Source organism: Gordionus sp. m RMFG-2023, chromosome 3 (genome assembly GCF_954871325.1).
Source record: "Gordionus sp. m RMFG-2023 chromosome 3, tfGorSpeb1-WG-v2, whole genome shotgun sequence".
In the NCBI taxonomy this organism is placed as follows: domain Eukaryota; kingdom Metazoa; phylum Nematomorpha; class Gordioida; order Chordodea; family Parachordodidae; genus Gordionus; species Gordionus sp. m RMFG-2023.
This window is the reverse complement of record NC_088777.1, coordinates 20,912,209-21,051,012: the sequence shown is the minus strand read 5'-3', so window position 1 is coordinate 21,051,012 and position 138,804 is coordinate 20,912,209. Positions and strand designations below refer to the sequence as shown.

The following is a 138,804-nucleotide window of genomic DNA, read 5'->3' as shown; positions in this document are numbered from 1 at the left end:
CATTATAAAATAATATTAAATTTATAAATATAACAAATAAATATCATTGATTGATTTTAATATGAAAAATTATTTAAAATTTTTTATTAAGCCGCACAATTAATAAATTTTCAAAATTCGTCTCACTCAAATTACATCTATAAGGAGATAATATAAATTTAATTGTTGAAAAGCATCTTTCCACACTAACTTAGGTAGCCGGCACTGCCAGTATGATATCAGATTTGATGTATCATTATTAATACTATGGATTAATTTTTCTCTAGGCATTATAATTTATAAGCTTAAAATTTAATAAATGTTGTAAAATGACAATATACTAAAGTTAATAAAAATTATGACTGACACTTATCAATTAAATGTGATTGATAATAATCTTTGAAACAATTCAAATATAATTAAAATTTATGCAATATACTAGTAATAACTTTTTTAAAAAAGTTTTGCTGGCCCGGCCCGAACCCGAAATTTTTTTAAAAAAAATTTACATGCCCGACCCGGCCCGAATTTATTTAAATATAGAAATTAATTTTTATAATTACTCAAAATAAAAGACGCATGTTATATGGCGTTTAGTTTCAATAAATATGCATAAAAAATTTAATTAAAAATTGATAAATTTAGATATATTTTAAAAAAATTCTAAGGTCCGACCCGACCCGGCCGGAATTTTTTCAAAAATATTAAGCCCGGCCCGGCCCTAACTTTTTCATTAGGCCCAGCCCGAACTTGATTATTTTAAATAAAAATAGGCCCGGGGCCGGACTCAAGCCGGGTACGGGCCGGGCCTAACTTTGCAGATTTCTAACTTACACATTATTTTATAAGCATAAAATTATGAGACTCGAACCGGTTTAGAGACATTTTAGCGGTTCGGTTCAGGTTCGGCTATAAATTTTTTTAGAGGTTTAATACCAGTTTTTAGCGGTTTAATGGTTCGGTTCAGGTTCGGTTTGGATCCCTGTCTTCCCTGAAATCTTAATTTAACATGTTCACAATTTATTTTTTTTACCCATTTACTTCCAAAAAGTTTAAAAATAACGATTATGATAATTGTCACTTTTCTATTGTACATGTTCGCTGAAATCATTGACATGATTATAATATATATTTTTATTCATTTGCGTCAAAAAACTAAAAAAATAAGGATTATATGACAATTGTCACTTTTCTATAGTTAATCTTCATTGAAATCTTAATTTACCATGTTTACAGCATCACTAAACCATTATCGCGATACGTGTTATTAAATTCGCTATAATATATTCGCGAAATAGTTTTGTCTATGATGTCTTCGCGATTTGGGTTTCGCGATAATGACTTGGCTATAAAATTTTCACTATTATTGATTCGGGATAAAAGTATCGCTGTAATGTATTCGTTTTAAAGTTACGCGATAAGGGTTTAGTTATAAAAAATCACGATATTTATTTCGCGATAAACAGTATTCGAGATAAAAGTTTCGCTGAATTAGACAATATGAGTTTGTGTTTATAGATGATTTTATATATTACTTTTCAAATAATTTAATATGTTCTAATAAAAAAAATATATAACCTTTATGTGGAAAATTAAGTAGAGTTTACAATAGTTCCGAGCAAACGCTGTTCGTTTCCTGGTAGGTTTCTATCGTTCCCTAAAAGAATTCCAGAATAAATAAAATCTTGAAAAAATATTAGATATGTTTTTTTGAAATTTAAACCTATCATAAAACTATTAGAGCTGAACAAATTGAGATATTTTTTGTTAAAATGATATGTATTAATTTTATTAAGGTTTACTCTTTAGCATTCGACAAGATCCCGATCCCCCCTTTAGTTATAAATATTTTCTTAATTACATATATTTTATAAGTGAATCCCTAACAGTATTATACCACCACAGTTAAACTATATCAACGTTATTACACTTTTATAAAATCATTAAATCATCTTTTCAGCTGTAAGTCAATTCTCATCTTCCATCTAATTTTATAAACATATTTGATAATATTTTATTTTTTATATGAATAAATTTAAATATTTAAAATTTTTTATTACAATGATAATGTAATATAACGCAATATTTAACCGTCTATAACGCATACAAATAAAAGGCAGAGAGAGATTCGGATATCACATTATAATAGAATATGGGTGTTAGGTAGTTAACCTCACCCAATATTATATTTATTATAAATATATATGTAATCATATAAAACATATCTAATTGACGAATATAATAAATTATAATGTATAAATATAGTATATTATAATATATTCCTTCATTACTACATTTCCCTTTATTAATTGAAAGGAAACCTACATCTCCTTGAGGCTACCACGACTTAAAGTTTCACCTAACAAAATCTTTGTGTTTGGTCTCTATTTACCTTTACCTTGTGGTGTTACCTTTTTTAACATCCACTCTTTTCCACCCCAATTAAAATTTTGATCTCTCAAAAGAGCATAAATATTAGCTGTCTATTGTAGATTAGTCGACATTGTGCTTGAACGGCCCACGAGGTCACAGTTATCTTAGAACTGCCAAGAGATCGCTATCATATTTGAATGGCTCACGAGCTTACTTATATCCGAGCTGTCCAAAAGATAATTATCATCCTTGGATGACCCATGAAGTGATCCATATTCTTACATTGCACAAGATGTCATCATTAATCCTTTAACCCAAATACGGCTACATCTGGCTCCAGAAAGCCCCATTAGTTCTTGCATAGGTCAGGTGATTTGAGCCCAACCTTAAAATGCCTAAATTAGCCAGGTTTTTTATCAGTATCCATTTTCCCAATGTCAAAATTATCCAGGTTCTTTTATCAGTAACCTTTTCCCCAATGTTCATATTACCATAGACCCATAATCATAATCCATAAATCAAATTACCATGTAAATATCACTATATCATATTATTTTTCATGATGTTCCATTTTTACAGAGTCATCAATTTCCCAAAATTAATTTCATATCGTCAAATATTCATAACAGAATTACCAAATTTGAAAAAATCATTTAATAAACATAATTTTATCATTCTCATTTTAATAATTGTATTGTGAATTTACTTAATTCCTCTGCAATTTCGTTCAATCTAATCAGCATGAACATCTTCATTTGTACCAAAAATAAATGATTTTATTATTTTTTCTTTTGCAAATTCATTCATCAACCAATCGGCAATTATAATAATTCCTTCGAACCATTAATATATTTCCAAAATTAATTTCATTATCAACCAAATTTATCTAAAAACATCTAATAGATTCATTACAGATTTTTTGTATCGTCGTCGCCAATTTAATAAATTAGATTAGATTCATAATTACATATATATCCTTCCGACTACGCCAATATAATATTTTTTGCAAACACAATATTTATTCATCCATATAACACACATACAAATAAAAGGCAGGATATAAAAATATATAGAGAGATCCGGATATCCATTATAATAGATAATATGGATGTTAGGTAGTTAACCTCACCCAATATTATATTAATCATAAATATATATATAACTAGTGATGTAAAATAACGTCAAAAAAGTAAATTCGTTACCTTTTTGTAGGGAGTAACGGTAACGGCTTTCTTTTTTTTATTGAGTAACGGTAGCGCAAAACGTTACTCGTTACTTTAAATTTTTTTCTTAAAAATATTAAAAAAAGAAAAACATATTTTATTGTATTATAAAATTATTTTTATTTATTTTTTGATTTAAATAATTTAAGCCGAGTTTTTAATTCACGTCAACTAACATTCCTTCATTTTTATTTTAAATTCCCGTTATTAAATTTTCAGTCTAATGTTAATCTAATTAATATTCAATCAAAATTCAAAGTATCTATTTTATAATTTATTTTAAGAATATTATGTCATAATAGTACTTACTTCTTCAGATGAAGATGATTTAACCCTTCCCTGCCCCTAATTTAAAACATATTTTATACCAATAAAAAATTAAGGGTACAAAGTCTACACTTTGTAAAAGTAATATATCCCAACGCAAATATTTCAACCTCAATGTCCAGCAGTTCAAACTTTAAAAAGCATATGAAGGTAAAAAAGATGAATTAATATATTATTTAAACATTACGTTAATAATAGAATATTAAATCATGGGAATTATAAAATAACCATTAAAAGAAGTATTCTTTCATCATAATATTTTGAAAAGCTTAATCATGAAATTCATTCATTCATTCATTACCACGCCAGAAACATCACCCACCAGGAGTTGTAGCGTGCACCAAGTATATTCACTACTATATAGATCCTATACATGATGTATACCCGTTTTATTATAGTGGACGGTACCACTATGTAGTCAGCTAGCATAGTAAAGAAGAGAGGAGTAAGAAAGAGGAGATCTATTAGTTCCGTTACCGGCAAGATAGTGTTAAGAAGTTGCAAATATAAATAATAATGTACCTGACGCCTGGTCATATATTTTAGAGATGGAAAAAAAGTAATTCTTATGTTAGGTATGTATATCCTTGTAAGATAACGTTATGTCTATATAGCATGTCCTATTAGGAGGCATCCAACTTCCCTGTAATTGTATTCCCAATTCCTGAGACCCATTATCCTAAAAGAGCTTACTATCTTTGTCTGATATTTTCCTTCTTTTTACCTTTAATTATTCTCGTCATTCTAGAGTCAATAGTGTCTGCATAAATCCTTGTTTGTAGTAAGCAAGCAATGCTCAGGATCCTCATTATTTACCACATTATCATTATTATAGTGAGCCCGGAATCGTTATCATTATTATTCACGGACTTGAGATAATCATTACCATATCAATTTTTTTTTTCTTAGTTTCTAGTTAAAATTAAATGTCAATTAGCTAATCCCAAATTATCAATTCATCAGTTATGGTATAACAAATGAAAATTCAAACCTGAAAGACAGACAGTGCTATATTATAATAGACAAATATTGTTGATTAATATTAAAGAAATGTATTTAACATGAATTAGTTTTTACATTTATCATAAACTATATAATTAATAAATTTTTATAATTCTATCTTATGGGATTTATCAGATATATTTGATTCACAGTTCGATAAAATTTCTTTGATATTTTGTTTATCTGAATCATTTAAAAAAGGGTTGCAATAGTATCAAAATCTTTTAATATTGCTCAAATGTTCTAAATGACCAAGAACATCAATTGGAAAATTATTTGTACTTTGATTCTTTGAGAGTTGACTATATTTTAAAATTTTAATTATAAATTCTAAGTGAGTATTCTAAGGATTTTCCAATTTTATCTGGATAATTGGTTGGATTGATATTTGAGATATATTTAAAGAGCAAAATTTGATCATTTATATTTTTAATCTGTAATTTAGATAAGAATGACATATCTTTAAGAAATTGATATAAATTTTTAGGTGCATTCTGAGTTGTTAGAAGAGAATGGTGGTAATATTAATCATTTCTACATTAGCAAGTGTTGGTTCTCCACTATTTGCTACTTCAAAAAGATTTTTGATAATTTTGCAATATTGCTTAATAATTACATTGCTAGATTCAAAATCTAAAATCATCTTAAGATCTCCAATGCATTGACTTATTTGCATATTTTTGTCAATATCTGAAATTTGAAGTTTATTCATTAAACAATTCATACCTAGATAGGCCTCTTCTAAAATAGGATTTCGACAATATTTTAAGAATATTAGGATTAAGATGGATATAATCTTTATAATGAGGGTTAGACTTTTATTAATTAAATTTATAGTTCTATTACAATCAATTGCTTCTATATACTTATTAAGTTTTATTAGAGTTTGAGCCCTGTTATTATATAAAATTGCATCATTTGGTTATAGAATTTGTATGATATGCATTATTATAATCCCCTTTAGAGAACCAAGCGTTTTCTTATTTTCTTATATTTAAGTGCATTCTTGCTTAAACTGGCTATTTTAAATTTTTGAACAAGTAACTATTATAGTTTAAAGTTATATGTGTAAAAAAGATGTATTTATCTATATTATAGTTAATAAATGCTATTTCCTTAAAAGGGATTTATAGATGCAAATCATTACAGTTCTAAAAAACCTGTCCTTTAATTAGGGTTCTACAGATACCATAACCTTTCTTTAGGTGTAACTAAGGGATTCACAAATGTAAGATCATTACAGATCTATATATGTCCATAATTAGGATTCCACAAGTACCAAAACCTTTCTTTAGATGTAACTATCTATGTACTGACCATGATTCAAGTGTAGTATGATCTAGAAAATACATATATTTATATAATTAACAATTCTTGTTAGTTTTCCATAAATGTTGCACCCTAATCATGAAATTAAAATAGCAATTAAATTATACTATAGTATAGGACTGGGAACCAACATTAAGAACCCAGGATTAACAAAATGGTATTGGTTTAAAATATTATATTGGGTTTAAGCAATATCTTCTATTTCTTGTTTTAGTATTGCTATTGATTTAATTTCAAATTGTTAATAAATTTAAAGAATAAAATAGTGATTTTTAAAAAAAAAAAAAAAAAATTTTTTTTAAATGAATATAAATATGGAATAAAACTATGAAGCAATATTGTTTAAGAGAACATGGAACCTAGATATTCTTCCTAATTCCTTTTTAAATGATAAATCTGAAAAAGATATAAATTAATTATCATTGGCAATCATAATTTCATAATGTTTTCCTTGACAACAGTGAGGGTTTAAAAAAAAATGCAATTAAATTTTAAAAGATTTATATTCAATTATAGAAAAAGCTAAGTTATTTTTTAATAAAAAAATTCAGGAATTAACAATATTTTTATTAAAAAATTATAGACTGTACATTCCTCAAAAAAAATGAAAGAGATTAATGAACATTTGAATAGTAATAAAAAAAAATGAAGCCAATAAACTCACAATCATTGAGATGCAGAATTCATCTACATCAAAGATAAAAGTAGCACAATCAGCTGTTGATGAATTAGTTTTAAATTATGTAATTGAAGAATTACAATCATTTTCAATAGTAGAAAGCATGCATGTATTAATAATATCAAAAATCGCAGCCAACTAAAAATGTAATGTCTAGGCCTACCCTAGTATAAAAATTTAATAAAGCATATGACATCATGACAAAGTAATTAGTTGATTTATTGTGTATCCTAAAAATTGTCTGTAAAACTGTATTTTTGGTCAGCTTATCATGGGTATATAAAATATATATTTTATAGATTGATAATATTATCTTTTAAAAAAGTCTTATTTAGGGATGACAGTACACTGCACCTAGACACTCATGAGAGCGTTTCAGCCAAACATAAGTTTGATTACCTACAAAAATAATCTTTGAAATTTTTACCACATACAAGATACAAACTAAAGTGACCAAATGCATTACCAACAATGCTTGAAATTATATAAAAGCTTTCAAGTGAAAAAATTATAATATTTATTAAAAATTTATTAGATTATATAAAAAAGGAGCATAATCGGGTGATGAAATAGTTCCTCTGCCATTATTTGATCTATTTGAAAATCAAAATACTAATGATAGTATTGAATACTAACCTAAACATCATTCCTGTTCAGCATACATTTTAAATCTCATTACAAGTGTTGACATTAAAAAGGCAGGTAACGATGTCCATTTTAAAACCATTTAAAAATTACATTTTCTAGTGTAAGCTATTGTGGAATAAACATGGGCAATTTTCAAACTGTGCCATTTTTAAGGAAAACATGGGAAGATATCTGATTAAACCGGTTATAACAAGATGAACTCTTTATAACTCCGTGAAATTAATAGACAGTCAGTCATATTAAGGAGAATTGTCAAAAATTTTACTAATCTTGTGATAAATCTGAATTACAAGGATGAATATTGTATGATTAGTGTTAATTAGGCCTACAAAAAAACGAATCGAATAATTGCGTTATTCGTATTCGTACGAATAATAAAATCATTATTCGTTTCGATTCGTCGAATATTGGATTCGATTCGAAAATTTTTCTAAAGCTTATAAAATATTTTGCAAAAAATTTTTTACAGATGTTTAAAGATGACACTTTTAAGGATTCTCTAAACTAATTGTCATTACAATATAAAAATTTATAGAAAATAAACGAAATAAAACCCAATGATTTCATATAACGTTAACCAAACAAATTGACCAAAATATCCGATTTTTAGAATTTAGAATTGCTTATAAAAAAATATTTAGTGAAGGTGATTATGACAAAATAAAATTTTTAAAATATAATCTATTTAAAATATCTACATTTTAAATATTTGCATATAAAATATAACAAAATTTTAGAAAGTATTTCATTATAGATTTTATTTATTAAAAATACTTTAGTAGCATAAATTTCCTTTATTTAATCATGTATTTATTTTTATTATTAATATCATTTTATTAGTTAGAGGTGAAGGTGATTATGACAAAATAAAATTTTTAAAATTATAATATATTTAAAATATCTACATTTTAAACATTTGCATATAAAATATAACAAAATTTTAGAAAGTATTTCATTATAGATTTTATTTAATATATAAAAATACTTTAGTAGCATAAATTTCCTTTATTTAATTATTAATATAATTTTTAGAGGTGATTATGACAATGTAATAGAGGATGAAGATATTATAATGCACTATCTGAATTAGATTGTCTTTAAAATTTGCCAAAAATAAGGTTACTGAATGGGAAAAGGATTTTCCTAATCAAATAATAAGAACTAGTCAAAAAAATTAGTTATTTATCTGTCAGGAGCTCGAGAATATGGGAAAGAGGCACACTCTATAAAAATGTTTTGACTTTTTCAATAACATCAAAAATGATTAAAGAGAAACAATCAAAATAAAATAATTATATTTTACTTTGAAGCTTTCCCTTTTCTTCCATTAAACTTTTTCAGCAAATATAACTTGTTATGATTTGATATTTGATAATAGGAAATAAAATAAAACGAAATGATATCCACTAGGAAAATTTAATTACTTCTTTTTATTTTACTTGCAATAAAATATTTGCGAATAATTACGAATATCTATATATAAATAATTACGAATATTTATATATAAATAATTTCGAATAATACGAATAATTTTCCTCATTATTCATATCGATTCGAAATTTCGAATCGAATAATTGTGTTATTCGTATTCGTAAAATACGAATTGAATCGAATCGAATATCAAATAACAAATAATTCGTTTTAGGCCTAGTGTTAATTAAGAAATATAAGTATAATATATATATGATTTTATAGGTTATAGAACCGATTGCTACTGCACTTTCAATTTTAGAGATCGAAGAAAAAATGCATTTTGGATCTCCCACGATAGTTATTATAATATTAAAACTTAAACAAATGGCTTTAAATAATCTCAAGTATTGTAAATCGCTTATTAATTCAATCCTGGAAGGCATAGATAAAAGGTATAGAGTTCAAATATTTCATACAATTTATATTTTGATTATCTTTCATTTTAAATAGATTCAAACGCATCTATAAAGATCAATATATTCTATCCGCGATAATTCACTAGCTATTTAAATTGGATTGGTCATAAAATTAGAGGTCAATAAAGGAAGAATGCTAGAACTTATTTCCAGTTTGAGAAAAGATTTTGATAAAGAAAGAACAGACTTAATTCCTTTATCCAAAACATATACTAGAATATTTTCTGATAAAGATAAAAAAAATTTTGATGAGGAAATGAATGAAGATCCTTGTGAAGATGATCTATTAAGCTTTTTTCAAAAGATTAAATATTTTTAATAAATTCCCCTAATTAAAACTTTTTTAATTATAATATAATTCTCCCATCCGCTGCGCAAATTGAACGTGTGTTTAGCACGGCGAAAACTGTGTTGAGCACTAAGCGCTCTCGTTTGTCTGATCAAAATTTTAAAATAAATTGTTGCTAAAAATAAATAAAAAATTATTGCAATGTTATCTTATATATAATATATTATTTTTGTATAATTTTATTTATATTATAATTATAATTATATATATATTTATTATATATTCTCTTTGTATAGTTTTATTTATATTATTTGGAAAAAAATAAATACTTTTTTTGTATATAATAGTTAATTTTTTATGTAATGAGTAACCCGTTACTTTTTTGAATAGTAGCAATGAGTTCCTTTTTTGTAGTAACGTTTACAGCACTATATAAATCATATCTAATTAACGAATATAATAATTCATAATGTAAAAGAGTATATTACAATATATTCCTACTTTACTACAGATACAGATACTTAACTTGTGATTTGTTTTTTCTTCAGTTTCTTCCCGTTTTTTGTATTCGATCATTTTGCCACCCGTTGAAAAAAAAGCAAATATAAGCCCTTGGATTGCATAATAGTAATTAATTTATATTCAATATTGAAAACGCTTTAATTCAATGACAATATCTAATGTCTCTAGTCAAATTTAAATTTAACAATTTAATGCAAAATCTTAAAGATTACTTTTAAGCTTTAAAACCCAATAATTATTTTAAAAAATAAAGAAAAGAAATTCAGTTATATTAGGCTTATCTATAAATATACATTTTCATATCTTTTATATATGAATTTTGCACAAGTTATAGAAAATTATATACACCGATCCCGACTTTTAAATGCATGGCGCAGAAGCGTACTGCAAAAGCTATATTATATATATATCCTTATGTGGCACAAATTATTGATTTTATTTATATTAAATTATATATGAAAATAGAATCATTTATTAATTAGCATTCGACAATTAGTTTTTTAAAATATTACTAAATTTTTTAAACATTTGGATAATATGTCAAATATTAAATTCAACAAGGGTTTAAATTTTGAACAAGATATTTCTGCAGAAGCGTTGCCAACTGGATTAAATGCCGAACAAGAATCACATTTTGCTATGCTAGGTCGCTTTGCTAAATCAGCATGGTTAAAAAATCAATTCACTGATATTACTGTTAAAATAGGTAAGAAAAAATAAATATGGTCTTTCATATAATTTTATTTATACTAAAAAAAAAATCATACTTATTTTATAATTTCTCCAAAAATATATAATTTTATTTGGTATTTATTACGTAAATTATACTAGAGTAAAACAAAATAAAACTATTTATTGGTATTTATAATATTATTTTCAATTTCTATAATATTTTACTAAAAATCATAGATAATTTTTTATGAGCTAGTTACAGGTTACATATTTTTAAATAACTTTCAACTATTAACATTGCAAAAATAACTTGTTTCTTTTTATAAATTATTTTAGAAACTCATCATTTTTATTATGCAAAATAATATCTCTATTTAAAAAGTAATAGCACTCATAAAAATATACCATATTATAATATATATTTTTGTGCTGAAAATATATTACATTTGCACCGAAAGAAATATAAAACAAAATATAATATTTCAGAGTTGTTAAAGTATTTAGATAAAAAAATTAAATATTTGTATCTATATACTATTTTAGAGGTACACGTATCTATATTTAGATTCATTTTGATAAAACCATATTTACGTTTATTAATATTAAAAAGAATTGAATTTGATTAAAATATTACGTCCGAGTTTATCATATTACAAAAACAAACCAGACAAATTATATTTTACGCAATGGATGCTGACAATTTGGTAAATTTTAGTTATTAAATTTTAACTGATTATAAAGATAAACTGTGAAAAAAAATTAATATCAGATTTTTTCAGCACTCCTTAGTGGATATATAAATTTTGATGCTCATCAAATTTTGAATATTTTTTTAAACGAATTTCAGTATATTTAAAGATTATTTCAATATAAAGATGTCATTCATAAAATATAACACCACCCAACAAGTTCCCCGGTAGAAAGACTCTTGAGTGGTTAAAAATGTCTTTATGGACAAACGGTGTTGCCATAATGATAAAAATCTTGGGAATGATTTATAATAACAATTATTATTTATAATCATATAATTTTCAATTGTTAAGATGTAACAATTATTATTTATCATTTAATTATATATTTTGTAGGCAGATGAGATATCAATTCAATAATTTTTTTGGCTCACTTAAAATTTGAATTTTAACAATAGAATCCTAAATCAGGCATTATGCACACTTTACATAATTATAATAAAATGTATCTTGCTGAAAGTATCGACATATGCATTGAGTGTATCGGTATGCAGATACTTTTGTAAGAATGATCTGGATGCAGTACATTTTAGATTATGTATCGGTATCTAGATCCAAAGTATCTTAACAACTCTATAATATTTATTTACACCGAAAGAAATATATTTAAAAATTTCCTCATAAATTTTATTAAACTATATTATCAATACTTAAAATATGAGGCTATAAGGTGGATTAGTTTTTCTCAAAAAATAAGCTTTCCTAGTCTAAAAAAAACATTCTACAAGAGCTTTTAGATAGCATCCAAAATCTGTTTTGAGAATTAGAAAAGTTATAAAACTAAGAAATTAGGAAATTGTACATCAAATTTTTATTATTTTATAGAAATCTACTTTGGGCAAAGTTTAAAAATTTTAAGAAATTTTAATGCAATCATATATCAAATTTTTATTATATTATTGAAATCTATTTTGGACACATGTTTTTAATTTATTAATAAAAGCTTATTTATTTATAATCATTGAAGTTTTCGAAATCGTAAATTAAAAAATCAAATTTTGGACAAAACCTTTAATGAAACATTCTATTTAATAAAAAGTAATTTTGAATTTGGGACATCATCCCATTGAATGACATAAAAATAATTTTATAAAACTAAATAGCATATTTTGAAGTTACATTCCAAAATATGTAAATGGGGTTATTTTTTAACAAAAATATTACTTGTTATTTTACCAACATTAAATCTTATCTTAAATATATCTTAAATAAGATAGCACAAATCATGTGATTAAATAGGGCATTCTTATTAGTTATTGGGATACGAACTTTTACTATAGATAAAACATGAAAATACACCTAGAGCAAGAGATAAATAGTTTGTTACGAGATATTACAAAGAGGTGTGTAAAACCCATCAAATTAATTTATTACATTAATAACTATCATTATTTCTTTTCAAAACTTTCGGATCTTATTTAAATATAGGCTAAAAGTCAGGTCTTACATCAAAACCGTCCATACCTAAAAGAATTATTTTTTAAAGCAATAAATACAAACGAATTTTAAAACACAATTAAGCCAGTCTATTTTGTGAACTTATAGTCCTTGCCCGTTTTTATACAATTGTAAGAAATGTTATAGTAAAATATATAAAATCTATATTTGAAAGGTAAATATGAATCAAAATCCTTTTTTAAGAATATGGATTACTGTTTGTAAAATCTACCTGTTCTTTAACTTTCAAAATATATTTACAGTTAAGGGTTTTCCTGCTTTTTTTTTATATAACAGAAAAAGAATAGGTCAATTATTACTGAATAATTTAAATATTAAAATTTTAAGGAGACAAAAATATACGCGCGCATTCTGTCGTATTAGGTGCACATAGTGTCTTTTTTGACGATTACTTTAGCCAAATGTATGACAGACCAAATATGAGACACGTTCCGGAAGTAACATTGCCAACGGATGTTATAACAGTTCCAATATTTCAGGTTTGTTTATATTTGATTTTAGTCCTTAAATTTGAGATAATGGCCTATTTCTCGGGATTATTATATCATACTTATTATTTATAAAGTTTTAAATAAGTGGCCTAATTTCGAAGGCCAAAAATGTGCTTAGCAGGCCAAACTTTTTTGAGCTGGCCATAATTTTATGTAGCAGGCTGACAAAAACTAGCCGCAAGGCATGCCAACGAAATATATTAATTCACTTTTATTGAAAATTGATGGAAATGGTCTATTTTTATTAAATATTCTTAAATTATAGAATAAACCTATTATTATCAATCCAATAGGGTCATGCTTAGACTTTTTGCTGCCCGATGAAAAAATATATTTGAAGGCCTCATAAACAGATCAATTTACATAAGCATATAGAAAATAATACAGAGAGCATATTAAAATATAATTCATTAAATCTTTATTGAATTATATGATATAAATGGCTGCTTTGTAAATGTAAGTAATTATCAGAGTTTGGAACTTGGATCAAAAGGAGTTCGGGTTTAAATATTTAAAAAAGGGGGTTGTATTGCGGTTTTGATTTTAAATTTTGAAAAGTAGGTCCTTTGTTTTGGTTCAGGTTTGATGCTGATCCGAGGGTTCCAATTTCTGGATTCGTTTCTCTCTGTTCATGCAATCAAAATTAAACTATCTATAAACAACATATATAAATTTGCACTTTTATTATTCCGTAACCGGTTCCTGGAAATTTTCAAAAGCGTTTTAGTTCTGCCTTTAGTTTCTGAAAATTTTATAGGAAAGCTTTAGATTATAATTCTGGGTCAAAATTTGATAAATAAAAAAAACATCATAATTTAAATGATCAGCTTTCCTAGTTTTTCTCAATTTATATCAATTATAATACTTATAGTTATTAATGATGGTAAAATGAAGTAGCACGTGTCCTTTTCAACATCAAATTTGCTCCTTTTCCTATTTTGTACAATATAAAAAAAATAAATAAAATAATCTTGGTAGCTATTATAGTACCCCACCTATATCCGAGCACCCTTGATTTTTAGCTAAAAAAATTAAAATGTAAAATAATATAAATATCAGAGACTTGCATTCCCGGCCAAATTCTTTTTTTAGAATCGGGCTGAATATTTCACGCGATTATTATTTACGTTATATATATATAATAAATCGATGAAAAATTTTTTTTTTAAATTGTTGTAAAATTTAATAATATATCACATTCATTCACTTTTCATATTTCCTTTATCATAAAACCATTTTATCAAAATATTTTTATACACTCGAGCAGGGGCGAATAATTTTTTAAAAAAATCTGAAATTTTTTTTATACAAATCCAGGCTGGATCATGAAATTGGTACCTCCATAGGTCACTAATAAATATATATTATATTCATTTATATAAAATTTTTTTAGAATTTAATTTTTATAAATTTAATGAAAATATATGTATTTAATAATCTTTAACTTTATGAATAGATATTCGTCCTAAGATCACCAAAATGTTCGTCGATATTAATTTATATATCCTTGCTTGTGTAAAAATTTAATAATAATCTAATCAAATTATAGCCTTATTTTTATTTTATTCAAATGGATGGAGATAAGACGTCAATTTCCAAATTGCGAGATTATTATCAATTCATCTAAGAAAGGAAATTTCAGAAAAATAGAAAACAAATGCCATATTTTGATCTAAAAATAGAGATTTATTAGTAAATATAAAAATACCGTGGTTTCTGATCTGAGCCTATTAAAATAGAAGATATTTAATGATAACTAATTCAAAAGAGGACGGAATTCTAAAAAAATTTTTTAATCCACATGGCGCTTCATAAAAATTATGATTTGTTAGTTTCTGCAATTAAGGGTTTACATAAATTTATCAACAAAGATTTCGCTATTCCATAAGAGAAAAAAAATTATTTAAAAATTTGTTTTTACATCAATTTATTTTATATAGTCTAAGAAGAAACTAATTTTAACAGAATTACAAAAGAAGAAAAGATTAGATTGGATTTAATTTATTCAATTGGACAAATTATCAAGGGAAGAACACAATGTTCAGCAATGAATCAAAATTTGATAGTCTGGGTTTCTACCAAATGAGATTGTAATAACCCAGATAGAACGTTTCTAAGAACAGTTAAGTTTCCAATAGTAAAATGTTTGAGGTTGCGCGAGTAGAATCCTAGGATGTATTCTATTAATAAATAATATAATAAATGCCGTAAAATATCAAGATATAACAATTAATTTCTGATACCATTATAACAATTCATTTATTAAGCCATGAAAATGAAACAAATCCTACCTTCCAGTAAGATAGATCTCCTTGTCATATCACGAAATTTACAAAACTATTGAAAGGATCATAATATCATTAGATTACCATCGGCAGATCTAAATCCTAGAAAATATTGTGCAAAATAATGCTTAAAAATTAGCTACAGGATTTTTTGAAGAATAAATTAGAGGTTATACGTGCTGTAATTGGGGTTAAGCTGGAAGAATATAAAGTTATATTGTTCAATAAATTAATAAATTCTATTTATTGTCATTTTATTAATTGAATTCTATTTTTAGAATTAAACGAAGCAGACTTATTTAATATTCAGATATAGTAACATTACATTTATTCAAAATTTGTTACATATATATACAAAAAATTTTTTGTACATATATATACAAAAAATTCTGTCATCCTATTAAGTTATAATATTATTCTAATGTGTTAACGCGTTAGTTAAATTGTTCCAAAATGAATATAGTTAAATAATATAAAAACAACAATAAAAATTTAAGTGGCCTTAGGACATGAAGTATTTAAGTTGTGTTATAAAAGAAATAATATAATATTAAGTTAGTTTAAGATTATAAAAAAATTGAAACTATTTAAGTTAAGGAAATAAAAAAAATAAAGTTAGTTTTAAGTTAAAAAATAAATAAAAAATGGAATTATCAACATGGAAATTGGGAAAAATATATTCCAAAACCTTATTAATTCAATGTAGACTATAAAATTTATTTTAAAAAGTTTTAAAATGTCAAATATAACAATTGTCACCCTTCTGAATTATATTATTATTTAATTATAACTAAAAAATATTTAAAATATTTGATTATTACCTATTTTCAGCAGTAAAAACTGGAAAAGCTTTATAATACCGATTATAACAATTGTCACGCTTTTGTATTACATAACTATTAAATTTCCACTAAAATATATTTAAAAGATTCAATTCAGTTGCATCTAGTTTCACAGATTTAAAAGATTCATTTATACTGATTTCAATAAAAAACATTTGAAAAGTTGTAAAATGACAAACATGACAATTTTTACCTTTCCGAATTACTTTATTTACACTCAAACAGAGCGTTAGTCTGTCAAAATCAGCTTAAGCTCAACCTTAATCAAAATAAACTTCGCCTTAGATAATCAAAATCAGCGTTAACGTATTCAACTAAACTAGGCATTAACGTACCCTTAGCCAATCAAAATAGGATTAGGCTTAGCCTTAGCCAATCAAAATCAGCTTAAGCTTAGCCTAAACCAAAATCGGCCTAAGAGTCAAATAAATAGGCTCAGGCTTGGCTTTTGACAAAATATATCGGTTCAGGCTTAGCCTTAGTCAAAAGAAATATTGCCCAACTATAATAATTTGAATAGAAGATGATAAAGATTTTATTGAAATTTGGTTTAAATGAAAAAAATTAATTTATAATCTTCGCCAATAATTATTTTTAATATCAAATGGGAGATTGAAAAATGTAATATTATAATATGAAGGGTTGAGAAGGAGGAATCAAATAATTTCGAAAACAAATCTTAGATGTTTGGGTCTTAGTTGCCAAGGCCGCTCAGTATGCCGCGTTGCTTCCATCCCTCAGGCACGACCCTGCTACTCCACATGGCTAAAAAGGGTGTTTAATTAATTATTTTATAAAGGGTTTATATATTTTATATAAAATAGAAAATTTTAGAATACATGTACACGGCAGAATTTACCGGAACAGTTGAAGAGGTCAAAGAAATACACAAGGCATCTGAGGTTTTAAAAGTGGATAACCTAACAGAGCTTTGCAAACAATTTTTGATGGAAAAGACTGGAGAGCTAGTTCAATGAAAAGTTTATTGTCCATGTAGATAAATAATCCTATTTAAAATATTAGTTACGAAATATTAACGTTTATAAATAATTGACATTCGATTCGGATTAAAATATTTTAGAATTGATATAACCCGAATATCCTATTTTCTTGTTATTTTATCGTTATTATTCATATTTGAATAATTTAAATTTTTCATAAAATATTAATTGAATAGTTAAAAAATATTAATTATTTGAATAAAAATTTTTGGTAACTCACTGAATCACGGGGAAATTTTTAATATTATTTTTTTCAAAATATTTATTAAAAAATAATAAATATTACTGGATTTTGGTAGAAATTTTTTGATGTAATAATAATTCAAAGTTTCATTACTCAAAAGTTTTAAGAATTTTGCATACCTTTTTGGTTCAATTGGCGTAATTTTAAATTATAGAAATGGAAGAAAATCTTCCTCTCATTTATATATATGAATATTCCTATTTTCATAATATTAAAAATGTCTAATATAAATAAATTAATTAAATTTTTAAATGATATATATACGTTTGTTTTTCCTTAAAAATATACTAAGTTATCATTGTGTATATATTATGTTTATTCAAAGTAATTGATTAATTATCTAGTATTTGATTTAATAGAAATTGTAAGAATTATGAAAATTTTCACAAATAAAATACTCCGTTTTATTAAATTCTTAAATATACTCTGTTTTTTTTAAATTCTTAAATATACTCGTTTTTTTAAATTCTTAAATATACTCCGTTTGTTAAAATTTTTAAATACAGTCCTTTTTTTTAATATTTAAATATACTCCGTTTTTATTGTAAAATTACACCAAAATTCAATTTGAATATACTACGTTTTTTTTAGCTTTTAAATTTACTCCGTTTTTTTTAATTTTTAAATATACTCCGTTTTAATTATAAAATTACACCAAAAAAATATCCAAACGATCTTATATTTATTATTTTTTATAAAAAAAAATTGTTTTTTAATATTTAAAAATATAAATAAAAAAAATATATTAAAAAAAACAATATAAAAAAAATTAATATTTTTAAAAAAAATAAAAAAATTTCCCCGTGATTCAGTGATTTACGGAATTGGTAAATTTTTTAATAGATAATATTTTCATATAAAATTTGTAGTTTTTATATCACATGGACACAACGTTCGTATCACAACATCTAAGCCTTTGATATTCGTAGTGGTACAAAATATCCTAAAGCATTTTTTTTAAATGTCTTTTTTTAAAATTTTTTGGACCGTCTCTATAAGAGTTCCTTATTATTCTGATTTAATAAGCATAAGGAAATAAAAGTTTAACATAATACTATTTCTATTTAGCATTTTTCACTCATTATTTTTACTAATTTCTAAAAGCAGCTATCTGGATTTTTTTTTAGTTTTGTTTTTATGCACATAATTGAAAAAAATGTTAATTTATTAAAAACTAATTAGAAATATGTGTGGAATTTTATAAATAATTCCTCTCCATTATTTCTGCAATTCATTGTCAAATGGAAGCTATACATACCAATATGATTTAATAGGGGTAAAAACTTCTTAGTTGTAATGCAATTGTTATCTCCATTGGCGTAGATTGTGGCCTGCCCAACGAATCAAATGCCTACCGTCCATTGCACTGCAAGTTCTTCCGTGGACTCATCCCGTCATAAACCCATTAACAACATTCTCCTAAAAAAATAATATTCTATCCCCTTTTAAACCGGTAAGCCTTTCAAATAAAAACACCCTACGTCCGGATATCTCTTATCCTTTCTTTGACTACACTTGATTTTGCAACGAATACTAACCTAGTCTATTCTGTCATTGAAAAGGCAGAAGTACTTAAAAAAATACGCTGGCCCTACAAACACCTTTATACCAATATTACTAACACCTTTGGGATATTTGGAAAGGAGGCCCACATTTTTATTAAAATCATACGCAAAGAAAGGAGACAGATTAGAAATGACCCCTAAGGATTCTACCTTCGTCTGCAAAATTCTCTCGAAATCTGTCGATCAAATTTCCTAAGCATTCATTCCTCTCTAGGGTGACATGTTCTTCATTTTAAGTTCTATATTTTAGTATTTTTACATAAAATTCTATATATATTTATTCATATAATTTTTAATAAATTCTTATTTGTTTTAAATTTATTTTATTTTGATATAGTTTATACTGTATCATATTTTAAAATTGAAGCCGTTATAAAATCATTCGAGACACGAAGATATTATAACTTATATATAAAAAAAGGATATATTAAAAATTTATGAAAAAAAAATATATATAAACCTTTAAAAAAATAAATAAAATATATAAATATTTTAAAAAAATATCTTGCCCTAGAAAAGAATGAATGCTTAAGAAATTAGATCGCTGACAAAGGCAACATCCTTCTTTGGGGCCACCTGTAATGAATCTCCTTTGTTAGCCGATGACTTTGATAAAATCTCTTTATGATATATAATACATCGTTATCTCTATTATCTGATGGCTTTTTTATTAATCCCGACGAGGTGAATGTAGATATAGAAGAGAATGAAACCAGGCATGTGAACCCTTCGACAAAAAAAAGGGTCCAGGTCCGGGTTCGGGTTCGGGTACAGGCATAAAATTTGAAAGGACCCGGGTCCAGGGCTTGGGTTCAGGGAACATAAAAATAATGACTCAAAATAAGATTTTTTTTTATTCATTTATTATTATACTTCAATATATACATATTCATAATTTACAAATGAAAAATTTAAAAATGAAATAATTTATATTTTAAATGTTTTATTCTCGCACAATCATAATATCTACTAAAATATCCTCCTTGAGATTTCCACGTAAAGTTATATATATTAAAGATGAAAATTCACGTTCCACCCTTACCTAAAATAGTTATCTTTATAAAATTATTGTACTTGTGTCGCCAGTACAGCCATGACGATTCTAAACAAGATATATAATTCTGGATATATTGAAGAATTTTCTTCCCAGAATTTTAAAATATTTAAAACTTTTCTATTTATGATGCAATCGGCATTTTTTGATCCTCCTTTCTATCTGATGATAATTTGATTTTTTTTTCTCTATCTAAAAGTAAAATTTCAAGATCATCAATGTTGCTGTCATTATTATGACTACTACCAATAGATATTGTCGTAGCCTCCAATATATTGTAAATAATGGAGTTTTGCTTTGGCCATAAATCCTAAAGATGGTCTTTAGCCATTTGTTTTTGCTCAATTCTCAATAAAGCTTGATATCGAGGGTCTAAATATATAGAAGTGTATACAACACTATTTTGCAAATATTGTTGCTCTCGAATTTTTATATTTTCTAATATTACGTATAAAAAGGACTGTAAATTTTTCTAAATCTAATCGGCATCTAATCCATATGCCTAATAAACATAATTGTTCTGATTGTAATCTTAATATTATTATTTTTAAAGGAACTAATACACTAGTAAGGTCCTTTATTTGGCACCAATCATCTTCCGACAAAATGACTTCAATGCTCCTATAATGAAATAATAACAGAAATCTTTCAAACTTAATCGTTCTAGCATCATACAAATTGAGGACCAACGTGTTGTGCATTATTATTTAAATTAAAATATTATTACCTTGTACTACAAAATAATTCACTTTAAAAAAATCAACGTATTTCTATAACATAGTATATTAAAATTTACATAATAAAATATTATTACACTGGAAAATAGTTAATGATATCAATCTCTAAATAAAATGGAAGTCTAGGAAAAATATTGAAAGAAAACGCGAAGATATAATAAATGATTCCACAAAAAAAAGTTAATAAAATTTTAAAAAATTTATACTATTTTTTAAAAAAATATTTTTATTTTTAAAAATTTTTATGACACCTAGAACCCTTGGACCCTCCCCTTTTAAAAAGGGTCCGGGTTCGGGTTCAGCCAAACGAGGGTTCAGGGTCCGGGTCTGGGTTCGGGTACATCCCTGGATGAAACTCAATTTATTTTAGACTCAAATGCAGATATACATGGATATTTTATTTATAATATGTTTACAGAGTTTATTCATCTTGAATTTATGAAATTAATAGTTTATCATAATAATAGATAATAGAAGAACTGGCGACACCTTTAATTACTTATTTCCAAATAATTTTTTAAAACATTATATATATATATAAACATCTGTAGAGAAATGTAAATATTTTTAAGAATATATATTAACTAGCTGATAGCCCGTCAAGAATGACGGAGAATCGGAATTTTCTCCTTTATTCAATGGTGGATAAATAATAAATTTTACCTTTATTTAATGATGAATAAATAAAATATTTTCTTATCTTATGAGATGTGATTTAGAAATTTATATATTTTTAGAAGAGGGGTTATTCTAAAATTTTCCATTATTTTTTATAAAATATGTTTATGAAGTATATGATTAGTAATTTTAATTTATGTGCGCAATAAAAAATCTTTTACACAAAATTTTTTATTCATTTGTATTTGTATTTATAATCTAAAAAATATATTCCTGCTAGATGAGAGTTTTGCATGAGTTATTTTCGATAATAATATCTAATAATAAATTGACTTCAGTTGCTCATTTTGTCTGAAATATATTTCAAATTCACCTGCCCATTGTTTTAAAAATATTTTTTAACCCTCCCACTCACCAACCCAATATCTTTCAGTCTATCAACAGAATAGGCGGGTTTAATTTAGGTAAAACCTTCTTCTAGCAATTAAATTTTTTAGGTTTTAAATTGCAGATGAATGTTGAAAAATAAAAATTCATTTAGGAATATTTTTTTTATTGAGCACATAAATATATTTTTTACAGATTTTATGAAATTAATATAATGAAAATTCATATGTTCGGATTATATATTTATATTGAAGGTAATAAATATATCAGAGACTTGTAGGTATCATTTACATAGCCTGCCCTGGATTATTTTTTAAAAAATTTTTGGCATGGCTTGATCTGCATTTTTTAAAAATATATTATATTTATTTTCTATTTTTATAAATATTAATGGCTATTTAAAATATACAGCCCGACCTGGGTATCTTTAAAATTTTTAGGCCCAACCCGGGTATATTAAAAAAAAAAATATGGCCTGACCCCTGTATCTGTATTAAAATATATTTTCTTATAATAAAGATCATCTTGAAGAATGGATCCATATCATGAGAAGTTGCAAACTTATTCAAAACTCTGTAGATAGAAATTTACCAAGTAGTGCTTTGGGGCTTCCATTGTTAATAAAAAAAACCCTCAAGGAAGGATTCATTCCCACAATCTAATAAATATTTGCATTTTATATGATTACTAGCTGATAGTCCACAAGAAGACAAGGAATTAGTATATTCTCCTTAATTTGATGATGGATAAATCAGAAATAAGCCTATATGAGGTGTAAATAAGAAATTTGCCTTATTTTAATGAGAGTTAATTCCAATATTCATTATTCTTATAAAATATGTTAACGAAGTATATATATACTTATTCATATGAACAAATATTTGAAACATGTTTTAATATACTTTTTTTAATTATATTAATTTCCTTATTTTTTTTTTAAATTTATTATTTATGTATTCAATAAAAAATTTAATCTTGCTGGATGAGGGTTTTGTATATTGTTATCATGAAAACAGATTTTGGATTTGGACTTATCAAGAATGAGTCTTTTAAAATTGGCTTCAAGAAATTGTAAACCAATTATTTTAGGAAGCGTACCACAGATTGTTCCATCATCAAGATATCAAATATTTATATCGAAATCAAATTTAGATTTAAGATAATGGATGAGATCATGATTACCAAGGTAAAATAAACGAAGACTTATGCCCCCTGCTGGATCCTTTTGTCAGAATCTATGACATGTGTGCTGAATGAAGGAGTTTTAAGTAGATTTCTAGGTATTTTGAATTTTAAATTATAAAAAAATAATCATACTAAGTATAGCTCCTTTGTATTCGTATAAACCTGGATTAAACGGATATAACCTCACGATACACCGCATTGGTTGTGTTTGTAGTTCTTGTTTATCATTGGTCATAATAGTTTATAAGGAGAGCAAATCCTAGACACATCATGTAGCTCCCATGGGATGAGGTAAATAGATGCCAACTTTGTTCACCGTTTGTCACTGAGTTTTTAATTGTATCATGACAAAAGCAGGTCTCACGGGAAATCGGTGGCACTTAAAGAAAAATAATAAGCAAGAATCAGATGGAATTAAACTTATCATAGGAATGAAAACTTTGGTGCCGAGAGGGCTAGAAGAAACAAATTCCGCCTCAATTATATTTGGTCGCAATGAGGTTATAATTAATTTAGTCCCATTGCTCAAACCAGCAACAAAATTTAAATTACGAATTAAAATTATAGGTACCCCAACTATGAGTGAAAGTTTGCAAGGTGATAATCCTGATATACATAAAGAGTTTAAAAATTCAGTGGGATAAAATGTCGCTTTTTTTCTCCATTATCGTTTCATCAGCACTTGTATATATAATTTAATCCCCAGGAAATTTGTTAATCAATTGAATATTTATGGACTCTAAATTTATGTTTTTAAGAGTCAGGATGGCATTAGTATTGTCTTTGTCTATATCGTACTCGATATCATTTAAAGCTATAAAACAATCTTCAGAAATTTTGTTTTATCTCTTGAGCCATTAAATGTCTCATAGCCTTCATCAATTCTTAAACGAAATTTGAGTAATTATTATTAATAAGAGATTTATTTGCGTCGTGAAATTAGCAGTCTCATTAATACCTAACCTTAATGGCAGTATATGCCACCATAAATACGACGGTTTTGGGTTGAGTTAACAATGTCGATTCTTCCACCACGTATAATAACAGGTAATTATTATATACTGGAATGACGTACCACGAACTTGAATATATGTTTATGCGTCATAGATATTTCGTCCCATATTATAATTACCGATTGTTTTATCAATTCAGCTATTCGGCTTTGGTAAGATATATTACATGAGAAACTTTCATATAATATTTAGAGGAATGTTGAAACGTGAATGTCAGAGCGGCCATTATGAAGAATGGTTAAAGCAATGCCAGAAGATGCAATAGATTGCAATTTTGCCTCAAGCTCTTAAGTCATATAATATTGTATTTAAAAGAAATGATTTTCCAGTATCCCCAGGACCTTCAATAAAAAATAAATAATAGGAGGGATAGAGTGGAGGGTAAGGACATATTTGCTATAGAAAATATTTTGATCACGATTAAATAAATTGCAGTTTGCCAAATATTTTTTACGCATATCATCGGTATCGTAGGAATATTCCTCCCGAAAAAGGTAACACATAATATCAACTGTAGCCGATGGAGATTGAGTGAATAATAAAGGGATAGGCATGCCCAAAAATTCCTTAAGAGATTTACCAGTTTGAATTAAAATTGGATTTATTTGGCATAGTGCGAGATTTTCGCTGATAATGCTATCCTGCAGTAGTGATCTTATTTGAATAAATCTTCACAAAGGTATTTAAAAGTAAGCCATAGAACAACAAGATCTCTAGGCTCACAATGTAATAAAATAATAGAAAATAACTGGCGCAATTGTTACGGCATCTTAAAGGAGAGGCTTTCCTCTAAACAATGATTTTATTCGACATCATCAGATAACATACCACATCGAATACATGCATCTTAAAAGTATTCCTGATAATTCCATTAAAGGAGCCTAAATTTTCAAAGCATGTTAACCCAGCTACATAATTAAGTAAGAGTCTTAATTAAAAAACCTCACCCTCTTTAGGTGAAAATGTGCGTATACGACCAATTACCTTAACACTAAAACTTTGACTTATACCCACTGTTTAGAGAGAGTTTCCACACATTACATTATATAGTACAAAATTGGCATAAATATATTGTCTGGCACATGTGTCAAAAGCATTAATTTTAAATCATTCCGTTAATTTTGTACCAGGAATTTTAGGATATTGTTTATATAGAATTTAGTTGGAAAAGGATCAATTGTTGATCGCGTAGAAGAGGTTCTAATTGTTAGACTGTCGGAGAATAATCCTTCATAATCGGAGCGAGAATTGGATATAGTATTTTTATATTAACTTTTAGTAATGCTCTTATATTTGTTCAAAGGTAAGATAAAAAACAATGCTTCTCTTAAATAAACGTATTAAATTTAGAGGAGATGGAAAAATTTAGATAAAATTACCTTCGCATTTATGCAACATGTCTAAAGAATTACTAGTGATAAAAAAGATTAATTAATTCATACATATGCCTCAATTGATAATAGTTTTTAAAAACCACATAATGCAATAATATAATTCTTAGCAACTTACATTGACAAAAGGTTATTAAACTAATATAACTCTCTGTTACCATTTTACATATTTATAGAATGGACTGGTAAGGAAAAATTTATAGGGCTATACCAAATCAACAATTTTTGAAGAAGAGAGTATAAACGACCAATCCAAATCATAATACTATTAAGTGGTTAGAGCTTCCTTTTAGATGACATGATGGTAGCTAGATAAGTAATCGAGAATTGTGAGATATTAAATTTCTAAAAGATTATCATCTATTTTAAATGATATATAATATATAAACGACTACAAAGTTGACCATTATTATTTATCTAAAATATGCAATCATATGCTCTCAGCAGTAATAAACTTAAATTACATAACAACACAAATAATAGATGCTTGTTAATTTGCAGTAATAGCCATGACACTCACGATGTAAACTAGTATCAGAATTTATTATGTTGGATAAATTGATAAAAAAACACTAAAAATCTTTGGAAGAAATAATTGTGCAAATATATTGAAGCCTTGCAGGGGGTCGCTAGCCTTCACAATCTCAGGGGGCTCAAATAAAAATTTTTTATGGGAGGCTCCACCACTATACCCCTCCCCCCCCCCAATTAGCGGGCCTTCGGCCGCTTTTTCCCGTGCTTCGGCCGGGTTTTATATTAATATATTATACTTTTTTAAAATTTGCTAACCCTGAACAATTATTCTGATTTTCAGATTTTGTCATTTATTATATTATGCATACAAAATAAACTGGCATATAAAAAACGACATAATACAATAATATAATTCTTAGCAACTTACATTGACAAAAGGTTATCAAACTGGTATAGCTCTCTGTTACTATTTTAGACAATGTTTTATAGAATGAACTAATAAGGAAATTTATTGGCCTAAACCCAATCAACAATTTTTGAAGGAGAGAATATAAACGACCAATCCAAATCATAAAACTATATGGTGGTTAGAGATTCCTCTTAGATGACATGATGGAAGCTAGATAAGCAATCGAGAAAATTATTGCGAGTAATTAAATTTCTAAAAGATTATCTTCCATTTTAAATGATAAATAAACGACTACACAGTTGACCTATATTGTTTATCTAAAATATGCAATTATATGCCCTCAGACATATAATAATAATCTTAAATTACATAGCAACACAAATAATAGATGCTGGTTAATTTGCAATAATAGCCATGACACTCACGATGTAAACTAATATCAGAATTTATTATGTTGGATAAATTGATAAAATAAAAACACTAAAAATCTTTGAAAGAAATAATTATGCAAATATATTGAAGACTGGATTTATTTATACGGCAATGCCATATTAGAAATGAAACGTTTTCTAACTATAAAATAAGGACCAGAATGATATGATGAAACAATTAAGATTTTACATATTGTCGCACCACCTTGATGTATTATATCTTAAAATAATAGTAGTTTGTAATTATATCAAAAATATACTTGTATTAAAAATTTAACTCAAGACTGTTTTTCGAAAAAGAAAAATAGCTTTCCTAAAAACACGTGAAAAAAGAGAAGAAAAGATAAATTTATTACATCTATTGCAGGATGAATAATAAAATGTTTAATTTTTAAAATTATTTATATCTAAATAGATGGCGTTAAATACTTGAATGCAATTTGTTATTATATTTATTATCAAAACCATTTATTAGTAAAATATATTATAATATTAACTGTAATATATTATATAACTGTCAAATACGTCTATAGAAGTGGCATTATATCTAATATTTTATAAATAACTGTATATAGTAGAGGATTATAAACTATACTACGACCTTGAAAATATTTTTAAGGTATGATAATAAAATTTAATAAATATACAGTTGATTAGTCATTTTGAACTCGGCTAATTACAATATTAAATTTGTTAATTTTCAAATAATATATGATTATATATATTATATTTAATTAGGGTTAAATAATAATTTAAATAATAAAAGTCAATTTAACTTCAACTGTTAAAGATAAATTAATATTTAGTGAGTTATTGATGATATTATATTTTTAATACTGAATTTGATTGCAAGCTGAAATAGAAAATATAATTTATATGCATTAATCTAATCTAATAATTAAAATAATATTCATTTAATAAAAATTTAAATAGTTTTATTTTCTAAATAATAAAATTATATATATATAATACTTAATGGAATTATAAAAGAAATCATTCAGTGGGCAATCAAAAAATTTATTTTTAGTTGAAGGGGATATTAAGGAGCCATTAAAAAATTTTTTTTTTGCTTCAGGGGGCTGCTCAAATTTTTCAGGGGGCTCGAGCCCCTGCGCACCCCCCTCCATTTAGCGACGCCACCGAAGCCTCGAGATATTTAAACGGCAAGGATGCCATATTAGAAATGAAACATTTTGGAACTATAAAATAAGGGTCAGAATGATATGATGAAACAATTAAGATTTTATATATTATCGCACCACCTCTAGTTGGTATATTATATCTTAAAATAATAGTAGTTTGCAAAATTAATATCAAAAATATACTTGTATTAAAAATTTAATTCAAAACTGTTTTTTGAAAAAGAAAAAAATAGCTTTCCTATCGTAAAAAAGAAAAGATATCAAATTTATTACATCTATTGTAGGATAAATAATAAAATGTTTAATTTTAAAATTATTTATAACTAAATAGATGGCGTTAAATACATGTGAGCAAATTGTTACTATATTTATTATCAAAAGCATTTATTAGTAAATTTCATTATAATATTAGCTGTAATATATTATAACTGTCAAATTCGTCTATAAAAATGGCATTTTATCTAATATTTTATAAACAACTGTATATAATAGAGGATTATAAACTAAATGTTTACTTACTTACTTTTTATTATACTTATTTGGACCTAGAAAATATTTTTAGGAATAGGTATGATATAAATTTAAAAATAAATATACAGTTGATTAGTCATTTTGAACTCTGCTAATTACAATATTAAATTTTTTAGTTTTCAATTAATAAATGATTATATTTATTTAATTAGGGTTATAAAATAATTTTAATAATAATAGTCAATTAAGCTTCAACCGTTAATGCTATATTAATATTTAGTGAGTGATTGATATTATATTTTTAACACAAAATTTGATTGCTAGCTGACATAGTGAAAATATAATTTATGTGTATTAATTAATTTAATCTAAAATTTAAAATAGTATTCATTTAATAAATATTCATAAAGTTTTATTATTTTTTAAATAATAAAATTAAATCTATTATTTAATAGAATTATAAAAGAAATCTTTCAGGTGGCAATCAAAAAAATTTATTTTTAGTTCAAGGGGTTAAGATTTCATTTAAAAAAAATTTTTGCTTCAGGAGGGAGCCCCTGCCCCCCTCCCCAGCGACGCTACTGCCAAGAGATCGGTGTAAAATTATATGGCATTTGCCTTAAGAACTGTAAAGGCCAGTGGGTTCAAGGGTTGACGGTATGCCAGCAGATTATAAGACCCTGGCTATAGTATCAGTACATTTTGAATGTCCTATAATTCTGCATATAAACCGCTTGCAGTGTAATGGTTTTTGGAAACCGATTTTTGACAGAAAATACAGTGATGGGGTTAACCATTTAACAATTGAGTCTAAGACTAATGGTGTGATATAGCTTATTATTGTTTCGCAGGTCTAGATTCCTAAATGAAAAAGCATAGAAATTAAAGGATTGTCAAAACTAGAGGGTTATCCCAGCCCTTATGTCGTGCTAACGAGGGAGGATTGAATATTAAGAGATTTCCAGGAATCAATTGCTGTAGAGGAGTCAGGATATTTTGTGAATATATCTATGATGGGCTTCAAGACAGGCGAGAAGATATGAAGACGCTAATGGGTAATGGCGAGGGGACCTTATGCCAATGTTACCTGATTTGGTTAGTAATGTAGCATGTAGCCAAGATAGAGATAGATTCTCAAATGTATTTGAATATTTATTCTGTGAGACAGTTAATCCCATTATGCACATCGAAAATGATATTATATTGGAAGATTTTCGTAGAACGGAATGTATACAAAATCCTCGGAATTTGGAGGGTATGAAGAAAGCTCGATGAGCAGAGATATATTGATAATTTTCCAAAATAAATATCTAAAATTGCATGATGATCCCTTTTTTTTTTTATAATTTGACATGATTAACTGTCAAATTTGAAATAATTCTTATTTTAACAAAACTAGTGAAACGATGTTAAAAATTTATAAAATATTGCAAAATTAACTATAATGATATTCAACATCTAAGAAAATTTGCGGCATCTATTTTGCATTATAAGCATAAAGATCTGCAATATCTAAAATCTAGTGTATCACCGAAAGATGATGGAGTCCATATATCTGAGGATCATGATTTAATAACGTTGGCCAATATTGAAAAAGTAATTTTAGAATTAAACTAAATTCACATGGGTCCAAAAATAATTAAATTTACAAACCTATTATGTAAATACAAAATAATATTTTATTATATATCAGAACCTATATATTTTATCATTTTTAGTTTTAAAATATGCAATTCATTTAATTTTAATGCTTTCCATCTTTATTCTTTAATATCTTTTTGTAGCTTATACTTTGACTTGATAAATAATTAGATTTAATTTACTAGAGAGAGATTCTAATACTGTTCAGTTTCTTCTAAATTTTAAGTAATTTATATTGTTTATACATTAGGACTAATATGATATGAATTTCATTATTTTATTGATTCAAAAAGTCAGGATTGGTAAATGAAAAATTATTCAATTAATCAATTTATGTACTACTTTATATCAGTGATATTTGCACCCCCTTTTTTGGTTTAAATTAAATAATTATGAACATAATTTTATTTTATACCTCTATATTTATAAAATAGCAATATTATTTAGGAGCAATATTTATCATGATTTAAAAAGATGTAATTATCGAAATTATTGCTTTAATATGCTAAATATAATTATTTTTGCCGCTTGATATTCGATTTAGTAGTAAGGCATAAAAAAGTAATCAAATAGACTTTTGACATTTTTAAAATAAGATTGGTTGAGATAAAATTATAAACAATTATTATATATTATTTTTTACCCTCAAGTGCTAAGACTGAGCAAATGTTTAATAAAGTAATACTAAGTGTGTTCTTACACTTGATTGAAAAAGTAAAATTTTCCCATATAAATTATAGTATTTTTGAGGAGCGTCCCATTTTTCAATTCTTATATAATTTATTATAAATTTTTTCTTTGAAAATTTCATAAAAAATTAAATGTTTATAGTATTTAGTCTATATCTTTGCAGGTAATTAAAAAATATGTTCAAATGCACACATTTTGTCAAAACAATGCTAATTTATTAATATACCTAAAAAAATTAACAAATTTTGCAAATACACTCAATTCTCTATATTATTTATAGATTTTGCAAAAATAAAATGAATAAATATGCACATTTTTAATTGCTAGAGATATTTTCTTATTCATAGATTTTTGGGATTTCTTTCCCACATTTTTTTAAAGAGGAAATTTCTGAGGACATATAAATTTAAGGAGGGGTTTTAGCAATTTAAAAGAAAACAAAATAAATTTTTGTTTAGATATCATATCAATATATAAGTAATATGAAAACACTAAATTGTATCTAATCATATTTTGCATGGGGTAACTCCTCTTTTTCTACGATAATGATGTATAAAATGAGCTGAATTGGAACATGTGCCAAGTTAGGCTTAAAAAAATTTGCCACTGGGCTATAGGTGGGCTCTGGTCAAATGATTTTGTAGTCTTTACATAATTTGCCCATAAGAATAGACACTCACAAGATGTAGAAGATCCATATTATTTTATTTCAATCTGATTGCTGTACATAATTTTACAATTTATAATTGCTTATTTTAGTTTTAGAAAATTAAAATAAAACACATTATCACAATAAAAATATCCATAGCACAAGTTCTAGAAAATATATTATATTTGATTACTAATTTTTTTTATCTTATTGTGAATATTTGCAAACTGTAAAATTTAAATTTATTATTTGTCATATTTTATATATAATTAATACAATTTTTTTGAATCAAATACTTTGAAATTCAAATCCTAGTAAATCAGCCAGGAACTGGAAATAAAAAAATATCAATTTGGCCTAAAAATTTTTACCTCCATAGGTCTCTGATTATTTATAATTAAAACCTTAATATTCCAATATATATTTTTATTTATTTAATTGCTAGTGTTGTTATAAGATTTTTTTGAAAAGTAACTAGGACAAGTTACATCTTAAAAAGGTAACTAGCTAAATTTTAAAAGTAACATTTAACTAGTTACAGATACATTTCTAAAGTAGTTGCATTAAAAATTACTTTATAAATTATTAAAATTACTCAGCATTTTTATATAATATTTTTATTATACAAAATATTTTTGCTATTTACAATTTTTAATTAAAGAAATTTAAATGGAGCAAAATGAAAATAAAGAAATATTTACATTTTAAAAATATTTATTTGCACTGAAAAATATAAAATAAGTCTGTCATATTATTTATTTTTTATAAAAATTTTAGCTTAATATATTTTTATTTGACTTTATTAACTATAAAATATTTTTTAAATTTAAATTAAACTTCCCTAGACTAAAAAAACTTTCTTCATTGATGTAAATGGGACATTATATTTAAACAATATTATTTTGGAAATCTTCATATAAAGATGTGATTGAGATACATAATAAAGATTTAACACATTTTGAAAATTAACTATTTGTATTACATTCCAAAAATATAGTTATAGTTACTAGTATAGTATTGTTAAACGGCTCGATTTAGCCTATTTTTAAAAACGGCTAACTCAAAATTTCACCCAGAAAAATATTGTCTAAGCTTCTAGATTTCGTTAATAGATGTTCAAACCTTTGTGCCACCTATGAGCAATATCTTAAGGCTTGCATAATATTTATCCTAATAAAATATTGAATTAGCCGTTTTTTATCTGTAAAACTAACCGTAACCGAGTTATAACCGTTTTAAAAACGTGAAGTTGACGGAATTAGTTAAGCTGGCGGATTGAGGATCAATATCCGAAATCTATAGCATTGTGTAGCCCGTTAATTGATCCTAATTGATCTTCTATCCGGAAAGCAGCGGAATGAGCCGTTCGTGAGTTATGGACAAAATAAAAAAGTGTGAGCCATTTAACAACACTACTAGTAACATTTTAAAAAATGACAATAGTGATTTATTTGTAAAAAGGTGGTTAGTTATTTTAAAATACTAATAATTTCCAGAAATCACTAGAGGAGCTTTTAAATAAAATTATTTTTTTAAACTAGCTGCATTCTCTAGATACTGAAACTATATATCATGACGAAAGCGAAAATATAATTATAACCGACATAAAACAAGATACACAATTGAAATCGTCAGATTTATTATGGGCTACCGAGATATTAGGAAAGTTGGTTCCCAACGAGGACACCTTAGATGCTCTATACAATATACCTAAACCGCCTAAAAAAGGAGAGTGGTACTATGTTTTTTATTTATTTATTTTAAACGTTTTTTAGGGCTGGCTCTCTGTAGTCATTCAAAAATGAAGCGAATATTTGTTTCCAAAAATTATCAAATAAAATAATAACGAATACAAATAGTAAATTATTCAACTCATTTTAATAGGGAGACCAGGGTTACTCAACACATTTTTGTCAAAATCATCATAGTTCTGAAAATAATGATTGCATAAGATTTTGCAAAATACCAATCAATAACTTAAACAATTTCTTATAAATATGCTGTTATATTTTTTAAATATTTAGTAATTTTTGGTTAGTTAGATCATCTCTGGGGCTAGTAAAATTAACTGGTTAATTAGGCTTCTTATGAGACACAAATAAAATTTCTTCATATTTTCATTTATTTATATAATATTCTATTTACAATTATAACAAATAAATAGCAATCTTTTTTGGCACAGGACGTATTTGCCCAACCTTTATATACTCTGCATTGAAACCACTCATCAAACAAAATTATGAAAATTTTATAGTCCTGTTTACATAATAAAGCAAACATCTTTTATTTTCCTCATAATATATTTTGTTTATTATCTTGAGACATTTTGAGCATAGCGCCAGCCATTTTATATTTTTTATAATGTCCTAAAAAATTTGTAGTAGGTATACCTAATAAAATAAATAATATAAAATTATCTCTATATTTAAATATATAACATTAATTGGATCTTATTATCAGGCCAAAATAAATATCCTGATAACTAAAATATTCAAATCTATTTAAATATAATAATTTGAATCATATATATATTGCCAATTACAATATATGTATATATATATATGAAAATCTTTGTTTGCTAGATATAATTCATTTTAAATAATTGATCTTAGTATCAGGCTCATATTTATATATGGTAAATAAATGTTCATATCTGATCAAATAATATGTTAATCACAATATATATGATGATTTTAGTTTTCAATATATTTATTTAGATCTGATATTATATTAAAATTTAAATGTATTTTTAAAAATTACAATAATAAATTTATATATTAATTATAATTTTATATATTAAATTTATAAATATTATATTTTAACTTGTAATAGATGTTACTTTTCTTGATGACATAAAATTTTCATTCAATTTTATTGCTTTTGCATAATCTTTTATGGTGAAAATTATCTTATTTGGAATTTTTATATATTTGACCATAGTAATATTATAAAAATTGATTGATTGCGCCGACAAGCCACAATTCTACTAACCCCAATGGTGATAATATTACTAATATGATCTTAACATATATTTACGCCTTACATATTAATCTGAAATTTTCTTAAATATTAAAAAGAGTTAACTTTTATATATTATCCATTTTGCCATGTTTAAATCTTTAATTTTTTTTACAACTTAATCATGTAAAGTGAAAATATTGTAATTTTTACGTCAAAAATAAGTCATAACAAATAAGAAATTTAAATATAAATTATTTTCTTACCCAAATATGGATACCATATTCTATTTTAGAACAAAATTTTAATTTATAAACGTTACTGGTTTTAAACAACATGCCCCTTTTCCCGATTAGCTCTGGTCTCCCCTACAAATTATAAAAATAAAATGTAAACTAATTTTTATTATTTTATCTTTGTTCCTTTATCCCAAATTTATGATTTAAAACTTATCTTCTAACTTTCAATTAATAACTATAAATATCCTAAGAAAGAACGCCCTGACTAAATCAAATTGATTTAAATCATATTTTAATCAGATAATTTTTTGAATAAAAATCATGATTTTTAAATAAATTCTATTCATGTATTGTTAAATCAATTTTTGCTATAGCATATTATTAAACCTTATTTACTATATTTTGAACATGAATTAAGTATTAAATTTTATTACATTCTATGTGTTATGAATGTGATAATCCTGATATTATTTTTTTAATATAATTAAAAAACAGTTACAGAATTATTTTTTTGTTAAATTTAATAATATTAAAAAATTTCTATAATTATTTATACCATGTTTAATATAAATATGTGCATGTTAAATCTTAAGATTAATTCAAATCAAGACATAGCTAGAATTTTGCTGGCAGGGGGGGGGGTATTAGGTGATTTCACTTTCATTAATTTTATTTCATTTCTTTGCCCAGGTTGCATTTTATAAAATAAATATTGGTTTTTTAAACTTTTTATTTTTTTAACATTAAGCTGCTTTTTTCTGAAAATTTATAATTGTTATTTAAAATAATTGTTATCTTACTTATTTAAATTGTTGTTTATAGCAGCATATTATATTTGAGGGGGGGGGGTGAGTGTAGGAGGAATCTTTAAATCATATTAACAAAAACTGGCAAATTTCCAAAAGGAATGACGCCCTACCACACTGGCTACGCCTATTATTCAGATGTATAATATTAATTCAAGTTTATATTTATTAAATATTTAAAAAAAAATTTATTTATAAATCTTATATCCAAAATTAGAATACATTAAAATTATTATATAATTGGGCAAATGTTTAATAAGGACAATAAATGATAAGACCTAAATATATATTGATTTACTCAACGTATTGAGCTTTTATGAAGGGATATTAAGGCGTGAACCCCCAGAACAGGAAGAAAATCTTCCTCACATTTATGTGAATATTCTTATTTTCCTAATATTAAAAATATGTCAAATTTAAGTAAATATATTAAATTTTTAAATGATATAAAATTTTTTTAAATTATATGTATCTAATATTATCATTGTTTACATATTATGTTTATTCAAATAAATTGCTTAATTATCTAGTATTTTATTTAATAAGTAGCCTCCAATATGGCACACGCCTTTTTAAGATTTTAAATTATATACTCTTTTAATGTAAAATTAAAGAATTGTGAAAATTTTCACAAAAAAAAATTATATTCCTAACTTAGTAGCATTTAATATAGTACACGCCTTCTCTATTTTTAATGTAAAATTAAAGAATTTTGAAAATTTTCATAAGAAAAAAATATATAATTCTTAAAACTTTTGAGTAATGATACTTTGAATTAATGATCTGTATCGGGCCTAATTTTTCAAGCCCAGCTCGGCCTGAATTTTTAAAAAAGTTTTTTCAGCCCGGCCCGAACCCGAATTTTTTTTAAAAGTTTTGCCGGCCCGCTCGAACCCGAATTTTTTTAAAAAAAAATTACCTGCCTGGCCCGAATTTATTTAAATATAGAAATTAATTTTTATAATTAATCAAAATTAGTGTTGTTAAACGGCTCGTTTTGAGCCGAATTTTAAAAACGGCTAACTCAATATTCCATCCAGAATACTATCAAGCAAGCTAGAAGATTTTGCTTGCAGAAGAAACAAAGGTTTTGGACATCTATTAGAGAAATCTCGAGGCTTAGGCAATATTTTTCTGGCTAAAATATTGAGTTAGCCGTTTTTTAAAAACGGCTCAAAACGAGCCGTTTAACAACATTAATCAAAATAAAAGATATATCGTCTAGTTTCTATAAATAAAATCAAATATTTTTATTTTACATAAAAAATTCAACTTAAAATTAATTAATTTAGATATATTTAAAAAATTTCCAAGGCCCGACCCACTTTTGCAGATCTCTACTTTAAATTATTATTACATCAAAAAATTTCCAACGATATCCACACGATCGCATATTTATTATTTTTAAATAAATAAAATTTTAAAAATTTCCCCGAGTTTCAATGAGTTACCGAAAATCCATATAAAAATTTTAATTTAAAATATGAAAATTGTGAATTATGTTGATAACTCACATTTTCAATTTATTATTTAAAAACGCTTTTTAAAATGATTTAAATATTAATATAATTTATAAATAACCTTGTGTTATGATTTAAATTTTATAGATTTTATTTTGAATGTGATTTATTTTGATGTAATAGCTTAATTTATGCATAATATTTTAATAAAATAAAGGATATTTTATGGACATGGTTACATTACGTCATATAATATTTGGTAGCTTGTAGGCTATATTACCTTCTAATTTAATTGATTTAACCCTGGAATACTTAACTAGGCACATGATTATGTTAACCATTTTGTGAAAATAAGGACACTAGAAACAAAAATGGTCATTATATTAACAATAAACAAGATTTTCTTTCAGAATAATCTTATAATACTCTACCGCGTCTTTATAGTTAAACTAATTTTGTAAAAATAAACCATTGATATTATTCATATCCTTAATAAAAATGGATATTATTTCAATTTATTCATTGATGAATATTTACTGAACCTTAATTGAATATGCATCTATCAAAAAAAAAATCAGGGATTCCCAAACTCTCAGTCAAACATTTGAAGAAGGTGACCAACCTCAACAAGTTTCTTTTTCTGAAATTCCCATTTGTTTTATCAAGGTATGAGAGCAAAAAATTTAATTTCTAATTCACTCAAAACCAAATTTAAAAAAAACATTTCATTAGAGAGAAGGAAAGTATTAAGAAATTATATATATTTAAGAAATGTACAGATACAGGAGTCCATTTGGACATCTGCAGAAATTAAATATATGTTTTTTGTGCATTTATATAAAATTATGGAAAAAACAAAATATTTTATTTTCCTTGAGTACCTATAATTTTTTGGCTTTCCTTATAAACTTATCGTTAAGTTCGGATCGGGCTCGGACTTTATTATTAACAAGTCAGACCGGATTAGCCTGGAATTAAAAATCTGGATCGGTTGGATGGGTCAGGCTGATAAGCTCGATAATATATTAATTTATTATGCTATAACTTATAATTACTAACTTTTTATTAAGGCCTCTTACAACAATACCATAATAGATGTTAGAGATCCTACAGTTTCAGCCAGTTCATATCTACTCAACACTAATTCTAGTAACTCGTCATTAGGCAATAATACTTCGAGTGAAGGCTATCAGCAATTGTGTTACAGCAGTTGCGGTGTCGAAGGCTTCAAAAATGCCAAAAAAGGAACAAACATAGCCGGCCAGGCTACAGGGCTATCCGTTGCGTCTAAATGTCTGCAAAAAGGTAATTTATACATAAATTTTTATAAATAGGATTGTTCATAATGTTGCATAAGGATAAATTAACAATTAACTTTTTTATAATTATTAAATAGATTCACGTTAATATCAAAACTAGGTATTTTCTAACATATACTTATAGATACATGTAAAAATTAGGGCTGTGCTGATTCACATATTTTTCACCGATCCGATATTTTTAGATATTGGTTCAAACCCGATCCGATACCGATCCGATATTTATACTGATTTCTTTTTGAACCAAATGTAATTATGAAATCAATATTTTGTATGCAAAAAATCGAATGATGCATTTAATTTAAATTTTTATTTCTACTATTAAGAAGACTATAATTTAAAAAAAAATATTATAATAGATAAAAAAAATATATTTAATAATCGACCAGTGATTCGGTCGACCATCTCAAAAATGAATGAAATTTGGCATGTTAGTTATTATGTTGTAAATGTTAATAAAATCCAAATTTTAGAGCGCCTTGCTCAACCAGATCCTAAGATATACGCCTTCAAAGTCGGAAATCGCGTAATGCGTGATTTCATTAAATCTTGTTTTTTTTAAAAAATACTTAAGATAGAGTTACAAATAATATATCATTTTATAGCGCTTAAATTTTTACATTGGAAAATATTGAAAAATAATTAAAAAATTCAAGTGTTTTCGTATTTCCGGTAAAAATAAAAAATGCTAGGAAGGGATATTTTTTTGGGTATTGATATTCTCTAAAAATGTTTATTACCTTTATATTAAACTTTTTAATAAAAAATCTCAATAGCCATTTTTGTTTTTTTAATTTTATTAAAATTTTTATTATTTTTATAAATCAAAAAAGATATAGATGGCTGTTTTATTAAATTTTTTTAAATTATATTGTTATCAAAATTAAAAAAATCGATTAAGTATAACCAATATGATGTCCTGGGGCAGTAAATAAAGAAGCACCCCATACGGATATGATTAGCACGCTATATTTTAAAATTTTTTATACAAACAATTATAAAAAATACCTCTTTTTTAATCTTATCCCATTTTGAGCTTCCTGAGGCGATAACTTCTAGGTACCTGTCACTGTTATGGGATCTACTATCATTATTATTTGATTAATAGGCAACCATATCTTTTCCTCAATTGTGGGGTTGATGGTCCATGTGGATGTAAAAAGATAATATATATCTCCTCAGTTATTTTATTCTTTTTTAGTACTGTGGCTAACCATTAAAAATCGTCATAAACACATGTTACGAATCCTCTAATATTGGCAAAAGACAAATTATCGACATTTGAGATATTGTTAATTCCAAAGTCCTCTGCATATGAATATATTTTTGATTTAAGTTTACTTAAACTCAAAGGAAATAATGTATTTCGCGAGTTCCTGGAAGGGGCGAGCTAAATTAAATCTATCTCATAGTTTAATCTCTTCTAAATTGTATTATCCTTTGGTATGTAAAATTTACTAATGGCATGTTTTGTTTTGCAAACTGATATAAATCAACTGGTGTTAAAATGTGTCCAGAACAGATGCGCTGAAGGCTTGAACGTGTTGCTAATCTTTTCAATGTTCCGCCATGGCCATCACATGGACCTTTTCCATGGGATATAGCTGAAACCCAAAATCTGATTCATGATAACATAGATTTATAAAAAAAATTTGTTTTTATATTACGCAGCTGATCCATCAGAGCAGTAATATATTTTACTTGAATTTTTGCTGAATTGATTGGACAAAAAAATAACGATAATAGATCCACAACAGTGAAAGGATATATCTACAAATTATTAGTGATGTTAAAAGTTACTTTTGAAATATAACTAGTTACAGTTACTAGTTACATTTTTACAAAAGTAACTAGTTATTAGTTACAGTTATTTTCAAAAGTACTAGTTACTTACTTTATACATCATTCATATGCGCATTATTTATTTATTGAATGCATTTATTTAATATAAAAAAAATTAGGATAAACAAAGTATAATCAGTTATATAAAATAATATACAATTTATTTATATAAAAAAATATCGCAAAATTAAATATTTACATCGAATATAAAAATATATATTTGCATTGAAAAAAAAAACATTTATTTTTCATAAAAATTAGAATCTAATAAATGTTTATTTGCTTTTAACAACAAATTATTTCAAAGTTATTATCTAGGAGACGTGCTCGTTTATCTCCAAAAATGAGCTTACCTAGACTGAACAAGCACTCTACGGGAACACTTGATGTTAGAACAACATTATATTTAATAAAGAGTAATTTTAACTTTGGAAAATCGTTATATAAAGGAAAATTGTTGTTATTAGATTTGATAAAGTTTTCTATAAGTTCATTATCCAGAATATTTTGGCGCTTTATGTCAAAAAATCCAACTAAATCAAGTGATGTTGGTTTTGAGCATGATTCATTCATCTGGGATTTACTTTGAGGTATTAAGGTATTTATTAAATTTAAAATTTTCTCCTTTTTTGCTTTATTCCTTTCTTGCCTAATCCAAGGCCAGTCAGTTTTAAATAAAGGGTGAAGAATTGCAGCAATGATGTTGTCATTATCATAAAGATTATTAAACCTATAACATGATATTATTAATTTATAAATAATTATTTGATTTAAGTTACCTTTTTTCAATACTAGCTAATATAGTATCCTTTAGAGGTTGACAATATTTTAATCCCAGCACAGCTGCCATACAAATAAATATTTGTGTTATTGTTGGGGTATAATAACCCAGATACATGTATTTTTCCCCTTCAAGAATATCAATAGCTTTGGACACTGGTTGCATAATCTAATTTTTAAATTGTAAATTTTTATAAGACATTAATTTAAATTTACACTACAAGATTCTTTAATAAAATCACGATCATCTGATGTGAATCTACACAATTAATTCATCACATAATGAATCAAATTCCACAGGCACTTAATTTAAAAACGATAATATTTTGGCCAGGGATTTATAAAAGCCCATCTTGTTATAACGGGATATGGGAGTTGAGAATGTAATTTTTTTTTAATAAGTTCGGCGGATGGCCCAGATTTATTTTGGAGGTTCCACAAACGTTGGCATTTAAATATAGCTAAGTTATAAACTTTCCTATACCCCTCATTGTTTAAAAGTAACTTGTTGGCATCTTGTGTTGCCACTAAGTTTAATGTATGGCAAGAACATCTTCGATGCCTGGGAAGGTAGTCGAAGTCATTAATATCATAACTGGAGAGCCCAGAAGAAGACATTATATTTTCTATTGAGATATATTCAATATCAGAAACAGAATCTTCCTCCATTATAATAGATGGGCAGCTAAATACTCTAAGAGAAATAATTTATAAAGTAAATTAGTTAGGCATACCTAAACGCCTTTGAAAAGTTGCTTGCATTATCCGTTATTGTGCAGATATTTTTATTTTGGATATGGAACTCCTTAAAAACAGCAGTTAAGGCTTTGCTGATCACATCAATGTATGCCTACCTTGTAGTCTTTGGCAGGCTAGAATAGCTGAACGCCTTTCCAATTTCTCCACATCAATCCAATGTACTGTTGTACCAATATAGGAGCTATTATTAATATAACAAAAGATAACCAAATGTATTGTGCACTTTAGTAAAAAATAATATTTACCGATTAAATGCTGTCCAGCAGTCAGCTGTTGTACAAACATAATTAGGCTTTAACAATTTTTCTATTAGAATATCCTTCATTTGAACAAAATATTTTGATATTCTTAAGGTTAAGGTTTGTCTGCATATAATCTTCATATTAGGTTGCAGGGTGTTTATCAGCTCAACAAAATCTTCATCATCACAGGTTGTATATGGGTGATTTCCATTTATTATATATTTAATAATTTGTGAATCAAATTTATCTTTGCTGATACCTTTAAAATTTGATTTTCCACCAAGTCAAGTTTAGTTTGTTTTAACTTACTTGATGTGGCTGAATTAATTTTTTTATTATCTATGGTTTGTTTTATATTTACGGATTGGTTAGGATGCTTTCTCTATAGATATATGTTTTATATATATAAATATTTAATTAATATTAATTATTCTTATAAAGTTAATTCATTTAATTATTCTATATAATATTAATACAATTTATGTAAACTTACAGAGATATGTTTCCATAAATTAGCTGTGGATGACTTAGATGCTGCAATATACTTTTTATATGGTAGGCATAAGAGACATTTGACAATAATATTAGTATTACTACCAGCCTTCTCTTTGTGGAATTCAAAATATTTTTCAAAACTTGGCCAAGGAAGGTCCTTTTTTGCAATTATTGTAGAAGGAGAAGGTATAATTTCTTCATCATCTGACTCAGAATTCATATTGTATTCTGTTTCTATCTAGGAGATAAATATAAATAACACTATCTAAATTAGGAATAGAATAATCAATTAATGAGTGAAACATACAGTTCTAAAATGTGTCTAATTTATATATAATTTGATTATAAATAAAAATTCAGGCTAGACCAAAAAATAAATTTCAGAAAGCAATCATTTTTTAAAATTTGAGTAATGTGCTTATGCTTTTGTTAGACTTGGTTCTTGTAAGTAATGATTAATAATTTAATATTAAATTCTAAAATAATCTGTCTTTGTTTTTCCTTATACTAAATTAAAATTTTTTTTATTACGTATGATATGAAGTTCCAATGCTTGTTACTTGACGGGGAAAAATATATTGTGCTACATTTGTAAATAAATATAATATTAAAATTTATTAAATTACTTAAATTTGCTTACAAAATTATGAAGCCCAGCAGCAATGTAACAATTTAAGAAAAGAAAATCAATTTGAACAGGAAATTATAACAATCAGACATTTTCACAAAATTTTAAATTAATAAATTTAATTTAAAAAATAAATTTAATTTAAAATTAATTTATCACCACATATTAAAAATAAAATTAATTATTTGAATATATCTTTAAAAGTATTACTTTTGGCAGTTACATTTCAAAAATTATAACTAGTTACAGTTACTAGTTATAATTTTAAAAATATAACTAGTTACAGTTATTTTTTAGCCAAAATGTAACTACCTTAACATCACTACAAATTATGGCCTCAGGAATTTCCATTAATAAGCGCAAAATGGAATTTTGAATATAAAAATTTAAAATATGTTTATTTTACAATATAGCGTCCTAATAATAATCATATCTGTATGGGCTTCCTGCTTACATATCGCTCCAGGACATTATATTGGTTATATTGAATTGATTTTTTGATTTTAATCCCAATACAATTAATATTTTATTAAAAACATTATATTATAATGATTATTGAATATAACGCCATATACATTAACTTATTTTATTTATATAAATAATAAAAATTTAAATAAAATTAAAAAAACAAAAATGGCTATCGATATTTTTTAATAAATAGTTTAATATAAAGATAATAAACATTTTTAGAGAATATCAACACTCCAAAAAATTCCTAACAATGTTAATTTTTTATTTTCATCGGAAATAAGAAAACACTTTTAATTCGATATTTTCCAATGTAAAATTTTAAGGGCTATAAAATGATATATAATTTGTAACTCTATCTTAAGTATTTAAAAAAAGAAAAAATTTAATGAAATCACGCATTCCGCGATTTTCTACTTTGAAAGCATATATCTTTGGATCTGGTTGAGCTAGCACTAAAATTTTGAATTTTCTAAAATATACACAATAGATAACTATCATGCCAAATTTCGTTAATGTTAAAGATAGTCATCCGAAAATCTCGTTTTTTTTGGTCGATTTGACGTGGAAGGACCCATATCCAATTTATGTTGGTATGAATTATTAAATTGTAATATTTAATATATAAAATTATAATATATTAGATTTTTTAAAATAAATATGAGAGCCTCTAGATTTTCTGGCAATAAGCTTCTACGATGTGGACTATCTATATTTCCTACCTTACTGAAAGCAGACTTAGATGGGACACTTCTTTCAGGAGGCGCCAAAAATTTACATGCAAGTTTTGATAAAGTTGGATACTTTTCAGCATTAATTCTCCAATTTTCAAGTGAATCCACAGGGGATATAATATCAATATCAATGTTATTCGAATTAACTAAATAAAGAACACAAACATCTTAGCATTAAAAAAATAGTGGGTTTCCTACAAACCCAATCCTTTGTTAAATTTGAAAATAATCAGATATCGCCCAAACAAATGGGTCAATCATAACCCAACCAAGCAAACTTGATTAAATATGAAAAATATGTTATTATACTTTCTAGATATAAAGATTCTTTTAAATATTACTTGATTTCTATCAAGTATGGCAGATCATCATCTATATTACTATCGATTTCAATTATTTTATTTGTTACTAATTTCTCTTTGAATTTCAATTTATAAGCATCCCTTAAATTTAATTTCCATTTTTTAATGTTATGTGGAACATTTTTCATTGTCATTACATAAGTTAACAATAAAATCACCTGGCGTATCTTTATTAGGAGTTGGAAGTTGAACATGATTATCACTTTTAATAAAAGGCTCACATGCAGTCCTGAGCTTTTCAATATATGAAATGTCTTTTGGTAAAAGGAAATCCTTATAACGAGGATCAAGTAATGTTACGATAAGATAGTTGTCATTATTATAAATAAAAAACCGAGTTGTTAATTGATTAATGGTATCCTTCGTGGTCTGCACACCTCCATCTGTGTCCTCATAATCGTTAATTCACTTTTCAGAATTTCAACAAAGGGTATAACATTGCTAATTGAACATGATTCCGTACTATTTTGTTACCCTCTGAATTAGTTCCAGAACATCAATTACCTTTTCTGTTAATTCCTTTTCGTATAATGAGAGATTTCCCAAATATTAGTTCCAGAACATCAATTACCTTTTCTGTTAATTCCTTTTCGTATAATGAGAGATTTCCCAAATTAGGATTATCGATAATGAATAGCGCTGTACCGCCCTTTTTTGTTCTATCAATCGTTTTAGCATGTTATAGGTAAAATCCCAACGGGTCGGCTCGTCCTGGATTAATTTGTGCCTAGTTAGACTTAATCGAATTTGGATTTCTTTTAGACTAAATTTTGTGAAATAGAAGAATGTTTAAAGTGGCCTACTATTTTTCTAATCCATAATAGATCTCAGCGATAAAATTGCTGCCTTTGTAAACAAATGCAACTACAGTGTTGTGATGATTTAATGAAACATATTGTCGATTAAATTAAAACTCATCCATATAAAATTATTTTGTTTGCAAAAATAATTAAAATAAAAAGGAGTAATAAAAGAATTCTATAATGCTTTGTCTATATTTTAATTATTTTTGCAAAGAAAATAATTTTATACGGATGGGTTTTAATTTAATCGTCAATATGTTTGATTAAATAATCACAACACTGTATGTGAAAACAGGAAACGCTTTGAAATTTCCCGTTTTTCATGGCCAAAACTATATTGATTGCATTATCTCTTATGATTTGGTATATTTTTTTTTATACACCAATAATTAATCATTTCATCTAAAATTTGAGCAATATTTATTGCTCTATGTGACTCATTAAATGTTTTAACATTTAAAACTATTAATTTGTTTAAAGTTTTGTTTTATATAGTGACATGTTTATGAGATATGAGAATCGCCACCTGAATTTCTAGTCCATACACTAGGATAAAGGAAAAATAAGAATCTTAAACCAAAATTTCTTTACGAATTTTTTAGGAGAGTTTTTCATATATATCCGGAATAACTCCTTGCGAAAAATACTTTCTATTGGGAATTTTATAATTTATATATAAATGATATAAATGCCTTTTAAAGCCGACATCTTCCAAGGGTTATCATTTCCCCTATAAATTTAGAAATAATTATGGATTTAAGATCAGAAATTTTCTGGGTTCTTTTTTTAAAATTTGATTTGTTTTTTCTATATTTCTCGTTCTTTTTGTATTAGCTCTTCGAATGCCGTTTGATGGAATTGCTTTATATGTTTACGGATATTGGTAGTATTAAATAAATTTTTCATTATTCCTTTCCGTGTAATTAGAATTCCACAGATAACACATTTTGCAAAATTATCGTCTTTTGTAAAATATTTCCATAATTCAGATACCATATTTAAAAAAATTCTTTTATTTAAAGTATAAATAATAAAATTGGTGTTATTATTTAAAAAGATTTAAAATAAATAAAACCTTGGGTATTCCTTTTTATTTTTATAAAAAAACTTTTAAAATACTAAAAATCTATTTTAATAATAAATAAAATTTAGGGGGTGTTGTGCATTTGCATTGTTTAAAAAAATTATTTAGATAATATTAAATGTAAAATAAATAGTGCTGTAAACATTTCTAAAAAAATTCGAACGCGTTCACGTTCAAGTTCACTTACAAAAAAAAGGAACGCGTTCACATTCGTTCAAAATTTTATGATAAATTTTTTTTTAAATTTAATTTAATATAAATAAATGTCTTATATTTTTTAACCAATATATTAGATTAGCCATGTTAAAAAATAATATAGTTTTATTTTGATAATATAATTAAAATACAATATAATATAATATAGCGAATAAAAAGATAAATTTATTTATAAAATTTTTCTTTTTTTTTAATAACAATTTTTCAAAATTTTCATCTGATATTCAGGAACACTTGGCAGTTAATACGGCATTAGATACTAAAAACGCGCTCTACCGGGGCAGATGAGGGGATTGCGGTATTATACTTATTAAACAACTCTTTTAACATGGGGAATTTATTAAAAACATATATTGTTTTATCCTTTGCTTCAAAAAATTGAGATAAGTTATCCTCCTCCCATCCATCCTTTACTTACTAGTCAAAAAAAAGATATCTCGAAATTAACAGTTCTTGCTTTCAATGCATTTTTTCAATAACGCTATAAGTTTATTTTTTATAAGTTCGTTCTGTGGAAGTTTTATCCATGGCCATTGAAGCTTGACTATTGGATGTATAATTGCAGAAAGAACATATTGATCTTCATATATATGTTCAAATCTTTAAAAAAATAAAATATATATGTAATTAATTTGATAATGATAGGTTTAATACTTTTTATTAATTCCATTGAATAATGCGTCTATCAATAGTTGACCATAATTTAGGCCATTAATTTTTTTTAATTTTTAAATAACTATCGTTATTGTTGGGATCAAATAGCTTAAATGCATTTTTTCTTCAAATTTAATGTTTTACTTATTTATATATAAAGTAAAATAATTAATACAAATGTCGTTTTAAATTGGAACTAGAAGATTTTGAAACTGATATAATACTTTTTGGCATATTTTACATTTGGGTAAGTATTGAATTAATTTCTTCAATATAGGATGTTACTCCAAAATATTTATCTTATTTGAGGCATGGTAATGTTAATTCATCTGATTTTGAATTTTCAGAATCAGATAATGATGATGAAATAATAATATCCATTCTTATGCTATTCTATTAAATTAAAGTATAAACAGTATCAAATTAATAAACTATAATAATGGTGGGTTAAAAAAAATTGAAATGTGAAAAGGAAAAACAGTTGATTATAAAATATAAGACATTTTTCTTAAAAAATTCGGATTAATATTAAATTTTTCAAATAAATAAATATAAAAAATGTTTTTAAAATTGAACGAACGTTAAATTCGAACGTTTTTGTCATAAAAAAGGAACGCGTTCATGTTCAAAGTTCGTCAAAAATAAAAGGAACATCGTTTACCATTTTTTTCAAAAAAACGCTTCATTCACGAACGCGTTCATTACAACACTAAAAATAAATATACATAACATATATAACAAAAAAAAGAAAAGTAAAGTAAAATGATCGGATCGGTTTTTACAGGTATCGGTCCGATCCGATATTTTTGGAAAACGTTAAATATCGGTGCCGATACGATATTTAATATCGGCACAGTTATAGTAAAAATCATAAAAATTTCGCAAAAACAAAGAAAAATAAAATGAATGTTTGTGAACTTTACTCGATAAAAATTAAAAATAAATAAACATAGCAAATATAAATTATCAAAAATAAATTTTATTAGCAAATACAATTTATCGAATAAAATACTAATGTTCTACTGAAAGATTCTTATTAATTTTCTTTTTTAGATAATTTAATTTAATAATATTAATTATTTCAAGTTTTTATAATAGTTTTTTTGAAAAACTTTTTTTTACAAATATAATTTTTAATTTATACATATTTTTATTAATACATTTTGAAATTATGCAATCACAACAGTATTTTTTTTAAAATTTGCTTATTAAATATAATAATTAATTTGGATAATATTAAAATCAAATTCCTATGATTTTAAATGTTAATTTACAATATTTAATCTTAAATAGGTATCTATATGGTAAGAGTTGTTGTCCAAGGCATTGGCCCTGGTAGAATGGCTTCTCTAAAAGGCTTACAAATGGGAGGATTAAAAATTGTTTCTATTACTGACAATACGCCACTCCCATTTAATGGACTTAGACCCAGAAAACAAAGAAAAATTTGAGGCAGCCATTCTAATTTATTTTTTTGTATAATATATAAAAATACATGTATTTATTAAAGAATATTAATCAATATATATTTTAAATAAAGTGTATGTAACTTAATTCATGTTAAATCATTAAAATATTAGCAAGATAACTTTAATAAGAAAACATTATTTTAGATATCGAATCTAAAATCTTATAAAAAGAATGACCTTTCTATGGCATATGATGTTATTTTAATTTTTTATTTATTTTTATAATAAACTATTTATGTCTTAAGTTTTTCTGGAATAAGTTATCCCGAATTCCCACGAGACTCCAAATCCTCACATTCTGAATAAATTTACCTTACGGCATGCGATGTATCATTTTATTAAGTAATGTAGATAAAAAGTAGCATTATATATTATATAAGATATAACAATTCACAAATTATCTTTGCAAAATATGAAATTGTTCATTTCCTATTCAAGTGCTACAATATTTTTAATTCAGGAATTCTAGTTCATTTCTAGAAAATCTTTCTTTAGTGGTATTTTAAAGTTCGGCTTGTATAAATAATCAATTATGGGTACGGGCGCTATCTATTTATATTAGATAATTCTCATTTAAAAATCCGGAATATATTTATAAAGTATATAAATGTTGTTCATATTAAAATTTTTAAGATAATCTGCACTTTTATTTTACCCTAAAATCTCTAGCTTGAAATACATAAACTTGAACAATATTTTAAATTAATAAATAATAAAACTTGTAATAATAAATATTCTTAAATTTAAATTTTAACAAAACCTTGGCTTAAAAATAATTATTGTTACAGTTGAAGCGAATCACAATGTAAAGATAATTATTAATATACCCAAAAATTAAACTAACAAAGTTCTTATCTTATTAAACTTACAAAGTTCTTAACTCTCTAATAAAGTTATCTTAATCTCTTAATTACAAGGGCTTCTTCAACTTATGAATGGAATGACAAAAGAATATGTTTTCATTAATTTTATTTCTTTATTAATTTAATCCAAAAGTAAGATTCATATAATATTTTTAAAAAGAATAATCAAATTTTGCAATTGTTTAAAAAAAATATAATTCAAAAAAGCGTTTTTATTTAAAGATATAATTTTTATTTTTAAAAATATAATTTCAAAAAGTGATTCCTAAAAAATAATTTAAGTGATTCCTAAAAAATAATTTAAGTGATTCCTAAAAAATAATTTTTTGTAATGAAAATTATTCAACAAAACAAATGATTGGCGTTTAATTTCTTAATAATCAAATTTTCTTTCTTTTCTACTAGTGTTGTTAAAGTAACTAGTTACATTTTTGCTAAAAAATAACTAACTAGTTATATTTTAAAAATTGTAACTGTAACTAGTTATATTTTTTGAAATGTAACTGCCAAAAGTAACTAGTTACTTTAAAAAATATATATGTATAAATCTAAATATTACAGTAATTAATTTTATTTTTAATGTTTTTTTAAAAATAATATAACTATTTATTAAAATTATAATACAATATCTATATGTAAAAATATATAATTAAAAGAAGAGAAATAAAATAAAATAATGTATTTAGGTTTGATCGGCGAGGTTTAATGACTAATGTATAGATATACATTTGGATCGACAAATTTTGATTGATATTCTTTGTAGGTCGAAGCCTTTTTTGGATCACCTGTGATTAAACGTAACCTTGCCCTATTGTTTAGAATAATTTTAGGACTTGGGGTCCAAATGATCCACAGGTGTCTGAGATTACCGGAACAAACAAAAGATTATTAAGGCGACTATATTTATTTGTTTTTGTATTTTCAGCTTTCATGATGGAGTTGAAATAAAAATATCTGGCAAAACGATCTACACATGAATAATTCCAAGCGAGGGTATACCGTGGTTCAAGGGACTAGCGTCATTCCATCAGGGCTGAAGCCAAAGGGTTCCAGTGTAGAAGGAAATTTAAAGATTCTATTGATGATCGAATTGATGGCATAGTGCCTGGATAATTTGTCTTCTGAAAAACGACAGTATTGGGGGGGGGTCTAAGGCTATCGATTAGAGGTCTGCATTGGAAGGGGTTTCGGCCCGCCCGCCCATCTAGATGGGCGGGTAAAAAAATTTTCGAAAATGGGCAGGCGGGCGGGCTGGTTAAAAAAATTAGAAACTATGGGCGGGCGGGTTAAGGAAATTTAAAATTTTTATTCAAAAACAAACAAAAAAATAATTGTTTAAATGATCTATAACAATATTTCTTTTTTTATTGTACCAATCGTTTTTTTTAAGTGAAGAACATTTACCTAACTATATTATGTAATAAACACAACAATAAAACTTTTTTCTTAGAATAAATAAGTATTTTTGTCTATTTAAAATTTCCTTTTATGGGAATGTAATAAAACTTTTCTAGTGCTTCTTCCGAACGCGGATTTAGCATTGCTGGAAGATTTTTAGAACAAAGAAGAACGTGTTTGAATCCCGAAAATGTCGATTCATTATTATTTTTGCATTATAATTACATATAATATTAATTTTTATTTTTTTGATATATATTCAATTTGATCAAATAAATTGTCCATAATTTACATTGATTATTTTTATACTTATATTAATTTCCTAAATTATAAACTTTTTGTAGAGGTTTAATGCTGAAATATTTTTATTAGATGCTTAAAAAAATGAAAGAATGACCATAATTAAATTTTATAAGTGGGCTTGGGTTAAAAATTTTTTATAAATAATGGGCGGGCGGTTAAAAAACTTTAGACTAATGGGCGGGCGGGTAAGGAATTTAGACATTATTTTTTTTAAACTATGGGTGGGCTGAGCGGGCGGGTTAAATTTTTTAAAACATTGGTAGGGCGGGCTTTGGCCTCTACTATCGATATGAGTTTCACAAGGGACCCATGATGTCGGCGTTACGATTTCACAAAACGAAGACCTATAGCTATTCTAAGTTCTTCGTTGTTTAATAAATAAGCCTAAATTAGAACTAGGTATAGTTTAACCATTCGTAGTCAAGGTGACATATGACTGAGGCTGGAATTATTTGATCCAGCAAAAGAGTCGTAGTTGTCATTCTGTATACTCGGGGTTTATAGTTTCTAACCATTCGTAGCTAAGGCAACATATGACTGAGGCTGGAATTATTTGATCAAGCAAAAAAGTCGTATTGTTGTCATTCTGTATATTCGGGGTTGGGTTTAAGGGGAGAAAGAGCAATGCATGCAAATTTAGCAACTGAGGATAAAAAGGCTGAAATGCTTAAGGATATGGGGAATGGATACCTATACCACCTGGTGGAAGGGCAGCTTGCATACTGAATAGTGAAAAGAATTTAATATTTTAAAATAGATTCAAGAGTATTTTTATTATGAACCTCAAGGTCTAATAATATTTCAAGGGATATGAAAATTGTTGATGAACGAAAGGCATGTAAAATTTTAGAAATGAATAAAAAATATTTAAATTAAATAAAAAGCCTGATGAGCAGGTAAATGTTTTAAAATATTTACGTTCTATTGAATTTGACAAGAAATTCATCTCAAATAAAATATAGCACAACATCTCCAATGGGTGAACCTAGGTGGATAAAGCTAATTTTGTCCACTACAATAAAAATTAAATTAAAATTTTGTTTAAATGTCAGATTGTGTTCACAATTGATATGCAACAATAATATAATTTCCCTTCCAAATATTTTTTTCTTCATAAATTGTAACATTGCTGGGTTTCATAATTTTGCAACCAAATTCAATTAATAAACCTATTTTTTAATATTATATTTCTTTACCTATTTAGCAGAATATATTCCATATTTTTTGCCCTCAAGTTGCTGGTAATATTTATGGAATTTCATATAAATGTATTTTTTTTTAAAATTTACTAAATTAGATCATAGAACTTAGTATAAGGAACGAAAAAGACTTAGATTATTTTGGAATTAAATAATTTTTGAATAAACTAAATTAGTAATCATTATTTACTAATAAGAAAAATTTTCAGGCCTGGCCCGGATTTAAAAAAAATTTATTATATTTATTTTTGAATTTTAGAGCTAATAATGGCGATTTCAAATATTTGGTTTTGAAATATATGGCCTGGCCCGGATATTTAAAAAAAAAATCAGGCCCGGCCTGGGTATATTTAAAAAAAAATTAAAATACGTCCCCGGCCTGTGTATCCAGGCCGGGCCTGCAGGTCTCTAATAAATATATTCTATTTTCCGATATTTTTCGGTTTAATTATTTTGTTATATAGATGAATTTTATATTTTTTCAAATAAATGATTATAATTATTATATCCTAATTTTTTTATATTAAGTAAACGTGTTCAGTAAATAAATAATGCGTTTGAATTATGTATAAAGTAACTTATTATAAAACTATTTACTTTTGGAATATAACTGTAAAATGTAACTAGTAATTGTACCTAGTAATATATCAAAGTAACTTTTAACAACGAAAATGTATATTATTATTTATAAAATAAGCACAGCGATGACATGCCACCTCTATAGGGCCAGCGGAATTCACCCCAAGAAATAAAATTTATATAATATCTATTAATTATTTGAACGAGAAAAACATTGCAAAATATTTTTAAATAGTCCACCCGAGAGTGGTTTTCCTGATCACCTTTATTTTCATGGTGAAAAATATTGATATTATAAGAATAATGGCTATGGTATCATCATTCTGTCATCAACAAAGTCAGACTAAGAGTCAACTATCATATTATGTTCCGAAACTGTCGGGTAAACGGTGAATCTCCATTATCGTTGGCTTGATCACTAGTTTGAAAAGAAGCATCATACGTATATCGGACTGATAATGGGAATGCATTTTCTTTTTAACTATTGACGATTTATTTTCAGAATTACGGAAATTTCATGTTAACATTTTTGGAATTAAAATTGATTAAAGGTGATTAGGAGGGTATGGTATTATTATATCAGAACGACTTTTACTTTTTCCAATTTGATAAAAAAGATTATTTCATGGATTTTTAATGCTGATAATCCTTGTGTAAAAAAACTATCAATTATTTAATTACATAAGTCTGAGGCGTAAAAATTTTGTGAAATAAAAAAAAAATATAAATCCAATCTATTTAAAAAAAAAATAAATCATCATAATTTTGCTGTTGAAAAAAAAACATAAACATAACCTATGGAAAGAAAAAGAAATATTTTTATGAATAAAAACAAACCCGGACATGTGGATCACCAGGTTCAATTATTATTCCTCCTCAGAATTAATTATATAATTAAAGGCAACTTCCGTTTTTTCCTTTGTGGCACAAATCACAATCATATATATATAAAAATTACATGTGAGGAAAAAAAAACAAAGACGGAGGGAGGGAAAAAAAATAAATTTTCAGCTGAATGAACTTTGTTAAAAATAATAAAATACATGTCACTTGAACTCATGATCTCTTTAATTAAAATATGCGGTTAACAAATCCTTAAGACAAGAACCTGCCGAAATTAGATAGAAATATTTAAGGCATTGTAAAAAAAATTATTATATGTGGTTAACACGAAACCTGCCTAAATTAGACAGAAATATTTAATGAATTGCAAAAGAAAAAAACAAGCAAATCTCTCCACACATTCCATAATATCGCACAGATTATCCGACATCACAATGACTTCCTTCCAATTACTATATACCTTAGTCACTACCTCGGTACATTTCTTATCATATTTTACATATAATTGTCAACAATAATGTAACGAAATTTAAAAATAAAAGAAAAAAACACAGAAAAGAAAGAAAATGCCAAACTAGAGAGCTAAATAAAAGACCTAGGAAATGTTCTAAATAAATTTATTCAAATACTAAATCAACAATTAAATTCTTTATTGTAAAAATATTGATAAGTCATTTTATAAGAATTAATCATAATTTCATGGCTCATGAAAAAAAGTTAATCATAATTTCATAATAAAAAAAAATCAATGATTAAAAAAAAATCCCTAATTTTTAAAATAACTGACATGTTAACTATATAAAAAAAATAGATAAACAAAAATATATCATATCAAATGATTGACAGTTACTATAAAAATGTATCATTTATGACATGTCACCCCTTTATGGGCCCGTGGCATGTCTACAAACAAACAACAAACAAAAAAAATGGTATTATATTTTGTTTAAAAAAAAATGGTCGACATATATACATACAGTATGCATCTATAAATGGGAATATAGCGGACCTTGTGGGAGTCATCACGAGAGCTGTAATTGATTCTCCCACAAATCCATTGCGTCAATACGTTGGGATACCGCAGAGGAGGTTGATGTCGACGGAGCGGGCTTATGAATACTGCATATAGCCCTCTTGAGAATATCTTCGGTCGATGCGATGCTAGAATGACCACTGGATGTGTCCATTAGTTCACCCCGGTTGGCCGACGGAGCCGGACGATTGGGAGAAAATGACGACTGCACTTGCGTTGAGTCATCCAGTCTTCGTCGATGATGTTTGGCAGATCGACCGGTAGAGTTGTCATGGATTGTGGCTAGGAGGTTGGCGAACATCCTTACCCAAACTTGGACATTGGCTACGAATATGACTATCGCTGTGGCAATGGAAGCATCTTCGCTTTCTGAGCCCTCCAGACGCCATAGAATTTTCCTGATACCGGAGATTGAATAGTCATTCCAGTAATCTTAGGGATTAATGTGACCTGTAAATAGCAAGATCCAAAATCGATCAAACGACTATTGGTTTCCATGTTTACGATGTTTGGGCGACGGACGAGTATTATCCAAAGGATTGTATGTCGACTAATAAATGGAGGATTACACCACAGTGGTACGTAGTAAAATTTTTTATTTAAAACAAAACGAAAGGGGAGGAGGGAAAAAAATAGATATAGAAAAATTTGCCTATATATAGTGTTTATCGATATAAAAAATATTATAATATATTTTACAACAAAAAAAACTTATGGTATAATATAAACTTGTTGAGGCACATATATTATAACAAAAAACAAAAACTTATTTCTCACATGTGCTTCAACTATCTCTATATTATTATCACCAATATCACTTGGGGTGAGCTTCAAGTGAAACCAATAACACAACAGTATTTGTAAAACAAATCTAATTCACTCAAGCGAATCCCCCAAGTTAGTATTATTCATTTCTAATTTTAATTACAAAATTAAAGGCAACTTCCAATAAAATAAGTTAGGGAAAAAATGCAACAACAATCTTTTACCAAATGTGTTTAAGATTTTCTTTTTAATATACATTATGCAGTACCATGATAAAAAAAACTTTTCGACTAACACTGATAACAAAAGCTATTTTAATACCCCTCAAAAAAAAAACTTTCTATTCATTCAATAAAAGATAAAAACAAAACTTGCCCATTCATTCAAGAAAAGATAAAAACAAAACTTTTCTATTCTTTCACGAAAAGATAACAACATCTATTCATTACTTTAAAAAAAAACTTTTCTATTCATTTAACCAAAATGACTTATTGTCCCTATTATCTGGCATACACAGAACATTCCTTAACGAACCAAAAAAAAACTTTCCAATATCATTAAAATCGTGAAAAACTAAATTGAATCGACAATGACCATACTTGTATATATTGACATATTACAATATGATTCAATATACGTAACCCGGACCGATATGAACCGTAAAAAAAATCGAGTATGAATCTCATATTATTTACCCCTCTTATTTATCCCAATTTTACATGATCGTGATGACGGATCACCGTAACCCCGGTTATTAACAAAATTTCACTCAATTTCGAACCCCGATTTAATATGACCCGACCTCTTTCCCATTTTGTTTTTCGATTGTCAAACAATCTGGCCCAAACTTTTTGTTCCACTGAAAACTTTACCCCTAATTTTACTTCCATTGAGGTAATAATATTCCTTTTTGGTTTTAAGAAATCTAACGGACCCCGTGTTCGCCTACCTAAAAATAACTCTACAGGCGTAACCCCCTCTCGATTGCGAGAATTGAGGTAATATAATTGAGACATGTAAGTCTCATCTTTATGAGTTCCAGCCTTTTTAAGCCAATTTTAAACAATGGCTACCATCCTCTCAGCTTGTCCATTCGAGCTGGGATGATATGGTGGAGCTAGAATGTGTTTTGTCTGTGATTCAACACAAAACTGTTTAAAATCCTCACTGACAAAGGCGGGACCCCCATCAGACACTATTGTGTCGGGAAAACCGAACCGAGCATATAATTCTCTTAATTTTTTAATAACAATTTTTGTGGTATACCCATGTACTTCTGCATATTCTATCCATTTAGAATACGAGTCTACTACTAAAAAATATGTTTTTTTATCAAGATCAAAGAAATCAATGTGGATCCGTTCCCAAGGTTTCTTTGATTTAGGTCTAAATTGCCCTACCTCTTTACGGGGCATAGGGGCACAGGCATTACAAGGAACGCATTTCCTGGTAATCCGTTCAATATCATTGCCCATACCAGGCCACCATACATATTCTCGAGCCCAAGATTTCATCTTGTCTCGACCTTGATGGCCGGCGTGCAATAATTTCATAATTTTACTCCGTGATTTATAAGGAATTACGGCTCTGTTTCCCCTCATAATACAATCATCAACAATTGATAATTCTTTTTGTATCTTTTTATAGGAATCATATTTGTATTTCCAAGGTTTTTCTCCTGTTAAACTCACTTTTACTTGACCTAGATCTTTGTCATTCACAGTATTGGTTTTCAAATCCTCCCAATTGGTAGGACCCCCTTTTAAAATATAAGACAGAGAATGCACTAAGGCCTTCTCTCTATCAATACTTATAATATCATTTATTTCCGGGTCTGCACAGCCAGAACCTAACCTGGACAAAATATCCGGCAAATGATTCTCTTTGCCTCGACGATATCTAACCTCCTCGTTAAAATTGCCCACTAATAATAACCAACGTTGTAACCGGGGAGATAACATTAACTCCCTATTATCCTTTCGGAATAAGTGGATTAACGGTTTGTGATCAGTAAAAATTTCAAATTTTTTTCCAATCAAATATTCACGGCATTTCGTCAAACCGAAAATCACGGCCAAGGCCTCTTGTTCAATCACCGAATATCTCGTTTCTACATCACGAAAAACTCGCGAAAAAAATGGATGGGTCTTTCCACACCATCAATTAAATGTAGTAAGGCTCCTCCAACACCTTTGTTAGAAGCATCAACAGCTAAAATGATTTCTAAATCATTGTTGAAACATACTAAAATTGGCTCTTCCCCAATCTTTCCTTTTAAAATTTAAAAGGCTTCTTGTTGCTCCACTTTCCAATTGAAATGGACACCCTTTTTTAATAATTCATATAACGGGGCAGCTACCTTCGCAAAATCCTCTATAAAACGATGGTAGTAATTTACCATACCCAAAAAGGACTGTACCTCTGTCTTACTATTGGGCTGCTTCAAATTTAATATATTCTTCAAATTTTTTTGTAATGGTTTCACCTCAATCCCATTTATTTGATGACCTAAATATTCTACCTCCGTGACGCCCAAAATGCTTTTGTCCTTGCTGGCTCTCAAGTCTTTACCATGAATTCTTTTAAAAACTTCCTCCAAACGTTGGTTATGCTGTTCAGGCGTCATTCCTGTAATTATCACATCATCCATGTAATAAAATACCCCCTCTAGTCCTTGGAAAACGTACGCCATGGTACGCTGAAAAATAGGGGCTGACACACTCAACCCAAATGGTAATCTACAAAAAGCGAACAACCCTTTAGGAGTCGTGATCGTCAATAATTTACGAATCTCCTCCCTCAAAGGTAATTGTAAATAGGCTGACGAAAAATCAACCTTTGAAAAATATTTTGCTCCCTTCAACTGAGCCAAAATTTCCTCAATTCGAGGCAACGGATATTTAACCTCTGCTACCCATCTATTTACGGTTACTCTGAAATCAGCACAGAGCCTCAATTTACCATTTGATTTCTTAACCGGTACCAACGGGGTTGCCCATACACTATATTCCACTGGAACAATAATGCCATCTTTAACCCACTGATCCAACTTTTCGTCAATTTCCTTTTTCCATTCAAAAGGAACTCGTCGACACGCTAGAAAAATAGGTGAAAATCCCTCCTTTAATTTTATATCTACTTGATAATCATTAAGACAACCTAATTTGTCTTCGAAAATTATTTCATATTTCTTCATTAAACGAGATATTTTTTCACGCATTTTATGTAATTCATGAATACCAATAGCAACCATTGGGGTTTCATCAATGCTAATATTGTTTTCAACCATTAATTCCGTGGACTTTACATACCTATCAGAATTACGGGTTGAATCATCTTGTTTTACGGTTAAATCCGTCCCTTCTATTTCACGAATATTTTTTCTAGCATTATTAGCAATATTTTTGTTTTTAGTCTCAATTAGGGCCGAACCATTATGTATGACAAAAATATTCCAATAATTATTGAAAGGACCTAACTGAACAATCCAATCCCACCCCATGATAGTTTCCACATCTTTTTTTACTACCCATAAATCTAGGAAAAATGTGGTATCATGGAGAATTACTCCCAACTTAGTTTTTCCCACAACTATTATCTCAGACCCATCAAATTGTCTGACACACATAGATTCTTTTTCGAGTTTACCCCCAGGCCAATACTTATAATAATTTCTTCTAGACATTATGGAAATGCTAGCCCCTGTGTCGAACAACATGTCGATGTCCCTCAAATCAACAGTAACTCTTGGACAAGGACAAGGTTCGGATAATCTCTCAGTCATTAAAATATCATATGTTTCAATTGACGGATCAAGATTAATTTCGTTTGAAACATCAGTTTCATGAGAATTCCCATTTGAACATAAATTCAACTCGGAATTTAGTGGTCCATTAACAATATTCATATATTTTTTTGCAATATAACTGGGATATTTTTCCCATCTGAAAGTATTAACATTCCCTTCATCGGAATATTTAACAATACCTCTAGGATATTTCTCCCATTTAAAATCATTAGAATCTGTATTATTTTTATCATCAGGATAAAAAAATTTTTGGTTAAAACCACTGCTTTTACGAGAATCATATCTCATTTCAGCATGGTTATTTACTTTATTATTATTTCTCCCTCCCGATCTCTTATTTAGTATATGATTACACTTGCAATCATATAGTCAATTTTTGATACAGTTTATGGCTACATGTCCCGGTTTGTTACATTTAAAACACAAACGGGATCTGCCATAATTCGATTGCAACGAATCAACTTTATTTACATCTAGGCCTGAAATCTTCCTTACGTTGGAATTTTCTCCACTAGACCTTTGCAATGGAAAACCCAATCTAAAATTCTGTTCCTTTACAATACAGGTTTTAGAATAATGACCCTTGTATTTGCACCGATTACAAATTATGTCAGCAACAATCTTTGGAAAACTCTTTCCATTCGAAATAATTCTATCACCGAGTTGTTTCTTGTCCCCTTGATTACTCATCATATTAATCAATTTAGATACCTCACTATAAATATCTTTAATAGATTCTTTTATATCTTTTAATTCCTGGAGGCTAACTACTGACCTCTCCACAAATTCCGAACGATCATCGTTATTATCTTTCATCGTTTCAACCTTTTCAGGTCTGCCGTTCTTGATTTCATTTAAAATTCCATTTAAACTACTTTCCAAGTCCGAAATCTTTTTCCAACAATCTGCCGACACCGGAGTGTCTATTTTCCAATTACCATATACTCTGGTCGCAACCAGAGTACATTTTCCAAATAAAAATTTCAAAATAATATAAATTAAATATATAATTACTATTAATCCCAATGTAATTAAATGATGTCCTATATCCAATTCATTAATGCTCTTATACAAGATTTTATAACCCATATCCTTAAGGATGGCAACTTTATTAATAAAAGTAGGCTCAGAATACTTATCGAAATACACCACCATCGCATATTACGAAATGTTACTAAATATTGCGTGTTAATCGAACTAATCTAAAAATAAATTTTCTGCGTTGTGTCCTGGATACAAAATATAAAATAAAATATTTTTTACCTTAAAATACCGAATAACCGTGGAATCAAAACTATCCTGTAGTCGCGGTCAACAACTGTCAACAATAATGTAACGAAATTTAAAAATAAAAGAAAAAAACACAGAAAAGAAAGAAAATGCCAAACTAGAGAGCTAAATAAAAGATTTAGGAAATGTTCTAAAAAAATTTATTCAAATACTAAATCAATAATTAAATTCTTTATTGTAAAAATATTGATAAGTCATTTTATAAAAATTAATCATAATTTCATGGCCCATAAAAAAAAGTTAATCATAATTTCATAATAAAAAAAAATCAATGATTAAAAAAAAATCCCTAATTTTTAAAATAACTGACATGTTAACTATATAAAAAAAATAGATAAACAAAAATATATCATATCAAATGATTGTCAGTTACTATAAAAATGTATCATTTATGATAATAATATATAACACATATATTACTCCAAATAATATCGTAAATACATAATCAATTCTATCCCACACTTTATGACCAAAAACTCTTTATAAATCAAAAATGTTCTCCAAATTAACATAAAAACTCTTTCTCTCAACCTTCTAATTACCAAATTGATATATATTCCACGAATCCAACTCGCCTATTATGTTCTCCAAATTAACATAAAAACCCTTTCTCTCAACCTTCTAAGTTACCAAATTGATATATATTCCACGAATCCAACTCGCCCTTTAAATTTAAATTTCTTTATTTTATTTTTAAAGATACTAAAATTGACTTACCTATAACCTCAACTTAAAATAAGGTTTAAATTTATATTACAAAAATAATAATTGTATTTTAAATTAATTTAATAATAAATATATATCGCAACATTCTTAATTCCTTTATGTTACCTCAATAACCGTTAAAAAAACATTAGCACTTCCAAATTTCCACCAAATTATTCCTTTTTAGATTAAAAAGTAACAATTAAAAAATGTTCCATTTTTTCTTTTTAAATGGGGTATAAAATTGTTTACTAACTTTATAATTACCTTAAAAATAGTAATAATCAACCAAAAATCCTTATTCTAAAAATAAAATACAGGCTACAACCAGTACATGGCGTTTATTTTACCATCATTTTTAATTAAAAAAACTAAATTAATATGTATGTAAAATATTTTTTTTACCTGTTTATTTAGGTAAATTCGTATCTACCAGATTCTACATCTCAGATCACTTGCAACACTTACACAAACCCCCCAAAAAACACCGATAACTTTTCAAACACAAAATCTTTTTCCAGATAATATTTTTATTTTTCAATTCAAATCCAAGAATAATATATTATTTTATAAAAAAAATAAATTAAAATAACAAAAAAATATATTGATTGACATTCATTATAAAAATATTACTCTTCGCAGTTTTTATTGAACAACTGCGGCATAAACATCTTCTATATTTTTATTTATGTTATTCAACCAATCAAAAATTCTCAATAAAAGAGGGGATATTTTTATCTCTATAATTTGTTCAGCCAATCCAACTGATACAAAATAGTTGGATAAGCTGGACACACAGTAAGCAAAATCAAATTTAATCTCAATTTGATGATATGGCATATTTTACAAACTAAAAAAACAAGAATGATATTAAGATAAATGGTTTCTATGTATAACAAATATAAGAGCGTTATAAGATAAATGATTTCTCAAAATATAAATGTTAGTGGTAAGTCGGGGGTAGATAGCAGTTACATCTATTGGGGGGGGGGGGTAGTTGTTTAACACAAGATAGCCATTAGAATTAGAGGAATTATGACGAGGCTACCGCCATTTGATTAAAAGTGGAGGTGAGTATGATTTTTTTTAAATACCAATTTTGATTTTGCTTCTCTTTTTTTCTGATTTTGATCTGTTATGGACTGGATATAGAATTTAGAAGGGTATAGGAATTTTTTTTAGAAGGTGGAAGGGGGGGGGGTAAAATTTTTAAGGGAGGCTAAATTAACCATTGTCTAAGGGGGGTATAAAACCTTCTAGCAGATAATAAAAAAAATTGGGAGGAAAGGGTCGGGTAAATCTAGGCTTGTTACTTCCAATTTTCCTTCATATGAAAAAGACACATATAATAAAAAATCAAATATACTGATTGTTCTTAACATGATTGGACGAACCTAGTTTAGGTAGGCTTGCAAAGTATTACACAAATTTTATTTTTACATATATAATACATCTATCCACTTTTAAAAATTGGAGTAAAGGATGTAACTAAACTGAGAATTGACAGGTAAACTGCGAATGGACAGGTAAACTGAGAATTGACAGGTAAAATTAATTTATGGCCTATCAATTATATTTTAAAAATATAAATAAAATATTTATGTAAATTTAATTTATAATTATTATAAACGGTGACAAAGAGAGGCTATTATAATATTATATATTTTGTAACTTAATGATAATGAACAAAAGAATCTTTATTTCATCTTCATCCGAATAATAATTTATTGACATATTCTTGACATTACATCGAAATTTATAACAAAATAAAATCTAAATAAATAAAATAGAATATGGAAGAAAGAGTAGTCCATAAATTTATAATATATATATATAGAACAGTTATATTACATAGAAAATATAACACCCATAATAAATTTTACATATCATATATATATTTCCGGTAGATGGCGTAATAGATTAAAAATTTAGTTATTAATTATAAATAATATGAATTATAGGAGGATAATTCTTTACTTTGGATTAATTTATCTGGTACAAACTGTTATAATCATAAAATGGAAAAAATTTTAAGTTTCCGTCATTATTTTTGGAGTTATGATTACAATTCTCAGTTTAGTCAGTATTTTAGATTTTTGGGATTTTAAAAGTTTTTTATTTTTTATATTTAAGTTTCCGTCATTATTTTTGGAGTTTTGATGTCAAATCTCAGTTTAGTCAATTTTTTAGATTTTTGGGATTTTAAAAATATTTAATTTAAAATAAAATTGATAGGCTATAATAAAAATAAATTTTACCTGTCAATTCTCAGTTTACCTGTCAATTCTCAGTTTAGTTACACCTGGAGAAAATGAAAAGAGTAATAAATTTTTGCAGGAATGCGTTTACAGGTTTATCTAAAATTTTGTATATAATATTAATATATATATATATTGTAATACACATTAAATTATGATAAATTTTTTGAATTATACATTACTTATTTATTTTACTTACTTTTTAGGTATGTTACATTGATTCAAAATTTCATTTAATAATAATGTTATTGGTCTTCATTTAACTAATGCATAATTTTATACATACAATAACTATATTATCTGTTTATGTTAATATCAATGATCAAATATTATAATGTATCCCAACCTATTATGTTTTTGAAATTTTTTCCATTTTTAGGCCTAATCCAGCCCCAATTAAAAGAAAAAGATTTTTGATATATATTATTTCAAGTGGAAATTTAGATTAACAGAAAATGAAGGCTAAATGAGTCATATATTGATATTTTTTAAAATTATTTTAAAAAATTGCTGAGAACCAGCTTGTGCTTGTAATCTTTTTTAAAATTTTATACCATTTCATGACCTTCTCAGGGTTCTTGTCCAGTCTTACAGGGCTTTATGTTTTAAGTAATATTTATTTATAACTTAAAATTGTATAAATATATGAAATCATTATTTTTAACTAAAGTATTATTATTAATGGGATAAAATTAGGTGAACTATAGAATCAGGCTTTGACAAAAATCTTTAAACATTTGAAGATTTCATAAAAAAAATTTGAGCAAAATAATAAATGTTTTTGTAAAAAAATCTTCTATGATTTTGAAGTCCTTTGCGATTTTTATATTATAATTTTTTGTGATGAAATCTTTTCCCTTTGCATCTCCCTTTATTTTAATTTAATGTTCTTTATTTATTTATATTAAAAAAAAATTATTATTTTGCCAGATGTTTTCTATTATAGGAGAGACCTGGGTTAAATTATTGGTATTTTGCATTGAAATAAGAAATAAATCAATTCATCACAATAGATTTTATTATATTATTAAAATTCCAAAAGATGCTCAAAATCATAGAAATTTATTTTACAAAAAACAATTTTTATCTTGTTCAAAAATCTTCTTTGAGCATGCTCAAGTATTTTTGAATTTTGAACAAATGTTAAGTAAAATTGACTAAACCCCCCTTCCCCCCCCCCCCCCCCCCACACACACACACACACCACCTCCAAATGAATAAAATAAGCAATTGTAAATAATCTTTTTAAATGACAAAGTAAGTTAATAATTTTTTAAAAACAAATTGAGAATTTTAATTTATTTTTAGGTAAAAGCATTTAAAACTAATAATTAGATATAATAATAACTTATAGGGGCATATTGTAGCTTTATGTGATGGGAGTAAGTCTAAAATATCAGATAATTTTTTAAATTACTCCTTATAAATCCAAATTAATTTATATTTATTATTAATTAATATATCAAATTTGAACTTATATATATATTTTAAAATGAATTTATAAATATATTAAAACCCTGACATAGTGAATTTCCTTGATTTAATAAATATTTTAAATAGTTTCTAGTCATAAATTTAAAATCTGGTGTGATTCAATACAAATTATTGAACAGAATAAAGATTGAGGTCTCATCATGACAGTATGTGTTATAGAGAAGCTAACAAATTTAGGACTTTTCCCACCTAAAAATACCTTCATTCAATTATTTAATATGTTTTTTGCTCAAAATAATTAACAAAAGCTGGCTATATCATTGAATTATTTAACAAACTATCACTGATTCTCTTATTATCATTTAATCTAATTAAAACATTTAGAAAAAATCGATTATATTCGTTTAATTTTTTAGTCCTATCCTACACAATGATTACCATTTTTAATAGTGTTGAGACTAAATTTAGTTGGCGAAAATAAGACTCAGTGTAATTTTTGCTTGGGTTACTCGATTATGACTTTTAATAATGGTTGAAATAACTTGACTAATTACAGGGAAATATATGTCATTTTTAAATTGAATGCAAAAAGAAACAAACTTAAGCCTTTTATCGTAATTAAAAAAATATATAGAAGCCAAAGAGATGGATGTTATTTAAATGCAAGCAATATGTTTAAATATTTTTTAAAAAATGTTTACAAAATTTTTATCAGCTTTTTGTCATATAAAATAATACACATATTTTAAATTAAGATGCTAAAGAATAAAAATTCCTTAAGTTGATATTTGAAAATAGAAAAAAATGCTGAATGCTCATAATTATTTCTTATGCTCAGATAAAACCAAAATAGTAATAAATATTGTATTATTTATTGTATGATATAAATAAAAAAGGATCAATTCTTTTAAAAAAATCAAAATAATACAGATGCTAAGACTAATTTATACTTTTTTTCTTAGGACAAAAATTTTTTATAGATTAGACAAAACAAAAGATGGTGAATTTCTAGACGATAATCGGCATCGCCCCCCCCCCCCCCCCTAAGCTATTAATCTTTAAACGATGCTAAACTACTTTAGAAAATTAGGGCTGTGCCATCCACATATTTTTCACAGATCCGATCTCATATTTTCCGATATTGGTTCAAAACCGATCCGATATTATACTGATTTTTAACCACCCCCCTTTAAACCAAATGTAATTAAGATATCAATATTTTTTATGCAAAAAATCGATTATGAATCTTTCATTATTCCTCCTCGTGAAATTAAAATTCCGCATATAACACAATTTGCAAAATTATCTTTGCCTTTTGTAAAATATTTCCATAATTCAGATACCATATTCAAAAAAATTCTTTTATATAAAGTATAAATAATAAAATTGGCTTTATTCTTTAAGAAGATTTAAAATAAATAAAACTTTGGGTGTTCCTTTCTATTTTTATAAAAAATCTTTTAAAATACTTAAATCTATTTTAAAAATAAATAAAATTTAGGGGGTTTTGTGCATTTGCATTATTTAAAAAAATATTTAGAAAATATTATAATAATGTAAAATAAATATACAAAACATAAAATAACAAAAAGAATAGGAAAGATCGGATCGGTTTTTTTACAGGTATCGGCCCGATCTGATATTTTTGGAAAACGCTAAATATCGGCGCCGATCCGATCCGATATTTAATATCGGCGCAGCCCCATAGAAATTTTTTAAAAAATATTCATTAACAATATTTTTTTTGCTTTCACATTTTTAGTTTCAATATGTTTATAAATTAAAATAATCTTTCTTTAGCAATTTTTTTTTTTTTCAAAACAAATTTAAAATGACATTTTAACATTAATTTTTAGCAATAATAATTTTTTTCGAAACAACCTTTATTTATATGTTTTGTTTTTGAATAAAAATTTAAATTTGTTTTTGGTTCTAGCCCTATAATTGACTATTAAACTTGTATTAAATAAATCTAATCCACTTTGGAGTGAGAAAAATGTGACTGTGTACCATTTTTTTTTGTATATCTGTCATTTGTTTATATCGAAAATAAACGCATAACATTTATATTTCCTACTCTCCATACGATACAACTTACTTTCTGGAAAATTAACTAATTCATTAAAATATTTAATAAAATCAATTTTAAATATCAATTTTTTTTAAGGCGCTATCTAAAATGTCAATAAATTCTATTCGCAGATTTGAAACTATCTAAAAAGAAGAATTTTTAAAATAAAAATATATCCAAAATATATTTCTAGAAAATTTCAAAAATTTAACATACGATTTCATTAAAATTTTAAATCTTTTGAAAGTTATAAAAAAACATTATTTTTTTAAAAAGAATATGTAATTACTATTTTATAATAAATTACAATTAAAAAAATATAAAATATTTACCAATATTAAATAAATAAGGTATTGAAAATTTTCATTAGGATATCTTATAAAATCGAGAATCTGCATCTACTTATTGGTGGATTGTCGTCAAAAACACATTCCTTATTTTTCAGAAAAAATATTATCACTATTGATTTTTTAAAATGATTATTTATTTTCACAAATATATTTTTTTTTATCTCTTACTAAAAATAACCTTGAAAGAGTATTAAAAATGGGTGTTAAATTTTATATAAAAGTATTATAAATTTTTTTTATTCTGAACAGAACTATATTTATAAAATTTTATTATTGAAAATTAATCTTTACAGACATTTTTTTGAGTTCTTTTGTTATGTATAAATGATAATATATACCAATGCCTACTGGCTTGAATAAATGAGAAAATTATATAAATTAATACTAATTTGTTTTTAAAGGTTTAAAGTATTATTAAGAAATCTCACTTTATACAGTCAAAACGCTCTTCTAGTTTATAAAATTAAAACTAAGCTGAGGATTGTAGTTTAGTGTTTCCTATCCATTTTTTTCCAACATCACAGGAGAGCATTTTTTAAAAAAATTGCTTATACTTTTAATAGGGGAAAACATATTTTTTTCCCGTAGATTTAACTGTTACTCTTATAAAAAATTTTATGCTTTTTAAAATCGAGATGGAACAACTATATTAGAATTTCAAAATTAAAGTGAATCACATGATTTAATTTTTATATTCTGATCAAACGGATATAGAACATTATATTCTTGATAGTAATATTAATAAGAAAATCATCTTCCAATATATTCGCATTTCATAAATCTTATCCATGAATGTTTTAGAATTTTTAAATATTTCAGACCAGTATCGAGCTTGGATTTATAATACAAATTTCGAAGGTATAAATTTATTTTAAGTTCATGTGATATTTTAATATTTTCGCTTTTTTCACATGTATTGATGAAAAAAAAATTTTTTTTTTAATAGCAACGGAATATCTGGTTTATGAATTTGGGTAAACCATAATATGTACATAAAGTAGTAGATCTCTCCACCGTAATTAATTTTTTAAGGTCCGATCTGATCCGGAGATTTTTATATTAGACTGTTGAAAAAGTAGTATATTTTAACGAAATCGGGAAATGGAAATGTTTAAAAAAAGATAATAAAAAAATTTGTGTTATTTTTAAAAAATTAAATTCGGATCGGTCCATACAGGGTTCTAGAAAATAGAAAGTTTAGTAAGGCATTATTGTTTAGCTAATAATTTTAGAACATTGGGCTGGCAGATTCAAAATTTTTAAATAAATGGGTCAGAGTTTTTTTTTAAAAACCATTGGCGAGCGCGTTAGATTTTTTTTAGAATTTATATTATTTAAGCGAATTTCTGAAGCTTATTTATTTCCAATGCCGATTTCTTTTGTAAATTTGTTATGCTACTAGAGTAAAATTCAAATCAATAGTTCTACGTGAGAGATTATCAACTGTTGATATTGGTGTCTTTTGTTTTTTATTTTTCAATTAGTAAAAAAATTTCCCAATAAACTTGAAAAAGCTAAAATATTTTATTTATAAACGATATAAGTTTATATTTCAAAATATATTATTTAGTTTCACAATTTAAATTTAATTAGTATAAAAATTACAAGTTTAAACTTTATTATGAAATTAATTTTCTTATTTATAATAGCGCGCTACCTAAATTTAAGCATAAATAAAAATTTATAATTTGGAAATATTAAAATTATTACTTTACTACTCAATAAACAATTCTAAAGAAAAAAATTAATTTTGTTATTTATTGATTCACTTTTTACGTATAACTATTTTTAATTTTAACGAATAATTATTTTAGAATTGACGCAGAAAATTAATAAAATCAATTATTGGAATGCATTTCGGATATACAATTTCCTATAAAAATAGCTCTCAATAACTTTATCTCGCAGTAACAGGGTTCCCAATTAAAATTCAGAAAAATAACTAATAGTAGAATTCTTAAGTAATAAAATGAAATTATTTCTGCTTGTATTGGGTCAAAGTTGGCCTTTAGCGATAATCTTATCCTTCTTGGCTTGGATTTTATCCTTTATATGGCTTTATAATAGCTCATCGCTCAATTTTAAGAGTCTCACAGACCTATCACACAATAATTATTATATGACGACAGATGTAAATTTTCTTATTCCAACCTACTTGAGGTTTTACGCTCAACATGCTTTCGAAAGTATACTTATTAATATTATTAAATTTATATTGTATTTTTTCATGTTTTAATTTACAAAAAACTAAATAAATATTTTACTTAGTACATATGAGTAGAGATAATCTAATCATTATTTAAGATAAAAATTTAAATGTGTTCTTTTAAATAAAATATTCTTAGTTGAAGACACAAGTAACCTACTTTTTTTTAAACATGTGCATATAGTTTTGATTCTTCGAAGCCGAACATTTTATGACATTTATATGTAATGTATCGTTTTATATCCTGGCTGTACTATGGTGGGTGGGGTGGGGTTATAATATGAGATCAAAATTTGGGGTAGGTTGATATCCTCAAGAATAAAAAAAAATTTTGGCGGGTGGTGGGGGGAGGGGTGGTAGTTTTGATTTGGATTTCCATCTTTTTGCTAATTTGGATTTGGTAAGGGGGTAAATTTGAGAAAAACACTATATTATTATTATCATCACATGGTTACACTTGTCGCTGTGCTCCGGAATTTAGATGTTATATAACATCAACACAATTTCTTAAGATTATTTTTTTTGTAAATATAGATTATCATGATTTCTCTTCGTCAGAACAGTTTTAAATAGGGAAATAACGATGTAAAATTAGTAATTTTTTTAGAAATGAAATTTTTCTTTTTTTTATTCATCAAAAGGTATCACAGATACTCAATTAATTCTCATAATCTCAACAATTATTGCTGCAATAACTTACGCTTTTTTATCTCGATTCCGGATCATTGTTTGCCGCTGGTTATTGTCTCAACATTTTTGGATAAGTAATTTATAACAAACCTAAATTAAAAAATTCTAACCTGTTTATAGCCAAGAACTATGTTTGACCAAAATGATAAATTATTATTCTATAAAATTATAAGGCATAAATAAAAGATTTATTTTTAATTCAATTTAACCCTAACCCTACGGTATACTTCTGCTATACACCATTATATGTTAAAATTAAAAAAAAATTCCTGAAATTTATACTTAAGCTAAATTATAAAATTTCTAACGTCAACTTTTATAAAAATGGCAATCAAGGTGAGGAGGTGATGATCACATTCTGGGGATCGATTATTTTATAGAGCTAGAACTGTATAAGATTATCTTTTTATAAGAATTTCCCTTATCTCCTAAGAAAAATTGCAATATAACATTAAAATTTTAGGAAACACTTATTTTAAGATACTTTAACAATTCTAACTTTAGTATATATTATCGATTTAAAAAATATTTTTATTGACAAGCATTTTTATAATTGTTTAATTCAGTCAGTATTATTTTAAGCGAATGCAAAACCCACACATCTGAAATTAACCATATTGAAAATACAACTTGATAAACAACGACTATATTGTCGAAATTTTTTAAAATCTGGTTGAAATAAAAAACCGGGATATATCTGACAAACCCTAAAAATGATCGAGCAACTCGTATTAATTTTTTTAAAGGCCAAGGCCAGCGATGTGTTATTTCTTTAAATAAGCCATAAAAATATTTAATGGTTTATAATATGGTTGACCTTTATAACTTCGATTTTTAAATTTGAGATTTTCTCTAAAATTTTATTGAAAATATTTATGGAATGGAAAAAAAATCATAAAATTTTTTAATTAACTGGCCGAATAATTAATATATTTTTTTAATGGGTGGTTACCTCATTCATATCACTTATTTCTATCACTGCTTGAATTAAGCCTGATTACCGCGGGACATATAAAACGCCCTTTATAATTAATTAGTAACTTTAAAATTATATATTTTGATTTTAAAAAAAACCATTAAATATAGATGACTCCCCTAAGCCGAATTCCAAAAAGGTGTGGTGGTACATGTTTTGGGTTCGAGTTTTTACAGCTTTTTTCGAATTCGATTGTCTTGATACAAAAGAGCCAGAATGTTATTCTCCTGAACTATTACTAGAAAGAAAACGACAGCGACAACTTGCCCTGAAGAAAGATAACGGACTGGTCTTAAATAAGAATGCGGAACCGAATGATAATAGTGATAATTCTAATTATTTACATAATACTTATTTATTTAACTGTTCATTTATATTATATATTTTAATCAAGTGTTCAGAATAAGCTCTAAAAGTTATTATATACAAGAATTAAAAAGAATAAAAAGTTACTTTCAAAAAATGCCAAATTAAAAAAAATACTATAAATAAAATTTATCAAAGTGAAAAATTCACTTTTTGGTTAATTACTTTTTTACAATACTCAGACATAATATCACTAACTTTTTCTATTAATCATCATACCCAGTTATTGCAAGGATGAAATACGACAACCCAAAATTTTACGAGTAATTCACGTCTTAAAATACATTATTTAAAAAAAAATTATTACTAATAATTAAATATTCTACCCAATCACTCGAGTTTTTTCCACCTTACCACTTAAGAGTTAATTTATAATTTTAATGGTTTAATAAAATTTGGTCATTGTTTAGTAAGTTATATGTTGTCAGATAACTTGCACCTTATTGATTCACAATATCAAAAGCACTAGCAGATAGCCCTCCTATTTATTTAATGAGGGGTGGATCAGATTTTTCCCTTTATATTATGAGATATGAATAATAAATATACCTATATTTTGATAAGTTATAAGTTAACATCAACACTAAATATTATTATTTGTTTTAACAATAAAACTTTTTCAAAGTTTTTACCTGGGAGACACCTCTACTATCAGTAAAAATATTTTTAGCACGCAAATAACCGTTCAACTGGTACGCTGGGTATGACAGTGTGTAAACTGTGTAATATTATTAAAATTGGCGAAATTTTTACTCTTTTGCTAAAAAGTTATCAAAAAATAAAAGTATTAGGCGCAGCTAAAATAGCATTGGTAAACAATGTTTTGGGTAAATATTTTATAAGCAATCGATTTTAAAAATATAGGACAACATATTTTCAGGTCCAACCCAATCCGAGATAAAAAAAATTTTGTCGAGGGATTCGATCCAATAATTTATTTTCAAAGATTTGAGTCCGATCTAAAGTTTATTTTAGAAATAGGCCTGAGTAAATTCTTTTTCAACTGCTAAAAATCACGATATTTTATTGAAATCGGAAAAATTATAAGCAATTTTATGATTATTCTTGTAAATATTTTTCATAAAACATTGGAAAAACAAAATCATTTATAATTTTTCACAGGTCTGATCCTCTTTAAATGAAATTTTGAAATCAAGGTCTAAATCTGACCAAGTTCGAGAAAGTTTTACGAATCTGAATTTCAATATAAATTTAACCAGATTCATCAATTTGATGATTATGTTTATTATCTTAAATTATCTGCATTATAAACATGCTTATTTCAATATAAATTAAAACACTAATCTAATTTAATAATGACATTTTTTAGATTATAATCTTAATTATCTGCTTGTTTAACATGCTTCTTTATTAATTTAACCACTCGTGAATTAAAAATGCTATGATTTTTTTTTTAAAATACAAACATGCTTAATTATCCTAATCAGTCATAATTATTATATAACAATACACAAATAATTTGCAATACAAAATAAATAAAAATTAACTAATTATTTCAACAGGTAATTTTAATATATCGAAAAAATGATTTCGCTCTTATATAATTTTACCTGTTTTGTGCTAAAACCAATGAATGATTTTTTTTAGCCTGTATTATATATTTGTTTAATAATATATTTTCCTTAATTTACTTAAATTCCGCTCTATTTGAGGATATTGCAAGGTTTCTTTATATTTCTTCTTAACTTTTACAGTTGTTATATTATTGTTGGAAAATAATTTCTACCTAAATTTAATTTTGACAACAGGAACAAAACTATTGGATGAAAATTGATCACGGGATCAAAATTTATATTATTGGAGGAAAATGGAAAAATTTAATCATATAGATTTCATACTAAATAAATAAGTTCCCTAAAACCTTCGTCTCAAAAAAATTTTTTTTAAATTTAAAACTGACTTTTCATTGGCATTCTTTAGAAAGATAGGAGTTTGGTTAGGCCAGATCTGATTTAGTCCATCAAAAAAAAATTTCTTTTACTGTTAACTTTTCACTTTTTTCATCTATTGAGTAACTTTTTTAAAAATTTCATAATTTAATCTTAATTTTTTAAGGATACTGGTCGAAATATTTTATAAGGTATTGCCAAATTTTTTATAAAGGTTTTTAATGTTGATATTTTACATTAATTATATAAAGTTATATATATTTTATTTAATTCAATTGAAAAGTAATATATATATATATATATTAAATTATCTTTTTATTAGGAAAATTAATAACTGATAAATAATTATCATTAAAATTAAAAATTTATATACTTTTTATAATAACTAAAATTCAATAGGTTTGGGTAACGAACGAAGTCTAGATGTCAAAAATGATTCCAGCCTGACGTTAAGAACCGCTAAAATTCGGATCCAATCCTTTTTCTTAAATTTTATGAACCGATTATTTATTGATCCGAATAGGAAAGTGTTGTTTTCTTGTCAGAATTTGCTACCCAACCTACCAGTTCCTTATTTGAGTGATACGATGAACAAATTAAAAGCTTCTCTCGATATTTTACAAAAATTTGATCCCGGAGCCTTGCCAGCGAAATACGAAGAAAGATTGAACGTATCTATTTTTTTAAAAATCACTTTTTTTGTTAGATTTAATAAATTTGTCTTATTTTTTTCACGATTTATATTTTAAAAAAACACTCACGTGTTCAGGAATATTACTTAGGAGGAAAACTGGGGAGAGCACAATCTATAATAAAATTTGTATATTTCGTTTAGAATTGATTGTATTAAAACTCTTGAGATGAGACTAATGATTATAGTATATCATATATTCATTTTAGATGATGAATTGGATATAATATCATGTAAAGTAAATTTATTATTATGATATTAGCGTAAATAAAATTAGAAATGCAGAAGTACCGGCTATTTGGGCTAGATCGGGTCTAGTGTTAAAGTTACTTTTGAAACATAACTAGTTACATTTATCTTGCCTTATCCAAAGCCAATCACTTTTAAATAGTGGATGAAGAATAGCAGCAATTATGTTATCATTATCATAAAGATCATGAAAACTATATCATTGTATTATTAATTTATAAATAATTATTTAATTTAAGTTAACTTTTTTTAATACTAGCTAATATAGCATCTTTTAAAGGTTGACAATATTTTAATTGTTGAACACCTTCCAGACAGATAAGTATCTGTGTTATTGTTGGGGTATAATAACCTAGATACATATATTTTTCACCTTCTAGTATATCAATAGCTTTAGCTACTGGTTGCATAATCTAATTTTTTAAATTGTATATTATTTATAAGACATTTATTTAACACTGCAATATTCTTTAATAAAATTACCATCTTGTGATGTAAATCTACACAGTTCTAATTCATCACATAATAAATCGAAATCCAAAGGCATTTCATTTATAAGTGATAATATTTTAGATAAAGATGTATAAAAAGAACCCCATCTTGTTACAATGGGTTATGGCAGCTGAGAATGTAATCTCTTTTTAATTTGCAGCTGATGGCCTAGATTTGTTTTGTGTATTCCATAAACGTTGACATTTAGATATAGCAACCTTATATACTTTCCTATAATCCTCATTGTTTAAAAGTATTTTATTGGCATCTTGTATTGCCACTAAGTTTAATGTGTGACAGGAACATCTTCGATGCCTGGGAAGGAAGTCGAAGTCATTTATATTATAATTGGTTAGCCCAGAGGAAGACATTATATCTTCTATTAAAATGTATTCAATATCTGAATCATTATCTTCCTTTATTTAGATTTATACATACATATTCTTAAAAGTAACTAGTTACTTTTGGCAGTTACATTGGTAAAAATATAACTAGTTACTAGTTACAATTTTTAAAATATAACTAGTTACAGTTATTTTTTAGCAAAAATATAATATTTTACTTGTAACTAGTTACCTTAACAACACTAATCGGGTCTAATTTTTTTTTAAATGGGTTGGATTAAGCTTATCACAACAAGACATGAAAGAATATTCAGCATTATAGGTAAATTGCCGAATTAAATGGCTAAGCATCTCAGAATTTAATTCATGTAATCTCTGATGATAAAATTGCGACTATTGTGACTCAGGAATTGGGGAAAACAATAGAATAATGATTTCCTTGATTGATTCTTGTTAACTTCTTGCTTCCTGACCGACGAGTCTTTTTTCTAGTTATGTGATTAAAGACAATAAAATTATTCCATGAGAGGGAAAAAATTGGAATGAAGTTTAATTCCTGAATTCTGTAGGAAAAAGTGGACGTCCAGTTCAACAAGCTATTAAGAGACCTCAAAATACTTCCATATACCGAATTGGCCCCTTAATTTCGCAAGAAATAATCAAATTGGCGTGTATTGTTAGGTGTTTTACAAGAAAAAAAAAGGATAGATTAATTATATTAATTATATATATTATTTTAATAATCTTATGAGTCTCAAAGCATGCTTTGTGTTTTGCATTATAATTTATAATTACGAAAAAAATTTGAAAAAAGGCGAGCACCCGGCTATAGAATAACATAATGGGAACGCGTCTAGCTCATTTTTATAAATAAAATAAATGAGGGTCTTAAGTTATTTTTTGTCAAATATTAGTATTTCAAATTTTCTAAAAAACGACTTAATCAAATTATTTAAAAAAAAAATTGAGGATACTTAAATTCCATAGATATTTTTAATAAAATACGAAATTTCATAAATAGCAAGTGACGTGTTTTAGAGTTATAAAAATTTAAAAACGCTATGTTAAATAAATATATAAACGTCAATTAGGCTGGTTTTTTGAAAAAGGTCTGAATTTGCTTAATGAGTTACAAAATAATTAGAGTCTAAAGAATTTCCTTAGAGAAATAGAGACCCGATGGAAAAATATTATCGGCCAGGAACTTCCAAAAGGTAACAAATTTATGGTTTCCGATATATTTAAAAAATAAAAACATATTAATGATGAATTCCTTATTAGAAAGTAAGGGCTAAGTATCAAAGTATTTTAATACTTCTACTAATTATATCAACCATTGTCAAATATAAATCACTATTGCATAAATGATAATGCATTCGCTATAATAATTTCGCTATGATGCATTCGCGATAATGCATTTGCTATAATATTTTTTCGCGGTAATCAACGGAAAAAGTTTCACGGTATTGACATGATACGAAAATATAAATATCAGTTAATGCGATAAAAATATCTTGACATGTATACTAATTCTTTCAAATATTTTTATATATAACCATTTCTATTCATAAGAAGGAGAATCTTTATATAAAAATTAAAATTTTGCCTAAATAGGAATAAATTCCATAAAGTGAAAAATATGTTATTTTTATCTGATCAAGGAGCTAATATAATTAAATCTGGAAAAATTTAATAGATGAAATTGCAGTGCACATCTGTTAAATACAGTTCTTCGAAATATCCTTAAGGAGCCATACTTAAAAATCACACTTTAAAAAATGTATTTTAAACAAAGCGACATGAGTCAATTTTTAAACATCACCTTTTGAAATAATGTGGAATTCAAAACTATATATGTTGAAATCTATATTATAATAGCAATAAGATAACATTGTAAATTTTTATCATTCAAGTGAGATATCAATAAAATAAATATCTTGCAAAAAAAAGTACATTAAAAGATTTGATTGATATTTTAAGTTCATTTGTAAAAGCTACGAAAGAATTAGAAGGGGATATTAATCCAACTATATGTAAAAAAAAATATTATTATTCACACGTATTTAAATGTATTCTTTAAATTACCTATAAATTTCACAAAACGCCATATTATTTGAAGGGAGTCGCGCCCCAAAATTGAATGTCAAATAAATCAAAACATAAAATGGCGGGAAAATGTTACAAAGGGTATATAAAACACTATTTTTTTTTAAATATAAATCCACCAAGCGGGTCTATTCAATTTTTTCGCAGTCATCAAGGTAGTGTTGATAAGATCTCTTAAAAACTGCAAAATCGAGCTTTTACTCAATAATTTTAATTTAGCTACGAGTTTTTGGTCAAAGAAATGGGAATATCTGACAAGTAAACTACTGATTGAACTTTGGTTATTTAAAAGAATGCGATTAAAACTTAGCATATTATATAAAAAATTTCCGACTGATCATGGTTTAACACTAACTACGAAAAAAACAACTCTTTTAAAGCTATGTCCAATGCTATTTTTTAATATATTATCGTTTTATTAAAGTTGATATTTTAAAAAATTAACTTTTGACATTTAGGATAAAAATAATTATAAATTTATATATTTTAAGGAGTTCGAAAAAGGGATAGGGCAAAAACTTCAATTTTTGTTGTTACTCAGATCCATGATGTTCACCGATAATTACGTTTCCGATTGGTGGTAAAAAAAATTAAATTTAGATTAAATAAATATCATACGAATCGAGAATTCTCTACTGTATACAATTTTTAGGAGTTAAATGCTGAAATCTTCTTAAAATAGAAATTTGGATTATTATATGATCTAACTTCATTTAAATTAATTAAAGAACCATATTTTTTAAATGAGCTGAAATTTATTTTTGAAAAAAATATTAAATTAGTAGTAGAATTAGTTTGATAATGAAAAATGTCTTATCTTTCAAATATACTAAATTATATTTATATAATATATAAAAAAATTTAAATTATGGATTATAAAATATCTGGTAGGGCGAGTTTTTAAAAAAAAATTGTTTTATTTTTTCAACCTTGAATAATTTAGTGAGCGTGTTTTTTAAAATTAAAACTTTGATTTTGGCGGAAATGCATTCTAGAATACCTTGCCTATAAATTTTAGACAATTTTATAGCGAACTTATGAAATTTTAATATATATTAATTTTTAGTGACGGTCAACGTGTTTTTCTCGGGTTTGGCTAAATTTTGCAGATTTAGTGTTTAGGATCGGTTCCCCGGTTGGTTCGCTCTTCAGTTTGGTCAGGGTCAAAGGAAGAATTATATATTTCAAATTATTTATTATCTTTTTATAATTATTAAATAGTATATTATAAACAAAATTAAGAAGTTTTGGCTTCTATTTAAGCTTTATTCATATATAAAACAAATTTACTTAATGTCATGTAGACTTTCCAATCCTACGTTTTTATTGATATATTATTAACTCTTACTAAATATTATTTTCCATTAATGATTTTAAGTTTGCAAGAATTATATAATTTTAAAATAAGTTAAAAATTATTAATTTCTAAAGGAAACTCCCCTTTTGCAATCATTATTGTCCCATCACACATTTTTCTTAATCAAAAACATCTTTCTAATTCCCAAAATCACACATGGTTTTCGGTCATCTCCTGTTTACTTAATTGATGTTATTCTTAACCTTCATGAGGAAGAGTTAAATTCCTTATAAAGAGAATCTATAACCTTCATTTGCACCCAGGCTACTTTTTTGAGCAGGTTGGCGGCATTGGCATTAGTTCTCCAAAAACCATATTTCTTCACGGTTGTTCCTTGATTTTCAGCTGATGAAAGCTCTTTCTACGTGGGAGGATGACACACCTCAAGTTGCCCTGCGTGAACGACTCTAAAAGAATGGGACCTTCCTTTATTTGTTCATTTTTCCTTCGCTTTCCTTAATTTAAAGTTGCAGTCTGAAGTGATACCATATTGAAAGTTTGGCAACTTATATGATGGCTATGAATGGTCTGAGGCTATCCTTAATTCGAATTTGGGACTTCATCTAAAATTCAAGGAACTAATTGTTTTTTACACTTATATTTTATGTAAAGCGGCAGACAAGTCAAATGCCTACTATCCTCTTCCCAAATGCAGCAGGCGGAGAAGTATCCGACATCAAACAATCAATTCTCTAATTGGTCAATTTTCAAACCCTGGGTAGGACTCGAAGCATCTGGCGGAAAAAGGCCAGATGGCATATCACACATTCCATGAATTAGTCTGAGATTGCACATGTATAGATGTATTTACTGCCAACATTTAGCATTTCCAAACGGAGATACGAAAATTTTATAAATATTTCCTTTTAGCCTATATTATTTTTATTCCGTTGGTAACGACCACTAATTTTGGCTCCGAGCCCATTAGATTTTTCATTAAAATCTGAAGATCCAAATGATCCCATTTTAATGTTCTTATTTTTTGCCTTTTTTTGGAATTTTTTTTAATTTTAATTTTTTATATTATTAATATACGCATTTTTAATGTAGATTCTTTTTAAAAAATAATAAAGATATTTCCCTTAAAATTTTTTTTATAACGATAGTTTTGTTTTATATAGGTACTTAAACCATAATAAATCGTGGTCATTTGGTTTGGCCCTTGTATTTTGGTTTACTGTTCGATTTGGTCTTTGGAAATTGGCATTAGATTGCGTCGGATCGAACAGTGAACTACATTACAAAATTGTCTAAAATTTATAAGGAAGACCTTCTACACATATTGGGATATAGTTCCGGCATAATTAGACTGTTTAAAAGTTAAAAAACGAGTTCAACAAATTATTAAAAGTTGAAAAAATAATATAATGCCCATCAATCCATCGCCTTATTAAATATATAAAATTTAATAAGGTTAAGCTTCCAAAATCTTTGTATAATTGTGATTTATATTATTTCATTCAGAATTTTTTTACCTTAATTACTCTGAAATAAAAAATACTTAAGGCTCAAAATTTTTACTGAACTCCACAGATATTTCTCTTAAAGACGATTTTTAGAGCATTTTATATATTTTTATGAGATTCATTTTTTTAATTCTAGCATTTTATCTTTATACATGAGTAATTATTTTAAGGATTTTCTTTTCTAAACATTTAGATTTTAATTCTGAGCGATTTAATAGGCGCCTATAATTGTGAAAGTTATCTACTAATGGTAAAATAATTGAATTTCAAATTTTAATTATTCATATTTTTTAACTAGATAGTTAGTCATAAAAATAAATTTTTATTGCTTTCAAATTATATATTTTTTTTTGCAATATTAAACACATTAATATGATTTAACTTTTACTAGCTCACAAATTCTATATTTCTAAATATATTTTATTTTAAAAACTTACGCTCAACTTCAAGGGAAAAATACGTGTATACTATGAACCGAAAATCTTTGGCCATCAACTCCAACTATTATATATTGGATATGAGTTATTACATTCCTACCCAAAACCAGTGTGCGAGGTTTTTATAAGCATTCAATTAGTAAACCAAAAAGATAGAAATTCTATTTTTTTAAAAAATTAGTTTCTTAAAATATAAATTTCCACTACTCTTAAAAACATAACATTATCTGATTAACAATTTTAAAAAAATTTATGAGAAGACAGTTATTAGAACACATATCTGTTTAGTTAATGTTTTATTATGAGTCATTTAAATAATTAAACTATGATTTATTAAAAAATTAATTTACTTTAAACCTGACATCTTCTCATCGCAAACAGTATATATATACTGAATTTGGTGAAGACTTTTTTTTTGAATATTTGCAAAAGAAATTTTTAATTTGCCCAATTTTAATGCTTGAGAACACGTAGCCTGCAAGGACTTGAACCGAGCTTTCTGAAACATTCCGGTAACGGAGCTTTGACATTGAGAGTATATATGGACGGCGATTCTGTGACGTTCTCGGCACAGTTCCTTAAACATCCTGAAAAAATAAATAATAACATTTTAATCTTATTTATTACATAATTATGAATATAATACTTAGAATAGCTCATAAATTTTCATTTTTAGCAGTTTTTTTCACATATTATTCCTAATCGTTGTCATAGGGGTTTGGCTAATCTTTGGACTTAAATCTTTTATAACGCGCGTTTTTTTTGAAAGACTTTATTATATTCCAGCATATCTAGAGTAGAGGTCTTCAAAACCTTCGGGAAATTGTGATTATTTTTTTGAGGTCGGATCGTGAAAATCTTCAGTCTACTGTTAACTGATTTTAATATACAATAGATGTTACCATTTACTGTTTTCTTTTCCTAACATTCTAAATATTATATAATTTGTAACTGTCTAATTCAGTCGTTATAAAATATAATTACAAAATTTTTATATTTATTACATCTTTTAATAGAGCTGCCGTTATTGTGTATTATATGCTCAAATTTCGTCAGGAAATACTCAACCAAACACTCAAACCTCTCAAAGTACGAGAAATAGTACCCGTGTGCATGGATCAATATAAGCGTCTTTTTTCTACTTGCAGGTAAACTCATAAATTCTGAATACGATACTTCGGCTTTAGAATTAGAGGACGTTCTATGTGTTTTTTTAAAAGTAGTAGTATCAATGTTTTTAAAGTATTAAAAATAGATTTTAAAACATAATTTGATTAAATGGCACTACCTGCCAGTTAAATAAAACTAGTTTCATTAATTTTTTATATATAATACTAGATTGGCGATTCATTCATTAAAAGTGTGTATACATAGGAGTCAGCTGTAGCGTCATTTTGTGTTGCGTGTGACTTATATTTATAATATATGAATGCACATTAATGTCCGCGACTTTTTTTTTGATACAACGTCTTCTTGTCATCTAATTCATACTGAAAAGAGGCATTAAGTTGATATTATTCATTGTCGTCGATATGTGTTTGAAAAGGAATGACTAAAAAGGGAGTCTATCCATTTATTATAATTTTTCAGGAGAGCCATTGGAAAAAATATTTCCTGTACTTTAGATAGGAGATTAAGCCATAATAATTTAAATAAAGGATTATTCTAAATTATATTTTAACATTTTTATTGGTGATATGTAAGAAAACAGTACTTAATAATTGATTTATCGAAAAAAATACATTTTGTAAAGTAAATATAGAACACTATAATACTCAGCCGACGATATAGGATTTTATTAGTTAAGGTGTAGGTAACTTCAATTTTTTTTAAAAAAATCATCATACTTTATTTTTTCCTATTATTAGTATTATCATTTTTTTGTTATCATGAAAGTTTATTTCTTATAATTAAAATATTATATCGAAATGGTATTCAATTGCGTGTAAATTGGGTTTTTCGAAGGAAATAAATCTAAAAAAAGCTAGAGAAATAAATAAAATACAACTTTCATTACCAAAATTTTTCATGTTTTAATTTTTAAAAAATTGATAGAATTCCTGGACACGATTTCGATATACTAAAACATTTCCCACCACATCAATCCAAAGTTAATCAATTATTTATAAAAAATATTTTAATTCTATAACTTACTAAGATTGTTAAATAAAATTACAAGTAACAACTTTGATATTTCCATCCTTAACAGAGTTTTCCTTGACCCTATTGCTGCACATAATTGCACAGATGTTTTTAGCCATATTTTTGCATTGTAAATGAGAGATACTCTTTTTAGTAGTTTAGATAAAATTTTAGTTTTAAGTGGGTGAGATACAGGCTTGGACTATATATTGACATAATTTTATATAATGATTAGAAGTTGGCTTGGCCTGAACCGCTCATTGAAATTTTTGAAAAGGTTTTTCGTTTTCCCCGTCAGTATTCTTGTACAAGTTGCCCTGTCCATAATAATTTTTTATAATTGATTATGACAAATTTGCCTAATTTTAAGATTGAAAAATTTACAAAATTCCAGCCCGGCCCATAAAAATATTTAGCGCAAGTAGTCTTGCTTGATGATTTTTTTGAGCCGACCCATAATAGGGGATAACCCAAATTTTCCAGTAATTATTAATGAAATTCAAAGTATTTGGAGTAATATATTTATTAGTAGACTAATTTTTGATTTAATGTTTTATAAAAAAAATTTCCCCCGAGTCTTTAATTCCTGCTTAGTTTGTGATTTATAATTTTTAAAAATTTTAATACGCTATCAAACATAAAGCATATAATAATCTACGTAAACGGAAATTATTACAAACTAAACGTGGACAGAAGAGTGCATGTAAAAACATTCGATAGTAACGTATTACAACAACCTTACGAGGCACCACCAACTTACATTTTACAAATGACCATTGAAAAAATTGTTGAGAAATCATGCCAAGCTGATCCATCGACCGATACAGGTTTATATTATTAGCTTTAATGTGTTTTTTCAGGCAATCTCTTATGTTTTTAAATTTTTAACAATTTACTGGTGTTAAATAAACTAATTTTGGCCATTCTATAACATCCGTAATCAAGTTTTTATCTTAAAATATTAATCCATCTCGATCTTCAAGTTGGGACTCAACTTAGAGGCTCAAGTCAATTAAGACCAAAAGCTGGTCAAAGTTAGGTGATTTAATAATACTACCATTTACTGAACGCCATTTTAAGTTTTAAAAATCTAATTTTAACATCTGAACGCCATTTTAAGTTTTAAAAATCTAATTTAACATGTAAAATATCTACTACACCTATGAATTTCAGTTATAAACTTTTTGAAACATATTTAATTAAAAATCTTTATCGATAATGAATGTTTCAAAGATTCATAGTAAATGTAAAATTCATAGGGTACGTATTCTACACATGCAAAAATAGATTTCTTGCAAAGTCAGATTTTTCAAATTTGAAAACGGGCTCAATTAATAATTTAAAATAAAAAAAATAGCTTTTCTTTTCCTCCTTAAAGAAATAGTTTATGAATAAGTTTGCATATGTTAATTCTCTGTCTTTATTCCTTTTCATTTAATAATATTTTTTAAATATTTTAAACCTAATCTTGATAAAAGACTCAGCTCATTGGATTTGACTTAGTCGAATTTTGTGTTATAAAAACTCACTCCAAATTGAGCAGCCTGATTTAATCAATTTTTGAGTTTATTACTGATTTCCACCCATAAAAATCATTTTTTATTGAATCATATTTTAGTATACATGTAAAATTAATTTTAATAGTGATTAATTAACTAAAATTTAATTAAAACCAGGATCAATATATTTTTTAATATTTATATTTGGTTTTATCTCCCAAAAATTTTGAATTTTAAGAAAATTATAAATTGGAACGAGCTTTAAACACGTTAACCGCTTTGGAAAGAAACGAATGGGCCGAAATAAGGGGAAAATATTTTAGTGTTGGCTTGAACAAAAAATCATTGGACACGATCGAAAGTGCCATATTAATGGTTAAATATTCAATTTTATCAAAATAGGGAAGAAAGATGTAAAGAGGAGGAATAAGGAAGCAAAAAATTTTGTAGAAATATAAAGAAAGAGATGACTTAAGGCCTCATTAATTGCAAAATTTACGCGACATCGCATAGCTATACTTTCAAAATAAATCATGGTATTAATATTACTATACTATTATGTTATCATTTAGCGATTATCTTTCGATTCACATCGCACGACCATTCGCGCTTATTGTAAATGAGGCCTTAGTGTTAATTCATTGAGAGAAGAGAAGAATATTAATTCTGTATAATATTCTTTTTAAATTTAACATTCAAAATAAATATAAATAGCACAACTTAACCAAAATAGGATATACTTAATTTTATTTTAAAATATAACATTTTTAAAATAATCATAGGTAACAATTGACACCACATTACCTCAACCTCTTTCCGAACCCTTGTCTTTTACCGACCAAGCCAGGCAACTTCTTTCTGGATTTGACATTCATAATTATGATAATGATAAATTCGATGGAATCAGTCGTAACGATTTACCTAATGAATGTGATTTTGAAATGATAAACAACATATGTCCACTTAATACAGGTTCAAAGGATAATGGGAAGAAATTGGAGATTGATAAATCCGCCACATTTAAAAATACAAACAACAATGCAAACGTTATCTTAAAAAACCCTGCTAAAAATTCTGACCTATACGGAAAGAAGAAATGCCCATTAACACCTTCCAGTCATGTTTGGTTAGACAAAAGTGTCAATTTGTTAGTCTTTCCCTCCGGCAAAATAGGATTGAACTGCGAACATTCTTACGCCGACGCTACTATCACGGGGCATCTCCACGAATACACTCTCTCTAACGAGTTTGAAATGACATCATTTCATTTTTGTTTGATGGAAATTTATGTTAATTTAGCGAATATTTTTACTTAATTTGAAGAAATAACAAATTACATTTATTTTTTATTTTTCCTTAAAATTTAATGCCGTGCTCTACTTTACATCACTATTATTCTATAAGAAAGATGTGGTGATATTACATTATTTATTAACCATAGTCAACGATTACATTAATATTTTATAATATATCAATCTTACCATCTAATTAATTCAGTATATTCAACTAGCTTTTATCACTCAGATCTTCTAAAAGTTCTATATTTTAAAATTGAGGCATGTTCACAAGCTTTGTTCAAATAAAAATATTGACATTTTAAAATTAAATTTAAGCCCACCTCTGATGAGAATATCTTTGCCCTATATAGTGTCGATAATTAAACTATTGAAACGGTTTAACTTATTCCATGATTTTTAAAATGAACTATTTGGAGGAAATAAACATCTTTTTAAACAAAAATACACTAAGGGTAAAAAACGATTCTTATGATAGTGATGGCAACTGTCAAGGTTATCTAAAGGCAAGTCCTACTGCTTCCCCTTATGTTTTTGCAGCATCGAAATACAAAAATCTCGATGTCAAAAATACCAACGTGAAAGAAGCATATAATGATAACGAACATAATTATGATAATAATTTATTGCTTTCTTACGAAAAATTAGATTGGGATTGGAGTAATAAAGGAATCAAGTCTTCCGTAACATCGGCTCATAATTTTGCACTCCAAGTAAAACGATAAGGCCTATTTCTTTATATACAGGGACTCTTAAAAAGTAGCCTCCCATAAAAAAATACTCAGTGTCGGTCCTGTCTTAAATTTGGTTGTATCCAAAAATTTAGAGTTTTTTATTTATGGAGTACATAGGCGTATCCAGGATTTTTTATGGGGGGGGGGCTCTATTAGGCGGTGTTTTCTGCCATTAATTTTATTGGAGGTTTTTAGGTCTATTTATTATAGGTCTTAATAATTTTGAGTTTTCACTTATTTTTTATAAAAATGCTTTTTTCTAAAAATTTAGAATTATGGTCGTTATTTAAAAAAGCTATTAACTTTTACTAATTTTTCTTTCAAATTCTTTCTTATAGCTATATATTTTATACATTTTTTAGGGTGGGGGGGGGTGATTATTAGCATATAAATATATTTACGAGAACAGGAAAATTTCTGGTGGTTTATCCCCCCTTGGTTACGCGCCTGTGGAGTAAAAATTCTTATATAGATGTTAAAATTTAGAAGTTAATTTTTTTTTACAAATTTTTTAGTCGATATTGATAATACAGTACCTATAACCAATACCGATACTAAAAAAATATTTTTATATGTATTTTATTCAAAAAATTCGTTCTAAAATAATGTATCTAAAAAAATTGAGCCTATAATCTTGCAACATATATGAGAAATATTTTTTAAAAAATCTTGTTTATTTTCGATTTTCTCCCATAGCCCCTCCTCACCTTCCTCCACCGATCCAATTTTTTAAAAGTATCAATTTAAGTAATTGTTTTTCAGGGATTCAAACCGAACCGTTATACCCCTGAACCGTTCAAAAATTTGTCTAAAAATGCTTAAAACCGGTTTGAACTTTTTTATATTTTAATTTTAAAGATGATTACTAATCAGTTTTGATGATAAATATCAGTAATTATTTTTAGATATGTTTGTATATTGCTATTTGACAGTGTTAGCTACGCAAGTTATCATGAAATTTATTCTTCCTCCTTATACATAATTTGACTATTTTTTTAGAACAAAATAGTGATAAAATTAAAAAAATGTTTTTTAAACATATTTGCCATACGATTGTAAATGCGAAAATGTTTGAATCGGAGTTTAAAGGTTCAACCCAAACAGATATTATTATTTTTAACGAACCGAATCTGATTTATTTTTATCTGAACCGAACTGTTATGCTTTACGGGTTGGATCCCTGTTGCTTTTAAATCACAATGAACTTATAATTTATTTCTTTGTATGCTACTTCTTCATAAAAAGAAATAACGTTAATTTCACAGCAATGTTTTGAAAGTAAATATTATAAAAAATTAACCGCACTTTCTTTTTTATTGGATTAAATGTGTAAATTAAATTTTGTTATATTAATTCATAGCTCAATGTAGAAGAAATTTTATATGAGCATAACAATTATTTTAGGTTATCCCACTGTTATCGATTAAATTAGATCATATCGACCGATATCGTGCATGAATATCGGTACATTTCCGGTTATAAAAATACCTTTTAACGTAAATAAATATTTCAAGACATTATTTAATTGAGAAACAAATCATTTCTTTTAAACTTAAAAAATGCTAACAAATCACTTAAATGGAATCTTTTTATATTTAATTTTTTTAAAGAAATTTATTACAATTAATTTTTTTTAACTTAATTTTATTTTAAAATTGTTACCTTTATTATTTTTGTAAAATATAATTATAAAATTAAAGTAATAAATTATAATATCGAATATTAATTATGATTAAAATATTAAATATATATAAAAAGAATAAATTAGGGCGTATCAAACGTTCCATTTGGAATATTTTGTTAAACCGTTAGTCCAATACATAAAAAAATTTAATCTGAAAGTTTCTAATCGAAAACTTTTTTTAATGGAAAAATTAAAATGTGGCCAACACAATTTTGTAAAATTTTCATAACTTTAACATTAGTCTTATATAATTTTGAAATATGTTTTGAACAAGACTTTAAATGATAAAATTCAAGAAGACTGCCTGAAAAATATTAGATTTTTTTGTCCACCTCTTTAATATTATTATTCTCCATTTTTGAATAGAATGCAAAAGGATTGGATATATGCGTTGAAGAATTTGTGAATTTCGGAAAAGGTTTTATGAAGCAAAAAAAAGTAATTCTTTTTTCGTTCTTTCAATATTATAGCTGATCCATGCTCTATTTATAATCAAATTACTTTTTAAGACATAGATTAATTTTTAAAAGCCATCGAAATTAGAGATCTGCAAATCTGCCGGGCCTATTTTTAAAATTAATTTCGGGTTGGGTCTAGCTTAAAAATCGGACCTGGCCGGGTGGTGTTTAAATTTTAAAATAGTATATCACTCAATTTTTTGGTAGAAATAGATACATCTTATAATTTTTACAAGAAACAAGGCGCCAATATTTTTTATTTGTAGAATATTTCTTTTATAATTTTAAAAAAAATTTAATTTTTCTATATATAAATAAATTCATGTCTAAATGATTTTTTTATATTCCGGATCGGGCTATTCTGGGCGTAAAAAAAAATTGGGGGCCAGAATGGGCTTGAAAAAGATCACTAATCTAAATCAATTATAAATACTTTATAATTTTACGATCCTTTTTGCTTATAAAAGATAAGCCCTGATGCCTTCATACAAATAGCCATTCAACTCGCTTATTACGATTTATCGATATCTGTAATTGAAACACAAATGGGAAATGGCAAAATTCTTTCCGACACCAATTCGACTCTATTTATAGACCGTAATAATCTAGAATTGTCATCTTCAAAATACAGTGATATTAACAACTTTGGCAGCAATTCTACACCACCGTCCGAGTTTATTGAATTAAGAATGGGGCGCTTGAGATCTACCTACGAAGCATCAAGTACTCGTCTTTTTGTCAGGGGACGTACAGAAACTGTCAGAACCCTCACCAACGAAATAGGACAATTTATAACGTTTTTTAATTTTATTTTTTTTAAACTATATTAGGGCTCAAAGAGTAGTTTTTGTTTAATATTTGAATTTTAAAATCATTCTTTGCTTTTCAAGGTTGATATTTTTTACTTTTAATAATTAACCATTTTTTTTATAGATTTGTGAGTTAAAAAATAATATCTAACAAAAATAAATTCGATATAGTTTGGTTTAAAAAAAATATTTTTGTTTCACCGGCCCTTTATCAATCAAAAGTAGAGATGGATAATGTTATTTTTTTCAAGGTTGTGAACCCGAACCGCGAACCTTTTTTAAAATGTTCAGAGTTCAAGAATTTTTTTAAAATTTAATTTTATTAACAGTATTAAAAAAATAACAGGTAAAATATTTAATGTTGTTAAAATGGCTCGAATTCTTAAAAACAGCGAACGCAATATTTTAACCAGAAAATACTTCCCTAGCCTTGAGATTTCGATAATAAATGTCTAGACCTTTGTGTCATCTATAAACGGAATCTTCAGGTTTGTGTAATATTTTTCTGATAAAATATTGAGTTAGTTTTTTTTAAATCGGATCGAACCCTTTAACAATACTAAAAATATTTATATGATAAAAAAATATATTAAATATTTAAAACATAATTTTTAACTCATTGGCGGCATCCTTCTAAATGAGTTTTTTTTTTCAATATTTAAAACATTTTTTGTGAGAATCATTTTTCAAGGAGTCGTTTTTTAGATATTGGTATATCCATTTTATGTAAATTAAAAAATTTCCTAGTAACCAAACCCGAATCTGTTTCAGAGACTAAACCCGAACTAAAACCTTTTTGTTAACAGCCATGGTTTTTTATTTAAATCTTTTATTATACTGCAATTCTTATGGAAAATGTAATACACCAATATTAAATATTTTATTATCACAATCATTATATAACTCCATTTTGCTAAATTGAGTTTGTTAAAATATTTATTTCTAATTTTTTTTATAAGAAGATTAATTTTATAGGCTGTTTCAAAATTTCGTTAGAATACTTTGTATTTTTGTTGTTTTCCCTTGTTTTTTTTACATTGAAGTATTTAGTTTTTTGTCCTTTACCTTACTAATCAAAGGTAATCTAAAGGGTCAAAATGCGAATTTACGAATATAAAGCCACTATTATAAAATATTGCTATTTTTCCATTAAATTTTTAATATATTATTATAAAGGTCGATGTATGACCCAAATTCAACCAAAGCCGAAAGAATAATTTTTTTCAAAACAGCGGCAAATAAACACCAAAGCCTTTACAAAGAGGCTATGACGGGTAAGGGTATAGATAGGCATCTTTTTGCGCTATTCGTAATGTCTAAGATGATGGGAAAAGTAATACTTGTTGATAAATAATATTTATAATATAGAAAAATAACATAATTTTTTCCTCAAGTTTGGCAAACTATCTAAATATCTTAAAAATTAAGTTGTTCGTTAATGACCTATCATATTGTAAGATTTCATCTTTAAAAAAAAGTATCACAGAAGTTTATATATTTTTTAAAATAAAATCTAAATAATGGGTTAGGGTTAACTAATTGCTAGGGTTAGTTTAATTTATTTAATGTTCAAATTGACAACCTATAATAATTTTATAATAAAAATTTATAAGAATTTGACCTAAAAATCTATCCACTTACCAACTGTTATTATAGTTGATACAAAAATTTTAATGATTACAATTACAATATTATATTTTTTTCAAAAAATAAATGAAAAAGGATTGCCAGATTTTGAAAGAAATTTTATCTATACCCTGGGATTTATCTACTAGTCAAAGTCCTCAGCAGCAAATAACCAATAAAATTGATTTTGATTCCCCGGTTATAGCTGATAAAGTAATTTCAAATCTATAGTTGATATCTATCTTAGATCTATAGTTGATATCTATCTTAGTAAAAAGAATTAAGTTGATAAGTAACATAAAAGTAAGGTAAAAATAGAGGACTGAATAATAATTAATAGCAGCAATATTGGAAATATTTATCAAATTTAATAAATTTTAAACTTTAGTTATCGCCTGGTGGTGGTTTTGGTCCCGTCACGCCCAATGGTTTTGGTATAGCTTATATGATCCCTTGTAGTTACAAACTCTTTTTCCATGTTACTCGCTTCAAGAAAAATTTAAACAAATCTTCCAACAATATTTCTGAGAAAGGCTCAAATCCTGTCTTACAAAATCAACAAAATTATTTATCATCTCGTGAATTCCTGCAAGCTATTTTTGGCGCTCTGAATAAACTCAAAGAACTTTTAAATGATTGAATTATTTTATTAAAAATTTTCTATATGCCCTTTTAAAGTAATATGCTATACAATTTTATTAAATGCTTGGATATGAATTAGAGAATATACTTAAAAAACATATTATTTATACTCGGTATTATGTTTCTTTAACTTGCAAGTATTATTTGCTTATAAAGTGCATTCAGAATTTTCACTGCAATTAATATGTATTTATTTATTTTATTAATGTAAATTAAAATGGAAAACCTTTATTTATAGATATATACAATAGTAGGCCTATATCAAAATTTTAGGTTTTTCTTTATATAATTATATTTACAGATATAGCTGTTTTTATACCTTTTCTAAAGCATTGAATTTTGTTTATTATATAATTTTATATAAACTGAATACAATTTTTTTTAGAATAATTTTTCCATGGTCAATTCCAGACAGAATGTTTTTTAATAAAGAATTAATCATTTTTATAAACGATTAAATGGTGTCTTTTAAACCCCTGGCTATCAAATTTTTAAAAATATTATATTATACAAAATTCGACAAACTATTTTGTTTAGAAATATAAAAAAATTGCTGGAAAAATGCCTCACAAAACTCACTTTGAAAAAAACGTTGTGTCTGGAAATGGTTTCATTGTTAGACTGACAAGTCATTTTATTCACATGCTAAATATATAGAGTTAGTCACATAAATTATTATCTTTATATATAAATTAATTTTTAAAAACAATCCCAATGATAGTGTTGTTAAAAAGTCCGAATTTGGTTGATTTTTAAAAACTGGCCGATCAAGATTTTAGCCAAAATAATATTGTGTAAGCCTCAGATTTGGCAAGTAGAAGCCCAAACCTATCTGCCACCTATGAGCAAAATCACCAGGCTTACAAAATATTATTTTGGTTATGATCTTAATCAAGCCGTTTTTAAAAATCGGGCTTTTTAACAACACTACCCAAGGAATTTTACTCATCCATCAAATCAAAATTTGTAAAATTATATTTCTGCTTATGAACTTAGCTTTAAAGTTATCCATTAAAGTATTTTCTAATTTGATTGTGCAAAATTTTATATGTTGGAAAAATACTATTACCGATCTAGAGTTAAATCAAATTATATTTAATATGTTTAGCGATTATTCTTTATAGTTTTTCTAATCCTTATATAAATCTTTGTATTTAATCAATTATTATATTCTTGATAACTCTAAAATAGAATTATATATTAATAATGATGATACTATTTAGTTTTCTTCTAGTTTATTCAATATTTTAAATTAACACCAAATACTATAGTTGAATTCATCCATATTTAAAATACAGTGTTGTGCAGATTTAATTCAAAACATTTCCATATTTTTTAATTCTTTGTAAAAATAAAATTATTTAATTTGTAAAAATTGATAAGAATATATGAATTAGAGATCTGCAAAAGTGGGCCCTTTTTTAAAAAAAAATCGGGTTCAGACTGGGTCGGGTCCAACATTTTTTAAAAAATTCGGGAAGGTCGGGTCGGGCCTTAGAAATTTTTTTAAATATATATAAATTTATCAATTATATGTTGAATTTTTTATGTAAAATAAAAATATGTGATATATCTTTTATTTTGAGTATTTATAATATTTGAGAAGAATTCATTTCTATATTAATAAATTCGGGGCCGTTAAAACTTTTTTAAAAAAATTTCGGGCCAGGCTTGAAAAATTAGGCCCGATGCAGATCACTAATATGAATATGTTATTTTAACAATATTTTACAAGTCAAATAATTTTATTTTCAAATAAATTAAAAAATATGGAAATGTTTTCCAGCAAATCTGGTTAACACTGTAATATAAAATCATATATCATATTTTCTTTATACACCGCAAAAAAACCTGAAGCTCTTTTACCCACGGTTTTAGCACATCAATCAATTTTTGATAAATTAAAAAAAATTTAAAATACTCTCATCAAACCCATTTTGGAATATATTCAACTAACTAGTAGTTATGATTGGTTGGAAGCATTACGAAGTCGTAACCTAGGTAACCTCTTATCAGATGGACAATTAAGCCATCGAATTGGATGTAACAGATTTCAAAGGGATACATGGTTTAATTGTATGTATAGTCAAGACATGCAAGACACGCAATGATTAATTCAATTATTAGCCTTTCTCTTACGTGGGCCCGAATACCAAACATTCTGGAGCCTGATAATTTATCATTAGATAACTTTTGTGCCTTTCTCTTTAAGTAAATCCTTAATGGGACTCAATGCGTATCTTCATTCCCAGAAAATGTAAATTCTGACCCTGTTGATATAGCAGAGAAAAAAAAACAATAAATAATTCGAAATTTACAAATTGCATTTTTTAAAATAAGAGCCCTTACATAAGTATCCAAAAAAGATTATTTTTTAAAACAAAATATACAAATTATAAAATATAATTATTGATGTTTTTTGGAAACTTGTAGTACCACCTCCGTTTTTATAGAATGAGTTTTAATAATATTATATTATAGTTTAATTGGATACTTTTATGTCTTTTTATAGATAAATAAAAAATTTTACCATTAAAAAAAATATATTAAAAATTTACATAGAAAGTGTTATTTAATGAATATGTAGGTCTAAAAATTTTGTTCGAATATCCTCTTTTTTTACTATTCGTCACCTTATACATTCTCAATATATGACAATAGTCTGATAATTAGTAGCATATCCAGGATTTTCAAATTGGACCCGTGAACCTAAATTATAAAGTAAATTTTTAGGGACTTAACTTTCAGTCTCACTTTTACCCCTTCTTAACCCCCAGATTAAATAATGAGCTTAGAAGGTGGAAAACAAACGAAAGTTCATTTGAATAAATTGTACTCTAAAACCTGGCATGAATAAGCGCAGAATAAACTAAAAACTAGAGTACCCATTAGAGATCTGCAATAGGCGGTTTAAAAATAATTTAAATATTGAATGAGCAGGTTAAAATTATTTTAAAATAATAAACGGGGCGCGTGAATCTAAAATATTTTCCAGACGAAATGAACATAATTAGCTTATAATTATTTTAAAAAAAATTTATTTCATGATGTTGGATATTTTATAAGTTAAGTAAACATTAAAAAATAGGGCCAAACCAATCAAATATTTTTAAGACCATGGATGAGGTTAAAACTTTTTAAAACAGGTGGACATACTATCGGGTTGAAATAAAACCCTCCCATTGCACCCCTTTAAAGCTCATAATGAAATTCATAAAATTTTGGACAGGCCTAAAAAATATTATATCACTAGAAAACATAATAACTAACTCATCAAAAGGCATAATAGTATTCCTTCGAAAGCGGATTATTTTAAAATCCTGAAGATCGGCATTGCCAATATCAAAATAAATTCTCCAAATAGAGTTGCAAAATGCATATCCTTGTTGATTTACCTTGGGTACATATTTAAAAAATATATGTTCTTTTCGTGATTATTAAATAATAGGTCTCGATAATATTCATTATTTTCTCTGAAACCTAGCTCGATTAAAGCTGACTTTAGTTCCTAGTAACTTTTACACTTATGCTATTTATCGACTAAGTCTTATGGCTCGAGTTTGCTATTTACAACACTACTCCCAATGAATATAATTACCTTGCACTGAAATTCTTGTTGCAATATGATTGAACAAAGTATTTAAAATACTCCACATAACATAGGCAACAAATATGTATCCAGTATTAATCAATGATGCTAATAAAACTAACGTATGTTTGCAGCACAAAGATAAATAGATCAATATAGAATTTGACAAAGGTTGAAATTATCCGCGTAATTATAATCAATGGAGAAGCCCGAACATGTGCGGGCAAAAAAAATTATCTTTATCAGATTCTGGCATGTGTGTTAGATAAATAAGTTCTATCATTCTTCCTTTGTTTACCTCTAATTTTATCCAGGGCCAATCCAATTTAAATAGCAGGTGAATTATTGCTGATAGTATATTTTTATCTTAATGGAAGTTAACGAGACCAAGATTTTTAAGGGAGCCTAGGTGCGTATTATAGCGCTTCTTTATTTTTAGATTTTTTTTATATAAAAATGTTTATCTTAAGTAGATAAATGAAAATGCCTTATTAAATATGATACATGTACCAGACCAGGTTCAACCATATTATATATCGCCATGAAGAAGTTGTCACTTAAAGCTGTCATAAATTACAAAAAATAAAGACTTTTAATTAAAAATAAATCCCTACTTAAGAATGACAAATACACACCCCGCCAAAAGCTATTCTAGGTCTTCACATTTAATTAAATTTAATTTCAAGATATTAATAAATATTGTCTTTTATACATGATAAAATTGAGATTAATTTATATCTTTAAAATTGTTATTTGGTCTGATTAACTTCTATAAAAATTTATTAATAGAAACAAAAAGTTAAGAAGTTACTTTTGGACGTATTAAAATTAAAATTTGCACTTAAAACTTTTCATGAGCCTATTTCTGCGAAACATTTTTAAAACCATTGAAGCATCTTATTAAAATACATTTATAGCTTAAATTTCAAAATTTTTTATTAGTTTTAAAATGATTTGAGAAGAAATTACCTGCCTCGGAATGACTATCCCCAGTATCCCCTATATATTAAAGAGAATGAAATTAATGAACTGCAAGTAGGGTTCGACATAAAGTTAAACAATAAAATAAAACATTAACATGAGATTTTAAAATATGATTAAAAACTACTAAAAAGAAATCAATCATTAGGAAAAGTGTTTTAAAAATTTTTTTACAAGCAAATAAATTCGAAAAGTAAAAGGTTTAGCAAATATGAATTCCCTAATTAATTTTAACCGATATGGCAAGGGAAAATGGTACTATTATTACAAGCCAATTCGTCAGAACACTACTGAAAATATATTTTAGTTTGATTAAAGTAAGGCGTGATTAACTTTTAAGTCACATATAATGTCTCTTTCAGAACGACTTTTTTCAAACACTAGTCGGTTAACAACTTAATATATAAAGGACACTGTTTTTGTATGTTTTCTAAATATAAAAGATACCTTTGCTTTAATAGTATTATTCAAGAGCCAATTATTAAATTTTGCAACCCTAAGTTAAGGAGTTTTGTTTCACTGGCGGAACTTTACAAAATAATTAATATCAAATTCATTTCATCAAAAAAAAAATGAAATTGATCTTGAACAGCTCGAATCCCGATCTTGAGGTTTATTGATATAAGTTATAACCACCTGAGCCATTCATTAAAAAAAATATAATATCATTTTGTATATTATAATAGTTTTCCCACCGAGTGGCCTAGCCAGCAATAAAGATTAAATATTTTGGATTATTTAAAATTAAATGCCAAATTTAATTAAAAACTGCGAGTTAATGTTAGACCTGTATCGCCAAATGAAATTCTGCCCATGGAAAAAAGCTACCAAATATGCCGCTTAAAAGGGTGAAATCCTTAAATCCCGCAAACTATCAATCCTTAAAGGTTTATTAATGGTCAATTATTTAAATTTTAAAAATTATATATTATAAAAAATCAGATCTGAATATGAAACTTCAAAACATATTGGAAATATTCTACTAAAAAAATACCAATATTGGACTCACATTAATGGATAATATTCCCAAGTGTGCAGATATTTTTATGTAAATTAAAGCCTAACGAAGTTTCATGAAATTAACTCTATCATTGGGCTGCATTTATCACATTCTGCATATAGAATAGGACAATAAATAACGTTTGTTATAAAATCAAAAGTTATGAAATGCTACAATGAACAAGATTCATATTTAAAGTAAAGGCGCTCTTGTAAAAGCACATATCTTTGAGAGGGTTTTCAACATACAGTTAGAAAAAGTTTGGGCTATTTAAGATTATTTTAATCAGGTCTTGCATTGGTTAAACATGCTTGGTCACCAACGGATGATAAAAATAAAATTTAGATCAGGCCAGCCAGCAATACGTAGGCTTCGCTAGATATTAAAAAGGTGGGAATCAATTTTGGATATACCCCCCCCCCCCCCCCAATATATTTTATTAAAGGGCTTTAGGCATTGCAAGCAGACTGGGTTACATTTTTTTAAAAGAATTTTGGTTATACAGCTTTTTTTATCATTAAAATTTTATTAAATTTTAAATTATAGCGATTACAATCAGTGACCTAGGCAGGATCTATTCCTAGGGAAGGGGGGGGGGGGGGTGTTTTAAAAATTTGCCAATATTTTATACTTTATTAATGTCTAACCACTACAGTAGCCAACATAAATGAAAAAAATATTAATAACAAAATAAGCGACTGAGAGTATTGTTCTGAAAATTTATCAATGTTTAGTCAATTGTAAATTAATTCAATCCATTCGGTATAGAAAGAAAAAAAATTTGCCCCCAAACCTTCCATTTTTTATGATCACTTAATATATCTTATTCTATATTAAAAATAATTATTTTAATTAAATTTTTGCATATAACAAAATTTTACAGAGAATTTCATAATTTTTATTTATTATTATAATACTTTAGTTTATAACATCCCTTTATTTAATATTTATTTTAATATAAAATAAATAAATTTCAAAATGTAGAAATTTTATACAGATTATTATATTAAAAATTTATTGTAAAAAAAAAATATAATTACAATAAAATATAAGTAATTCTTATATGGTTAAAAAATATAAATAATTCTGATTGCAAATGAAATACTTTTATTAAAAATAGTATAATATAAAAAATATATAGATATATATGACGAAGAATTCATTATAATTGAGTTTTGCATTAAAAGAAATTATGACTATGAACATATAGCAATTTTATGATTTGAATTTATAAACAAGAAGTCTACTTTTCTCTGAGATTTGTCTAATTCAACTAGAATCAAATTTTTATCTAAATAATCTTATAAATATTTAATAAGGCTAATCCATTTAAACGGTTTTCATCGCTATTTCTTAAATAGGTTTTTAACCCTTTTAAAGTTGAAAAAGACCTTTCATTAGTGCAGGTACTAATCGGTAAGGTAGCTAAAATAAAAAGCAATGTTTTGATATTAGGCAGGGCATCTAAAGTGCAATTACACATGAAAAGGGGCTGCAAAGCATTTTTTTGGTCTCAAAGAGTACTCTATTCTCTCAAGATGTATATACCAATATTTAGGGGCCCCTACAACGGGGGGGGGGGTCCGAAGCAACTGCTTCAATAAATTTGAGTGGGGGTACTTTTTTTTTTTAATTAAAATTTTTTTTTTTACATCCATCATGATTATGTGATTTCTGGTTTATAAATGTAATAATAAGACCCCCCCCCCCACCACTTAATATTTATTAGCAAATTTTATTTAATATCTCGCAACCAAGCCTTCTGGGGGAACAGGCAACAAGAAGGCAATATGATGGCCCTTATTAAGCTTATTGCAGATTCTGAACCTATACTAAAAATGTATATACAGCAAAATGAAGAAAGAAAAAAGGATAAAAAAAATAAGGGATTAAAAACGAAATTATATTCAAACCTATTATCTAACATAAACATTCTCATTGAAGCCATGAAAAATATGGTTATAAAAAAAATTCAAAATGAGATTACATTTAACAGGTGCTTTTCAATCATAGTTGATGGCACATACGATGTTTCGAAAACAGAAGCAATAGCTTTGATAGTAAGATATGTTGAAAATAGTGAGACGCAGAAGCCTGTTGAAAGACTGATTGACATATATTGTACGGGAAATACCACAGGTCTCGATATAAAGCATAATATAATATCCAAACTTGGCTCGATGAATTTACCCCTTGAATATCTAGTTGGGCAAAGTTATGATGGCGCCTCAAACATGAGTGGAAGAATCAATGGTGTGCAAGCCTTGATTAGAGCAGAGGCGCCAAAGGCAGCTTTTATTTGGTGTTATTGTCATCGATTAAATTTAATCGTTGTTCAATTATGCCAATCAATTAAAGAACTTCGAAATGTTCTAGGAATACTAGATGAGATTTATGTCTATTTTAATGGTGTAAAAAGATATGAGGTACTCAAAAAATTTCAGTGTAATGATCTGAAAAAATCGCAACGATTTCTACGCGTCAAGAATACCACTCGGTAATAGTTCCTTATTTATTTAAATTTTAAATGTTTTTTTTATTTAGAAGATGGCTATCGTCATATAAAGCTATTGTAAATTTTTTTTAACTTTATGATGCCTTGAGGGCAGATTTAACAAATTTAAAGGATTCTGAAGATCCTGCCACTTCCACTATGGCTAGTGCTATAGTCTTTAGAATAGAAAAATTCGATTTTATCTTATCACTTTGTGTTTTGGATAAAATATTGTTGATAACAAGTTTGGCTTGTACAAAATTGCAAACCATTTCGAAGGATATAGGGTATGCGATAAATCAAATTCAATTGGCAAAAGATTGTTTGATTAATTTGAGAAGTATAATATAAATTATTGTCTTAATTATTTTTTAATCTAATAGATAATAACACTGAATTTTTGGATGTTTTTTCAAAGGCGCAAGATTTTATGAAGGAGAGAAATCTACCTTTTGATTTTGAAAGTTCTAGACTTCAAACATTACAATTCAAAAAGGAGAGGTATATATACTTTCATCATTAAATATAGAAATTTTTTTTAGCTTTAAAATAGGTGTGTTTTATGCTGAACTCGATTTAATTATTATGCAGTTTAACGAAAGATTTAATGATGATTCAATGAAATTTTTACATCAAACATCATTTTTTACGCCAAAGGGAATGGCAGAAAAATCAATTATTAAAGAAGATATCGAGGATATCTGTGAATTTTACAATTTAAATTCAAGTCAAATTTTCGAAGAAATGTTGAAGTTTAGAAATATTTATAAGATGGCCAAAATGGGGAATGTAATTATTACTCATGACCTAGAGGTTCAAGAATCTAAAGATTTGTCAGATTCTGAGAATTGTAAATTTACTTAATTTAAATATTTTTACCAATACATTATTTAGCTTCTTCTGATGATGATGATAATTCAGGGACTTACGATTCAGATTGGAAAAACTATTCATTTATTTTACCTTATTGTTTACTTTTAAATTTTTCTGCTTTCCCTAATTTAAGAATTTTATATAAATATTTATTAACCATTCCCACAACCTCATGCACTGCCGAAAGAGTCATGAGTAAAATTAAATTAATTAAAACAAGACTGCGCAGTACCATGAAAGATTCTTTTCTCAATAATTTAACCATTATCAATGGAAAATTTTTTATTTAAACAATTAAATATTGATGAAATTATAAATTCTTTCGCTTTCTCTTCCCCTAATTTATCTAAATTATTAATTTTAAAATAATATTTATAAAGTTATATTTTTTGCATTTTATTTATATTATATATTAAAAATTGATGCAATGAAAATTATTTTTGAAATTTATGGGTGACATAATTATCATTTTTTCGAAGGGGGAGGGGATACTTTTCAAGGGGGTACTTTTCATGCGGGTATTCTGCTTCATTCGCTCAAAAAGTGTAGGGGCCACTGCCAATATTCGACATCACAAAGTAACTTTTCATACTATCCTGATAAATAATCAGAATAAAACTCTGATGTTTTCTTAATATCCTCTCGCATTTCAAGTGTAATCAGCAATTCAGACTCAACCGGCAGAAAATAAAAGCTTGCTTTCATTTAAATTATAAAAAATTAATTAAAATTTTTAAAACTATTAATTTGTTTAAAATAATATTTCAAATTAAATTTATTCAATAGTATGCATAAATAATATTTTTAAGTTGATTTTAATTGATTTTTCTATATAAATGTATAAATACAGCTTTACTTTTATCTTTATCTACTTTAATATTTTTTAATCTTAAAAGAAAAGGACTTTTACAAAACTTTATAATAATTTTTTTAGTGATTTTATTATTTGTACTAATATTAAATTATTCAATTTGAATATGAATAATTTAATTATTTGATTCCTATTTTATGTGAGATAGGAATAGGCCAAGAAACTTTTTTAAAAATATCTTTAGACATTCAAATGATGCAATCGTTTTTAAATGCTATAAAAAATTATTTAATTAGCTATATAATTAATTAATGTTATAAACCAAAATTCGTGATTGATAACATAATATTTATTTTGTTTTGTACAATATTTTGGTTAAAAAATGGAACCGATTTTAAATTAAAATAATGGTAAAAATTAGTAATTGCTTTTAATTGCTTTCTTTTAATTTCTAATTTTAAAAAAATTGCAAAAAATTAGCTTTATAGTATTATCACTGCCAGTGTCACCTGAAAAAGCGAATATTCATTTATAAAATTCATATAAAAAATGAATTAAAATAAGATTAAATATTATTAAAATTAGGAAAAAAAATGCAATACACAATATCTCAATAATGAATAAATTATATTTATGGAAATGGGTAAAATAATAATAACATATTTTCTAAAATATTGTCCTTTTATTTAAATGTCACAAAATAAATGATTGTCATTTATTATTAATAAAAAATGACAAAGACAAATTTATTTGTGATTTTTCTCACCTATCATTGGAAAAAGTTATATAACACCTTTATTTTATATTTAAAAAAAAATATATTAAATTTTAACTAAGCAATAAAATTGGGCGAAGCAAATTTTAAAGTAATTTAAATTTAAAAAAAAGGAGGTGAATAAATTTTTTTCAAATTAGATTTTTGTTTTAATGCATCATTTGTTCCCACTGCCTAGTTTGATAAGCCAGACCAATTCAACAAATCCTTACTTTACAGAAGATTGTGGCAAAAATCCTTTTAGTAATGCTACACGAATAGAAGATTACGAAAATGAGCCAAATAAATTAAATAATTTGATCGATAGAAATTTAGATGGTTTCGATTTTGAAGCCACATGTAATGTGAACCGAGCTAACGAAGAATCTATAAATTCTTGGAGCTTTGGTACAAAGGAACGAATTAGCTTGATTTATCAACATCATCACTCCCATATTTACAACAATTATTATAACCATACCAATATAAAGTCTCTTCCTCATCAAAATATGGATGATTCGGCATTAAAGGTGTGGCAAAACTTTTACTCACCCCAAACTCCGTCGATTGATACTACATTTAATAAATCGATACACAATTTAAATAACTCACATCACAGATATCAATTGCCGCAAAATATAACAAAGCTACATATGTCTGATTTTAAAGGGTTTAATGACCATCGTGTAAATCTGTTAGATAAATGCAAAAGCGAATTTATAACAGCAAATATGGGACCTATTACACCGAAGATTGGGTTCAAAACTATCAAAAAAACGAAATCTACTGCTATTCATAAACAAGCCAAGTCATTATCAAGTGCTGATTTTTTATTATCTAGGGCGCAAAAATGTAGCAGTTTATGCGGGCCAGGTAAACCACACTTAGGTGAATAATTTAAAACAATAGATATTATTTAAAAAAATTAAATTAAAATTTATATCAATTTGAATTTTTCTAATCGCAGAAATTTCCTCTTTAATCTTGTTTTATTATTTTGGAGTTTTTGTATACATTAATTTTAATCTATATAATTTATTTGTTAAAATAGAATATCTAAATTAAATAAAACTCTATAAGCTTTTATCACTTATTTTAAATAATATTCACCAATGTATAATTGCAACCATTAGCCTAACCAGAGAGGGGGTCCTCCCTTTTGCAAATTTGCCAGTTTGGTAAATATCCTTTTTAGCTAATAAAAAATTTTCCCAGCATTCCCCTTCCATTTAAAAAGTTCATTAATTTCCTTAGAAGCATCATTAAAAAATAAGTATAGTTAATAATTTTTTTAGATAAATGATTATATATATAAATTTTTGCGAAAAAAAGGACCAAAATTATATTTTAAAAAATGTAATCTGGCCAAAGTCCTTCAAAGGGCTTAAAAATATCCAATAATACGCCATCGATTGTAATTATATTAGAATTGCAAATACTGATTATCACTCAGAAATTCTTTAAAATTACCATTTGATAAATAATTATAAAAAATTATTTGGAAATTTTTCTTAATCTTTGAGCGTTATAGTGGGAGACAGCGAGCTCCATGAATTTTTATATTGTTACAACAAATAAACCTGTCGATATTTTGATATGCTTTTTAAGTAGGCTCCTATTTTATGATAGATTATATTTCTGGAAATTTTATGCATTTTTATTGAATAATTTATATGATATAAACATTTTTTAAGGGAAGGCATATTTTTAGCCATATAATTTTTTTAAAAATACAAAATTAATTGAGAACAAGTTAAAAATATGAAACAAATAGGAATATATATTTAAATGGTAAAAAACACATCCTAACCAATAATCAAACCCCATTTTATATGGTATTTAAAAAATATAACTATATAGTTCATGCCAATTTTTAAATTTATATCTATATGCTTGACATAATTACAAAATTCGTGTGCTCGATTCGCATAAAAAGTATGAGATGATCAAAATCATGATAGATCTGTAAATAATTGTCATATCTACTCAAACCCTAATTACACAAAATGCTAATATTTGTTACTTTTTTCGCAGAATCACTTTTAGTTTAAGCAGGTTATTTTCCCTTAACAAAACTCTAAACCTGGGGCTTATAGAATTATCGATGGGGCTAGTCGAATCAAGTGTTTAGTATTTGTATTCCTTTATGCATAATATTTTATTGATATATGTATAAAAAATAATACACATATTATACATAAAAAATATTATATGACATTATCTATACTTTAAAAAAATATATAAAAGTTTAATTTAAAATATTACCTTATTTTTTTCCTAACTTTATTGCAATATCATATGGAATTGATTTCAATTTATATTATTATAAAATTAATAATATACCAATTTTATATGATTAATTCATTGGGATTTAAAATTTTTTTTGAATCTGAAAACCCAGATTTTACCGGAAATTTATTTTAACATGTAGAGTGTACATTTTTCAATCTGAAAACCAGATTTTACTAAAAATGTATTCCAACATATATAGAGCACCCACATCGTGTTTCAGACAATGTTGCCCTAGAACTATTGAAATAATTTTACTTTATATCCGTTTTTTTCTTATTAAAAAATACACATAATTTTATGGCAAAAATTCTCTGAAATTTATAGGGTTGGTAGTATAGAGATACTGGAATTAATTTTCGTGGAAAATGAGATTTTTATAATTTAATCGCCCACAGTAAATTATATAAAATTGGGAGATTCCAAATCACCATGGATTTCATATCCTATTATGATATTTGATCAGCCCTGGTTTTACTAATCCCTAGGTTAATAAAGGATTAGGGGCTAATACCTCCTACAGTAATTGACACAGGATATGATTATAATTCCTAAATACTAGGTTTAAACTTTCATATATAAAATATACATTTTATAATTAATTTACTGTTAATATTTTAATAAAACATAACAACTTGGGATGACATTATTTTCATTTTCATCTCAAAAACACATTCTATCAGAATATTTTTTTTAAATAGCTGAGGGATATGAAACATTTCTATCCTAAATCGGCATATTATAAGAATGCTATTATATTTTAGGGTCTCTCTGAAAAATTTGTCAGACATAAAAAAAATCATGTAGTAGATAATTGTAGATTCTGACATAAGGGGTGCTTTAAAATATGCTTAATTAAATATCCAATCTAAAAAACACTATTCAAAGAAGTTATTTAAAATTTTAGTAAAAAGTGACCAGTCAGGACACAGACCATCTTTCAGATCTAGACTTGAATACGATGTTCTCTTAGAAATATCAAATGTATTTTTAAATAACAATAACGATTAATATAATAATGATGTAGTTTTGTTAAATGACTCGATTTTTAAAAACGGCAAACCCAATATTTTAGCTATAAAATACTATGCAAACTTAGAGATTTTGCTCGTAGGAGGCAGAAAAATTTGGATATCTATTAACCAAATCTTGAGACTTGTATAATATTATTATTAACGGAAATCTTAATTTAAAATTGGCTAAATCGACCCGTTCAACACTACTAAGGACCTTATTTTTAATTGTTTACAATTTCAAATACTATTTGATACATCTCATCTGTATCTATAATTGTAAAATTAAAGGTTTATATTATATTATAATTAGTTAATTGTAAATTTTATAAATATCATTTTTTTTGATAGACCTTATATTGTATTAATGATTATATACAAAAATAAAATATTGTTTTTTTAAGATGCTCTATTCTGATAAAATAAATAAAAATTTTCATTTATAAACATTTGATTTGCAAAAATTGATAATTTTATTTATTAATAACTTGTTTCAGAATATTATATATTTACTATTATAGCAGAAGGATGGTGGGTAATATTATATAATAACTTATCGATCAAAGTTATAAAATAAACTAGCCGCCTTAAAATATTTTAAAAACTAGTATTTTTGCATAACAACTCTTCCAAAAAATTAAAATATTTATATTGGGCCCATTTTTAAAAAGTCTAATAAAAATAAAGAAATTAATAAAAATACAATTTTCGGGTAGATTTTTTTGAATTGATATGATTTGAATCATTTGAGAAGTTAATTGAAAATCTATTGATTTTATTGAATCGATATGAAATGAATCATTTGAGGAATTAATTGAAAATCTATTAAATTTATTGTTGTAATTGACTCGAACCAGAATCAAAAAATCTAATAATTATATATACTGTTAGAAATCAAGAATTTCATGATAACTTCATTAATGACCCCAAAGAAAAATTCAGAGTATAAACCTATTTTCATCTCATGGATGCTGCAAAAAATTCAATTGAAGATAAATTTTTATCTTTTAAATCGCATTTTGAAATTTTTTCTAAATTGCAAATTAATATCAAAAGACAGCGCTGTTAGAAAATGCCAGCAACTTGAAGAATTTTTAAAGCAAAAAAACTGGCGAATTAGATATTTTACCAAATGATTTTGGGAGTTAATTTATCAGTTGTAAATTCAATTGTTGACTAGTGCAATATATTAAGAGATGATGTGTACCCTGATATTTAAGATCGTATTGCCCTAGACTTTTTGAGCGATGGAAGTAGAATACGCCCTGAATAAACCACCCTCCCCTCTCCAAAAAAAAGAGTTAATTATTTTTTGACACCCTTTCGGCAGTATACATGAGGTAGTAGGAATGGTTAATAAATATTTATATAAAGGAAAGCAGAAAAATTTTAAATTAGACGATAAGGTGAAATAAATGAATTCCAGTCTGAATCATAAGTCTTAGAATCATCATCATCATCAGAAGAAGAAGAAGAAGAAGCTAAATATATAAATATTTTAATAAAATAAATTTACATTTCTCAGAATCCGATAAATCTTTAGATAACCTCCTGGTCGTGTATAATATACATCCCTCGTTTTAGTCATAATATAAAAATTTCGACTTATACATTTTTTCAAAAACTTGACTTGAATTTAAATGGTAAAATTCATAGATATCCTCAATATCATCCTTAATGAATATCTTTTCGGCCATTCTATTTGGTGTAAAAAATGATGTTTGATTTAAAAATTTCATCGCTTAATCATTGAATTTTTCATTTGCATAATGATCAAATCAAATATAGCATAAACTGGTTTTATAACTAAAATAGAATATTATATTTAATAATGAAAGTATAAATACCTCTCTGAATATTCAACATAAAAATGACGAAAAGTGATCGAAATATGCAATTGCCGATCTAATTCGATCGATGTGATTTCTGATTAAATCAGGCTATATATTTCAAGCCCCTTCCTCCCCCGTGCATTCTTAGAAAAATTTATAATTACGGCCTTGCTAACTTTTCAATAGGAGACAGGATAATGATTAACTCTACCTGTTTAGTGAGAACAAATAAAAGATTTCTAAATTAAAACTGAAAAGTTAATTGTGATCATCTGTGAGTTAAGAGCGGTTATAAAAACTGGCGATAATTTCTATCAAAGATGCAATTTTAAAAGATATAGAATTCAGATCCACTCATCTCTGTGCAGGTCTTAGACCAACGTGCTAAGATTAAAAAAGATAAAATTTAAAAGTGAGATGAGGTTAAATTTTTCAAATTTATATGAAAATGTATATTATAATAAATTATCAAAATAATTTCAGGTTCCTGTTTGTTTTACGCTGATATATAAAACCAGAATGGGGAAGCCTATGGGGGATATAAAAATTAATATGGGAATGAGCAGAGTTGTTAATAGATTTTCTTCTTCTTCCCTTAATTATTTAGAATCCCCCCCCCTTCTTTCTCATATAATCATTTGCATTAATTATAAATGTAATAAGTTATATATAATTATAATCATTTTGTGATTAATTTAATATATTACAATGTATATTTAGAACCATTTAGTTTTTCGTTTAAATTAAATATTGTATATAAAATATAAATATTTTTAAAAAAAATAATATCTTAATTAATTATAATTTTTATGATTTATTATTTAATTTTAAAATCGAGAGTTGTCAGAGATATCCTATATGTTTACCAGGGCAGATATTAGGACACATAACAGAAGGTAAAAACTTATTTATATTTATAAATAGATCTGATATTAATATTTTTAGAGCTTATTTGGGAATCACAGGCTAAGATTAGCCTTCAAAAGGATAATAGGATACCAGACATACGATGTACTTGCAAATAAATTTATGATTCATCCCATGGCCATATATATTCCGAAAGCTGAATAGTCTCATATCAAACAAAGATGCCATAGATGCAACCACAAAAAAGACTTTCACTGATAATTTTTTTGAAATAAAGGATATATAATAGAAAATCTTCTAAACGCGATTTTTAATTTGATATCTTATATTAAAATATGTATATAAAATTAAATACTGCCTTGCCCTCAAGTGCTAGTGTTGAGAGATTATTTAGTTAGGCGAAACTTATTCATTCTGATCATCGCTGGACTTTGGAATGATAATATAGAAATGATTTTATTATTAAAATGCAACAAAATATATAAAAAATGAATATTACTGGGAATGATCTGCTCACAATTAAGGCCTTATTTAATGCTAATATTTTTTTTATTTGTTTATTTATATACTAATTTTATTTCACTGCTATCATCGAATATTCATAGAATTAAGAATTATCTTAAGTGAGTTTATTTTTTTAAATTTTTTATCTCTATACTAAAATTTTATATAATTTAATAATTTACAACATTATTAAATGACTTAAATATCTATTTTTCGAAAACTAAAATAAATTAACTTGGAAATTAATCAGTTCCAATATTAAGGCCTTGCTAAATAAGAGTGGTCGAAAGAAAAAGAAAACAATGAAAGAAAATGATTACAGAATGGAAATTCAATTTAATAATATTTAAAGGAGGTTGCGGATATGATATGAAAATATCCTCCTTTTTTTCTGCTTAATAATAAATAAAAATAAAATTATTATTACAAAGTTTACAATTAAGGTTAAGTTTAAACATTAAGTAGGTTTACAAACAACATGAATTATGCATTTATACAATTTTATGTAATAGTATAGTAGTATATCCTTAAATATAATACAATAAAATAACCTACTCGACAATATTTGATTTGAGGATATGAACACGTATATTATTAGTATAAGAAATATTTTTTTAAGTCAAAGCTTGAAATATAAATTTCTTTTTAATATCATATTAGGATGGGAATATGAACAGGTTATATTGATAGTATATAATTTAGGGGTAAGGGAGGCGGGGATTTTTTTGTAAAAAACATTAATTATCAAGTTCTATTATATTTTACGACCAAATAAAAATTCAATTTAAGGGAAATGTGTTCAAAACCGGACACAATTAATTCATGAGAATTCATGATCATATATACATACTTAAAGTTTTATTATTAAATTAAGTTTGTGAAAATAAAATTGTGTTTTATTTAAAAAATATATCTTCGAGAAGTGCACTATTTTTAATATTTTATCAAACCTCAGAGAGATTATCTTTAAAAAGTAGCAATTATAATTTTGATAAGTTTTATATTTTATAAAAATAAATTCATATAGAGAACACTGCAATTCTAAATCTAAATATTATATTATAAAAAAGCGAATGATATTTCCATTAAATCATCTGCCTTATTAATACATATTCTACAAATTATATCACGGATGCTTGTGTTTTTTTAACATTATTTATTTTTTTAAAGCTCCTTAGAAGACGATTAAGGAATATTTAAAATCTAATTTAGGAAAGATTAAAAAATTTAAAAAAATATCGTGTTCTTGCATACAATAAATATATCCCTTCAATTAATAATATTAATATTTTATGATGAGTATATCACTATCGGATTGTATAATTGATCTGGTGTATTATTTTAGTAATCAGTCAAAAAGTCATGTTAATCAGGTAGTTTTCGAAGTTTTATTTCAGAATAATTTATATGTAATCCTTAATTTTTTATTGAATTAAAGAACAAAATAATAAAACCAAGATTAAAAAGAGGGTCAGAACGATATTTACTAATGACCAACTCGAAAGATTAGAAGACGAATTTGATCAACAACAATATATGGTATTTTTATACTTTAAAATTTAATTTATTTTTTCATAGAAATTTTAACCTAATTCTTTAAATTAATTTGCCCTTTTGTCAGATTTCTGGGACCAAAATTATAATGGTAATTTCGGAAAACCTTATTAAAGGAATATTAAATGCTTTTTAAAAATCTGTAAATATTTTTTCCCAATCTATTTATAACAGGGACTTTTTATTCGTCAATAATTTTAAAAAAATTTTAAGACTAATATATTTTTTACACTCCTAAGTATATTATTTTCTTTTATTTGATTCCTTTTAAAATTAATATATCTTCCTTAGAGATCCGCAAAGCCCGACCCGGCACATCCGAAAGCCTGCCCCGAGCTTGGGCATAAAAAATTATAAGTGGTTGGGTAAAAAATTCGCGGAATGAGCAATTTGTACATAAAAAATTTCAGGCCGGGCCGGACAATTTATACATAAAAAAATAGGCAGGACTTGGCCAATCTCTGATTTTCATAAAAATTTTACAGGCTATTCCAGGAATTAAATTTTGATATATTTTTTTGAATTTCAAACTAATATTTTGACTATTCCTATTTGAAAAGAAATTACAATATATATATATTTATTTGTAATTTAGGAGTTGTCTGACTAAAATACTAAATCTATAAATAATATAGTAAATTCAAAATAATTTTGCATGTTATATATGATTTAATCCAATTATAAATACACAATACATATCAATTAATTATAAAAAGGTTGTTATAGAAATAAATGTATAGTCATAGAGGAGACATAAGAGCTTTAATTGACATCGGAAAGAAATTAAAATGTAATTGCCAGAAAATTCCTATAAAAATTTTTTTATAACAGGCCGGGGCAAACTTTTATATTTTAAGGGGCTAGGCCTCAATTTCATAAATTTTAACTGGCCAGGACAGACAATTTAAAAAAATCATAATTGGCTGGACAATTTGTGCAAAATTTTTTAACGGACCACCGTATTGGGTTTGGCCGGACTAGCAGACCTTTAATTCTCAAATCTATATCTACAAAAATACAAATCGAATCGAATATTTGATTTATTCGTATACGGTTCTTATTTTCGGATCGAATAATTCCTTATTTGAATTCAACGAATAATAAAAACATTATTCGATTTGATTCGTGCAATATTTGATTCGATTTGAAAATTAAATTCTTTAAAAATATTTCATAAAAAGAAAAATCAGGATATGAAAAAATCTTTAAAATTTCTTGACTAAATCTTTGAATATTTTTTTTAAAAAGAATTTGTGATTTGATGTTGAAAGATTTATTATGCATAAAAATAAATATAAAATATTTACTTATGAAAGATTTTTACTAAATATATTTTGAATTTTAGATAAAATTTGATCAAAGATTTTTCCAAACTCTGGAAAAATTAGATTATTAAAATTTAAAAACTGATTTGTAAAGTAAAAAAAATAAATTTTTCGTAAGGAACATATTAAATACTTACAAATAATCTTAAATATTTATGAATAAGTTTTAATATTTACAAATAGTTTCTATTATTTACGAATAATGTCGAGTATTTACGATTAATTTTGAATAATGTAAAATATTTCTAATAATACGAATAATTTAGAATAATTCGATCGAATAAATAAAAAAAATTCTTCGGAGAAAATATATATTTTTTTTCGTAGAATAAAAATCGAATCGAATAGCGAATAAATTCTTTTCTATACTCCTATCTATTAATAGTTAATCTTTAACCCTTGAGTAGTAAGGCCGAAAAAAACAACGTGAGTGGTTGCGAGAGACGTCACCCATTTTGAAACTGTGATATCCCACTCAAAAACTATATTACATTTATTAACGTTATAGAGTGTCTAAAATAAACCGAAGTTCTATTAAATACTATATTTCATATTTTTAATATAAAATTAATATGAAAACATGCACTAAACAAAATTTATTTTCAATATCTGTTTTTATTAACAAAGTTTCTTAAATTATAAGAGTTAAATGCCCTTTTACCTCAAAGAAATATTTACATTTTAAAATATGCATGAAACCTTGCAGAAACAAAGTTTGGCATAAAATGGGAAGCTACTGAAAAAAAGATTAAAATAATAACAGGTTTATTTGTAGCAGTGTTGTTAAAGTAAGCGCATTACAAGTAGTGCGATTTTTCAGTAGCCTTAGCAGTGCACTACTTTAAAAAAAATAGTGATAGCGGTAGCTGGTACAAATATAGAATAGCCTAAAAAGATACATATTTATTCATAATTATATTTATCTATCCATTAAAAAAAATATAAAGATTATAAATAATAATTATCCAGCTTCAAATATTCTTCATCCCCACAGGTCCATTCTTTGTTCCTCCCAGCTGACATCTTCTCCAATTAATCCAATATCTTCACTCCAAATCTCCAACAAAAGACTTTTCTTTAACAATAACCCATGTGATCTTTTAGTTTTTCTCCCTCCACCAGGAAAACTGAATTCCCCCATTTATTTCTTCTTTTTTTCAACAGCTACAACACGCCCACCCTTCACAAGCCCAACGTCTCTTTCTCTGTGGTGGTGTTGTATCGAATCACCCTTTGAATTGTATCGACCTTGAATTGTATCAAATCGCCCCTTTGAATTGCATCGGGACGCCTTGAAGACGTTCAGGGAATTTGTCGACTCTTCCCTTATGATGATTTATAATATAATATCGCCGATACCTTTCAATATATAATCGCGAAAACACATATTATCAATAATGACATGTACATTGGGGTATCTGCATTTATAATCTATGGAACATTAATATGGACAATGTAATATCAGCCAAATATAATAATTCATTCATTTTAAGACATTTGGGAAATATGAGCTATAATATACATTATTTGGGTATGATTCATGGTAATTAAGAAATAATGATTTTACATATAATAATGTAATGTGAACACATGGTCGATGTGTGAAATGCAATTTCAACACATGGTCTATGTGTGAAATGCAATTTCAACACATGTAATTTTCCTTCTGTCATGGGAAAAAACAAAGCTACATTTTTATAAATATCTCCTAAAACGAATAGAAAAATCCATTTTTAGGTATTAAAAATAATTGCGAAACTTTGCCAAACAAAGATTTTAAATAAAATTACAAAACATATGTATAGAAATAAATTTAATATTTTATAGGGAGGAAAAATATATAATACGTAGAAAATACAATATTTCCCATCTAGGAATTACTCAGTATCCTAAGAAAAATATACCATTTCTACCTACCTCTGCCATCACAATGAGCAAAAATTCACAAAAATGTAGAATTCAACGTAACAAAAATTGAGAATATAATGGGCTATATGGTATATATGTAAAGAATTTTTAATACACCTTCACGATATAAAATAATTTGAGTCTTTTCTTTAAAAAAAAATGTTCATAAAATAAATAGTAAAATGTGATGTGCTATAAAATTATTACAAAGATAAAAAAAATGTAATATGCAGCATAAATTTACAAAAAAAATTTACACAAAAAAAAACTTTCTCCAGTATGCAAACTATTATTTAAGTATTTTAATGTATTGCTTTATAATATATAGAGGCGGTTCTTCCTTTATTAGAATATTTCGTATAGTTTATAAAATAAAATATAAGACGTTAATTTGTAAAAAAAATAAAATAATTGAAAACAAAAATAAAATAGTTAAAAAAAATTAATTAAAAAAAAAATTAATTAAAAAAAAATGAATTCAAAAAAAAAATGAATTAATTATTTACAATTTTCGCTTCCCTTTTATAGGGAAGCAATAATCATCACAAATAAATAATTAAATCCCATCATCATAATGACTTTACAATAATTCACTTTTATAAATCTAAAAATAAAATGTTAACGCGATTAAACTAAAACATAAAATTATAAAAATAACAATGACACACCAATTTAACTAAAACATAAAATTATAAAAATAAAAATGACTCATCAAACGCAATACATACTGACTTTACCAAAAATCTTATTCGAACATATGTCCATAATTATTATTCCTCCATCGTCTTCTTCTAAGAGTAACTACAACCTAAAATCCTTTCAATTTATTTCATTACTAAAAAAAAATTTCGGACTCCCACTTTTGCACACACGCTGAAAAGACTCCACCACTCCAATAACACGCTGCAAATACTCATCCAACTCTAACCTTTGATTGTTCTGCTCTAGAGTAACCCCTGTTATTTTTACATCATGGTATAATAAAACACTCCCTCCAATCCCTGAAAAACTACCGCCCTCGTCCGTTGAAACATAGGTGCCGATACGCTCAACCCAAACAGCAACCTTCTAAAAGCAAATAAGCCCCTTTGACGTTGTTATGGTCAACAACCTCTGCCTCTCCTTTTTTACCCGTAATTGCAAATACGCGTTCGAAAAATCCACTTTCGAAAAATATTTGCTTCCTTTTAAATTGGCCAATATCTCCTCTATCCTGGGTAACGGATACTTCACCTCCACCAAACATGGATTCAACGTTACCCGGAAATCCGCATACAACCTCACACTCACATTGGCCTTCTTTACGGGTACCAAAGGCGTCGCCCATTCGCTGTATTCAACCGGACTCACGATACCCTCCTTTACCCAACGATCCAACTCCTTCCCTACCTCCTTCCTTTATTCAAAAGGTACTCTACGAACAGCACAAAATTTTGGTACGCATCCATCCTTCATCCGAATCTCCACTTCATAATCCTTTAGACAACCCAACTCTTCCCCAAATATTTCTCCATACCTCTCCACTAACTTCTCTTCCTCCTTTTAGACATCTTTTACTCCCACAAATTTTCCACAACTCCCTGTTCTACAAAATTCTCACTCCTCTCACTAACCAGCGGCCTCAATATTCCATATCTACTGTCTTGGATATTTGCTATTTCTCCATCTACATAAATCGGACCTCTACCAACATATATTCCCTTCCATTTCCTTCGCTTTCCCCCCAAAACACGGATCTTCCCTCGTCTACTTCAATATTATCTCGGCCCTCCATCCATTCCAAATTTCCTCCGTACATTCTCTCCTCCTTCTCCTCTCGGACCATATTTATCAAGTCTTCCCGAATATCTTCTTCGATCGCCACAAATACTCCCCATCGCGCAAATACTCCCCAAAATCCATACTCCGGCCCCACACTTGTAATCCAATCCCATCCCATCACCGGCTCAACGTCTCGGTTAATTATCCATAAGTCCAACATTTTACATCCTTCTCTCCCTACCCAATATGCACTCTTCTCATCATCTCCATCTCCGATCCATCAAACTGCCTCACTTGCATAACGTCTCTAATTATTTTACTACCCGGCCAAAGTCTTCTAAAATCCTCATATCCTATCACCGAAATAGCTGCTCCGGCATCAAATAACATAGATACCATCTTCCCGTTGATATCGAACCATACCCTCGGACTCGGCAGATACGATAACTCCCATTGAACCTCCTGCTGCTACATTTTAACTCTCAACTCTTTCTTGCTTCCTCTTAACGCCATGGTCATCATTTTACTCTCCTTCCCATCATATAGTCAATCTCTATCTCAATCTCTGGCCCAATGTCCCCTTTCTCGGCACTTGAAACACGTCATCTCCTCTTCAATATCCTTTCCTCCTTTTCCAGCTATCTCCGTCATACTCCTCATATTCACGGCCCCCGAAGTCTCTCCTCTCTGTGGAAAACCTGCCCTTGTTTCTACCTTTCCCACTCGGCAATCTTTTAACACATATCCAATCTTCCACAACCCGCGCAACGTATTCTCCCTGCTCTGCCCGGACAATATGTCGAAATATGTCCCATCTCCTGACACGCAAAACATTTGCCATCTCTACAATTCACCGCAATATGACCCATCTCCCCACATTTATAACATCTACCATTCCGACCTCTCTGTCCCCCACTGCTGAACGGCCTCGGCATGTCCGAACGTCCACGGTATACGTCCAAATGTCTGTCATCTATCCTCTCGTTCTTTAACCGGTCAATTTCTTCATTATTGACCCAACCCTTCATTATTTCTTGAACCGGTAACCACGTCACTCTCCCCAATCTATCATCCTCTCCATTATGCCCTTCTACCAACAACGATTGCCCATAAAAATAACAATGACTCACCAATTTAACATAAACATAAAATTATAAAAATAAAAATGACTCATCAAACGCAATACATACTGACTTTACCAAAAATCAAATTTTACAAATCAGTCTCCCAATTATGACACAAACTAAACAATATTCTCACCTCAAGGCATACCCATCAACATGGCTGACCTTATCTGTAAAAATATTTTCCCTTCACATCATTGCATACCATAAAAATAATATAATAATTGCAAATAAAACTTTTTATAAAATTTTATAATTTAAAAGAAAAATATATATATATATTAAATATAAAGATTTCATAATTTGAAAAAAGAAAATCTTACACATCATCTAATATATCATATAAATCCATACCCAATTTATATATATATCAAATGCAGGCACTAAATCAAAATAACTATCCACCTATAACATTATATAGTCTTTGGTCCGGACTGGACCGATACCCTCGGACCGGACCGGACCACGGTCCTTAAGAAAAAGATCGATCCAGACCGTGGTCCTAAATAAAAAGACCGGTCCAGGACCGGTCTTTTTATTTGTTTAAAAAACACATTTTTTTTAACCTAATTTAATTTGTTTTATCATTTTATTAAATATAAGAGTATTATATAAACAATATAAAATTAATTATGAATAATATAATAATTAATGCAAATATTCAATTTAAATAAATGCTAATGTCATTGTTTGTAGAATTGCTATGGAAGGAATTAGAAGAGGGGCTTAATGGAGGCGGTAGATCTATTCCATTTTTTAACCAAGAGCCCATACACATCAAAGCTTGTATTGTTTTGTTTGAAAGCCTGTTCCTTTTTTTAGTGACAAGATCTCCTGCCTTCGAAAATATTTGTTCACAGGGGACAGATGTTGCTTGAATTGCTAAAAAATTTCTAGCTGCTAATGAGAGGACTGGAAATCTATATAATAAACTATATTGACTTTTACAAAATATAAAAGACCTTTCACTATTGGTTTTCCACCATACTAATATGTCATCCTTTAAAGAAACAAGAGGTTCATTTAAATAGGTGTGAAGTTCTGATATATTTTCTTCAATGATTTCTGAGGATATACAATCCCCTTCTGAATTTCTTTTTTGGGATAAAATTCTTTTTAAAAAACTAAATTCATTGATTTCCTCCTGGCACAAATGTTTGAAAATTAGGATTTAATAAATAAATATTTAAAATATACCTGAGAATCCGTTATTCCTGTATTTTTTTTATTTTGTATTTTTCTTAAATATTTTGAAAATTTGGTCATATACTAAATTCTATTAAGAGTATTAGGCATGTAAACTTGTTTTAATCTCGGATCCAACAATGTTGAGACATATGATTCATAACAAAATAATTCTTTGAGATATTTCTGCATTTTAACCAGCATGTTATTAAGAATTTCTTTTCTTGTATTGTTATTATCTTTTTTTATATTATAATTTCATTATTTATATTCTCCATATATAACATGGAAATCCCAACTGTAGGATATTTGGATCCTGATAAATCAAGTGTGGTTTTATAGAAGGGCCTAAGAAAATCTACAGCCTCTTTAAGTTCTTCTTTTTCACACTCAGTAAAGAAAACCCCTTTAAATTGTTTGTAATTCAAAAAAAATACTTCTTCTATAGCATCCATGTTCTAAAAATTAAATATTTTTTAAAAATAATTGGATAAAAATGTAAATACCTCATAAATTGTATTCATTATTAAATAGGAGCTATTCCATCTAATAGGGATATCAGAAGGGATTTTAAATTTTGTAATACCCTTATTTTCACATATTTGTACATATGCTTGATTTATTTTGGGTGATTTAATAGAAAAGGCAATGTCTCTACACTTTTCTAGGATAGTTGTAATTTTTGATAAACCTTCCTGAGATATTAAGTTTAGAATATGGGCACAGCATCTGTAACCTTTAAAGTTTTGTTCCTTGTAAATATTCTGCAAAATATCCATGCTTTTTAGGATGTTATTGGCATTATCTGTAGTACAAGCCAGTATATTCTTCTCCAATTGATATACATCAATTACTTCTTTTATAGCTAAGGATATTTCTTCAGAAGTGTGAGGAAATGGGATATGATTTATATCAAGTAAAATATTTTTTAATGTAAAAGAAGGGTCAATAAAGTGAGCAGTAATGGCTATGAATGAAACTTTATTTATACTGCTCCACATATCTGTGGTAAAGCTTATTAAAGAATTATTTTTATTTAAAATATTTTTTAAAGAACTTCTTAGTTTCTCAAAATTAGCTGTATAAAAATTTTTATTGTAGCAGTTGAGTTTAAATATTTGATTAAATTATGAAGACCTGAACTTTCAAAAGTCTTCATTGGCAGACAGTCCATTATTACTCATTTTATTATTAATTGGTTCATATGTTCATCAGATGCCTGCTTAAGGTACCTAATTATTTTATTAAGAATAAGGTTAAGTTATTTTAACAATGAATTATTTAGACAGTTTCTTAAGAAAAAATAGAACTATATAAATAATAACCAAAATATTTTAATAATAATACTGCTTATTTTGATTAATTTACTGCTTAAAAAATTATAAACAATTATTTTATTACTTGTTGCTGACTATATATTATATTTGGTATTGCATTGAACACATACTCTATGTTTTTTATTGGGACTATAAGTAAAATGTTTCTTGGACAAACTTATGGTTTTCATATTGTAAAATAAAAATTAACAATATCTAAAATAACTCCTCTAGAAAAATTCATAAAATAAAATATACAAAAAAATTATAATAATTGAATAGTAAAGCAAACTTAAATATTAATTCATAAAATAAAATATACAAAAAAATTATAATAATTGAATAGTAAAGCAAACTTAAATATTAATAAAAGACCGGTCCGGACCTAAAAAATAAAAAGACAGGTCCGGACCACGGTCCTCAAAAAAAGATCGATCCGGCAATCGGTCCGGTCCGGTCCCGGTCTAAGACTGATAGGACCGGACCGTTGACCTTCACAAATTCACATTACACCCTATTTCATAAAAATGGTTAATTACTTCAAAATAAACAACATTAACTCACCCTCAATAGATCCCTTAATAACATATCAACCTTAATTGAAACTAAATTACAAATACAATATATTAACATTAATTAATAAGAAATGATCCCACACATGTCCATCCCTTTAAAAACCCAAAATGCATAATTATATAATACACACTTTATTACAAAAGTCTATTTCCAATATTTTCCTAAATTTCAAATATTTAAATATTTAGCAATCCTTTCTGTCCTGCTGATCTTGAGGTCTTAGCTTCCTATGACGGAATACCTATAACACCATTCAATGAGTCATATCAAATAATAATCAAAATTAAATGTACAATATACATCTAGACATATAATATACCAAATATTCCTGTCTTAAATTCCTGATCTTATTTTCATATTCCTGCTTAATACCCATTACATACTTTCTATCTTTACCTTTGTAAGCTAAATATATAAGTATAGAAACCCTTAAACTCACCCCTTAATCTCACTTACCCCTGTATAGTTTCTAGTACTTGTGTTGTGGTTTCACAGTAAAACTCAAAATTACATGAAAAAAAATGGTTCTTTCCCTTTTTATAACAAATAACTCTTGAATCTCCAGGTTCTGTACATGCATCACTTTCTTATCCTTTACATTGCATTATGTTCCGCATTAATCCCTAAATAAATTCTGAAGTCATCGGCAACAATAAAAAGATCCATATTTATTCATAATTATATTTATCTATCCATTAAAAAAAATATAAAGATTATAAATAATAATTATCCAGCTTCTTATATTCTTCATCCCCACAGGTCCATTCTTTGTTTCTCCCAGCTGACATCTTCTCCAATTAATCCAATATCTTCACTCCAAATCTCCAACAAAAGACTTTTCTTTAACAATAACCCATGTGATCTTTTAGTTTTTCTCCCTCCACCAGGAAAACTGAATTCCCCTGTCAGAAAATAACTGACATTTGAAGAAATAAATTACATTTATTTCTTCTTTTTTTCAACAGCTACAACATAGCCTTATATTTTTTATAATAAATACACGTAAAAATTATTAAAATATATCTATAATTAATTTTAAAATCTTTCCTTTTATTTAATTTAATTTTGAAATTTATATTTAATAATCTACATTATAAATGAAATTGTCATAATCATTTATAAAATAAAATGTCAATCATAGAAATTGATATTAAAGATAATTTTGATATAGATCATATTGATAAAGTAATTTTCCTGAAAATTGATGATAATATAGAATTTACTTCGATAAGAAAATTAACACAGGGTATGTAAAATGTACCGGAAGATTTTATCATCATGCAAGATTAGTAGTTCAACAAGGAAACATTAAAAGTGATATATCAAACAAATTTAATATCAATGTGTGACCCAATCCTTAATCCTTAAAATAAAATTTAAATCAAAGCTATATCAATAATAGTTTTTGAGTTAGATGAGTTTATGTGAAAGCTGATTTTCTGGCCCAGTCCAATCATCGTATCTAGTTTTAAATGACTCGATTTAAGCCGATTTTAAAAAATGGCTAACTCAAGATTTTAGCCAGAAAAATATTGCCAAAGCCCTGAGATTTAGCTAATAGATGACCAAACCTTTGTGCATCTATGGAACAAAATCTTCCGGCTTACGTATTTTCTTTTGGAAATATTGAGTTAGTTTTAAAAATCGGCTCAAATCGATCCGTTTAACAACACTAATCGTATCTTTCAACTGGCCATAAGATATTATTCAAGAATTATTTTATAAATTAAAAATTACAATAAATAATTAATATTAAGATTTCATCTTATCATTAGACTCATCTATTTAATGATAATATTTTGTAAATTATTATCTGGATGTTAAACATGCTTAATTAACCACTTATCTATTTATAAATTTTATCAAAACATGCGAAAAAAATACTTATTTCAATCCATTCACATTTTAACCAATTTTGATAAAAAGTTAAAGGATGGCGACCTGGTCATTTCACAAACATGACGATCCACTTATCCCCTACATAATTTTTATTTAACTATTACTATAATAATTTTAGACTGACCTTAGTTAGACCAAAAACGCCATCTAGATAGATGACTTTTTTGAAATAATAATAATACTATTGAAAATCCTTAAGAAGCATTTTTTTTTTAAAATCTAAAAATACTTTTTTGATGATTTTTTTTTATAAAAAATATGTATAATAAATTTAATACATGTATGCTAGTGTTGAACGATTATTTAGTCATAGCTCATACTTTCTGATCGTCGTTCTAGACTTGTGGATGACAGTATGAAAATGTTATTACTATTGAGTTGCAATAAAAAATAAATAAATATTTGAAATTTTTAATGCAATAAAAAATAAATAAATTATATATATATTTGGAATTTTTAGTCATATTTATTATTTGTAAAAATAGAGATACGTAAAAAATATTTTTAAAAAATTTAAGGTAGCATAAAAATTAGCTAATAGTGCTCTACTTTTTAGAAAATACTAGTGGCAGCGATAGCGCTATTTTAAAAGTAGCTTCTAAAAACATTGATTTATAATAACAAATTTAAAATTTGTAAAATGTAACTTAAGTTCAAGTATATCACCATAGTGTTAAATAAGTTGATCAAAAACATTAGTAAAATCTATTGAGCTATCATAGAAGTAACAAAAAGGTGTGGGCGCCCCTCCCCCCACCAAGAATTTTTCCAGTTTTCGTAAATATAATTTTAAGCTAATTAAAATTTTCCCTACGCAAACCCTACCCCACTCAAAAAAATATACAATGTTAGGCGTAGCCAGGATTTTGCTACTATTAGGTGTGGTTTTTCCCTTAAATTTTAAGGTATTTATGCCACATATTATAGGCCTTTATCTATATTACATATTTATAAAATAATCGGTTTTCACTTTATTTTTTATAGAAATTTTTAATTATAGGCGTTGTTATAAAAAGTTATTAACTTTTACAAATTTTTCTTTGAAATCCCACTTTATAGTGATATATAGTATACATTTTTAGGGGAGAAGGGGTTGAGGAGAATGTAGGACGAAATATCAACTTAAAATGATATTTATGAGAACGGTGAATTTATAAAGAGGAAGATCCCCTGCCTGTTTCCAATTTTTTACTAAAATTGCCCAGCTCGGCCTGGTTTTTTTAAATACAAGGCCACACCAGAAATATATTGGGTTGAACACCAAAAATAACTATTTATAATATTAGGGAGTGCTTAAATTTAAATTAAAGACCCTACACTTTATGAATGTTTATTTCTATCAAATATCAGAATTCATCAATAATCCAGCTCAATAATTTTTTGATCAGCCCAATAATTTTTTTGCCAGGCTCGGCCAAAATAAACGATTTTTTGACTTTGCTCGGTCGGGGTCGGGCTTTGCAAATCTCTCATATGAACTAATATATACTTTTTTAAAGGTGGGCGCTGATAGAGTTCATTTAGCCAAATGCTTAAATCTAACCGAGTTACAAATTAAAATATGGTTTCAAAATAGAAGGATCAAATGGAGAAGACAGAATCCGTGGTTAGGAAATTGCAAAAAGTATACAGAAACCGGTGACGATTAATTATATAAACATACATAGCATAAAAATTATATTCAAATAAGATATTCCAACTGTGTATTATATGTAAATTCGTCGTTGCCGTGTAAATTTATATATATTTTCCTCATGGAAATTTTTATCATTTATCTCCTTTCATTTTCTTTTATTTATCTTATAAATATTAGATTGTTTATAAAATAAATCACCTAAAGATGTTAATTCTAAAAATTATTTGGTAAATATAATAATTAAAAAAATTTTACTTTTATATTAAGAATCAAATAGCAGTATGAAAAGCAACAAAACCAATTGAAAATAATTATCTATTTTGCGTAACTCATGGATGAGTGAGTAAAATTAAATAAAAAAATAACAAAGAGATAAAAATTGGTGAGTAAAGCATAAATTAAGATAAATTTATATTTTCAAATCCTCATAAAACTTGCAGTTTGATAATATATAATATATCCATAAGATGTCACTCCAAATATCATGGTTTTAGATGTTATTTTAAAGAAATCGAATGTTCGTATATTTAACTATATTTTTCTTCATAGTTTATTATGATTATATTTTGTAATGCATGGACATCATAATTATATTTTTTCATGAAATTGAAATTATAATCTGTATTTATAACTATTAAATTGTTATTCAAATTTACGATTTCAAGAAAAAACATAATTGTCTATAAATACAAAATATAATCATAATTAAACTAAAAATAAAAGTATAATAGCTAAATTTATTATTATTCCCTTCTTTTAAAATAATATAAAAAACATCAGTTTTTTTAAATTAGCATCTAACACCCCTCCCCTTTGTTTAGACCAGACCATTATTCCAATATCATGGGCTTATAATTTTACTTTTCATTTTTTCTCTTTTCTCCTTTATTAATCTTGAATATACTATTCACAATTGCTTTCTTTAGTTTATTACCCGAAAGTTTGTATTACATTAAATAATATTTTTCTGACTTCAGCTGAAAGTCTATAATTTTCTTCCTAAAAGTCTAAAACATTATTGAAGAATTATCATATAATAACAATTTTATTCTTTATATTATTACAATTACATTTTGATTATTCACATTGTTATAAATTACATTCTTTTTTTTAACAATAAAAAATGTTCCTTTTATATCTTTTAAAAAAATAAATAAATCAAAAATAACCAATTATATAAAAAGAAAATGTTCGTTTAAAATTGAATTTAACTTAATATCAAAAAATATATCAATTGTCAAAATAAATTGATTTTAAAAGTTAAGAAACAAACACAAATTGCAACGTTATTGACTTATTTAACATTCCACCCTCCAAAGAAATTCGGCTTATGTTTTCCTTAGATATGTTGAGTGGCAAATGTCATCTACATTCATGATCGCCACGCAATACGCCACCCATGTTCATGGTGCAGTCTTCTTTTTAAACCGAACGATGGCTTGGTAGAGCAAAGGTAGCCCTTAGTTAGCTTCCCAATCGGATGGCTTGTGCATGGTATCGGGCATCTAGATTCCTTTTGAGCAAGGTTCATGTTGTCCTTCAGCCAGTCAGCCAATTTCTGAGTCGTTGCATCGATCTTGGCATACGAAACTCTCCTTGAAAGTATGATCTTAAGCACGGCATTGGGCTTTAAGTGAACTTTCTCTTGTATGAACATTTTGGGTTTGTAGGAGTAAGTTGATTCGAGGTCTTTTTTTGTTGTCGAGATCACCTTCTCGAGATCATTCTCTACGTGACCCACTAAGAACGTTTTTAATATGTTGTTGAAGGCATGGAGCCACATACGCCAGGGGGATCTTATCACAATGTCTACTTGCATCAACGTGGGTATATTGTTGATGTTTACCGTTACGTTGTATTCTGAAGATTATATTTTTTAACGTCTGTGTTTGTGACGTGATAATCATCGATTTCTTCCATGTTCATAGCATGGTTGGTATTTGATTGACAATCACGATCTTTATAATCATAAGATCTGTTATAGGTATTATTATCATTTTTGCAATAGTTGGGTCTCTGCGAATATATCGGAAAACCATTAATATTTTGAGGATTATGTCTATGCTGACCGTGATGTGGATAGTTGGTTCGGTTATCGCCTCTATAGCAATCATCCCGTTGATCAGGGCTATGATGATGGTTACAACGATAGTCGTAGCGGTGTCATGGAAGTTGTATCTGCAATTGTTGGATCGATCGTCGTAGTAGTTATCGTTACGATTGTCGAAACGGTTACGGTTATAGTGACGATTATCGTATATTTGATTGAAACGGTTATCGCGGTAGTTGTCATAGCGTCCGTCACATCGTCACGGCAGTTATCGTAACGTATATCGCAACGATCATCGAAGCGTTTGTCACGGTAGTTATCAAAGCGTCCATCGAAACGTTGTTCGTGGCGGTTGTCAGTCATATATGAGCTGGGGTTGCCTGATGAAAGCATCATATTTCACAAGAGATTTACGAAATGCATTGGAGCCCTGCTTGGGTTTCATTGGGCTTCACGGTCTCGTGGCTGTTTTTAGCTCGGCCCATATAATTTATCTCTTATGTTCCAGATGATTCAGCCGAATGAATAGCTTCTACTTTCACCACTCCCTTGATGTCGTTTGGCTGTGTGATATCTTCCCCTAGACCTAGATTGTAAATATCTTCTATAGTCATAGAGCTCCTGACCGCTTTCCTGTCATCTTTGGAAATAGAAGCAACTCACTTTCTCAATAATGCGTTGAATGCAATTGAATTTGCATTCTTTATTGAGTCTTGTAACGCGTGTGACCAGAACGTCTCCTCCTTGCCTTGGATGGCAGCATAAAATATTGAGAATATGGCGTTCTCGGTCTTCGACGGATGTTGTATCTTGAATTTGCCAAGAAGAGTGATTAGGTTCTGGAAGTCTGCCTCCATTAAAATTTCTCCAATGTTATTGAATTCGTCATCTGGAAGACTTCGGAGAAACAACGCGGTTTTTTCTTCGTTGGAGATCTTGCTACTGTCAAAGAAATTTTGCAATTTCCCTATATAAGCACTGTCATCACTGCTAAATTTAGGGAAATCTAGCTTGACGAATTCGGTCTTATATGTGGAATTATTCAATGCATCCATCATAAAAGAATTATAATCGATATAATCGTTATAGAGAATTCATGTATAGTACAAAATCAAGATCGAATTTTTAGATAATATACTTATGCGAAGGATCGGACATAACTTGGCCTCCATGAAGAATTATCAAATAATAACATTTTTATTCTTTATAATATTACAATTACATTTTGATTATTTACTTCACCTTGTTATAAATTACATTTTATCTTTTCTTTTTTTTAACAATAAAAAATGTTTCTTTTATATCTTTTTTTTAAAAAAAAAATCAAAAATAACCATTTTTATAAAAAGAATGTTCGTTTAAAATTGAATTTAACTTAATATCAAAAAATATATCAATTGTCAAAATAAATTGAATTTAAAATTAAGTAACAAACATAAATTGCAACGATAAAATAAAACGTTAATATAAACTAAAAATAATTTCGCCGAAAGGTGTTAAATAAAATAAAATTTTTAATCAACTTTATCGACTTACTTAACAATTATCTACAAGCTGAGTTTGAAAAAAAATCTTCAAAGATTTTTTGAAGAGATTTTTATTGCTCTAAATTATGAGCAAAATATCTTTGAAGATCAAAAAATAATATATTTTTAATTTGTGATTTAACCATTAAAAAATTATTATTCCAAAAAATCACTAAGGATTTATAATTTTTTTTACTAAAATTGAATTTTTACGTAAAATTTGACTTAAATTCCTGCTTGAGCACTCTCAAGAAAATCTTTTTTCAAAAAAATCAGATATCAAAAATTTTGGAAGACTTTTTATTCTTAAGAAAGTGAAGATAGAGGAGAAAATAATAAGTAACATTCATTTCTAACTCGTCCAGAATATCGTTTTTTACTTGAGTATTGGACAATGTTTATTTACTAATTTTTATATAAAATTTGCTTCAGAATAAACATTTCCCTCGCATTCTACTATTTTTTTTAACGGGATAAATATTTTTCTTTAATATAACAATTCACGATATTTAACTTTTGAAGCCTAGGGTCTAACAGTGCGACTAATCTTGTAAAAATATGTAAATAATACTTGAGGAACAATTATTGGAAAACCCGAACGACCTTAAGAGCGAATACATGTTGATTGTAAAAGGAAAATGTTAGTGACTCTAGTTATATATTTTAGTTGGGTTGAGGTAAACATAATAAACGTTGATAATGCTTTGAGAGATCATCTCGCATGGTTTGGTATCAAATGAAAAATTATATTGTAAGCTAAATCAATTCGAGTTTTTACCACTCAAAAACTAACGGTATGGTGAAAAGAATGATAAGAATGTTAAAGAATAAGTCAAGAATCTCCTAACGCCACATTTCCATCAGCCATAATCCATAAAAACGTTTAATCAAAAAAAAATTCGATCAGTTGAACTAATCAAACCACATTTGGAAGATATCCTTTTCAGGGCTACTACAAAATGGTTGAATTTAAAAACCTACTAGTAGTAATCTTTGCAATCCTTTATCAAATGAACAATTAAGCGTTGCCATTCGCTTTCGTCTATGTCATTTACAACCTCATTCCTTCGTGAATAATCTAAATTGTTTATATAGCAAGAGTCAACATCAAGGACATGTCTCTACAAACTTTATAATCAATCGGAGTCCCGTAGCCACTCGCATGACTAACTTGATCGAGCCAACTAATTTATCTATAGATAGACCTGTGCGCCGGCCGGCCAACTTTTTTGGTTATGCCTAAAACGCCGCCGTTTAAGAAAATCACGCCGAAGTGCAATGATGTCGTAGAATTAGATTTAAATATTCTGAAACAATTTTAAGATTTTGAAATAGAGGATCAATAATGTGTAAATATTTTAAATAAATTTTTATTAAATAAAGAATTATATAAAATAAATTATGAGCAGTTTGGTAATTGGAAATCTATGATCAAGCATTTTTTATATATTTTTTTGACAAATGATATCTATCCGATTTATTGATTTGTATTGTTTCTATTTCAAGAAATAATAAACCAATTATTGATCACATTTGGGAGGAAAGAAATTATATACTCTCTGAATTGATTCAGTAAAGCAAATAGTTCTGACTAGATCCCATTTATTATTGAAAATTTAAAGATGTTTCCCTATTTTATTGAGCACCTTATCTATAGGACTCTTGTCGATACCACGGATACTTTTTAGAATAATTACTATACTATGCCAAAGTGTTGAACCTTTGTATTTAAGGTTTTCATATAAATTTGATATATTGGTGGAGCATTGCAACTTTTATTATCAGCTGCACCAGAGTTATCAAGAGGTTCATAAGGTTATCGATCAGAATCATCACTATCCAAATTCTAGGCAGTCTCATAAATTAATTGCAGGCATTTAGGATAGCTCAACCTCAATTCCACATTTATCGGCTACTCGATATTTGAGTGCTGAAAGACCTCTCTAGTTTTGTTATGAGGATTATTAATTCTTACAATCTTTTTTATGCTAAACTATAATTAAATGATGCTGGCCGTACCCTAATCATAAATGATATCGGTGCTATGGGGTAGGATATATAGAATATGGGAAGCAACAGTATGACTCCGCCTTTTATATTTTGTGGGCTTTATGGGAGACCGTGGTAAAGCGGTTGACGGTATAACAATGTTAAAGCGAATAACTTCTAAACCATTCAGCATAAAGACTTTAAATTTAGTGTGAAGATGTATTTTTACATCTAATTTCTTATCTATGTTTATCTTTTGAAGAACTTATCAGTTTAATATATTTTGCCAAAAAACTGTTTTGTACCCAAAAATTATAAAAATCACCCTCTAATTTTTTTTTGCTTTTAGCAAAATATATTAATGCTTAGAATTTAAAATTTGCATACATGTTTATTAAAACCATTGCTATAAATAAAATTTATGAAGTTTATAGTTTAACTAGAAGTCATGTAATAACGATTTACACAATATATATCACCTTGGGGTAAGTTGTTAGGAGTAAAACGGTTAAAATGTTTCGTCTGATTTAAGCTGTAAAAAGAGAATTTTTAAATATTAATGTATAAACATATAAAATGTTACTTTTGGGCAAAAAGAAATATTGATAAATAGTTTGTATGTTATTTGGAATAAAATTTTATGAATAGTGAAGGGGGGCGAATAATTGTAATGTACGATATGCCTATAATAGGCACATTCAAAATGTGCTATTTTTGATATAATTTACATTCCTACATTGTATTGATTAGTTTATACTAAAAGTGATGCATAGCTGTCAAAATTAAAATATTTTGTAATTAAACAATATAGTTATGTTCAATTTTATTTTAACCACTTTATCCCGTTGCTTAGCCACTTTACCCTGGCTATGGGACAAAATGGCGAAAATGGCATACTTCACATAATTAATCAGAGCTCCTAAAGTATTAAAGGTAAAGATTTATTCTGTATATGAGTGATGATTTGACTATTTATAAGTATATAATTTGTTCTGTTTTGTTTATATTTTAAAATATTATGTTAAAAATGCAAAATACTAATCGTTTTTGGTCTCCCTTATTGCATAATCTAGGTTGTTGTTTATTCAAAAAATTGGATGTTGTTTAGCAATGGTCTGACGGGATTTATCACTAGACATTATATAGTAATACAATTCATATTATTTTTAATTTATTAACTCTAATATTCAAATTTAAAAAAATAATCAATATATTAATAGAATTAAATAGCATTCCAAAAATTTTTCATGCCGCGCCGCCACCATAATCTTAATCGGTAGCCTTTCCGGCGTGGAGAAATTATAGGCGACGCACAGGTCTAGTTTCTATGTTTTAACATAGCATAAAAAATATTTAATATTGATAATAATAATTTTTTTGACATTATTTTAAAAATAAATTTTATGGCATTGCATTTTTTTTAAAGAGAAATCGAATAAAGGAATATAATAATAAACTAATTACATTAAAAGGGACATTAATTGCTTTATAAAAGACACTATAAAATGCTATAAAAATAAAATATTCTTGCTATGTTTTTCAGATTTGGTAATTTTCTAATATATTATTTATATAAACAAACAATAAAATTATTTTAAAAATTAACTTCTTATATGCTTCTCAGAATATAATTGCGAATTTTTATGTTAATCACATTATATGAAATCTAAAGGGTCTTTCATGATATTACTATCAAGATACTTCTTTGCCTTTTCTACCTATAGTTAAAAAAAAAAGTCGCTTTAACAATAAAATGAGGATTATAATCTATTTACAAATTATTAAAATTAAACAAAATTCCTCGAAGATGACCATAAATAAATTATCTTTAAAATTTATAAATATATTACTACTATATACCATTTTTACCGATTTCCAAGACTAAAATTAAGATAAAAATCATGAAAGAGTCTTTGCTGATTTGATCATTTTAAACAAAAAAATATTGCTTAAACTAAGTAAATAATTAAACAAATTAGAAAATTAAAATAAGAAATCAGCATGTCCCGACCCGATACCAGTCCTATTTTGAACAAGTTGCCAGACCCCTAAAAATGTGATGGGGAAAATAATATATTGGAATTCCCACTGCTTTATAAAACGACAACTCAATATTTATGATTTACCTGTGTTTTAGAGGTTTAAAAATTTTACCCGCTCACGTATGATCTTAATAAAAATTGGCCCATCCCGCTCATTTATTTTAAAATTTTATTAAATTCGCTTACCCAATGTTTAAAAAATATTTGATTCGTTGCTTTGCATTTTATTTTACTTTAATATATTTTTAATTAAATTTAAAATTTGTATATAATGTTAATAAAAATTATTTAGAATTGAAAAATTCGAGTTACATTATCATTTTCAATTTTACAAGTTATACGATCAATCATACATTCTTAGTGTGCAAGATTTCAAACGATATCTAAAGATATCAGTTTTGTAATAAGGAAAATTCTTGGCAGAAAAACACCTCATTTAATTGTAGATAACAGAGATAAATAAAGCCTATACAGAAAAAAAAAACAAAATCTCAATAATTTTTTATTCTAGAAATCTCTCATTTTGAAAATTCAAGATGTAATATAAAAAAGACGAGTATGTAAAATAGATGTCTTATATGTTCATTAGATTAGGTTATCATGAAACGTATATACATTTTGGTAACAAATTAAATAAAAGCAGGTAGATATTTTTACGTGACAAAACTTCTATAAAAGAAAAGGATATTTGAGATAGTTCATTTTACAAATTAATTTTGACAGGAATTCCTATGGAATTCCATGTCTATCAGAACTCTAAATCCGGAGATACATTTATAAACTACATAGAAATGTTCATTAGTATGTGACTTATCAGCTGATCAAATAATCGTAAATTTATTTTTTGAAGATATTTATTAATACATTTTTTAGCTTCTAGTACTACTAATTAGATTTATTAATTTATCTTTTCCTATCATTTACTATGTAGTTTTCCTTCTTTTCAAAATTTATTAATTTTTACAAATATTTATTAACGATCCCATTAATTCAATCACTGATGAAAGAGTGATGAACAATGTTAAAATAATTAAATCAAAACTAGAGAAGGCGAGTGGCATACAAAAGAATGTCAATCCACTCCAATTATAATTTATACTATTATTCTATAAAACTGGATATTTAAGCTTAAATAATAACGTTACAGGATTGGCTAAAAAAGTGTTGTAATATGCAAATATATTTTTTATATAATTTATATTTTTTTAGTATATGTAAAATTACTTACTGAATTATTAAGATTGGTATGTACAGACAGTATATTTTGTTAGATAAATAATTTTGTTATGTAAATGAGATGAAAACGCGAGATAATTGTAGAGATTTTACAATATAACGGTTTAACAATTATTCAGTTATTCATTTTGATATTTCTCATAAATTTTTATTTTAATATAATATTATTTAGTTTATACCTTTTACCTTACCTATTGTAATTTTGATTTTAAATTAATACAGAGCATTAAAGGGATTATATTTTTATTTAGAACTTTTATACATTTTTCTTTATTACAAGGGTCAATCATGCTTTTTACAAAAAGATTTGAAAAATATTTAGTATTTTAATTTTTACAGAGGGAAATGTGTTTAGCATATAAAAAGTAACAAAAAATTGCAAATTATAGTTTAGATTGAAAGATTAAACCCTATTTTTTAATCTGACAGTTTTTTTAGAATTATAAAATAAAGTATATTATATTAGAAATTAATATTTTCGATTGATAAAAATTCATTAGAAATTATTTGCAATAATAAATTATTATGAAATAATTTATAGGACCATCTATACTATGACCAACCATGACCTAGCCCACTAACTTTTTAAATATTATTCAGAATCATATTAATTCATGTTTTATGATTCTAAAAAAATGTCAAATTAAAAAATAGGGTCTAAACTACCTAGGTTTAAAGTTATTTTTGGTTGCTTACGGAATGTTAAGGCATATTTTCCGCTGTAAAAATTAAAATAATAAATATTTTTTAAACCTTTTTTTAGCCAATCATGTATGACGTAATTATCCATAATAATCTAAAATGCCCAGTCTTATTAAATAGCTTAAATTATAATTGAGTGGATAATGTTCCCCTGTACTCAACGTGCCCTGGATTCCCCTATTCATTAGTATTTAAATTAAATAAAAATTCACTACTAGCTCAAAAATGGAGATTTGCGGTAGAAAGTTATTTACGTGATAAGAAAAATATTGAGGAGTCTCTGGCAGAGAGCGCCGGGTGAGGGGACTAGAAACTCTGCTCTTATAGATGATAAATCAGTCATCACCTAATAAAAGTTTATTTTTAAAACGTCATTTTTGGTGTAGGTACCAGGTATATAGAAAAATTATTTTTTTATAATTTTGCGAAATAAGAATTGGTTAACTAGGAAATATCGGGAGAGGTGGAACGATTAAAAAACCCTATGTAAGTCATCATATATTATAAATATTGGAAATTATTTTTATTATATTTGAAGAAAAAAATCAAATTCAGATTAATCCTAAATAATATGTTTTTTATTCCGTAGGCTTAAAAGGTAAATCAACTTTGTATAATTAAGTTTATATAATGTCACATATAACGCTTTAGTGTCATATCAAAGTATCTTAGCACAGGTATTAGTTTGGTATTTACCTAACACACATTGGCATAATTTATTATTAGATCATAATTTGTTTACAAAGTATCTCCAAATATTTATGCCACAAACTCTTTTACCTTATTATTTTTAAGGAACATTTTGAAATGTATTTCAATATAGGTTATAGTTGATTCAATGTTTAACTTATTTATGATGTGCACTTATATAATTGATCTAAATTTAAGTTAATTACAATGTTATAATTTTTTCTCTCCACAAAATATTACACAAAAATCGAGAACGATTAAATTTTATAAAAAATGTTTAAATATAATTGAAACACATTTTAACGATGAAAAGTGCTTTTTTAGGGACTCTTTGGGTGCATTTGAATAAATTTAAACAAATAATATTTATTTTTACTTTTATCTTAATTAATAATTTCGTAAGATTAAATTCTTCCAAAATTAACAATGATAGACATGCGATTATATTACCTAATGTAAAGGATCGTATTGGAAAGAATTATTTTTCATTACCAATTAATAAAAGAAACGATAAATTTTTCTCAATCATTAAACGCTCAATATCCAGAATAGATACATCTGTAAATTTGGCAAAAAGATCCAATAAATTATATCAAAGTGGATTAAATAAAGAGGTAATTCGGCGTTATAATAAATTACATAACGTTGACATTGGTGTTAGTTCATCTTTTCCTCGCTTAAGTAGAAATATTCCTTATAGTTATCGCACGAGGGAAAATAACATTCATGATAATAGTCTAAATCCACCTTCAGCCTATCAGGAATCAAAATTTAATTATTATGATAGATATATAAAAAAAACACACAACGCCCCGATTCATAAAAGAATAATGGTTAAATATCCGAAAAATCATAAATCTTCACCTAATTATAATTATTTTAAGAGACTTTCTTCAAGATATTTTCCTATAAGTGATAATAGTTCTCGATCCGTACCTATTTCTGACTTTCAAAAAAAACCACTAACTACGTCCGACTTCTTTACGGATGGATTTGATGGAGGCGGGGGTAATTATATTAACTCTCGAGTTAGGACCAGAAAATACACTGATGACCAGATAATGAGACCCAATCCTTACTCTTTTAATACCCAAATACTGAATAGTGGACAAAAAGTTCACCAGCCAACTAATTATGACAGATCAGCTTATCCAGTCCTTAAAACGCATATACCAATAGGTAGTGGGCCAGTAATTCCTATTGATCTCAGCCCTTCTTTGATTAACCCCTCTTGGAATAATTTTGACTCTGATGATGGAAATAATAACGACCCTAATCGACCTCAATTGCCACCGAGAGCATTGTGGCCTTTTCTTAATAATCCAAAACCCGATATAGGCTTAAATAGATACACAAATTTAAATAACCCTAATAATGGAGGTGTATCTATAGGAGTGTCTAGACCTCACTCATTTAAATCTCCTAATATAGATCCAGTAGAAAATATAGGTGAGTTTGAATTTGAAAATGAAAGAAAAAGTATATCTAACCACGGCCAATATATTCCACCTTTTCAAAAAGATCCCTATCCTCCTATTATGTCTATGTTTCCTTCTCCATCGGGGCGTAATCATCCAGGAAGAAAGTTTTCCGGAAAATCTACAAAAGCGGGGTTTAAGTCGAGATATGACTTGAGTTCACTATGGCAAAGGCCACAATTCAAGGGATTGCTGGATAATATATTGACTTCTTCATCAGACTCATCAAATAAAAACGTATTCCCTCCTATAAGCGGATTTAATAATCAAAGACTTCCCAACACACCCCAGATTATACCAATAAATGGTAAAGGTTCCCCAAACTTATTGAATTTTTTACCACAATTATCAAACGTATTTGGTAAAGGAGGAGGCTACGGAAGTACAGGGACTAAAAGTGGATTTCAATACAAAGATTTGGAATTGACTTTACCTTCTAAATCTTCATTCAATGGTAAGTCTTACCCTCAACAAACCTACCCAGTCATTAATACAGGACAAGATTATGCCAATAATAGGCCTGTATCTTACAATGCGGCTAAACAACCTTCTATATTTATGTTTCCCCCTGCTAATCCACGTAATAGAGGCAAAGATACAAAGAAAGATAGTTTTAACCCTCTAACTATCCCGGAGACTCATTATTTCAATAAACTTTTTTATGTACCTGCCCAACAATCATTTGCTAGGCCTGTAGGTAATCCTCCTAGAAATTGAAAACTAAGCATAATAACTATATAGATTAAAATGCTTAATTTAAAAACAGTAAATAATTTATATTTTGTTTAAATTTATTATTATTCTATTATATGATTAGAGAAAGGGTAGAATGTAAAATATTTTCAAATATCAAGAACCTGTAGAGGTCAAATTTATCTGGCCTGAATTTTTTATTATTTAACTGCCTTCCAGGAATTTTTGAAATTTCATTATTTTGATTCTGGCCTTGTTTAGCAAATTGATTTAAAGGGAAATGGAAAATATGAGCAGGTAAATGAATATAAGCCCTCCATTAGTTTACTTTCTAACTGATTGATTTATTTTAAATTAATTTTTTTAAACCAGCCATACCCGAATTTCTAATTTTTTATTTAAGCCCGACCTGGATTTTTAAAATCGTATTACTTTGGACCGTTTCCAACCGGTTCTGGGCAGGGGCTGCAGGTAACTGAAATATATATTTTTTAATTTCAACAAAGCAAATATAATGATAATTTCAATATATTTGTAATTTCAACAAATTAAATATATTGTTAATTTTAATATATTAATATAACTTTTTAGATAAATAAAGATATATCTGGAAACCTACATACTTTACAAGGGTGCCCGAAAGGAAAATTTTATAAAATGTGGTAAAATGCAGAGCTAATTAAAAAAATGATTTTATTAAAAATATAGCATTTAAAATAGTTATATATTTCTTAGTGGGATATGGAATTAGTTGGAATTCATAATAAATTTTAAAATCATGGTTAGAGTCCAACTGAGTTTGAGAAAGAGTTTGTCCGTGTCCCACCGATCCTAGTTCGGTCGGATAGGTCTCGGATTGAATTCACACTTGAATTGATCTATGGGGCTCTAGTATAGGTCTAAATACCAACCTAGTTATCTCTAGCATGAGACACAGTCGTGCAATTTCTTTGCCCTAAAGGACTGTAAATTAAAATCTTTTTAATTGTACTTGAAATTAAATGATTCATATTCGCTTAAATCCCTCTTAGATGATATCGAAGCATCTTTGCAATTATTTGAACTTCATAGAGTTAATTGGAGAAATTATCATAAAAAATACAATATTACAGACAATAAATATAAACGATATAACAAATAATTTTATAGAAGAAGCAAATATTTGGCATTGATATATGGTAAAACAAATATAACTAAAACTTTCATTCAAACAGTTTAACTTATATGATATACTATTAACAGAGCCCACGAAATGTTTTTCAGCAATTAACAAAGCCATTTTGATAGCCTTATTAAATAAATATTGTATTATGCCACCACTTGAAATAAATATATGAGCACCTTGTATTTTATCCTGCTATATCATATTAGGTGTCAATTCGTAGTTCCTTTTATGGAAATGGTTCTGTCTTTTAGTTTATATTTATATTTTATCGATTTTTAAAAAGGTTTTATGTTAATCTACAAAATTAAATTCATACCGAAAAATTAATTACGATATAAGGCATACTAATTAACTAATTAGTTAAATAAATTATATACCGTTCTTATAAAATCTATAATATATTAATATCTTTTATCTTAAAGCCCCGAGGATAAAACCTATAGTAACATTTTTTTGCCCTGCCAATTTCACAATGTTAGGGGAAAGATGCTACCGCTTTTACGTAGTTAACCAATTAACTTGGCCCGACGCTAAGAGAGAATGTCGAGACCAAGGAGCTGAACTCCTCAAGGTCGATGATCAATACGAACAATTTTTTATTTCCCAATACCTGAGGCTCTTACAAGTTCCGAGTAAATAACATATGTAATCAGTAAATCTCTACATGGCGACTTACGCCTCTTTTGCTAATCTTTAGATTATTTATATCATTTTAAAAGTAATTTGAAAGTAATTATGTATTAGTGATAATTTTCTAAATATAACCTTAGAGCGCTTTTTAATATATTGAATACTGGGGTTAAAAAATAAAATAATCATTTTAACTTTTTTTTGCAAGTAAAAGGTTTCCGTGCGAGAAAAATGGAGGAGGAGATAGAGGTGGAGGGGGGGGGGTTATGGGTAATTGGAGGAAAAATCGGCAAAGAGAAAGCTATTTTTATTTTGGTAAAACCTCTAAAAGTGATAACCTTCTATTAATTAACTCAATATAAACAAATAAAAGTTTTCGGGAAGATAACATATATATCGACACTGTAGTTGATTTTAAAAATTTAAGCTCTCGTAAAAAATAAGCATCTATGTCCTTATCATTTCTCTTTGGTAACGGGTTTCGGCATAGTTTGAGACCTTTGAACAATTGTTTCATCTGACATATCATTTATTAGGTTAATCTAATAAAAGAAATCCGAATATTTCGAACGATTTGTTCTGATCTGTTCTTGATCAGATTGCAATATCAATATAATAAAAAATTTACATTTATGTTCGTGTTCAATGTCTTTTCTCCTCAAATGTGTTTTTTTTAAACTTTAAATAATATATTAGGTATACTTTATTAAATAAAAATCTGATTTAGCTGGAAATGTATTCCAGCATATAGTGTGTTCTGTGTTTCAAGCAATTTTGGCGAACTTTGAGTGATACCTTTAATTTATATGAAAAATATAAGGAAGAATCATATAAATTAGAAGTGGTTCAAAATTTTATTACAATGTTGTATGAAATTCATATGGTATGTATGTTATTCACGCTGAAATACATTTCCAGCCAACCCAGATCAAATTTTATAAATAGCGTGCTGGATAAGTGATAAAATTAAGGAAATGCCTGAAAAAAAATATTGATACTAATATAAATTTATTTCAAAATTCTCGAGGGAATTTGGGATTATATATAAAATGTATTA

General features: G+C 26.6%; 3 protein-coding genes across 3 annotated transcripts in view; all 3 read left to right on the top strand.

The window, feature by feature from the left end:
- The first annotated feature begins 29,953 nt into the window (after positions 1-29,953).
- Positions 29,954-49,274, top strand: LOC135926798 (uncharacterized). The gene is made up of 6 exons (XM_065462729.1): positions 29,954-30,134; positions 30,306-30,475; positions 33,401-33,594; positions 37,901-37,988; positions 38,393-38,627; positions 49,002-49,274. Exons 1-6 carry the CDS (start codon positions 29,954-29,956, stop codon positions 49,157-49,159), a joined length of 1,026 nt encoding a protein of 341 aa, XP_065318801.1. The 3' UTR covers positions 49,160-49,274.
- A 14,984-nt stretch (positions 49,275-64,258) lies between these two features.
- Positions 64,259-93,324, top strand: LOC135927666 (carnitine O-palmitoyltransferase 1, liver isoform-like). The gene is made up of 18 exons (XM_065463808.1): positions 64,259-64,314; positions 69,891-70,262; positions 70,924-71,046; positions 72,059-72,271; positions 74,624-74,895; positions 78,598-78,686; positions 81,380-81,484; positions 82,383-82,514; positions 83,422-83,476; positions 84,152-84,335; positions 85,246-85,382; positions 85,790-86,253; positions 86,757-87,015; positions 89,087-89,158; positions 89,646-89,974; positions 91,164-91,320; positions 91,710-91,826; positions 92,002-93,324. Exons 2-18 carry the CDS (start codon positions 70,046-70,048, stop codon positions 92,251-92,253), a joined length of 3,177 nt encoding a protein of 1,058 aa, XP_065319880.1. The 5' UTR covers positions 64,259-64,314; positions 69,891-70,045; the 3' UTR covers positions 92,254-93,324.
- A 44,265-nt stretch (positions 93,325-137,589) lies between these two features.
- The window catches only part of LOC135926797 (neurocan core protein-like), a 2,630-nt gene continuing 1,415 nt past the window's right edge, over positions 137,590-138,804 (top strand). Inside the window, exon 1 of the mRNA XM_065462728.1 lies at positions 137,590-137,749. Coding sequence (XP_065318800.1) covers positions 137,590-137,749 — 160 coding nt within the window. The remainder of the gene's footprint in view (positions 137,750-138,804) is intronic.

Bases quoted from the DNA above. Each gene is read 5' to 3' on its own strand.
- LOC135927666 (XM_065463808.1), top strand. From the start codon at position 70,046: ATGAAATTATTTCTGCTTGTATTGGGTCAAAGTTGGCCTTTAGCGATA. The intron at 72,272-74,623 runs GTGATAATTCTA...AAAATTCAATAG, and splicing joins TGCGGAACCGAATGATAATA to GTTTGGGTAACGAACGAAGT. The intron at 89,975-91,163 runs GTTTTTTAATTT...ATTATTATAAAG, and splicing joins GAAATAGGACAATTTATAAC to GTCGATGTATGACCCAAATT.
- LOC135926798 (XM_065462729.1), top strand. From the start codon at position 29,954: ATGCCAATGTTACCTGATTTGGTTAGTAATGTAGCATGTAGCCAAGAT. The intron at 30,135-30,305 runs GTATGAAGAAAG...AATTTATAAAAT, and splicing joins AAATCCTCGGAATTTGGAGG to ATTGCAAAATTAACTATAAT. The intron at 37,989-38,392 runs GTATGAGAGCAA...CTTTTTATTAAG, and splicing joins TTCCCATTTGTTTTATCAAG to GCCTCTTACAACAATACCAT.